General features: G+C 35.2%; 1 protein-coding gene across 1 annotated transcript; it reads left to right on the top strand.

The window, feature by feature from the left end:
• The first annotated feature begins 54,804 nt into the window (after nucleotides 1–54,804).
• Nucleotides 54,805–116,296, top strand: MMRN1 (multimerin 1). Its single transcript, XM_008071523.1, has 8 exons — nucleotides 54,805–55,476; nucleotides 70,363–70,482; nucleotides 73,357–73,463; nucleotides 91,231–91,344; nucleotides 92,637–92,810; nucleotides 97,642–99,627; nucleotides 114,076–114,222; nucleotides 115,433–116,296. The coding sequence occupies exons 1-8, from the start codon at nucleotides 54,887–54,889 to the stop codon at nucleotides 115,852–115,854; spliced, it is 3,660 nt and encodes a 1,219-aa protein (XP_008069714.1). The 5' UTR covers nucleotides 54,805–54,886; the 3' UTR covers nucleotides 115,855–116,296.
• Nucleotides 116,297–144,179: the final 27,883 nt, after the last annotated feature.

Raw genomic sequence — 144,179 nt, 5'->3', positions numbered from 1 at the left:
TAGAAAGGACACTCACAGACTCAAAGTAAGAGGATGGGAAACAAATTTTCAGGTGAATGGAATACAAAAGAAAGGAGGAGTTGCTATCCTAACCACAGACAAAACACACTTTAAGCTATCAAAAATTTAAAAAGATACAGAAGGCCACTGCATAATGATAAAAGGTTCACTCCATCAACAAGAAATATCTATCCTAAACATATATGCACCCAACATAGGAACACCAACTTTCATAAAGCAGCTTCTAGGAAAACTCAAGAAAGATATTGACTCCTACACTATCATAGCTGGGGACTTTAATACCCCACTCACAACCCTAGACAGATCATCAGGACAAAAAATCAGCAACGAGATCTAGGACCTCAATGTGACTTTTGACCAAATGGATTTCATTGATACCTATAGAACTCCATCAAACAACCATAGAATATAAATTCTACTCATCCCTGCTGGAACATACTCTAAGATTGACCACATACTTGGCCATAAATCAAGCATAAACAAATTTCAAAAGATTGAAATTTTGCCATTCACCGTCTTGGACCACAGGGGAATAAAAATAAACATCAACACCACCAAGGTTCCACCAAAACCCACAAAGACATGGACACTAAACAGCATGATGCTAAACAACTCCTGGGTCAACAATGAAGTCAAAACAGAGATTAAAAGATACCTAGAAACAAATGAAAATGAAGAGACATCTTACCAGAATCTCTGGGATGCCATGAAAGCTCTAGTAAGAGGGGAATTCTTATCTCTACAAACGCACATGAAGAAAATGGAAGGATCACAAATTACCAGCCTAACAAGTCACCTTGGGAAGCTGGAAAAGCAAGACCACCAAAACTCTAACTTCAGCAGAAGAATCCAGATCACCAAAATAAAAGCCCAAATCTGGAACATAGAAGACAAAAGATAACACAAAAAATCAATAGTTCTTTGAAAGGATAAACAAGATTGATGGTCCCCTAACTAGATTAACCAAAAAAAAAAAGAGAGAAACACAAAATATGAAGTCACATCTGACCCTGAAGAAATACAAAAGATCATTAGAGACTACTATGTACACTTGCATGGAAACAAATTTGAAAACCTTAAGGAAATGGAAGACTTTCTGATACCACACAATCTGCCTAGGTTGAAACAAGAAGAAATCAAGACCCTAAGTAGACCAATAACAATCAAGAAAATTGACTATGTAATAAGTAAACTACCTACAAAAAAAAAAAGCCCTGGGCCAGATGGCTTTCCAGCAGAATTCTATAAGACATTTAAGGAGGAGCTGAAACCAATCCTACTGAAAGTATTCCAGGTGATAGAGAAACATGGAATCCTCCGCAATCATTTTATAAAGCTAATATCACACTGATACCCAAGCCAGGTAAAGACCCAACAAAGAAAGAGAACTACAGGCCAATATCTTTGATGAACATAGATGCCAAAATTCTCAACAAGATCCTAGCAAACCGTATTCAACAACACATCTCAAAAATCATCCATCATGACCAAGTAGGCTTCATCCGTGGGACGCAAGGCTGGTTCAACATTTGCAAGACAACAAATGTAATTAAATACATCAACAGACATCAGAACAAAAACCACATGATTATATCATTAGATGCAGAAAAAGCTTTTGATAAAATCCAGCACCGCTTCTTGATAAAAACCCTTGAACATCTAGGCATACATGGAACATACCTCAAAATAGTAAAGGCCATCTACGAGGAACCCAGCTAGAATACTCCTAAACAGACAAAAATTGGAAGCATTTCCCCTGAAAACTGGAACAAGACAAGGATGCCCACTCTCCCCCCTCCGGTTCAATATAGTATTGGAAGTCCTGGCTAGAGCAATCAGAAAAAGAATGCGATCAGGAAAGGAAGAAGTCAAGTTATCTCTCTTTGCAGATGACATAATTGTGTACCCTGAAAATCCAAGAGAATCTGTCAAAAGCCTCCTTGCACTGATAAAGAACTTTGGCAAAGTCTCAGGGTATAAAATAAATGTGCAAAAGACAATTGCATTTCTTTACACCAATAATAAACAAACAGAAACCCAAATAAAAAGCACAATTCCATTCACAATAGCCACACACACACACAAAAATGAAATACCTTGGCATCTTCCTAACCACAAAAGTGAAAGACCTTTACAATTAAAACTACAAAACACTGCTCAAAGAAATCAAAAATGACACAAACAAGTGGAAAAATATCTCATGCTCATGAATTGGAAGAATCAACATTGTGAAGATATCCATCTAACCTAAGGCAATCTACAGATTTAATGCAATACCCATCAAAATACCAGCAACATTCTTCTCAGAGCTAGAAAAAACAATACAGGAATTCATATGGAAACACAAATGACAAAGAATAGCCAGAACAATCCTCAGCAAAAAAAAAAACAAAGCAGTAGGTATCACTTTACCAGACTTCAAACTTTACTATAAAGCTACATTAATCAAAACAGCTTGGTATTGGTACAGGAACAGACATATAGACCAATGGAATAGAATTGAGATTCCAGAAGCAAAACCTCAATTTCTCAACCAACTCATCTTCAACAAAGACTCCATCACCTGCTACTGGGGAGAGGAGATTCTAGTCAACAAATGATGCTGGGAAAACTGGCTGACCACATGCAGAAGATTCAAACAAGACCCCTATCTATCCCCATACACAAAAATTAACTCCAAATGGATCAGAGACCTAAATGTAAAACCTCAAACCATAAAAACCTTAGAAAATGCAGGACACACCCATATGGAAATTGGAACTAGCATCCAATTCCTGAACAAAACCCTAAATGCACGGACCATAAGAGAGAAGACAGACAAGTGGGACCTCATTAAACTGACAAGCTTCTGCAAAGCCAAAGAAACCATCAAGAGAGCATGGAGACAGCCCACAGACTGGGAAAAAATATTTTCCAACTACATGTCTGACAAAGGCCTAACATCTTGGATCTACAAGGAACTCAAATGTGCTGAAAAGAAAAAAACAAACAATCCCATTATAAAGCGGGCAGAAGATATGAACACATACTTCTCAAAAGAAGGCATCCAAGCCGCCAACAGACACATGAAGAAATGTTCAGCCTCCCAATCATCAAGGAGATGCCAATTAAAACCACACTGAGATACCACCTAACTCCACTCAGAATGGCAATTATCAATAACTCAAAAAATAACAGATGCTGGAGAGGATGTGGTGAAAAGAGAACACTGCTTCAATGTTGATGGGAGTGTAAACTAATGCAACCTCTGTGGAAAGCAGTGTGGAAATTCTTAAAAGCTCTAAATATCGACCTCCCATATGACGCTGCAATCCCCCTACTGGGAATATACCCTGAAGAACTCAAATCACTCTATAAAAAAGATACCTGCACACGTATGCTTATTGCAGCATTGTTCACAATAGCAAGAACCGGGAACCAACCATGCTGTCCATCAAAAGAGGACTGGATTTTAAAAATGTGGTACATATACACGATGGAATACTACGCAGCCATAATAAAGAACAAAATCATGAATTTCGCAGCAACCTGGATGGAACTAGAGTCTATAATACTGAGTGATCTCTCACAGAAACAAAGATCTGAATATCACATGTTCTCACTCATATAGTGGACCTTGAATATCTATCATAGTACTATAATAAAAGTATGGACAGTTGTGGGAAACTATGGGGGGTAGAGGGGGATAGGAGGTGGGATTAATGGTAGTGAATATCTGTCTGGGGATGGGGAGACACCCCTTATCAACAAGGGTGCCTGAACAATGCATATTTGTATACCTAACCCTTAACTGTACCCCACAATTTTAAAATAAAAAATTGTTTAAAAATAAATTTCATTATGTTGACTGAAGGAAAATACTGTTATTTCTCCTATCAGGAACAAATATTTTCCCCACATTTCTTGAGTTTTCATGAGGGGTAATTTTTCTGGAATGATCCTGAATTATTTTCCTACCTCTTACTCTGTCCAGGGGAGATGGGATAAATTAATTTTTTTAAAAAAATGAGTAAAATTGGGAAGAATTTGCAATTTGATTTTGTCAACTACTTTCTGTTACCACTTGGGAAAAAGCTGTCTTTATTGTAAATTGATATAACTATTTTTTGGAAAACTAGAGATACCTACTAAATCTGAATATATTCATTTTCTATGAGAATTGCTATTCTATTTTAGAATAAGGACCCCCTAAAGATGTTTATGTCCTAGTCCCTGGGATCTATGCCTATGGTGCCTTACATGATAAAAAGGACTTTGCAGACATGATTAAGGTTAGTGATGGGGAGAGTAGCTTGATTTACCCAGGTGAATCCAATAATTACGAGTCCTAAATAGCATGAAGACAGACTTTACTGGTTGTAGCTGAAGGAAGTGTGACTGCACGGAATAATGATCAGAATGGTGCAGCACTGCTGACTCTGAAGATGAAGAAAAAAATGCCAAAGGCTAAAGTCTGTGGGTGGCCCCTAGAAGTTAGAAAAAGCAAGGCAGCAAATTCTCCCCCAGAGACTCCAGAAAGGAACAAATCCTAGGCACTTCCTTAGTTTTAGCCCAGTGAGTTTTTCATCTGACTTCTAACCTACAAAACTTTAATATTAGTATATGTGTGTTGTTAAGCCACTAAATTTGGGAAAGTTGTCATATCAACAATAGAAAACCAAACTGCCCTGGGGGGTGGGGGTGGGGTGGGGCGAATGGCAGTTGAGGGAAACTACAGGGGAGGGAGGGGCACACCTCATCAATGAGGGTAACTGCATAATGAACATTTGTATACCTAACCATGAATTGTACCCCACATCTTTAAAATAAAATAAAAATAAATAGAAAACCAATACAACACCCAAAGGAAATGTGTATGTTGTGTGTATGTGTGTATATGTAGGAAAAGTGTATGTGTGTATATGTGTATGATTAAATTTATATTAAAAAATCAAAATGGTAAAATGATAAAAGTACTGTCTACTCTTGAAAGTCAAAAAAGTGGTTACCCTTAGGAGTGATTGCTAAGAGAACACATGAGGCTTTCCTGATCATGATAATCTCTTGATCTGGGTGCTAGTTACATGGGTAGGTTAGACTTGTGAACATATACCAATCAGGACATTTAGAGAATAGGAAAGTCTACAATATTAAATGGCCAGTTTCCCCACTGTTTTCCTCAAGTGCAGAAACATCATCTTAATTTTATGTGAATACAAGTATTTAGCCCATAACCTGGAATAAATTAGGGTTTGATTGTATTGAACTATATAGAACTAAATACTGGAGTTCAATATTGAGCCGTAAAAGGCTCAGATGTGTTTGTGTGTCTGTGCATGTACATGTGGGGTTGTGGAGGGGGTGCAGTGCATCAGGGGGACCCAGAGATTTTGACTGCACTAGAAACATCCAATGGTGTTTCCTGGAGTGAATTGTGTAAGTAACAATCAAAGGTGGAGATCATGAGAGCAAGCTGAACGGGAAGGATGCAATGGAAAAAGAGGGATTGTGTGTGGACAACAAACCTGCAACTCAGCAACAAAATCATGCATTTCTGAGTTTTTTTTTTTTTTTTTTTTTTACTCTTGGGCATCTGAGAAGATAGTGGCAACTTTAATAGTGAAAAATTTAAAAAAGGCAGTGAGAATTTTGGGTTCTGAGGAAAGCTGATTTTGTTCTTCTTTGTTTCAATATTTTTATGGATTGCTGGGACATACCCTTCCTTCCGCTTACCTGCCTTTCAAACCATAGGTCACTGTTTACGAATGTAGACTGTGCTTCCTCTAAGACAGGTGCTGAGAGGTTGGGAAACTTTATCATTTCCTGACACATGGTGAATCCTTGCTATCTCACTGTTCCTGCTATATGTTTGACGTGCTGAGTGTAACCATATGTTTGTTAGAAGGCGATATGGACCAACTTGAGGTAAAGTTGATAAGGTTGAATGTGAACAACTTAGCGACAGTCATATTCAAACTAACTTTATTTTTACTTTGTTTTTCTGCATATGCCATTATTAATATAGTAACCATAACACCAACAAAACTTCATATAAATTTTCCTAATATATTTAAAGATTGAACATATTTTACACTTTTTTATTTTGAAATAATATGAGATTTACAAAAGAATTGTAAAATATAAAGAGTTCTTCTAAATCTTGCACTCTGTATCCCCTGATGATCTTATATAACCATGGCACATTTATTTTGAAAATGAACATTTAAAATTTTGTTTTTGAAAAATGTGAGTTTCAACTGGGTGAAAAATATTTATACTTGCTTAATTTTCACATAACTGTGTATCAAATTTATCCATATGCAAACCTCATACGTGTACATGTCCTAAGCAAAATGTCTGGTCAAATATGTATTGTAACATTTTGTGGAATATGAGACAGGACATAAGTTATAGGTTACTTTAAATACCCAGTGATATTGCAATTGGTCATGTTCTCTTGAAGATGGTTTCCATCCAGCTGAATGATTTATTTATTCTGTTAATGAATTGCAACTAAAAAAGTATAAGTAATGCAACCAAGAAAATCCATATTTTCTTTTACAATTAAATTTCTCCTGTTTAGGCCTGTGGATTTTATTTTCAATAAAATTGTGAAAACAAGATGGAAATTTAATTAAATCAAATAAATTACAGACCTGCTAAAAATCTCTCAGAGTAGTCAAAATTATGTTTTTGCCAACTGAGAAACAGGTATTCTTTTATACTCTGGTCAGTGAACAAGCCCTGAAGCAATTTTTTAAAATATATGGTTGGAAATGTATTATTGATGCTGTGAAAATAATACATGCATTTCAACTGTTCCAGTTACCATGACAACAGAGTAAAATGCATTTTCCTTGATCTTAATTTCAATCAACTTCATTTGGATTTGATTGCCAAAACCAAAGATGAGAAAGAGAGAGGGAGAGAGAAATAGCAATACAACATTTCTAATCCACTTTTACTTTTAATTATCAGGTACATAGTCTTCTCTGATATTGTCTAGGTAGAGTGGAGAAAGGTACATGTTCTGTCAGATCTTGCAGCTTGGTGTGATAAAAGATTACAATTTGGCCAATTAAGAGTAAGTGGAGGTGTCATATTGCAGCTTCTGGACCTTTCCTTTAATAGTGCACACTTTGTGCCTCCTTTTCTTCTCCATCTTTTTCTCCATTCACTTCCTGAAACACCAATGTGATGGGGAGAGCTCTTATTGCCAGTGTAAACCCTGAGGACGTAGGACATAAACTAAAGGTGGCAGAGCAGTAAGTTAGATGTAGCTTGAGTCCTTGAAAACCTTCTGGAACAGAGTTGCCATTTTAATACCTGATTGTCTTTCTCAGAATGCTTTCAAATGATAAATTGTTTTCTATTTTATGTAAGCCATTGTTATTTTGCATTTTCTGCTGTTTGCTGTTTAAACTAAACTTAATGTGCCATATCTCTATGAAAGTGGAAATACGAAAGCCAGGACTAGTTACATATATGTTTCAAGAAAAAAGTTTTATCTTTATTTACTTATGTATCCATCACCTACAAACAACTATGCTAACTATTCCTACTATTGTTATTATTCTTTTGGTGAACTCTTATCTATTAACAGGATGCCAGGAACTATGTCAGTGCTTCAACCACACCCTTTTCTGACCCATGGTAAACACTCTCAATATAACTTAGACCAGGAGTGTCCAACCTTTTGGCTTTCCTGGGCCACAACAAGTAAAGAAGAATTGTCTTAGGCTGCACATAAATTATATAATGCAGTTAGTATATATACATAATAAGATTTCTTTTATTGTTTTATATTTTTATTATGAAGTTTAGAAAAATGAAAACAGTATAAAACTCATGGGAAATTTAACCTTTTTTGATAAAACTCATCTATCGATGTCTGGTTCAATGAAGTGGTCACAATTCTTAGTGGCTTCTCAAGCTGCTTGTCAGAAATGTTTGTTTGAATTTTGCTCTTCATGTACTTCATAATTGAAAACAGCTGCTCCCCAATGTATGTGCTGTCAAAAAGTGATATCATTAATAAGGCGTGATTGTGAACTTCAAAAATGGAACTACCCATGGGGTCACAAAGCAAATAAACACTAAAAAATGCATGATGTTGAAAGATTTTTGTGGGGCTGCATTACTAGCTATCCCAGGCCTCATGTGGCCTGCTGGCGCAGTTTGGATATGCTTGCCTTCGACACGCCTTAGTTTCATCTTGATTTGTTTTTGAGAACATCATGGCATCCCAAGATTATTTAAAAAGCCCTAGAGTTTTGTACAACCCAAAATGGGGAGTTGCTACTTAAGGCTTTCGTTTTTTAATCTTGGGAAAATAGGGAAATAGAGGAGTTAATTTTTACTCTCAATGTTACTAAATTAGCAAAGCTGGTGTACACTGTTCGTAGTATACTCAAAATAATTGAACAATCTATTTGCATAAATTCAATAGAGAAATAAAAATAGTGCATATATAAACTGAAGGAAGGGTCTCTTCTAAACTACACATGAAGAGATATCCTGAAATAGAGATAATTTGTTAAGTGGGATTAAAACAGTTATATTCAAAATCTATTCTGTCAAGGAAAATAAGAATCTGAAAGGAATGAAGCAGGAAAAAGGAAAAGAATATATTACTGATAGTTTGCTTAGTGAGAACAAAGATATGTGATAAATGACTCTTGAATGATGAAGAAAACAGAGAGGAAAAGTGTGTGTGTGTGTGTGTGTGTGTGTGTGTGTGTGTGTGTGTGTGTGTGTGTGTGTGTTTGTGTGTATAAAAAAAAGGATATAAACAAGAGAATGAAGAGAATGGGATAATGATAGATCCAAAATATTTTAGGATAAATTTCCAGAATGTTGTTCTAAGAAAAGAAAAGAAAAAAAAAAACACTTGGCACAGCAGAATAGTATGTCACTAGGATTTCTGAGATTCTGAGCGTGATGCAACAAAACTCATAAGTTGATAAGTTGATATGTTGAAAACTCTACCTCCAGCCTCACCTCCTGACACCTGTAAACACCGAATTTGCTCTGGCATGGACCAAAATAGGGGAGTCATTGGGATAAAGTTGCTGACTTTAAGCGCTCCTGCCAAGGAACTCATGTCCATGGCAAAATTCTACAATAAACGAGTCTGGTCTTTTTACATCAGACTGGGGCGTTTATCTTCTGTGAGAACAAAATCATTTTTTAGGTCTTTCTTCCTTCTCCTTAGCTCTTTCTTTACATGATCTGCCCTTGATTATAGTTTTGAGGGAAAGAAAAGGACAAGTCGAGAATGTTATTATTTTATTTGATTTCACCTTTTAAATTCTATGTGACTGTCAGTTGTTGGCTTCCTAACAACTGGCTACTACTTAGTTCTAGAGAAATCCAGCTCAGCCTCTTCCCTCAGACCATTTTTATCTCTATTGATGTTCAGAAGAGAATATCTTGGTTGTAAAAGTGGAGGGTTCAGTTGTTATGGGTGTGAGTCAGTTGGATTATGAGCCTTGTCTTCATTTGTCTTGATATTAATGCTTTCAAATTTTGATCAATTAACTTTTCAACTACCATCAGATGTTAATTTTGAAAAAAAGCAATATTTTATTCAAAATACTATAAATGTCTTTCTTCAAGATTAAATGCCAGTAAAACTGTATTCCAGAATTCAATCTATTATGTTTCTGAGACTAAGACAATCATTACAATTTTCCAATTAAAAAAGAAAGGAGAAAAATAGAAAAAAAAGCATAAAAAGTGAATCTAGAATCTGATGGTGCCATCTGTTGTTTAGAAACAAAATTGCATGTGCTTTAAAGCTACAATTTCTCTACTTATTTTCAAGAAAAAAAATAGACTATTGTAGCTTTATAATAAAGTTTAAAGTCTGGAAGTGTGATATCTACCCCTTTGTTTTTTTCTGCTGAGGACTGTTTTGGCTATTCATGGTCATTTATGCTTCTATATGAATTCCTGTATAGCCATTTCCAGATCTAAGAAGAATGCTACTGGTAATTTAATGGGTATTGCATTCAATCTGTAGATTGCCTTAGGTAGAATGAACATCTTAACAATGTTGATTCTTCTCCAATCCATCATTATGGAATATTTTTCCATTTGTGTCATCTTTGATTTCTTTGAGCAATGTTTTGTAGTTTTTGTTGTAAAGGTCTTTCACATCTCTGGTTAGGAAGATGCCAAGGTATTTCATTTTTGTGGGTATTGTGAATGGGATTGTTGTATTTATTTGGGTTTCTGTTTGTTTATTGTTGGTGTATAGAAATGTGACTGTCTTTTGCACATTTATTTTATACCCTGAGACTTTATCAAAGTCCTTTATCAGTGCAAGGAGGTTTTGACAGATTCTCTTGGGTTTTTGAGTATAGAATCATGTCGTCTGCAAAGAGGAATAACTTGACTTCCTCTTTTCCTATTTGGATACCTCTGTTCTCCTTCTCTTGTCTGATTGCTCTAGCTAGGACTTCCAAAACTATGTTGAAAAGGAGAGGTGAGAATGAGCTTGTCTTATTTCGCTTTTCAGGGGAAATGGTTCCAATTTCTCAGGCATATTGACCAATGGGACAGGATAGAGATTCCAGAAGCAAAACCTCAATTTCTCAACCAACTCATCTTCGACATAGCCTCCACCACCAACCACTGGGGAGAGGAGAACCCATTCAGTAAATGGTGCTGGCAAAACTGGCTGACCACATGCAGAAGATTAAAGCAAGACCCCTACCTATCACCAAACCCAAAAATCAACTCCAAATGAATCAAAGACCTAAATGTAAAACCTCAAACTATAAGAACCTTAGAAAATGCAGGAGACACCCTTATGGAAATTGGAAGTGGCAACCACTTCCTGATCAAAACCCCAAGTGCCCAGGCCATAAGAGCTAAGATAGATGAGTGGGACCTCATTAAACTGACAAGCTTCTGCAAAGTCAGTGAAACCATCAAGAGAGCAGGGAGACAGCCTACAGACTGGGAATAAATATTTGCCAACTGTATATCTGACAAAGGCCTAATATCTAAGATCTACAAGGAACTCAAACATGCCAAGAAGAAAAAAAAAAAAAGTCCCATTACAAAGTGGACAAAAGATATGAATGAATAGACACTTCTCAAAAGAAGACATAAAAGCAGCCAACGGATACATTAAAAATGCTCAGCCTCACTAGTCATCAAAGAAATGCAAATTAAAACTACACTGAGACACCACCTAACTCCAGTCAGGATGACCATCATCAATAACTCAAAAAACAACAGATGCTAGAGAGGATGTGAGGAAAAGGGAACACTTCTACACTGTTGGTGGGAATGTAAACTATACACCCTCTATGGAAAACAGTGTGGCGATTTCTAAAAGATCTAAAAATCGGCCTTCCATATGACCCCACAATCTTCCTACTGGAAATATACCCAGAAGAACTCAAATCAATCTATGAAAAAGATACCTGTACATGTATGTTTATTGCAGCATTGTTCAGAATAGCAAAAACATGGAACCAGCCATGCTTTCCATTGAAAGAGGACTGGATAAAAAAAATGTGGTACACATACATGGCAGAATATTACACAGCCAAAGAGGACAAAATTATGAACTTCACAGCAAACTGGATGGACTTAGAGTCTATAATACTGAGTGATATCATAGAAACAAAGAACAGAGTATCACATGTTCTGTCTCATAAGAGGACCTTGAACAATTATCATAATACTATAAGAAGAGGATTGGCAGTAGCTGGAATGGGGGGAGGGGCGGAGGCAGGATTGGCAGTTGAGGGAAGCTATCAGGGGAGGGAGAGGCACACCTCATCAACAAGGGTACCTGCATAATGAACATTTGTATACCTAGCCCTGAATTGTACCCCATATCTTTAAAACTAAAAATTTTTTAAAAGACTAATTTTATACATGTTCTAAATTTATAAAAAATAGATAAAGCATAGTACTTTATGCTGTATCTCTGTTTACAGGGGCATGTGCCTTTTCTTTACATTGTATAATATGTAGAGCTTTGAAATAATTATAAATATTACATAAGCACTTACCTAAAAGTTAGCAACTATTTAAAAAATGCTTAGTTCATATTATGTATTAAAATAAAAGTAAAATGGTAGATGCAAAAACATAATAAAGATATTTTCAGTTTTGAAAACAATGGGGTGGAGCTCCAGTAAGATGGCAACAGCACAGGTGGGACTGAGATTCTCTGTGAAAGTGAGTTCCCATAAAGACTCTTGCTTTCTCACCCCCACTCCGTCCCCTGCCCCTTGCCAGCCACACAGGTCCAAGGCCTGGAAGCCCTCGGGTCTCACACACTGACTAGCTACTGCAGCCTCTGCCGCCACTGCTGTTCTGCCCCAGGCGACCCAGGCCCCCTGCCGCATTGAGCTCCTGGCTCCTTCTCCGGCTACACCACCCCACCTGGTGTCAAGCCGCTGCTGCCTGTGGAGGCTGTCGGCTCTGCCTTGTGGAGTTCTGGGTTCCCTCGCTGACTGCCTGGCACCCAGCTGCTACTGGGACCCTCCCTGGCTGAAGTGCCCAGCTCTACCTCAAGCCGCTGCAGCCCACAGAAGCCCTTGGGGAATGCCCCTCGGAGTTTCGAGCCCCCTCCCTGGCTGAAGCGCCCAGTCCCGCCTCAAGCCACCGCCCCGGCAGAGGCCCTCGGCGCCCACCCCTTGGAGCTCCAGGCCTCCTCCCTGACTGAAGCGCCTCACCCTGCCCCAATCAACCGCCACCCACGGAACTCCGGGCTCCTTCCCTGGCTGCAGGGCCCAGCCCCATCCCAAGCCTCCACCACCCAGGGAGGCCCGTGGCTCCCTCTGCGGAGTTCAGGGCTCCCTTGTTAGTTACACCGCCCTGCCCCCAGCCGCCCTGAGTGCTATGCTGACCAGCAATGGTAGCCTTGCACTCCACCTCCCCTGACTCACCCCTGACCACGGCGGGACCAGAGAACAGCTGGAGCTCGAGACCAGGCAGAGACCTGCATTGCCCAAGGAGCTCCATCCAGCTCTGTGCAGCCTCCAGCTTGGGACCTAAGAACAAAGAAAGGAAAAGAGGCCCAAGCTGCATGTGACACGCCAACCTATAGCACTCGGCAGTCTCACACTCCACCTCCCCCAGCTGGACCCCGCTGCAGTAGAACCTGAGATCATCTGGAGCCCTGTGACCAGGCAGAGACCTGCAGTGTCTCTTCCACCCAGCTCTGCCCAGCCTCCAATTCGGAATCTAAGACTTCATGTTTGTGTAAGGGAATAGTACATCATAAGGAGGTTGGTCAGCTTGTGTGTCTGTATGATTGTATATCCTAGTTTGTTGTTGTCACTGTTTTTTTTTTTTTTAGTTTGCTTTTGTTTTTGTTTTTTCTTACTTTTATCTGTCTTCAGGTCTATTTTCATTTATTAGGGCATACCTTTGTTTTCCCTTTTACTCTCCTCTGTCTCCACCTTACACTTCCCCCATCCCTATTCCATTTCTTTCCCTTTTCCTACATCATTTTACTTTCAGGTAGCAAAACAATATCCCCACTTCATAAACAGATTGCAAGGCAGTGGGAAGTGGGATCCAGCATATCCATACACCTGTCAGTGGACACTGTTGATATTCAGATAAATTTTGAATCACAGCTCCCCCCTTAAATAAGTCTCAAAACTGCAAAAGTATAACCCCCAACCTACAGTCCAGCTTCAGAATCGAACAAAGCCAGAGGAATCACATAAGGAAGAATAGGAGATTGAGCAAACAGAAGTAAAAGCAACCCCACCACCCACAAACAACAGATTTAAAGAAGATAGAGGGGAAAAAAAAAAAGGAAATAATGGAGAGGCAAATCTACACAAATGAAGAAAAACTAAAAGAATATAGGTCTCACATAGACCCCCTAGGAGATCAGATATTGAGAAAACAGACTTTGAAATGCAAAAAATGAAGAGCCCCTATAATGACTGGTCACATACTATAAAACTCAGATATCAAGACTATAATAGAGAGAATAAAAAGAGTTGAGGAAAGACAAGAGAAAAATAGGAAGGAGTTGATAACTGAGATAACAACAGTGAAGAATACTGTGACTGAAATAAATAACAAACTAATAAGCACGGAAAGCAGAATTAGCCAAGCAGAAGACAGAATCTAAGAACTTGAAGACCAAAATATAGAGCTAAACCAAACTGTCAAAAACAGAAAAGAAACTTTAAAAGAACAAAACCTTCAAGAGATGACCAATTACTTCAAGAGAACAAACCTAAGAGTAATTGGACTTCCTGAGGCAGAAAGAGAGCAGAGACCACCCTGGAATAAACAATCCACGAAATTATTCAAGAAAACTTCCCTCACCTCATCAATGATGCGAAAATTCAAACACAAGAGGTTCAGAGAACCCCAGCAAGACAACAAATGAGAAAACCAACTCCTAGACTCAAAGTAGTCCACCTGAACAAAGTAGGTATAAAAGAAGAAATCCTAAAAGCGGCAAGAGAAAAAGGTCAGACTACCTGCCAGGGAAGACCAGTCAGAATAGCAGCAGATTTATCTACAGAAACCCTTCAGGCTAGGAGAGCTTGGAGTACAATATTCAAAAGTTCTCAAAGATAAACAATTTCAACCAAGAATAACCTACCCAGGCAAGCTAAGCTTTATTAGTGAGGGAGAATTAAAATCTTACCTAACATCCAGTCCCTAAGAATTTAGGTTATCAAGTTTGTTTCCATGTAGGTGTACGTAGTAATCTCTAATAATCTTTTGTATTTCTTCAGGGTCAGTTGTGATTTGATCTTCTGTATTTCTGATTGTGTTTATTTGGACTTTTTCTCTCAATTTACATCCAAATGTTAAAGATAAGGGTGACTGTTAGCCCTGCACAATAATCACCTATGAGTAAAAATATAACTATGGCAACACACAGCAATACATATCTTAACTTTGAATAATAAAATTAAAATTTTAAAATATCTAACTTATTTGATAATGTGAATTACATAATTTCCTCTTTGTTTAAATAAGATATCTTCAAATTTTAAAAATATTTTATGTAATTACTATTGCAGATGCACACAAAACAAAGTGGATACCTTTATTGATTCATGAAAAATGGTTATTTGGAGGTTTTTGTGTGAAATAATCTTTTATAAAATTAAACTATGTATGCATTTAATTGGTTTTATTGTTATTTTCATTTTTGCTTTTCAAGAAGATCTTAAGTCTTATCAACTTGTGATATAAATATTACCAATTAAGGGGAAAAAAAGATAATTCAAATCATGCATGATTGTTTTTTGTGATTAGTTTATTAGGAAAATTTATAAGCATTTACTTCAGCATTTTCAGAAATGAAACGAATTCTAAAATAGGCCTTATAATTTCAAATAAATATGTTAAGCTTTGTATTTCACTTTCTTTTTTTATAATCAACTAATATATTGCATATTTTCATAGCTTCTCAGTTTGTCAAAAAGACTTGTTGATATAATGAAACTGTTAACACACTAACAGATAAAAGGAAATTCAGGGAAGTTTTGAACAATTTAAGCTTATGATATTACAAAGAGATCCTTAGTCTGGGTTACATTTCAACTCACTTCCTTAATATTGTTGTTCACAGAGGTAATTTTACATATCATAGTAGGCCATTTCAACTTAGCTTGAGTTAGACCCTTTTCTAATGGTATTAAATTTGCAAGTAGAGTTGTAAGCTACCTTTTAGAATTAGACTCTTCTCTATAGTCATTCTGACAGTTCTTGCAAATGGTTAAAAATAGAGGATTCCTGATTTTTTTGTGAATAAAGAAATATGTCAATCTCCTTGTTATTATGGAGAGCTTTCATAAGAGATTTTATGAAGATTATTTTCTCATTTTTATTAATAATAAACTCATAGCAATGAATTAATTTTAGAGTATTTTAAGTATAACCTGACAAACCGGTATATGCATCCAAATGTTTAAATAAAACTCTAGTCTTTAATCTCTCAAGCAGATAGAAACCTCAAGAGAAATCAAATTAGTAATCTTTCGTTTTTGTCTAAGACAGTGTAACAGAAACTGGATTTATCCTTCTGCTTTATACAACTAAAAAACCAGAAAAAATATACAAAACAATTGGACATCAGACAAAAATGATTCTGACACAGAAAACAAATGAGGTGGATTCTGTGGTTACCCCAGGTTACTACCTGGAGAAAATGACCGAGCCATGGCATAAGGAGGGGTATATATAGCTGGGGGTTTTCCTTTAGTTCAGAGGATAGAATTGGAAACTTGGGGAAGCCAAGGTGGCTAGAATCTGCAGTGCTGAGTACTGAAGTGAAAAGAGCTGCACAGAGTGAAAACTCTAGAGATCTGCAGAAGGCTATTCTGAAGTATTTAGTTGAGTACTGATGAGCATACATATATATGAGGAAGGAATCTAATACAGGAAAAGAATCATGTGGAAGATTTAGAGGGAACAAACCTAAGAGCACATAGGGCCAGGATTCATACCTATTCCCAATACTTAGAGTGGAAAATCACATATTTCACAAGGTACCAGAGTATCAACAATTGTTTTTCATCAGTCAAGAAAAATTTGCACTTAACTAAATGCTACTCTGGTTCTGTCTAACAAAAATTAAAGGCAATACCTAAAATGAACAAATTATTTCCAAGTGACTTAATCATATCCTAGAACAAAGTTCAAAAATATTTAAAGAAATATAAAAATGTCCAGATTTCAACAAGGAAAATTCATAATATCTGACATCCTGTTGAAATGTACCAGGCATGCAAAGAAAAGAAAAATTGAGTCCATAATGAGAAAAAAAATTAACCAGTTAGAAGTGACCCTGTAATGATAGGAGATATATTTAGTAGACAAGGATATTAAATATTTTCAACTGTATTCTATATGGTCAATAAGTTAATGATAAAATTAAACATAAGTGTAGAAATCAAAAGATATTTTAAAAACTAAATTAAGCAATTTCTGGAATAAAAAATACATTAGATGGGATTAAAATCAGATATGACATTACAAAAGAAAAGATTAGTCAACTTGAAGACAGCAATATAAATTATCTGTAATAAAACACAAAGTAAAAAACAATTTAAAAAATTAATAAACCATCAATTAATTGTAAGATAACTTCAAGCAGCCAAATATACATGGAACTGAAATCCTTAAAGATGGAGAAAAAAACATATATTTGAAGAAATCTTATCTGTTTTTAAATTTGATGAAAAATTTAAACACAAATATCCAAGAACCATGAATGCAGGAAACATAAAGAATATACTAAGGTACATCATAATCAGACCACTTGAAACTAGTGACAAAAGAAAAATTCTTAAAGTTAACCAAAGAAGATATATTCTGTACAGGGGAGCCAAGATAAGAATGTCAGCAGACTTTAGGGGAGGTCACAAACAATGCAAGCTAGAAGGCTTTGGAGCAGGCTTTGTAGTACTGAAATAATTTTTTAAAATTATTAACCAAGTATTTTACATAGTTAAAATATCTTACAAAACGAATAGTAAAATAGGACTTTATCAGACCTTTGAAAACTAAATGAATTCATCAGCAGCAGACCTGTACTATAAAAGATATTAAAGAAATTTCTTCAAGCAAAAGGAAAATGGTAGATGAAAATATAAGGCTTATCAGAAGCCTAAATCTTGCCTCCATGCAGTATATCTATGTAAAACATCCTCACCTGTCACCAAGATTCTAACACTGAAATAAAAGAAAGAAAATATGGATCTGCACAAAGGATACATAATAATACACAGGCTCTTTTCTTACTTAAATCTTTTGAAAACATAATTGCTTGATGCAGATATAATATTATTATTATTATTGTGTAATTTATAACAGATGTAAAAGGAACATGTATAACAACAATAGAACAAACTTTAAAAATAGAAAAAAGAAGTGTACTTTTTAAGGTTGTTCTTCTTATTTTTTACTTTATTTTATTCTAAAGATGTGAGATACAAGTCAGAATTAGGTACATGAGTGGTCTACATACAGGTGAAGTTTGGGACTCCAACTGGTCCTCACTTCTCCTGGTTTAGGATCAGGTACCCTTAGTGGTATTCTGTGTCTTCCCCCATGCCACCCCCAGCAGTGTCCTGCTACTACCAATCTCTCTTTTATAGTATTGTGATTAATGTTCTGGACCCACTTATAAGTGAGAACATGTGGTGTTCAGTTCTTTGTGTGATAGAACACTGAGTAGGATAGTTTCTGCGAAGTCCATAATTTTGTCCTTCTTTATGTCTGTATAATAGTCTATTGTGTATATGCACCACATTTTTTTTTTTTTTTTTTGAGTTGAAGTATCACTCTGTCACCCAGACTGGAGTGCAGTGGCCGCTCCAGGCCACTGCAGCCTCGACCTGCTGGGTTCTGGGGATCCTTCCGCCTCAGCCTTCCGAGTAGCCGTAATTACAGGCATGCGCTACTAGGCCCGGCTGATTTTTTTTTTTATTTATTGCAGAGGTGAGGTCTCACCAAGTTGCCCAGGCGGGTCTTGAACCCGCGGGCTCAGGCAATCCACTCACCTCGGCCTCCCAAAGGCGCAGGATTACAGGCTGAGCCACTGAGCCCGGCTTGCACCACATTTTTTTATCCAGTTCACTTTCAGTGGGCAGCATGCTTGGTTCCTTATTTATGCTATTGAGAATAGAGCTGCAATAAACATGTGTACGCAAGTATCTTTATTGTAGAATGATTTGTGTACCTCCCAGAAGGGGGATTGCTGGGTCATATGAAAGGTCAGTTTCTTTTTCTTTCTTTTTTTTTAATCTTCAAATCATTTTTATTTTTTCTTCCTGAATGCAAACTTTCAGTCACTTTACAAGTTATATAATGCTATAGTTTTTTTTTTTTGCTCCCAATTTAGATATGCAAAAAATGTTGATTTTATATTCATGTGTTCAGCAAGCATTTACTGCATACCTGTATATGTCATATGCCAAAATTAATACTGAGGCTTCTATCTTAATGATATAAAAATACAACAGGAACAGGGACAGGGCTGTATGTGTTATAATGTGAGTGATCCATGTTTGATATGGATTGTTCAGGTCAGCCTGGGCTTTGAGACTGTCAACTCAATGGGTCAGCCAGCCGTGCCCCGGAGAGGGTCAGCTCGATGGTCTGGCAAGTCTAGCTCCAGGAGTGTTGGCTCTAATGGACTGACAAGACAAGCCCTGAGAGTGTTGCAGCCCAGAAGTGTCTCCGCTTCAGAGTCTTGCCTTCTGCTGACAGCTTTCCCAGTTCACTTGGCTCTGTAGGCTGGCAGGCCAACCTCCTAGGTGCATGGCTCTTCAGGTCTAACAATCTTCTGCAGCTCTTCAGATCAGAGTTCTTATCTCGTGCCCAGGAGAAATGAGGGTCATCGATGGCCAGAAAGTTGAGAAAGCAGGATTTATTGAGAGGACAGAAAAGCTCCCACAGTGGGAGGGGACCCGAGGGGGTTGCCCGAAAGGTCAATTTCTAGATCTTTTTAAAATTTCCACACTGTTTTCCATAGAAGTTGTACTAGTTTACACGTCCACCAACAGTGTAGAAGCATTCCTTTTTCTCCACATTCTCGCCAGCATCTGTTATTTTTTGATTTATTAATGATGGCCTTTCTTACTGGAGTTAGGTGTTATCTCAGTGTGGTTTTGATTTGAAGGTTCTTATTTTTTACAAAAAGTAGCATTATATCACTTGAAGGTAAGCAGTGATAAGTTTAAAATGGATACTGCAAACCTTATGTAAATTAAAATAATACTGTAAAGAGTTATAGCTAATAATCCATCAAAGGAGAGAATCCTTAGTAGTAGTATAAAATATAATCTATTAATTCAAAATAAGGTGGGGAAAAGGAGGAGAAGCAAAGAACAGTTAAGGCAAATATATGACAAATAATAAGATATTTAAATGTAATTATATAATAATCACATTAAATGTAATTATTTACCAGGCATGCAAAGAAAGATAAGATATAATAATCACGTTAAAGGTAAAGTTGTAAACATTGCAATTAAAAGGTACACAACGTCAGAGTAGATAAAACAACAAAATCCAACCACCCAGTACCTATGACAAATCCAATTTAAATACAAAAACACAAATAGGTTATAAGTAAAAGGATAGAATAAAATATCCTATGTTAACATTTATCAAAAGAAAGGCAGAACAGCCATATTAATATAAGACAATGCTGCTTTCAGATCAAAGACTGTTACCAGTGATAAAGAAGGTCATTTTACCATGATAAAGTGTTCAATTAACCAAGAGGATATAACTATTTTAAATGTTTATGCACTGTATCAGTTTTCTGTTGCTGCATAACAAAGTGCCACAAACTAAAATGGTTTTACAGAAAAACCATTTATTAACTCACAGTTTTGTAAATCTGAAGACTGAGCATAACATTCTCTATTCAGTTTCATAAGGGTAAAATCAAAACTGTACTCTAGTCTGTACTTCAAGCTGCTCTTGGAAGCCCACAAGCTTGTGACATAATTCATTATCTTGCAGTTGTAGGACCAAGGCCCACATTTCTTTGCTGGCTGTCAGTTAGAGGCCATTCTCAGCCCCTAGAAGTCATCTGCCCCCCTCCCTATTCAAAGCCAGGAACGAAGAATCCCTCTCACATGAAATTCCTCTAATACTTTGAACCTCTTTTTTCAGGACTCTTTGTCCCTTTCAAGGGCTCACTTGATTAGGTCAGGTCCACTGAGGATAATCTCTAAGGATTATACAGAGAGTGTACATGAGGGTCAAGAACGTGGGGACTATCTTAGAATTCTGCCTGTCACATGTATCTAACAACAGAGCTTCAAAATACATGAAGCCAATGCTAATAGAACTGCAAAGGGTAATAAACAAATTTATAATTATAGTCATAGATTTCATCACTCCTTTCTCAATAATTTATAATATAAATTGACTGAAATTCAACAAAGATACTAAAGACTTAAGTAACACTATCCTTAATTAAACCTCATTGATATTTTTAGAACACTACACTTGACAGCAGAATACAGACTATTTTCAAACACACATTGAACATCTTACAAGATAGACTCTATCCTGCACCATAAAACAAGTCTCAATAATTTAAAAAAATCAACTCATAAAAGACATGTTCTCTGAACACAATGAAATTAAATTATAAATCTCATTTGGAAAGATTATGTTGATAGCATAATTCTCCCACCAAGGTAGTCATGGGGGAGTAGTTATACAATAGAAATTGGTGAAAACTGGTAAGTGAAACAAATCAGGCCTTCTCTCTTTCTGCCCCTCTAGCAACCAAAACTGGTTATTACAATTTTTCCAAGACAGAGCCAGGCATTGTGTCTCATTCTTGTAAGTCCGACACTTTGGGAGGCCAAGGCAGGAGGATTGCTTGAAGATAGGAGTTTGAGACCAGCCTGGGAATAGTGAGACCTTGTCTCTACAAGAAATCAAAAGATTAGCCAGGTGTAGTGTCATGCCCTGTGGACACAGCTATTCTGAGGCTGAGGTGGGACACAGCTATTCTGAGGCTGAGGTAGAGGGATTGCCTGAGCTCTGGAAGTCGAGGCTGCAGGGAGCCATGATTGTGTTACTGTACTCTAGCCTGGGCTGCAGAGTGAGATCCAACTCAAAAAAAAGAAAAAAAAATTCCCAAACACTACAGACTTTAGGGATTATTAGCTGAGCCTCCTTAGTTTATATCTCACAAAATACAGGTCCAGCTACTTACCCAAAACACGCTACTAACTAGTGACAAAAGAAGTTTAGGGAAACAAAATACAAGAGTTTTTAAAATGAGTATAATTATCTTTAATACATTTTTAAATCTTGTTGCTTCTTTTCCTTTTCCTCTATATTCCTTTTCTATTGAACATCACTTATTTAGGAACTTTGACTTTGCTGTTTATTAAAAGGGATACCTAATTCAATGAAGAAAAATGACATGATGTAAATCTTGTCCCAGAACAAGACAATCCCAGATCAAATCAGGTGACACAATTTGAGAAAATGATATGACTCATTGAAAAATAAGGATATTTCATTCAGAGAATATTTCTGTAAAGTAAAAGATTATGCATTTATTAAACACAAAAGTAACACTTTTAAAACAGGAGAAGGATTCTGATTTCAGATTCTAGGTACATCTTTAAAAGAATTAAATTCTTAGCCAGGTGCAGTGGCTCATGCCTGTAATCCCAGCACTTTGAGAGATGGAGGCAAGAGGATTGCCTGGACTCAGGGGTTCGAGACTAGCCTGAACAAAGTGGCGAGACCTCATTTCTACAATAAATCAAAAAATTAACTGGGCATAGTGGCACATGCTTGGAGTTCGAGCTACTTGGAAGGCTGCGACAGAAGGATTGCCTGAGACCAGCAGTTCAAGGCTGTGGTGGCCGTGAGTATGCCACTGACCTCCAACCTTGGTAACAGAGTGTGACTCTGACTCAAAAAAAGGGAAGAATTAATTTCTTAATGGTAGCATTTTGTTATAAAATGTGTAGTTTTATGGAAAAAGGGGTAATTGATTTAAACTACATTTGCATACTTGGGACCACATTCCCACTTTGTTTTCTCTATCGCTTTCCCACAGGCCCAGGTGCCTAAAGTACTCCATCCCACCGGGTATACTCTCCAACATGATCTCATCATTCATCATGTTCCCATGAAAACAAAAACATAATTCATCAGCTCTTGATTGCCACTGAACTTATTATCTAAGACTTTCCTCATGAAGTATAAGAGAACAAAGATTTAATTTTCCAAGGATTATTTTAAAACATGCCTTTTGAACCTAAATGAAATTTTATGGTGTGAAAAATTGAGATTTTTTGAACAAGGGAATGTTTTGTGCTTTGTGGCTTTTGTGGGCTGAGCCATTTTTACAATGCCCTTCATCTTGAATATCAATATTGTCTCCTATTCTCTAAATCTCTGCCTTATAGACACAGGTAAAAATATTTCCATTTCCCCATATTTCAGAATCTGTTTTATTAATCTATTCAGCAAGTACTGGGAATATTGCTGTTACTAGAGCAGAAACAAAATTATACCTTAATGGAATTTGCATTCTAATGGGGAGAGGGACATACAAAATGCAGAATTAAAAGTAAGTTGTGTAGCACATTCTATAATAATAAGCACTATAAGAAAGCTAAGCACAGAATATTAAGGCAGGGTGGTGGGTGCCACCGTTTTACATAAAATAATCAGGGAAAGCCTCAATGAAGTCACAATTAAAGACTTGAAGAACTGAGGGAGCAAGCCAGGTGGGGATTGGGGAATAGAGTTTCTGATAGAAAAGAGCCTGTGAAAAGGCCCTGCGGTAAGAGCATCCAAGGAGGCTTTTGGATGCAAGATGTACAGACAAGGTCTGGTGTGGTGTGAGGCACAGCCTGCGTATCCTTATTAGCCATTCTATTAAGGAAATCAAGTGGCCTATAAACAATGACAAATATCACAAATTTCCCAAGAAGTGTTCTTTGTCTAAATTGCCTTCTGCAAGAAAAGTGATGTAAACAAACAAAATTAATGGTGTTAAAAACATTTAAAAATTTTAATTATACCTATTTTTTTAAAATTATGGGCATATTTCTCTTTTATGCATTGTCAAGCAATTGTTGCTTTTGCACATTTACTCAGTTTGCCATCTAAATAAATGACAAAGAGAAAATAGTACAATATGTCCAATACCCAGATGGAAGTATCAAGGTTCTGACAAAACTGTGTCTTCCATTTTTTATCTTTTGCTAAAGTATTTTAAAGCAGTGCCACTTAATTGCACCTTTATACTTTAGCATGCATCTCTAAATATATGGCCATATACTTATATAACCACAAAATCATCATCACATTAACCACATCAGATTATTTCTATTTATCTAACACCCAGTTAACAATCAAATCTTTCTGATTTTTTCCAAAACATCTTTTTGCAATTGGTTTGTTGAAGCCAACATCCAAACTTGGCAGCATTTCTTAAGGCATGATGACAATTTCACTGTGTTTGTCATCTTACTTAAGTGTATGTTATTTAAAAGTATTGTAATCTTGCTTAAATACTAAATTAAAGAGAGAATCAAGCAGCTAATTAAATTATAAGCACCCTAGAATTGACAATATATGTGACTTCAAATAAAGGTGCTCAACCCAAATAATTCATTTGTATGATTTTTATTGTTATTATTGATACAAGTAATTTGTTATATTATTACCTAAATTACATGTTATTTTTTTAATTATAGAAGACTTAGCTTACATATATACAACTTAGATGCATTTAGACATGATATGAAATAGCTAGAGAAAAGAAAATAACAAAAGCAGCCCAGGTGATGATGACAGAGTTCAGAAAATGGAAATGGTCCCAGCAGGGATAAGTGGAGGCACAACAGTCTTTCAAATAAGCATTTGTTCCACATAAAACAGTTAGTAATATTAGGTCTCAGTTCCAGCATGATTGCAACATGTTTACAAAGCAGCATTTGATTTAGGACACATGAACACTCAGTAATAAAATCTGTCAGGATTTTTACAAAGTCTTAAATGTTTTCTTTACTTATTTCCCTAAAGGTTAAACTAGTTTTTCATAGGAATAAAAAATTTCTTTCTTTTCTTGGCTCCAAATCAATGATAGTATCTCTCCTCTTCATGTACATATTGAATTTGACTTTCCTTTGTTAAATGCTCTTCACTGGCAAACCACTTGATATAGAGCTTGTAGAAAATGATTTGATACCGATGACCCCATTCACCAAATTCCAGGAAAATATGATTTTTATGTCAATTTTCAGTGTGCATTACTGAACCTGAACTGAACAAAAGAGACTCAACCTTAATTAATCATCCTATCCTCCTTTTCCAACAAGATAGACTGACTGATGGAAAATTCATCTATCTCCTTCAAGTTTAAGGGAGAACTCTTTTGGAAGATGGTATTTGAAAATTTTGAGAATTCAAGTCACTATGTAAAGTTTTTATAGTGAAGACTGATCTCTGACTGGTATTGGATATTAAAACATTAATTTCTAGCAGTTAGAATTGTTTTTCCACCTTTGCAGATATGTTTTAAATGCAAAATATTGTATGGTTTTCCATTCTCACAGATAAGTGTTCATTATAAGAGTTTTTTGTTTCTTGATTTATATTTAATAGTTTTATATTTTTTTCTTCTCAGTGGTTTAGTGTGGTCCCTGAATTCTTATCTATAAAGGTGCTCTATGGATTTTTAATAAATAAAGCCTTTACTTTCAACTAATATTTGTCTTAAATACGTAAATAAGCCATTATATCCACTCAAGGATGTAGCTGTCAAATGAATGGTTCAATTTTCTCTCCTAAGCTGGAGGTTTGCTTAGTTTTACATAAAGCTAGAGATAAAATAGATGTTATTATTGATAATATTTTATCTAATATTTATTGAACATTTTCCAGGTGGAAAGCCTTTTGATAAGCTCTAGGTTATTTTATTTTTAATTTATAATAATCCTATGAGGCAGATAATTACTGTGATCTCCAGATGAGGCAACTGAGGATTGGAAAGTCATATTAACTTGGATGTCAGATATTTTGTCCATACTGCTGCTGAAGACACAGATATCTCTCTCTACCAAGAACCTCAGTGTCCTAAGTTGAAATATATGCCTGTCTATGTACTAACAGAATCATAGAGTATCATACTGAGAGGTTAGTGTACAGTGTTCAAGCAGACAACGTTTTTGCTCTGAGTTCATATTTTAATGAGAGAGAGAAACAAGCAGTAAATAATTATATCCTATAATATCAGAGAGCAGTAAGTGCAATAAAAATAAAAGCAATATATAGTGAACGTGTCTTCTAAGGGTCTCCAGTATTTATGAGCACTCATATTACATTTTGATCATTTTTTACATTATGAGTTTTGACCTTTTGCAAAATAGAAGATAGAAAATTTACTTTCCCAGCCACCCTTCAGCTAGAATGCTGGTAATATCTTCGGTTATGCCAAATAGATACCCTACATAAGATTTCAATATGGAGATTTGAATTAGGCGGTTAAGTCTGGCTGTGGGATGCAGGGAAGAATACTGAGTTAGAGATAAAGATCTTAGAGTCATCTGAACATACATGCTTAATATCTTCAGATTCAAGATGACACTTCTAGATACTAAAATAAGAAAGGGAATGCTAGACGGTCCTGTACTTACTGAGCTATGTTGCATTCTAACTTTAGAAGTTGGGAAGAGAAGGAGGAGTAAGAAAAAGAGACTGAAAAGAGCAGTCAATGAGATAAGGGGGAAAATGAAGGATAAGTCTTATTGCCCACTTTCCAAGGAAGACAGCGGTTTTAGAAAGATAGGGTCACAAACCATACTAATTGCTGCTAATGGCAGAAATAATATGAGGTCTGAGAATTAGGCAAGATAGATATTACTATGGAGTCTGGTTAAGATATTGAGGATAACTGATTTTATGGAATAAGTAATGAAAACCTTACTATGAGGCCAGGGGTTGTAGAGAGACAAAGAATGAGGCAGAAGACACATAGAGCAGAGTCTATAATTTTCTGGAAAAAAAAAAAAGGCAGAGAAATGAGATTCTGCTTGAAGTCACAAAGCATAAAGAAATATATTATTTTCTTTTTTAAAACATATTACATCAACACAGAAACCCATTAAAAATAGCAATATGTGATTTTGAAAACTAAAATTTTTATTTTACTATAATTAAAAACCTTGTTCTAGCTATTATTACCTAATGGCTCTCTGAATCACAAATCGAATGGTAGATACCTTGATACTTGTGTATCAAATTTTATCAAAACTACTCAGGTTATTTAAAAATGAATCTAGAGTAGACAGGCAATTTTAAAATGCTGAATAATTTAAAGAAGAAAATACTCTATCTTATCAATAAAGTTTTGTTATGTTTTTAAATGCTTTTTATACACATTTTAAATGAAAAGTGTGGCTATAAATTTTTACATTAAGAGTGTCTAAACTTTGATGCTACAACACCACCTACAGTGTTTACAAAAGAAAGAATACAAAAGCCAAGAGAACAAGGAAGCATGATATTCCCAAATTAATATTAAAGCAATGTCCCAAAATTTTCATTTTGGGCCTATTAGATATATTAAAGAAGTGTTCTAAGTGAAGCAGATGACATTCAGAAGTAAGAGGCATGGATTTTTATGACAAAGTAAAGTTTGAGCTGGGAAGAAAAAGACTATACAATAAGAATATAATAAAGCACACAGTAGATAAATGGACAGTATAGATAAAATCTGCCATAAAGTACAGGGCAGCAAAAATGACTGTGAATTAAAATCATGAGGTAAGTCTTCTGTCAGGGCAGGAAATGTAGGGGATGCATAGTATCTGGAAAGCTGAGTAAAATGGAAATGAACATCACCAAAACAGAGAAGAACATTTTGGAGCAATTCAGTAACAATTCAATAAAAAATACTTTCCTTGGCTCTTGTATTATATGTTTAAGAGTAGGAATACAATGGAACCAATCATGCAGCCCATCGAAAAAGGACTGGATTAAAAAAAAAATGTGCTCCATATACACGATGGCATATTATGCAGTCATCAAAAAGGACAAAATTATGAACATCACAGTAACTTGGATGGACTTAGAGTCCATAATACTGAGCGATCTACTTCAGTAACAAAGAACTGAGTATCACATGTTCTCACTCATAAGTGGACCTTGAACAATTATCATAACCCTGTAAGAAAAGGATTGGCAGTAGCGGGAAACTGCTGATGGGGGAGGGGGTAAGCGGCATTTGGCATCAGTGGGAATCTGCGGGGATGGAGGCAGGGGTACGCCTCATCAACAAGGGTACTTGCATGATGAACATTTGTATACCTAACCCTGAATTGAACCCCACATCTTTAAAATTAAATTTTTTTAAAAAGTGTGTTTGAGCCGGGCTCGGTGGCTCAGCCTGTCATCCCGCGCCTTTGGGAGGCTGAGGTGAGTGGATTGCCTGAGTCGCGGGTTCGAGACCCGCTTGGGCAGCGAGACCTCACCTCTACAATAAATCAAAAAATCAGCCGGGCGTGGTAGCGCATGCCTGTAATTCCGGCTACTTGGAAGGCTGAGGCGGAAGGATGGCCGGAGCCCAACAGGTTGAGGCTGCAGTGGCCGGGAGCAGCCACTGCACTCCAGTCTGGGCGACAGAGTGAGACTCCAACTCAAAAAAAACCAAAAAACAAAAAACAAAAAAAAGTGTGTTTGTGTCTTACTTTTTAACCAAAAAATTTTAAAAGTAAAAAAAAAGTTTTAAATAGAGTTTATAGAATAAGGATATAAAGAAAGAAAATATTTTTGTACAACTATACAATATGTTTATATTTTAAGCCAATGTTATTATAAAAGATTCAAAATGTTTTTTAAAATTAAAGTTTATAAAGTGAAAAAGTTACAGTAAACCTAAGAGGAATTTATTATTCAAAGGTGTTTTATAAATTTAGTGTAACTTAAGCACATAGTGTTCTTAAAGTATACAGTTGTGTACAGTAATGTCCCATGCCTCCAAGTTCACTCACCATTCACTTTCTAGTCTGAAAGCTCCATTTGTGGTTAATGACCTATAAAAGTGTACCATTTTAAATCTTTTATGTAGTATTTTTGCTGTACCTTTCCTATGGTTAGATACACACATATTAACCATTGTGTTATAATTGCCTATAGTAGTCAGTACAGTAACATACTGTATAGATTCGTAGCCTAGGAGCAATAGGCTATACCCTAATAACCTAGGTGTGTAGTAGGCTATTCCATCTAGGTGTGTGTGTTTGTGTGAGTATACTCTATGATGTTTGCACAATGACAAAATCTTTCATGATGCATTCCTCAGGACATATTCCCATCAATAGACAATACTTGGCTATATAGCTGAGAAGGTGTAACATTGTATTTATGGTAGAACTACAAGTCAAGAGAAAAATTAGGGCACTATAAAAAAGGATACATTTTGTATATTCAAGGTAATTTAAACCAAAACATAATATTGCCCTTTTTTCTGAGTTCAAGTTTTTAAGTTACTATTCAAGAAATAATCCCTTTTTTAAAAAAATCCCTTTAAAAAATTGCATTTGTGGTTTTTATTGGGTAATTTTTTTTAAAGCAAATATTTGATGTTTTTCTTTTTAAATTTAAAAAGATGTGGGGTACAATTCAGGATTAGATATACAAATGGTCATCATAAAGGTAAAGTTTGGGCCTTCCTTTGGTTCCCACTTTGCCTGATTTGAGATCAGATACCCTTATTCATGTAATGTATCTCTCTCCTCCCTCCCCTGGCAGTTTCCAGCTACTGTTAATCCCTTTCTTACAGTATTATGACAATTGTTCAGGGCCCGCTTATGAGTGAGAAAATGTGGTACTCAGTTCTTTGTTTCTGTGATAAATCACTGTGGTGATAGATTATAAATCCATCCAAGTTGCTGCGAAGGCCATAATTTTATTCTTCTTTGTGGTTGCCTGATATTCCATTGTGTATATGTACCATTTTTTAAATCCAGTCCAGTTTAGATGGGCAGTACGGTTGGCTCCATGTCTTTGCTATTGTGAATAGTGCTGCAATAAACATGCATGTACAGGTATCTTTTTTGTAGAGTGAAGAAATAATCCCATTGTTAAGGTATCCTTGCTTTCTTCTGCTTTTCTATTATCTCTTAGTCATGCTCATAGTGAAAATTTGCCCCAAAATTGTATATTTTCTATAATTATTTATTGATTTATTGATTCAACCTTCAAAATTATTTTCAACCTAATACCATTTGAAGCTCTGTATCAGTTTTTATGCTAGCATCTGCATTGAATGCCAGTCACTGGAAATTCCCAGCAACTGAGACTTTAACAGGAGACGTTTACTTCTCTCTCCTCTTCAGGGAGTCTGGACATTGTCGGTTCAGCATTAGAATGACACATCACGATGTCCAGAGCCCCAGCTGCTTCGATCTAATGCTTTGGCCTTACATGACTTTTGATTTCAAATTTTCTTCGTAATCCAAGTTGATTGTCAGAGCTCCAGGTATTTCATTTAGTAAGGAAGAGATAAGAGCAAAGAAAGGTACATTTTTGTCGTTCCGGGGCACTGTCTCATTGGACCCACAATTTCTGCATACAACCTACTGAACTTAGTCACATGGCCACACATTTCTGCGGGGAAAAAACTAAGACATGTACATAGGTTTTATTTTAATTTCAGCTAAAAATAAGGGGTTCTATTATCATAGAAAAGGGAGTAATAAATAGTTACAGATGTTGCAGTTCAGACTCTCTGAGAAGCAGGCTCTGATATGGAAATTAACTGGTAAAGAAGTCATTAGAGAGTACTCTTGGGATTAGCACCAGTGGAAAGCTGGGGAAGGGAGCAGTCTGGGTATAAGAAGCTGAGCTGCCCTGCAGTTCCAACAAAGGCCTAAGCAAATTTCTGGAGCAGGAACAAGACATCAGATTTGTCCCTAGTTGAAATGAGGGAGCTGGATCTTAATAGATAAACTTTGGTCATTTTTGCAGGCTGCTGCTGGAGAAGGTGTTATATTGGGCAAGACAGTTCTCTCCTGCTGAGCTGTATAAGCTGAGAATTAACCATGAGAAAAGGAAGCAGCCATGAGGAGAACTGGAAGCTAGATTTCTACGTAAGGAGCACAAAATGTTTAATTGCTAAGTGACAAGTTTGATAACAGAAGAATGCTAGTGTGAAGGGACAGAGTAAGCAAAGGAGGGAGTGGTGTGAGATGAAATTGGGATGGTAAGAAGACCATTTAGTGCCTGAGAATCTGGGCTGTGTTTTCGGCACAATGGGAAGATGAGAATTGAATGCACACAGGAGCGTACATAATCTGATTAACATTTTCCATAAATTACCGCTGGTTGCAGTAGAGAAAGTGATATTGGGGAATTGAAAAGGCTTCAGAAAGCTTGGCATTACTTTGTTTTTGAAAACTGCTTTCAACATTCGTTCAACAATTATTTATAAATCATAGAAATATACCACATTCTAGAAATACAGACGTGAAATTAAAAGACAAAATTTCTTGCTTCCTGAACCTTACTTTTCCATAAGATTTTTTTCTCTCTCACTTCATACACCACACACAAATTATAAAAATAAAAGTACTGAAATAACTCAGAATAACTCCCATAGCTCTTTATATTTTTTATTCTTTAAAATGCTTATTTATTTCTACATTTTATTGGAGTTACTTAGTGTATATATATATAAATACATTCACACTGTATATACTAAATTATGTATATATTCTACATGCTATATATGTATATTATGTATACATGTGCATATATTATATATAGTCATATATAATACTGCACAGATATTATATTATATATAAATACTGTATACTAGGTTTGCATTAATATTGAATTTTTATGTGTTTTGTAATATTCAAGTAAGGATGCTAACTTTACTAAAATAATTTACATAGAACAATCTCAATTTTGTCATGCCTGCATCATGCCCACACAGTATTCTCTGTAGAACCTCCAGACTTAGGTTTATATGTTGTTATGGAACTAATTTTATGCTGTATATTGGACTATTATCGTTTAAAATATCTTTGCATCTTTTCAATTTTATGTGAAAAGATATCCTCTCAAGCAAGATTTATTTTAAAATATGTTTAAGTCAAACATTAGTGTCAAAGCAAAAATATTCTTATTTACATAAGACTCATTATTTTAGTCTCCATGTGATGGGATAATGTACTTATAACACCATTAGAACACATACCTTGACTCTACATATGATAGTCTAGTGGTGCCTGAAGGCAGCGCTCTTCGTGAATTTGGTAGGTCATGTTTGCATAGAATTCTGTGATGGAATTTGGATTATTTTATGAGAGGGATTTATGATAGTATGTTATGGTTCCGCTCAATTTCATGACAGCAAAGAAACCGATGGGATGTCTGTTTCATTTTTTTAAAAAGAACACCATGTTCTAGTCTTCCCTTCCCTTAAATAGACTATTTTCCTTTTCCTTTTTTTGTCTCTCAAAAGCAGAATATTTTAAAAATTCACTGAAATTTAGATACAATATCTCCACCCATATATTTCTAAACTTTCTTTCTTTAAAAAAATTTTTTTTGGACAGGCTCGGTGGCTCAGCCTGTAATCCCAGGACTTTGGGAGACCGAGGCGAGTGAATTGCCTGAGTCCGTGGGTTTGAGACCCGCCCGGGCAACTTGGCGAGACCTCGTCTCTACAATAAATCCAAAAAAATTAGCCGGGCGTGGTTCCGCGCGCCTGTTGTTCCGGCTACTTGGAAGACTGAGAAGGAAGGATCGCCGGAGCCCAGCAGGTCCAGGCTTCGGTGGCCGGGAGCGTGCCACTGCAGCCTCCACCTGCTGGGCTCCGGCGATCCTTCCGCCTCAGTCTTTCAAGTAGTTGGAACTACAGGCATGAGCCACTACACCAGGCTAATTTTTTTTTTTTTTAATTGTAGAGATGGAGTCTCACCAAGTTGCCCAGGCTGGTCTCAAACCCATGGGCTCAGGCAATCCTCTCACCTCAGCCTCAACTTTCAAAAGCATTTAAAGCAGAGAGATCTGAATGTGTAAAAGTCTGGAGACATTTTTATCAATGAATGGCCTGGAGACTGTTTTTTCAACAGTGAACAATGTGCTTAGTTTCAACTAATCAGAATGTGAAACATCTGTAAGGAAGCAAAATGTATGTGGAGAGAAACTCAAACTTATGTCACAGCTTCCACTACATTAAGCTATAAAAACAAATAGAAAGTCACTTCAACACACTTATGGGTCACCTAGCACGCAAAAGATTGGGTCTTTGGTATTAAAAGGATGAACAAAGCACAGGTCCCTCTCTACCACCAGTTTGCAGAGGAAGAACTATGTACTCAACAGAAGAAGTGTGGCAAATGTTCCAACAGAGATGGAAATGAAGTGTAAGAGGATTCAGCCTTCTGAAGTTTCTCTATGACACGGGCTGTTGATAATTCATTCTCCATCCACTTAAAGAAGCTGTGTACTGGAGACTAGAGAATTATTCAGCAGTCTTAGAGATTTGATCAGTGAGTGGTGGGTGACTATGAAATGCTCTCAGGAATGCAATCCAGGGCTGCAATATTTGTGTTCATCAAAAAGCTGTAGCAGATTACACCACTTTCACTATATATTTTTTTCTTGTTTTTAAACTGGTTGGAATTAAGCACCTAAATCTTAATATATAAGATTTAAATATTATGCCTGTTTTCAGAACTGACTTAAGTAGTATGAATGAACAGAATACAATACCATCAAAACTGTTGAGAAAAGTCTCTTAGCCTTATATTATTCTGAACACTTTAATCATGGTGGTGGCTAAAGCTTGAGGTTGGACAACACTTCTTAGTGAGTGTGCTAGGTTCCTATGCTACAATGAAAGGACACAGGCAGGCTAGGGGTCAGTGCCCTCAGGCATCTTAGTTTCTAGGTCCCTGGACCTCTGTTGCTAGGCATTCACTGACAGAATAATGGCAGGGCCATTGTAAGAGTGGGTTGTCCCCGCCTCCTTTAAACTCCCATTTCTCAGCTTCTGAAAATAAGTGAATATTTGCAGACAGCCTACAGAGAGGCCAACAAAGGTTTCTGCCTCTGTTGATGTTAGCATCTAGGTTATAACCACGGTAAAGAGTATTAAGGTAAGAGCTATCAAATTTTTTTTAATTAACATGCTTTTTTTAAAAAAGAAGTTTGCTATTGTTGCTTCTAATGAGAAGATCACAGGTCTATTTTCAGTATTAACAGTTTAGCACTTTCGTAATACACACTGACCTTTTTTTTTTTAAAGGCATTAATTTTCCTTTAAAATGTGTAGCATTTATAATTCCAGTAAGAGTGTATGCAGAGAATATCTTTTGGCAGAATTTAACAAGACATATGAAAATAGCCTGAAGAAAAGCATTTATGTTGAAAACTGTTATCATGTTATCACTTATGGCACTTTAGTCGACAGACAGAATCAACACTAAATCAACAAACTTTGTGTTGTGAAACTGTTAATCTTTTGGTTCTAGTATGTTACTGGTTTAATTGTACAGATATTGATTGCTCTGAGTACAGAAACCCTGAAGGAAGACAACTGGTGTATTTATAAATACAATTGCTTTATTTTCTTTTGAAATCAGTATCTGGGTTTATTGTTTCCATCTGTTTTCTTTAAAAAACATTTTTTTTTCCAATCAAATAACACAGATTATAAGTTTTCATCAGTGTTCTAATGTTGTAGAAGTTGGCTTCTAGATGTAAACAGAATTACTAAAAATCTAAATTAAAACATGAAATCAAGTTAACTTGAGAGAGAGGGTTTAGTTTAAGCTCTAACATAAAAAGACCTGGGTTCAAATGGCAGTTCTGTCACTTCACAGCTGCCATACTTTGTGTAGCTACTTGACTTGTTAAAATCGAGATTCTGAGTCACTATGTCCAAGGTTGGTTGAAAAATAGGACTATCTAGTTTATTCATTAATACAATTATATAGTTTATTCACTACTTAATAGAGTGCTTAGCATAAAATCAGTGCACAATGAATTAACAATTACATACTATAATTACCTGCAGAAGATAAATCAGCATTAATCTATCTTTTTATTGACATATGAAGAAAACACAGAAAATTCGTTGCCTCTCCAACTAGGATTTATAGAAAGGGGGAGTCACATAGAACACTTTCTGGTGCTTCCTGGAAGGATAATGTTGCCCTAAGGATCAAAGAAATTCAAGGGTCGGGGGTCTAGGGCCTTACCGTGCCAAGAAGAGAGAAAATATAATGAATAAAGTATAGCTTTGGTTTTTTTATATTACATCTTGCCTTTTACCAATATATTACTTTACATTGTATAGAGCAGTGCTTGGCGGTGACCCGTGTAATCATGGGAAGAAGAAAACAGAGGAGAGAACTGAAGCTTGGTGAGGTCGAGGGGCATTTCTAAGATCATACCAGCAGTACCTGCCAGAGCAACGATGTTATAAAAAAGGCATCAGGTTCAAACCTGGCATTTCTTTTTACATGCTCTGCCTGTGGTTCTGTAAGAAATATTTAAAGGACCGGGAGGAAAGAAATCTAAAAATATGAGAAAAACTGTGTTTTGCTGGAGTAGATGCATGTATTATCTATTGGGATTTGGGAACAGAAGTACTGATAAATTAGCTGATATTCACTGGAACGTTTTGAGTGGCTAATTTCCTTTGCCTCTTCTTTAATTTAATCAGTGATAACACAGTTTGCATACAGTAAGCTAAGCAACGCATTAACTGCCAATGAAGGCAAATCTTAATTTTATCGGGATGTATATGCTAGCCGTCTAGTTAAGTTTAAATTCCGATCTGGCAAATACATAATTAAAACTAAAACTACATTTGTAATTTTGAAGCAAATACATTTGTAGCACATTTCTTATGGAACTGTGTATTCCAAAGTATTCAAGGACTCCAAGGGAATGTAGCTGTTTTTCTAGTCATGACGTACAAAATCTCCAAAAGTTGAGAATTAATGTTGGGTGCACTTGTTTTGTTTAAAATGCATGTGTTCTCATTTTGAGTGAATTCTAGTGTATGTATGGGTGAATTATATGCCTTTCCTTTCCCTTCTAAATGAAGGACTGAGACAGAAATATTAATTAAAGGTGTTTTCTGTCTGTCAAAGGTGCCCATGGTGATGCAAGAGGCCTTTGCTAGTCAGGACTATTATTATAACTTTGGCATTGGTTCATCTAGTATTGATTCATATTTTCCAATTAACACTGTACACCTTCTTCAATTTATTACTGTATTGTTGCAAGTTGTATACTGAATTCACTTGGGTAGAGCTACCTCTAAGTTTATAGGTTTGTTTTTGGGAACTGAACAATAAAGATACAAATAATGAAAGTTGAGTATAATAGCTTATGCATTAACTATTATTAAAAATATTTCAGCGGAATGTAAAGCGTTTTGTGAGCTATTTTGTATTTTTGTTCTGATTACAACACTTCTTTCCAATATCTGAGTATTTCATAAGTTTATTACTAATGAGAGTTTGTCAGCAGCAGAGATAGCCCTAAATTTAAGCTAAGTTCATTAAAATTAGCTGCCTTCCTCCTACTTAAGAAAAATATCCTTCCCAGAATGATTACTTTAATATTTTGGTAATGTTGATATATTACAATCTCCTTCAATACAATTATCATACTTTAATTAGATTATCATAAGGGAGGGAGGCCGTTGCCTTTTCATTTTTCTACTTTCAGTGGGTTTTGTCACGTAAAAATGAGAAGGAATTTGGGTTGCTACTCAACTACTTCCTCTTAGTGTTTTGTTATTGCTGTGCTTTTGTAAATTTATATTCCTGATAGTAAAACATTTTTACCAATATTATTTTGGCTTAATAGTAAATAGGTTATAGTGCTAAAAACCATACTTTAAAATTTTCTCTCTTTAATAAGATTAGGGAAAAAACTTCTAAGCTCTAAATTTAGCTAAGGTTTAGGTAATTTTAAGACAACATGTACGAAGACAAGAGTTAGGTACAGAAATACTACTGATCAGGTTTTAGAAAACTTAAATTTTAGTCTAACAGTTCTAACAGTGGAGTTTTCTTTCTAAAAGTGAAGATTTTCCTCCATTTCATTTTCTAGGCATAAGACGTTTGTGGTGAAAATCAACTCACTATAGGTTATCTCTGTTTTCTAGAAGAATATACATGTTAGATTTGTTGTATTTGTTAAATAGAAAATTGCATACTTGATTATTTAAGAAAGATCAATACAATGCTAGGAAGGAGCAAACTTTTTTTTTGTTAATCTGAGTTGAGGTCTTACTCTGGCACCCAGTGCAGTGATGCAATCACAACTCACTGCTTCCTCCACCTCCTGGGTTTAGGAAGTCTTCCCACCTCAGCCTTCTGAGTAACTGGGACTACAGGTACACACCAACACATCCAGTTAAATTTGTAATTTTTTTTTTTTTTTGTAAAGATGTGATCTCGCTATGTTGCTGAGGCTGGTCTCGATCCTGAGCTCAAGCAATCCTCCCATCTTGGCTTCCCAAGTGCTGGAATTATAGGCATGAGCTGCTGTGCCAAGTCCAAATATTTTTTCTGTTTGTTTGTTTGTTTGCTTGTTTTGAGTTGGGTTTTTTCTGTCAAATTTTTTACTCAAGCCTATGTTTAAGCATGGACCATTCTTTACAGTCAGAGTCAACTCAGAATCTATCCATCTTACTTTTTTTAAAAAAAATTTTTTACACCTAAACCTGGCATCAAGCAATGTGCATGCTCGGTACTCAATAAATACTGAAATTGTTGACAATAATATCCACAGCTGAGAAAATAAATTTTAAAAGAATACAGTAGACTGTTAGTCACCAAACATTCTTGATTTCAGTTTCCTATTTTATTTATTTATTTATTTATTTTAAAGATTTACAATTCATGATTAGGTATACAAATGGTCATTATACAGGTAAAGTTTGGGCCTGACTTTGGTCCCCACTTTGCCTGGTATTAGACTAGGTACCCTTATGATGAAGTGTTTCACTACTGCCAATTCCTTTCTTATTGTATTATGATAATTGTTCAGGGTCCACTTGTGAGTGAGAACATATGGTCCTCAGTTCTTTGTTTCTGTGATAGATCACTGAGTATGATAGATTTTAAATCCGTCCAAGTTGCTGCGAAGTTCACAATTTTGTTCTGCTTAATGATTGCATAATATTCCACTGTGTATGTGTAGCACATTTTTTTATCCAGTCTACCTTTGATGGGCAGCACAGTTGGTTCCATGTTTTCGCTATTGTGAAGACTACTGCAGTAAACATACATGTGTAGGTATCTTTTTTTTTTGTAGAATGATTTGAGTTCCTCCAGGTATATTCCTAGAAGGAAGATTGCTGGGTCATATGGAAAGTCAATTTTTAGATCTTTTAGGAATCACCACACTGTTTTCCACAGAGGTTTTAATAGTTTACACTCCCACCAACAGTGTAGAAGTGTTCCTTTTCCCCCACATACTCTCTAGCATCTGTTGTTTTGGAGTTATTGATGATGGTCATCCTGACTGGAGTTAGATGGTATCTCAGTGTAGTTTTAATTTGCATTTTCTTTAATGATTAGTGACACTGAGCATTTTTTCATGTATCTGTTGGCTGTTCGTATGTCTTCTTTTGTGAAGCGTCTATTCATATCTTTTGCCCACTTTTTAATAGGGCTGTTTGTTTTTTCTTTTCAGCAAGTTTGAGTTTCTTGTGGAATCTAGATGCAGGCCTTTGTCAGATATACGGTTGACATATATTTTTTCCCCAGTCTATGAGCTGTCTCCCTGCTCTCTTGATGGTTTCTTTGGCTTTTCAGAAGTTTTTCAGTTAGATGAGTCCCAATTGTCTATCTTATCTCTTATGGTATGGGCACTTGGGGTTTTGATCAGGAATTGGTTGCCAGTTCCAATTTCCATAAGGGTGTTTCCTGCATTTTCTAGGGTTCTTATAGTTTGAGGTTTTACATTTAGGCCTTTGATCCATTTAGAGTTGATTTTTGTGTTTGTTGATAGTTAGGAGTTTTGTTTTAATCTTCTGCACGTGGCCAGCCAGTTTTCCCAGCACCATTTACTGAATATGTTCTCCTCTCCCCAGTGGTTGTTAGTGGAGGGTATGCCGAAGATGAGTTGGTTGAGAAATTGAGGTTTTGCTTCTGTAATCTCTATCCTGTTCCATTCTTGTGCCAATACCAGGCTTGTTTTGATTACTGCAGCCTTGTCATAAAGTTTAAAGTCTGGAAGCATAATACCTCCCACTTTGTTTCTTTTGCTGAGGATTTTTTGGCTGCTTATGATCATTTAAGTTTCCATATGAATTTCTGTACTGTCCTTTCCAGGTCTATGAATAATGATGTTGATAACTTAATGGGTAGTGCATTAAACCTGCAGATTGTCTTGGGTAGAATGGACATTTTAACAATATTGATTCTTCCAATACATGAGCATGGAATATTTTTGCATTTGTTTGTGTCATCTTTGATGTCTTTGAGCAGTGTTTTATAGTTTTCATTGTAAAGGTCTTTCACTTCCCTTGTTAGGAAGATGCTGAGGTCTGTCTTTCTTTCTTTCATTGAAATGCTTTCAATGTCTTTTTTTTTTTTGAGTTGGAATCCCTCTTTCTTTCTTTCTTTCTTTCTTTCTTTCCTTCTTTCTTTCTTTTCTTTCCTTCTTTCTTTCTTTCTTTCTTTCTTTCTTTCTTTCTTTCTTTCTCTTCCTTCCTTACTTCCTTTCCTTTTTGTGTGTGTGTGTGTGTGTGGCTATTGTGAATGTGATTGTGCTTCGTATTTTGTTCTCTGCCTGTTCATTGTTGGTGTATAAGAATGCAACTGTCTTTCGCACATTGATTTTGTACCCTGAGACTTTGCCAAAGTCCTTTGTCAGTGCAAGGAGGTTTTTGACAGATTCTCCTGAATTTTCAAGGTATGGAATCATATCATCAGCAAAGAGGAATAACTTGACTTCCTCTTTTCCTATTTGGATATCCCTGATTTCTTTCTCTTGTCTGCTCTACCTAGGACTTCCAATATTATGTTGAATGGGAAGGGTGAAAGTGGACAGTCTTGTCTTGCTCCATTTTTCAGGGAAAATGCTTTCAATGTCTTTTTTTTTTTTTTTTTTTTGAGTTGGAGTCTCACTCGGTTGCCCAGACTGGAGTGCAGTGGCCGCTGCCGGCCACAACAGCCTCGACCTGTTGAGCTCCGGTGATCCTTCCGCCTCAGCCTTTCAAGTACCTGGAACTACAGTCGCGGGCTACCACGCCTGGCTAATTTTTTGATTTATTGTAGAGATGAGGTCTTGCCACATTGCCCAGGCGGGTGTTGAACCTGCGGGCTCGGGCAATCCACTCACCTCGGCCTCCCAAAGTATGGGATTACAGGCTGAGCCACCAAGCCCGGCCTTCAATTTCTGTCCACTTAGCAACAGTTGACCCTGGATTTGAGTGCAACTTCATTAAGTTCTTTTCTTTATTTTAAGAAATTAATGTATAATTTGCATGCAATAAAATGCACACTATTAAATGTTCTATTCTATGAGTTTTGACAATTGACTATACACAGAATCTACAACTGAAAGCATAATGTAAAATACTTTCATTATCCCAGAAAGAGCTTTTATGTCCTTTTCCAATCAATCTCCCATCCCCAGAGGAAACTGCTTTCTTATTTCTATCACTGTAAATTAGCATTTCCTGTTCTTGGGCTTCACATAAATATAGCTGTAATGTAAGTATCATTTTCCATCTCGAATCTCTCACTAATCATTTTGATTTTGACATTCATCCCTGTTATTACATGAATCGGTATTCATTCCTTTTGATTGAAGATATTATTTCATTATATGATGTACTATTTCATTCTTTGTTTATACCTTCTTTTAGTGTACATTTGGACTGTTATGAATATTCTTGAGCTGGTCTTTTTTGTGGGCATATTGTTTATTTCCCCTGGGTAAATACCTCAGGTAAATTACTTAGTCATAATTTACATGTATGTTCAACTTTATAATTGCTGCACAATTCTCCAAATTGGTGGTACATTTTATTCTTCTATCTGAAATATATGCAAATTTGGATTACTTCACTCCCTTTTAATATTTGGTGCTATGAGTCTTTTCAAATTGTAGCTCTTCTAATGGGCATGAAATGGTATCTAATTATAGTTTTATTTGTTTTTTTACTCTGATAACTAAAGATACTGAACTTTTTAACTACATGTATGTTGTTCATTTGTATGTCTTCCTTTGTGATGTGTATATTCAGGACTTTTGAGAATTTAATTGGATCACTTGTGTTTTTATTATTAATTTATAAGAATTCATTTTATATATTCTGAATGGGGCTATTTGTTCAAATATCTAAGCTCCTATTATTTTTCTCCAATATATGGCTTACCTATTTTCTTAACTTGTCCTTTGATAAACTAAAGTTTTAAATTTTGAAAAGATGCAGTGTTTCAACTTTTATTTAATGGCTTATTTATTTTGTGTCTATCAAAGAAACTCTCACTACACCAAGAAGAAGACGACAGTATCTTACATTTGTATCTTAAAGGTGTATGGTTTTAATTTTTATATTTAGATATATAATCTATCTCATTAATTTTTGAATTTGGAGTGCATTAAAGGTGATGGTTCATTTTCAAAATTTACATATTTGTTTGTTCTTGTATTATTTTTTAGTAAGGTATTTCACTGTTGACAAACTTGGTGCTTTTGTCCACAATTGATTTCTGGATTCTCTATTTTGTTCCAATGTTTTCTTTATCTATTTTCACACCAATATCACACTGTTTTAATTACCACAGATGAGGTCTTGACATCAGGGGATATGAACTATGCGTTTAAAAAAAAGTTTGACTCTTTTAGCACCAGTGAATTTCCTTATTAATTTTAGTATCAGTTCGTAAATTTTATCAATAAAAATCTGCTGAGATTCACTAGTATTGCATTGAAGGTATAAATAAATTTGAAGAGAGCAAACTTTTTAATAATATTGAGTTTGTTAATCCTGGAACATGGCATATTTACTTATTTAGGTATTTCAAAAAATTTATTTGGCAACATGTTTTTGTTTTCATTGCAGTCTTGCACAAATTTTGTTAACTTATTCCTAGATTTTGATGGTTTTCTGATGCTATCATAAATGGATCTTCTAAAAGATTGCTAGTCCCATTACTTGCTGCTAGTATATAGAATTATGATTAATTTATATAGATTAACCTTTTGTCATGTGAACTTGCCTAAATTCACTCATGGTGACTTTCTTTTAAACCAGTCTCACTATATTGCTCATAGTGTGGTGCTGTGGCTATTCATAGGCATGATCCTCAATGAAATACAGCCTTGAACTCCTGGCCTCAAGCAATCCTCCTATTCAGCCATCCTAGTAACTGTGTCTACAGGCGTGCACTATTGTGCCCGGCTTTTAAAATTTTGAGGATTACATAGAATTTCTATGTACATGAGCAAGTCATCTAAATATAAAACAGCATTTTACATTTTTTCCAGTCATTCTGCTTTTTTCTTCTGTTTATCCTATAGCACCAATTAGGACTTTCAGTCCAATAGTGAACATAAGCTGTGAGAATAAACATTTTCTTTGATCTTTATATTAGGAAAAAAGCATTCAAAATTTCATAATTAGTAAAGATGCTAATTGTAGTTTCTTGTAGATGTTTTTGTATTACTAGTATACAGAGAGATTTCAGTATGAACTAGTGTTTAATTTCGTCAAATGCTTTTACATAGCCATTTAGACATATATACATATAGTTTTCCTTCTTTCTTTTCTTCCTTTTCTCTTTTTTTCTTTCTTTCATCTTTCTTTCTAGTATAGTGGATTAAGTTGTTTAATTTATAAATGTAAACCAATCTTTATTTCATTATTTATTCAGTATTAATTTTTACATAGTGCATTTGTTTAAATATTTTTGCTTTTATGCATATGAAAGATAATGGTCTGAAGTTTTATTTTTATAGAAATACTGTTAGTTTGTAATATTTAACATTAAGTTTTAATGGTCTCATAAATTAAGTTGGGATGTATTATCTTCCTTTCTATTTTTGAAAAGAGTTTGTGAAGTCCATTACTTTGTTTAACTCTGGTGTCTCCATGTGGCTCTTTGAGCTATGGCCGCCATGTTTCCTAGCTTTGATCCCCCTCCCCTACCTTGGGGAGATGAATCTCTTCTCTCTCTCTCCAATTTACTTTCTAAATAAGGTATATTTTCCAATCTTAAAAAAAAAGAGTTTGTGAAAACTTGTGTTATTTCTTCTTTAAATGTTTGATAGCATTTACTAGTGAAGCCATTTGGACCTGGAACTTCCTTGATGGGAAAGTTTTTATTATAAATGGGAATTTTTAGCTTTGTAAATATATCTTTCTATCAATTTTTAGTAAGATTTTTTAAATATTCATTTTATTTAAGTTGTCAATATCTCCGTACTATTCTTTCAATGTCTGCAGTCTCTTTGTAAAGTTACCACTTTTATCTCTCTGCTCTCTTACTTCTCTTGATTAGTATTGCTAGAAATTAACTGGATTAATCTTTATGAAAATTCAACTTTGAACATTGCTGCTTTTTTCTATTCTTTGCAATTTTCTGCCTCATTAATCTCCATTATTATTTTTATTATTTATTTATTCTACTAACTGTGGGATAATTTTGATCTTTTAAATCTAGTATTTAAAAAGGAAGCCTACCTTATTGATTTCACCCCTTTCTTTTTTTAAATATAGACATTTAGAGTGATAAAAATGCACAAATCATGATGTTTGAAATTATCATTCAGTTAAAAATATTTAACTGAGCAGTTTCATAGTTTCAGGTCTTTTCTCATAGTTTCTACTTTGACTGATGGATTATCTAGAAATGTATTGCTTTATTTAAAAACATTTAGAAATTTGTAATGATTTATTTCTATTTACTTGCAATTAACATTTTTGTATTCAAGGACTATTTTCTTTCTAATTTTTATCCTTTAGAATTTACTAAGAAATAGTTCATGACCTATCATATATTCTATCTCAATGATTACTTCTTGTACATTTGAAAAGAATATATTCTGTAATTTTTGGATGTTCTATAAAAATCAATTTGGCCCAAGTGGTTAATAATCTTATTCTATCTTCTATATCATTGCTAATTATTTGTCTACTAGTCTACTAAGAAACTGATGTTAATATCTCTAACGATGATAACGGATTTGTTTATTTCTACCTTTAGTTCTGTCAATTTTTGCTTTTTTAGTTTTTACTTATTTCTTATTTTTATGGATACACAACCATTATACATATGTATGGAGTACATGTGGCATTTTGATACAAACATACTGATGCGGATTTTTCAGGTCAGCCTGGGCTTCAAGAGTGTCAGCTAAATGGGTTGGCCCAGAGAGGGCTGTGGAGGGGCTGGTAAGCCTAGCCCTGGAATTGTCAGCTCTAATGGGCCGGCAAGCCAAACCCTGAGTGTTATTATTGGGGGGATGGGGCTGGCAAGTCTAGCCCCCAGGGTGTTGGCTGTAACAGGCTGGCAAGCCAAGCCCTGAGAGTGTTGCTGGTTCAGTGGGCTGGCAAGCCTAGTCCCCTGGCTGTCTCAGCTTTGGAGTTTCACCTTCTTCTGGCAGCTCTCCTGGTTCAGCTCTTCAGGGTCAAGGTACTTATCTCATGCCCAGGAAGAATGAGGGACACAGACAGCCAGAAAGTGAGTAAACAGGATTTATTGAGAGAATAGAGAAGTTCCCATGGTAGAAAGGGACACAAAGGGGTTGTCTGTCTGGGACCCAAAACCTGGCTAGCACTAGCTGTGAGCTGTAACTGTTCTGATTGGTTAGTATTAAGGTAGGGACCTAATGGCAAGCTGATTGGTTGCTTTTTGATCCCAGCTGTGAGTACTTAAGCTTTAGCCTTGAGAGGCTCACCGGGAACTTGTTTACCAATGCTGAGCCTGAGAGGACTGACAGGAGTTCACTACATTGTTACCAGAGGACTCACCTGTCTGTCTGCCTAGGCTTCCTCTAGCTATCTCCTATCTCAATATCATGCATAATAATTAAATCATGGTAATTGAGATATCCATAACCTCAAATATGTATCATTTCTTTGTGTTGGGAGTACTCCATATCTACTCTTATTTTGAAATATACACTAAACTATTGTTAACTATTGTCCCTCTGTTGTACTACTGAAACCTAGATCTTATTCCTTCCATCTAACTGTACTTCTATACCCGTTAAGCAGTCCCTCTTTATCCCCTATTCTCCAATACCTTTCCCAGCCTCTGGTAACCATCATTCTACTCTCTATCTCTATGAGAACAATTTTGTATCTCCCACATATAAGTGAACATGAAACATTCACCTTTGTGTGCCTGGCTTATCTTCCTTAAAATAATGTCTTCCAGTTCCACCCATGTTTTTGCAAATTACGGGATTTCATTCTGTTTTACGAATGAATATTATCCCACTGTGTTTCTATACCACACTTTCTTTATCCATTCATCTGTTGTTGCATACTTAGGTTGATTCCATATCCTGGCTATTGTGAATAGTGCTGCAATAAACATGAGAATTTAGACAGTTCTTTAATATACTGATTTCCTTTCTTTCAGACATATATCCAGTAGTGGGATTGTTAGATCATAAGGTAGTTATATTTTTGTTTTTTTGGTTTTTTTGAGAAACCTAAATTTTTACTGTTTTCCATAGTGGCTGTACTAGCTTACATTACCACCAGCAATGTATGAACATTCCCCAGTCTTCACATCCTCACCAGCATCCATTATTTTTTGTCTTTTTGATAAAAAATCACTTTAACTGGGTTGAGATGATATCTCACTGTGGTTTTAATTTACATTTCTCTGATGATTAGTGATGTTGAACAGCTTTTCATATGCTTACTGACCATTCATATGTCTTGTTTTGAGAAATGTCGTCAGAACTCTTGCCCATGTTTAAATCAGATTATTTGTTTTGTGGCTATTGAGTTGAGTTTCTAATATATTTTGATTATTAATTGCCTGTCAGTTAAATAGTTTAAAAATATTTTCTCCCATTCTGTGGATTTCCTCTTCACTCTATTGTTGGTTTCCTTGACTGTGCAGAAGCTTTTTAGCTTGATATGATCCTATTTATCCAATTTTGTTTTGATTGCTTATGCTTTTCAAGTCTTCCTCAAAAGCACTGTGCCCAGATCAATGTGGTAAAGCATTTTCCAAATGTTTTTTTCCTACTAATTTCTTTAATCCATTTTGATTTTGTTTTTGTATGGTGACAGATAAAAATCTAGTTTCATTCTTCTGCATATGAATATCTCATTTTCCCAGCACCATCTATTGAAGAGACTGTCCTTTCCTTCAATATATGTTATTGGTGCCTTTGTCAACAATGATTGATGAAAATAATTGAAGAGGACAAAAAAACTTAAAAGATATCCTGTATTCATGAGTTGGAAGAATCAATATTGCCAAAATGCTCATAATGCCCAAAGTGGTCTACAGGTTCAATGCAATCCCTATCAAAATACCAATGGCATTTTTCACAGAAATAGAAAAACAATCCTAAAATGTATATGGAACCACAAAAGACCCAGAATAGCCAAAGCAATCCTAAGCAAAAAGAACAAAGTTGGAAGCATCATATTACCTGGCTTCAAATTATGCTACAAAGTTATAGTTACCAAAACAGCATGGTACCGGCATAAAAACAGACACATAGACCAAATGGAACAGAATAAAGAATCCAGAAATAAATCCATGCATTCAGTCAACTCCTTTTTGTCTTATGCATTTTGAAGCACTACTAGATGCATTTATACTTAGCATTATGTCTTCCTGATAAACCAAGTCTACATATTTTGAAAACTCCCTCATTGTCAGAAAATACTCTTTGTCTTGAAGTATTCTTTGTTTCATATGAATATAGTTGAACCAGTTTTCTAATCTTTGACCAGTTTATACTTCACATGTTATTATTTTTACCCTTTTATTTTAAACTTGTTTCTATAATATTTATAAAATGTTTGTTTAAAACAGGAGTCAGGTTCAGTGGCTCAGTGTGTAATCCCAGCACTTTGGGAGACCAAAGTGAGTGGATTGCCTGCCCCCGCGGGTTCGAGACCCACCTTGGCAACTTTACGAGATCTCATCTCTACAATAAATCAAAAAAATTAGCTGGGTGTGGTAGCGTACGTGTGTAGTTCCAGCTACTTGGAAGGCTGAGGTGGAAGGATCACCAGAGCCCAGCAGGTCGAGGCTGCGATGGCCAGGAGCATGCCACTGTACTCCAGTCTAGGCGACAAAGTGAGACTCCAACTCAAAAAAATAAAAAAACAAAATAAAAATAGGAAATAGGCCCTGCTTTTTTGTTGTTGTTTTTTTTTTTAACTTGGTCTGACAAATAGTGAGACTTTTATTTGGAGTGTTCATTCCATTTATCCTTAATATTCTAGCTTATATGGCCCATTGAAGTTTCTCTTTTAGATGTCTTTTTATAAATTTTCCCCATCTGTTTTATTCCCTCTTTTTGTCTTTTCTTGTCCTCTTTTGTATGAATTGAGCGCTTTTTAAATATTTCACTTTATATTCTATGTTAATTTTAAGTTATATTTTTGTTTGTTTAGCGATTAATATATGCATTTTAACTTATTCCAGTATGTTTTCAAATCATATTTTGTTCTTTACATATAACACAAGATCCTCCTTACAACTGTGCAATTTCATTTACATATCTGCAGGCTGTTTGTGCCTTTGTGCTGCATTTTAACTAAAAATATATTGCTGTGATTTTTATTTCAAAAGCCAAAGTTTTTAAAAGAATATTTAATGCCTTATGATCTCTTCTTATTTATAATAAAGATAATATCTATTTTCTTATTTAACTATACACTTAACATTTCTGATGCTCTTTATTTCTTCCTGCCAATCAGATTTTCTTTTTGTATAATTCCTCTTTAACTTGAAGGATTTTTTGTGTGTGTCTTATAGTAGATTTTCTGGAATCAAATTCTTTCAGATTTTACCTCTTAAAGATGTCATTATTCCCCTTTTACTTTTGAAGGAAATTTTTATAGATAGAGAATTCTAAATTGACAAGTTATTTTCTCTTTGAGCACTTTAAAGATGTCATTTTATTTTTTTCTTTCATCTACTTGACTTAATGTAAAGTCAGCTATAATTATTTTCCCTTTTTATGTAATATAGCTTGCAATTTTTTCCTGTTTTCAGCATTTCTTTTGATCTTTTTTCTCAGAATTATATCTACATATTCATAAACATTATTTTTCAAGCTTGTCATTTGCTGAACTTCTTGGGGGTTTGAATTGATTGTGTTTTATCAATTTTGGAAAATTCTTATCTATTAACTTTTAAATTTATTTGTTATCTTATTTGCTCTCTCTTCTTTATTTTTTTCCAAATATAAGTATGTTGAAACATATGAAATTTTTTCACAAGTCTCAGGCATTCTTCATTTTGGCCACACATTTATATTTTTGTGTTTCAGCTTGGATAGTTTGGTTTTTACCTAATTTCAAGTTAACTGATTATAGTTTTTTATATTTCCAGTGTGCTATTAAGCTTATCAAATGAATTCTTTATTTCTTATATAATATTTTTTATTTCTATAAGCTTCATTTAGCTATTTTAAAAATAGTCTTTGTCTCTGCTGAAATTCCCTTTCTGTTCAGACATGTTGTCCATCGTCTCTACTACATTTTACCATAGTTATTTTAAATTCTGTATCTGATACTTTCAATATCTAGTTCTTTTCTGGATCTCTTTTAAAATTGAGTGTTACATTCTTGACCATGGATTACATTTTCTTATTGTTTCATTTGTCTCATAATTTTTATTATATAAGACACTATGCATAAAATAACAACAAATACTACAGTAAATAATACTTACCTCAGAGAAGGGCATACTCCTTGTCCTCAGGTCTCTAGTGTGGCAGCTGAGTCAGTCTAAACTGTAACTGAGTTAGGTTTAATCTACAGCAATATTGTAACTTTAAAGTTTTTACTCACTGTGGTCTTAAAATACTTTAAGGGCATGATCAGGATTTTCCTTTCAACTAAGCTTGAGATCTGAGCACAGGCACAAGCATAGCTCTGGAGATCTCTTTATCCTTTACAATACGGGGGGTGGGGGGAAGCTCTCTGAACAGTGGGTGGTGGTATAAGGCCTAAAATTAAGATACAAAATTATGCGCTGCCTTGACATCTGAAACAAAGGGCAATGAATAGTCTTAACCACAGGTTCTCTTCCCCACTCTGCTGTTGTGGATTAGGTCTCTTAGACCAACACCCACTACCTTATCAAGGGGACCAGGCACAGTTTTATTCCTGAGTGGTGGGTTTCAGTTCCCTGCCAACCCGCAAACTTATTCATACAAGCCAGTTATATCCTCCTGTGGGAGCCAGGGACACCCACACTCTTGATATTACAAAATCTGCCTTCTGTAGTCCTCAGTTCTTCACTCTGTTCCTGAGTACAGCCCATGTGCAGCCCTGTGTGGTGTGCCATGTCTTCTTCTCCAGAGCTGTGAGTATAGGTATAAACTGCTGCCAATTTTATCCTTCCAGTGTTGAGTGTCATGTGTTCAGTCATCCCTATATTCGTGGGGTGAGAATTCCTTTCTAAACAAAGGGATGAAGTAGAGGTGATTAAACACTGGGGGGGGTTCTACTTTATAGTAAGAAATTATTCGTGAAACTCCTTGGTGAATTCTCTTTTCTTTCTAGACCCACCCTTGGATTTCTATACCCTGAAAGGTATCTCTCCAGCCTCTTGCCTCATCTTCAGACTTTGGCAGACCATTCCTCCAAAGTGTACACTTGCCTCAAAACTATTTATTTTCATTCTTCTCCCTTCACTCAGCCTTTGGAGAGATTGACAGTGTACCCAGTGGAGTGTTCTTGATGAAAAAAATTTCTGGCTCCCCTATTGGCCTTCTCTGACACTATCTCAGTCGGGAGATAAGGGTGGGGCGTCTGTTTACAACTATGTGAGGTGGAAGTATAACTCTCCATTCAACCTCTGCTGATAGCAATAGGTCTTTTTTTTCCCCCCTGTGGTGTTTGGTGAGAGTAGAGTGGCTGTTTTCTTTAAAAGTTTTCTGTCTTTCCAAGCTAATGATTTTTAATCCTTTGCATAAAGAGAGCAGGCTTTTCCCAGGGCTTTTATTCTTTATGTCCATTGGTGCTTGTAGTTTGTCAAATTTTCAGGTACCCAGATATGAGGCAAAAAAGAAACTTGGGAACTCAATTCTGGGTTATTCCTCAGGTCACTTAGTCATTCTGGCTTCCTATCTCCCCACTTTGGAGTCTCCTTGCTTGTTTTATATAAAATGTCTAGGATTTTTAGAAGTACTTATCCAAAGGAATTGGGAAATTGGGAAATGATATAGCAATTCCACATTTCCAGAAGCAAAAGTCATTAATGACAATCACTTGATGACCAGTTGTAACTTACCATTAAGAAAAGAAAAACATTATTTCTAAAATGATCAAAAGAAAGGAGTTTTAAAAGACTCCTGAAATTAACTATTTCACTTCAAGGGAACTGTCCTACTCAAATGAGAAATATAAAATAAGTCGTCGACTCATTTTGTAAACTACTCATTCATACATTTCCCTATAAGGGACATTTAGTCATCTTTATCTTTAACATAGTTCTTTATGTTTTTAAATTAGAGAGTTAAAAATTTAATGTTAGGACAAAATGTGCTATGATGTTTTTCTTCAAAAACTAATATGCTTCTCTCAATATTAAAAATTATACAATTCTTAATACTTCCATATTACTTTTTCTACAAGCTTACTCAGAGCTAAATTTTGTTCTTAATTTCAATTCACTTGCATTTTGTAGTTTTTTCTGCTGCTTTACTCTCCTTTATTACACGACTCTTAGTCTCTGCTTTATAATTCTAATATGACTATAATGGTTTCAAAATAAATCTTTTCAAATTCATTTTGAAAACAGATTATGTAGAAACAATGAGCTTTCTGAATTTATTTTGGAAGAATTTATGGGAGACAATCTAATTGAAAGGGTATTCCAGAAGACTTTCAAAATTGTGTTCCTAGGATAAGAACATTAAGTTGATTTCCATTATTTTCTTAACTGCCAAGGATGTGGCAACATCAGGTTTTTAGAAGTATCTCAGTAGTATATGTTCTAGCTGTAAGTTTTAAGAGAGAAAATGAAGTTTAAAATAACAGAAAATGAAATTAATAAGCAAGAAACATTTAAAAATTATTTTCCTGGTGGTGTTGGTGGTATAGTGATGAGCTTAGCTGCCTTCCAAAAATTATTTTCTCTAAAATGTTCTAAACTTAAATGTTTACTATTTTTTTGTTAGGGACATTATCAGATAGTGGAAAGAGTCAGAATTGGGCATAAAGATCAGTTTACTATCAATTCTAGTGTTCTAATTCTATCAATTAGTACTAGTGTGTTACCCTAGGAAGTTATTTAACTTCCTTAAGTTTAGTTTTCCATGAGTGAAATGAGGATAGAGTACTTACCTAACACGATTGTGAGAATTAAAATAATATGCCAAATTTAACTTACCTAGCACATTGTCTGGCTCACCAAAATCATGCAGAGATCTGTTTCTCTTCTTCCTCCAGTTCCTTTGCTGTATGCTTGTAACTCCCTCTGTCCACATGTAAATTTAATAGGTTTTGAATAGTTTTCAAACAACATAAAATTTAAAAAGCTTAGAACTTTGTTTTCTGCAATTATTTTTTAACAGTTCCTTCTTAAAGAGGAAAGCTGTAATGAGAACTTTTTTGGATGTTTTAAACTATTTTAAGAAAATAAGAATTTTTCATGTGAAAAATACAGAAGCTGCTGAGAAATCCTATTAATCCAGTGAAAATTATTCCATACCCCAACATTTTTTACAGAATAACTCTGCAGCTATAAAAATGACTTTGAATAATGCACAGCACGGCCTGCAAACAGTAAACCCCTCAATCTAAGATTTTCTTTTAGCTTACATTTGTAGTTTGTTTCAACTTAATAAACTTTTTTTTCTTGTGGTTAGAAAATTAACTCATGGATTGGCAGTAGTGGAAACTGTTGCGGGGCGGGGGGCAGGTGTGCAGGGTGGGACTGGCAATAGTGAGAATCTGCCAGGGGAGGTGGGGCACACTTCATCAACAAGGGTACCTGCATAATGAACATTTGTATACCTAACTCTGAATTGTACCCCACATCTTTAAAATAAAAAATAATTAATTAAATTAAATTAACTCATATGAATTATAAGGGGGAAAGAAAAAATAAAAAACTCATTATCTCATCACCTAGAGATATCCCATTTTGCAGTTTATGTTTATATATACAATGAAAAATTACAAAAACCTCCTGATAACACATAATGTAATGAATTTCATGATTTTTATCTTAGAAAATATTCAAAGTGAGTAAATGGTAAGAAGATAAAACACAATTTAATATAAACAATCTAATTGAAAATGGAGGGATAGCAGAATTATGAGATCCAGGTATGAGGAACTGATGCTATAGTTTAATTTAACATTAATATCTAAAGTATCTAGGAGAATAGATGAATGAACTGGGTATTCTTCAGGCTGTCATGCCAGAAATATGGTTTTGTAAGTTGTTATTTGATAAGCATTAATGAGTCTCAGGAAGCAGAAATTATGGTTAGGCCTATGACAGTTTCTGGAGTACAAGTATTTTATGTCTCCAATTAGGGGCTGAACCATACATCCCAAATCACCAAATGAGCTGGTCATTCTTTGGGGACTTACAGCAAATATGACTTAGTAGTTCAATAATGAGATACAGAACCTTTAGCCTTTTGGGGTGAGGAAAAGCCATTATTGGTCAATACCCTACAAGAGGTATAATGAATTGCTTAGCTTCATTCAGGTTTTTTTTTTCCCATTTGACAGTTATTTGTTATCAGTTTTAGATCCAATGAATGACCCTTTGCCACTAAAGTTCACGTGTCCTGACTAGATTTGAACAGTCTTTCAAAATGTAGAAGCAAAAGCAATCTGTGAGCACCATTTTTCTGGTTGTTTCTAAAATTTTCAAGACAGTTCATTCATTTACTTTTACTGAGTCTAGAAAATGGCTTTAAAATTGTACACTAAGTAGAAATATTTTACTTGAGTTTTACTGAGCTGCTGTTTTGTAAGCCAAAGCTAGCTACTTCTTTCTTTTCTAGGTAAAGAAGCTGTGAAGTCTTTTTCTTTGTACAGAAAACCATGTTTGTATTGTGAAAATTATGCAGTTTTATTGCTTTTCTTAGTGACAGATTTCTTCCTGAATTGTCTGTGCAGGACCTTTTTGCTCTTTTACTAAGGCAAGGTTTGTGGATTTTCTGTGGTATATCTGAGAAACAGATGCTTTGTACTCCATGTCAAAGTCAGTTGAAGCTGTCAATTGTGTGTCTTAGTTTAAATAACCCCATATTATATACTCTCTAATAGGTCAACGATATGCTCATAGAAATGATTGGCAAAGACTGAGTGGGAAAAAAAGTATTAACAAAAAGAGTTAGTAGCTCAGGGAAGAATTAGGCCTTGTTTCAAATTCAAATTCTAGGGTCCTATATCCAGGAATGACAAGAGCAAATGTCTACAATAATAGGTAATAAAATAGAAATAGGTTTCCAATTGTCCAATGTTGAAAGAAAAAAAGTAATAATCTAATAATAACAAAACCTAATAATAATTTAATAATCCATGACTGAATATTTGGCCAAAGCTTAGTGCCTGGCACAGAAGTTAACAGAAGCACATGGATCTAGCTATCTGATAATATATATCACACTATAAGTAAATTTATAGCTAAAAATAATTTTGCTTCCTTTATAATCCCAGTGCCTAAAAGAGGACTTTGCACAAACTAAAGGTTTAGGTGAATGAATGAATGCATGGATGAATAAATGAATGAATAAATGAATGAACTGTTATAACTTAGCTTATATAGCTGTCTAAAGGGATTGCCACAGAATTTTACAGATGAGAGAAGTTAATTGAAGCCTAAGGATCGGAGATTTGCTGGAGAAGTGAAATAATAAATTTCATGAAACATATTTACCAGAAAAACAGCCCTCTGATCAGTTTAGTTTTCGGTTACCTACAACTGTATAATTTAACACTACAGTAAAATTATAAGACCATTATATATGATCCCATTTTAATTTATCATCGTGTGACTCCACTTTTTCTTCATCTATTCCTCAGTGATTACAGTACTAACTACCTCCAACCACTAGAAGATAAGGACTGAAAAACAGAAGAAGTAAAATTCTGATGTTTATTCCATTAATTGATATCTCTGGTAGAGCAAAATTTAAAGTGAATTCCCTGGTAGAGCAAAATTTAAAGTGAATTCTAAGAGCAAAATTTAAAGTGAATTCCCTGTATACCTGTATTAGTCAATTATTTATGATTTCCCTTTCTGTTATTATTTAAATCATTGAAATTAACTTCAAGCAATAATACAACTGAAGTATATTTCTAAAAGCAGGTATATATATATATATATATAGTGTTTTTTTTCACAATTCAGCCTTGATGTCTGAAAGGGTGGGGACACTGTAAACAAGTTTTTGTTTACATGTGTCCATGTGGATAACACTTGAACAAAATATAACTCTCTGGATAGGGCACAGTGGATAAAAACTATCATAATTTTTTATTTATTTGGGAAAGCTTTTATTGATGACATTGAGTTCTGGTGTGTGTTTATTACTTTTTAAAAAAATTTTGATACCTTTGGGGGACACAAATAGTGTTTGGACTGGATTTTAAGAGTACCCACCACCACCACCTGTGCACATTGTACCCAGTAGGTAACATTTTCATCCTTCCACCCCGTCTCCTCCCCATTCTGAGTCTCCAGTGTCCATTACATCATTTTCTAGAAGTACCATAACATGTTTACTCAATGTCTTTATATGGTAGTATAAAATGATAAACTCCTTTATTCATCCTATACAAACAAAATTTTATACTCCCTGTTGCCAACATGAAGTCCTCTTCGAAATCAGTGAAACATGAGATATAAGAGTACCTAGGAAGGGAAAATTATTTCATGTTTTTCTCATGAGTTTTCCTGATAACAATTGCCTGTGTTTTCCTATTTACCCGTAGCTTCGTCAAAGACCCTTCACCACTTCCATAGAGTCACTACCAGAGGTCACAGATCACAAAAAAACCTACAGAAACAGGAAATCGAGCTTCCCGAGTCCACCAAAAAGCACAGAAACCTGTTTCCTTTGCACATCTCAAATTGGCTGAGCTCTGTGTGTCAGATGCAGTTTGGGAGCAGCTATCAAAAAGGCTAGAAGGACTTTGTTCCCCAATTTCACATGAGCTTTATTGCTTCAAACTACTGAGATGAAGGGGGCGAGATTATTTTTCCTGCTTTCTAGTATATGGAGTGGAGGCATTGGGCTTAACAACAGTAAGCTTTCTTGGACTTCACCTGAAGATGAAAACTCCCAGAAGACTGTGACCTCTGCTTCAGTTCATCTGACTAAAACACAAAGCTTCCCAATGCTGCCAACCACTCAGGTCATGTCGGCTGAGACAGCTACAATTCCTGAGACAAGAACTTATGAAGAAAATCTTCTAAAATCAGTATTGCCTTCCTCGAAGACAAGCCCACATCCTGATGGTGTGAGAAACCAAACTCTCACACCCACAGAGACAACAAAAGAAGGAATGGTAATGTTACAAAATCTTGCCATTCCAACCAAATCTAGCATCAGGTTCAATCCTGGAGCAGAGTCAGTGATCCTTTCTAATTCTACACTGAAATTTCTTCAGAGCTTTGCCAGAAAGTCAAACCAACAACCAGTTTCTCCAAACTCAGTTGGTGGTGTGGGAAATCTATCCCCACGGGAAACATACCTCAGCAGAGGGGACAGCAGTCCAAGCCAAAGAAGTGACTCTCAAAAATCAAGCTTCGAAACAACGAGAGGAAAGTAAGAAATATTCTCGTCTTTTCTTTTATTTTCTTTTTCTTCTTTCTCTGACTATAAGGTCTATATGATTGCAAGTGAACTGTTTACACTTTCTGACTCCCAGAAAATTATATCCAGTTCAAGATGAAACCGAATCCTATTTGTAATTTGAAATTCATTGTTGATTTATCTAATTGAGAAAAATATGAACAAATAAAATACAGCCATTTTTTAAAACTGAAATAGTCAAAGTTACTTTTCTCTTCATTTATAGAGTGCTTTGACTTGAAATAGTGCCTACCAAAAAAGTAGCACCATGGTGGCTGTTAGTTTGTTTAATTCAACTCAGGAATACATTGATTGTACTCCCAACTACACACACAATGTAAAAGACAAAAATAAATAAGTAAATATATAAAATTGAGACATGAACAAATTTGAAAATTGGAAATGCCTGTTGCTGTTACAGAAAATACAGAGTTCTCAAAAATCAAACCAACCAGAACTGGGTTGCAATCCTGGCTCAGTACTGTCTAGATCCATGACTTTGAGCAAGTCCACTGATCTCCCCGAACCTCAGTTTCTTCATACGTAAACTACAGATGTGATATAGGGAATGCAGATTAAAAATACTACTTTGCAGGGTTATCATGAAGATTCAAATTAATGGCATGTGCTAAGAAGCATGATTCTTTCAGAATAGGTGAACAATTTAAATTTTACTAGCACTGACTGTTATGTTGAGTTATGTTGTAATCATGAATGTGATGAAACAGAAAAGTCTATTTTTCAAATAGATTTTGACTTAAAATTAAATAAAATGTAAAACAATGCTTAAAGCAATATTGTTTTTTTAAAAAAGCTTTCAAATGGAGTAGAAAGAAAATATACACACAAGTCAAAACAAAGAAAAAAATACCTGGGCAAGTCAATGTTTTATTCATTTTATGTTCAGAGTCATCTGTATGTTTGAAATACAAGAAGTTTAGTATTACAAAACTAAACTTACAAATACCTTTACATATGATAAAGCAAAGGAAAGTCAAGACACTAAGCATGGTATGGGAGCTAAATTGAATTAAACATTGTTACTAATAATAAAATAAAATTCAGTTTAAAAATAGTAGTTGACACCGCTATGTGAAAGGCATTTGATGAAAGCTGTTGTTGATATAAAGATGAAAAGAAACACTGGGAAGGATACAAGCGAATGAATTTGCTTATTTCTGTATTCTTTATTATCCATTATTAAAGTCTATTTTTTACTATCTTTCAGAAGTTATAGAATTTTTAAAAATATACAAGAAAAATCTAATTTTAACTAAAAACGTGTTCACTTGGTGAAATTTGAAACAATCCCAACTTTTATTGTAAAACAAATGGTACAGATTACAAAATGGTCAACTTAGAATGAGTAGGTTTTGTCTGTAACAAACATTTAACAGGCATATATCAATCTTTCTTATTTTGAAAGACAAGATTTTGTGTATTAAATAGTAATGAAAAAGTCACTTATTAAGAGCTTTTGCTAGGTTATTTGCATGTATCATTTTTATTAATCATATTTTGTTAAAGGTTATAATTCAATTTTTCAGCTAATTACAATATAATATATAATGTAAAAGAACAGAAAGATTTCAAGTTGAAATATTACTTAAATTTTACATAGCATATAGAAGTAGTGCTATAGTGTGCCATAATTAGAACTAGTAATGAATAGTTTGATAAATACTAGTTTTTAAATAAATGTTTTATGCAAGACTATCACTTATAAAACTTGGACACATATATTTGATGATTATTTTTAAATCACCTATCATGTGTCTAACACTGTGCTAGGCTGTGAGATACAAAGAATTTTAATAATAATAATAATTCCTGCATCTAAGGAATACTTCCTATAAAAGTAGACACCAACATATCCATCAGATTTCAAAAAAATTCAGTGAGTTACGAGAAATCCAGATATTAAATGTACAACTTGATGAACAGAACTTTATTCTATGGATTTTACAACAAAAATAATCTTAAACTTTTTCTATAGAAAAGTACCAATTGCTTAGAGACTCCAAGTTTGAGTTCTTGGAGACCCTGAGGTTTCTTTAAGTAATCCTTTTATTTACCAAGATTTCTTTCTCATTAGGCCACGCAAATGACAATGGTTTAGAGAAAACCTAGGTCCCTCTCATATGGACACAGCACTGGGGCAAGAAGCTTTGATAAGGCCAAAAGAAGTCTTTCATTTGATTAGGAAATAATAATAACAGTAGCAAACATTTTTCCTAGTACTATACATATATGTGTGTGCATACATATATAATATATGTACGTATATTATATGTATATACACAATGTCACTTATATGTGTGTGTGCATGTGTGTGTACATATATAATATGTATGTATATATTTAAAGGAAGATTCTGTCATAATTACCTTACAAAGAGGTTGTATAACTTACCTAAGGTCACTTAGCTAACAAATCTCAGGACAAAGATTCAAACCAAAACTGGCTGCCTGCAGAGTCTTAATTTTCAGCTCCTACATTAAACTTCCTTGGTAAGCTCAGTCTGTTAACCTGACCAGTTCACATTCCTTCAGAGACTATAGGTTACCTCCAGGATATAGTCCACATTCCTCACCCAGTTAGTTACACAATGCCATTCTAGACCTGGCTCCTACCTGTCTCTGCAGTCGCAGCTTCTGCCACTTCCTGCCTATTCAAATGTGCAGCTGTCTAGTCTGCGACATGCTGTTTATTAAACCTTCTGCCCTGTTTATCCCTGTGGCAGCATGATCTTCTTGTCCCATCATCTACTCTTTTTACATCCGATAATACCTTCAGGCAGCCTTCCCAGGTAAGGTTAGGTGGCTCTTCTAACTGTTCATAGAGCTCTCCTTGAATTCTCCTGCTACTGCTCTTATAACTGTTTATGATAATTACAGTAAATCAGTGACATCTCTGCATATAGGGACATATTTTCAATGTCAGTGAAGTATCTGGTTTATAGTAGGTATACAACAAATATTAAATCAACCTGAATGTGAAATATGAGGATCAATATGTGGAAATAAAAAAAGAATCCTTCCCATAGAAATATTCTTATTTCTCTATGAAAAAACCTGGTTGATTTGGGATAAACTCATCTTAGTCTTCTTTCCTCCTATCATTTGCTATATTTTATAATAATTCTTAGTAAAAGGAATGCTTATGTTTATGATAGGTTCTTCTCTGAATTATTCAGGAATATTCTGGCATGTTTTTGTCTCATATTCTCTCTCATTTTAGTGCTGCAGGAACTCCTAGCTATAACAAAACCATGGCTTCCTGTATGGCATAGTGGGTGTTTTTTGATCAATGACCAAACACTTAGAAACTGTCTCTAGCACTGGGTTGGTGCTGGGAGTAAAACAGTGAACAAAAATCCTGCATGTCCAGTCCTCATGACACCTACAGCTCAGTGAGAAGGGTGAGAGGAGGAATAACAATAAATCACAAATGCTGATTTTGAGTGAAGCTTATGGGAGTCTAGTGTCCATTTTGAATGGGGTCATTAAGCTGTACCTGAGAGGTAATAGGTTAAATGTGGTATTGATGTAATCGAACCGCCTACTTATTTTTCCCATAATCCCCAACCCCTGCACAGATGTATCTTCACAATCTTTACCATCTCAGTGATGGCTAGTTCCATAAAACTAGAAACACTGGACATATCCTTGACATTTTTCTCTCCCACCTGGTTTTCATCTAATCTATCAAGTCCTCTTGCTCCTCCAATATATCCCAAATTCCTCAGCTTCTCTCCATCTTGGCTACCACCACTTTATTCCTAGTCACCATTGTTTACCACTAGTCTCCTAACGCCACATCTTTCCACTCTTGCCTCCTGTCGTCTATGCTGCACACAAGTGAGTGATCTTTAGTGCCTTTAAGTCAGATTAATGCATTTCTTTGGATGTAAGACTTTATTGTTGTGACACATTATTTTAGGTACTAATATGAAAAAAACATATGATTTCACATGTTCTTACTTGAATTTTTAGATTTATAATAGCTTTCAGACTTTGAGATTTTTATAATATATCACTCTTGCAAATTTAAAATGAAAATATAAATGAAACTGGTTAAAGTATTTCAAAGGCAATGACAATAACTCCAATCTGGTCAATAGTAACTGAAAAATACCATTATTTCAATACATTCTTGATTTTAGAGAGTGTGCCTTAAAATCTGGGAAATTTGGTCTTTCACTCACCACCAAACTCCCACCACTTCATTTCCTCTAGCTACCTTTCTGTTTACCAAACAAGTCAAGTCAGCATGCATCTCAAGGAGACTCTTTATGCTCTTACTGGAATGTTCTTCTTGCAACCTTTAGAATGAGGGACTGCTGGTCCACTTGCAACTTCAGCTATAATGTCTTCTCCTCAAAAAGACATCCTCTAACCACTCAGTATAAAGTTGTCTCTTCTCTCACTTGCCATTTCTGATCATTCTTGATTTTTTTTATAGTACTTATTTGAAACAATTGGGTCTATTTATGTAGGCACTGAAGTATTTTATGTCTTTCCGTGTTAGAATACACATCCCATGAAAACAGGAGCCTTGCCTGTATTTATCTACTACTCTATTCACTATCTAGAACAGTGTCCTGAATGTAGAAAGAGTTCAATAAAACTCTGTTAAATGATGGATTATTGGATGACTTTTGGAGTTTAGAGGGGACATCATGACTAGAGATATAAATTGGAATTGGGGGTAGCATTGGTGTATAGAAATATATTAGGTCATGGATGTGGATGATACTGAAAGAAAGAAGGGCCTAGAATCATGACAGGAGAAACTCTAATATTTGATGGATTAATAGTGGTGGATGCCTTACAATTGAGCCTTAAATGGTGCGGCCAGAAAAGTTAGGAAGAAACCATGTGTGTCATAGAGCAAAGGAAGAAAATATTTTATGAAGAAGTAAGTTATCGGCAGTGTGAAATACTGCTGAAAAAGACCATAAAAAGAGGACTGAAAAATATTCACCATTTTAGTGACATGGCAATAAGTAGTTAAGCAAGCACTGTGCTCTGGTAAGAGGGAATTGAAATATAAGGAAGGCAAAAAAAAAAAAAAAAAAAAAAAGGACAGCAGTTAGATTCAACTTTATTGAATTTTGCTTTGCTTTGCTATGTTTTGTTTTGCTTCATGAAAAAAGGGAGAGAGATAGGTCAGAAACCAAGGCTAGTCCAGATGGTCTTCCTCTTATTTATTTTATTTCTTTTATTTGTTACAGTTGCTCAAATTGGAGTGCATTAGCAAGATTGCAGCCTTAACCTGTCGGGCTTAGGTGATTCTTCCACCTCAGCCTTCTAAGTAGCTGAAACCACAGGCATGCTCCACTGTGCCTGGCTAATTTTTTGATTTATTATAGAGATGAGGTCTCACCATGTTGCCCAGGTTGGTCTTGAATACCTGAGCTCAGGCAATCCTCTTGCCTCTGCCTCTCAAAGTTACAGCTGGGGTTACAGGTGTGAGCCACCACGCCAGGCCAGTTTATTTATTTATTTATTTTCAATCTTTTTCTAGTCCTTAAGAAGAACTATTTATTTACTTCATAGCCCAAATTTAAACTCCCTAATACAAAATGCCCTACAACACCAGCATATCCAATGCCAGCTGAAGGAATATGCATTTTGTTTTATATACAGAGGGATCATTCATGTGTTAAAATGTTAATGAGAAGGTCAGAGAAAGGTATAAGTTGAATATGCAGGAAAAACAAGATAGATGTTTTTTTAATGGAATTCTTCTAGAATGTTGTTTGCTATATTCTTTTTCTCTAAGCCCCGTAATTTGTTTTATGCACAAAAAAAGTTAAATGATTAAGTTAAATGATTTATAACTTGTAAGATAATATCTAGAAGCTAAGTTCTACACATCTTTTATTAGGCTACTTGTAAATTTTTTTAAAATTTCATTTCAAAATTGTTTTAAAATTGCAAAAACAGTTAAATTAATTATGCTATTATAAATTAATGCGTTTTTTTCTACTCATTGTGTGTGAATTACAAAGTTTTAGGTGTGAAGGATCTGATGAGTTAAATTCATGTGATGTTTGCAAAGTTATTGCCAGGCCTAATAGCATGTAAAGAAGATTATATTTTCTTGCCTGCTATAAATTCTAAGCAGAAATTCATCATTAAACTAAAGGATATTTTCTTATATCCTTGGGAAATAAATGCATCTATTATAATACCAGCAGCGAAACAAACACTATTTAAAGTATATTCTGTATAATTTTTTTCTCATTATGTTCTTTACTTCATTGCTATTTCTACTCCTTAAGTTACTACTAAATGTATAAATACATGTGTTATATTTTATATGCTAGAATTTAATGAGTGTTTATATAGTTTTTATAATTAAGTGAAAAAAAAGTATTTCCACACCTTCTACTTTTCTGAATATAAAACTGAAATTATAAAAATGTATTATTTAAATGAAAATGCTAAAAGAGTCAGTTTACAGGAACTGGATTAAGCATAGAATTAAGCATCACGGCATCTGTTAACCTGCCTCTGTGATCTCCTTACTGGGAAAGCCTGACACCTACTGGAATAGAAACAATTTACAACATCCCGAATATGCTGAAGTCACAGTCGGGGGAAATAAAATAAAATTAGGTAAAATAAAATAAATGTATGAAAAAAGATTACAGGTTGACCTTGAGAATTATTGCTTATAGAAGATATATGTAGTACATATTTAATTCAATGTGCTACATTTAAAAAGTACTATCTTAGCCGGGCTCAGTGGCTCAGCCTGTAATCCCAGTGCTTTGGGAGGCTGAGGTGAGTGGATTGCCTGAGCCCGGGGGTTCGAGACCCGCCTGGGCAACTTGGCGAGACCTCATCGCTACAATAAAATCAAAAACTAACCGGGCGTGGTAGTGCGCGCCTGTAGTTCCAGCTACTTGGAAGACTGAGGCAGAAGGATCACCGGAGCCCAGCAGGTCGAGGCTGCAGTGACTGGGAACGACCACTGCACTCCAGTCTGGGTGACAGAGTAAGACTCCAACTCAAAAAAAAAAAAAGTACTTATCTTTGGCTTTAAAATTGGAGTATAGGTTGATTCCAAAAAGCAAGCTCCCTGCATTTCCTGTGATGGAAATACATTCAACTCATTCTCCTAAAACTTTACACTGAAGAATATTGCAAATAGACAATAATTTGTGACTCTGAGGCACTGTACAGTCATCTATCATTGAAAATTCAATTACATTCACCGTAGTGCACCCACCACAGAAAGCAAATTAGTGATGTCTGACAAAAGACTTTAACTGCAAAAACTGGTGCATAAAAAAAGCTGCTTCTTAGTGCCTAAATTAGCCATAAAATTAAAGTAGCATAAATTCCCTATGATCTAAGCTTTGTATGATTGATTTCCAAAAATTATTTTAAATATCAACTATCAATTTTTTTATTTGATTCTTTTATAAACTAATACTTTTTAAGTTTAAACACTATATAATATTTTTTTAAAGATTGAACTATAACCATATGTAGATACACTAAAAGAAAATGAATGAGCCAGGCACAGTGGCTCACGTCTGTAATCCTAGCACTTTGGGAGCCTGCGGTCAGAAGATCAATTGAGGTCAGGAATCGAGAGCAGCCTGGGCAACATAGTAAGACCTTGATTACAAAAAACAGAGCTAGAGAGAGAGACAGAGACAGAGAGAGAGAGAGAGAGAGAGAGAGAGAGAGAGAGAGAGAGAGAGAGACAGAGAGAGAGAGACTATTACCCAAAGCCAAGATTGAAAATTTGAAAAATTTGTAGTCCCTCAAATTAATAATTTGATAGAGGAATTTCCTTTTTAGTTTGATTCAAAAAATTAAATATTTTAATAGAATACACTTCATAACACTTTGTATTTATGTTCATGACTTCGTAATACTACAGAGACATTCTGAATATACTATTTCTCCTGAAAGCTAAGCTTCTTCACCCGAATTGAGGCTAAATGATGATGATGGTCTTCTGAACTGGTTTCTGGAAATTATTATTGACTGGAAACATATAAGCAATTATGGTTAAGATAAATTTATCAGGTAATTAAGGAAGCAAAACAAGAGCCATACTTTTCTGTATCTGAGGTAAAATAACTGGAGATATATATATATATATCCACGCCATAAAAAATTCCACTTAGCCGGGCTTGGTGGCTCAACCTGTAATCCCACGCCTTTGGGAGGCTGAGGTGAGTGGACTGCCTGAACCCGTGGGTTCGAGACCTGCCTGGGCAGCGAGACCTCATCTCTACAATAAATAAAAAAATCAGCCGGGCGTGGTAGCGCATGCCTGTAATTCCGGCTACTCGGAAGGCTGAGGCGGAAGGATGGCCGGAGCCCAGCAGGTTGAGGCTGCGGTGGCCGCGAGCGGCCACTGCACTCCAGTCTGGGCGACAGAGTGAGACTCCAACTCAAAAAAAAAAAATTCACTTAATTCTCTGAATCATTTAATTACCATCAGCAGTGGCAGCAAGCAGCAGCAAGTGCTTTACTTTTATTAAGTCATTTAGTCTCACAACATTCCTGTGAGGTACCTACATTATTGTACTTGCTGTGCAGATGAGAAAGCTACACTTAACATACAAGGTAATGGGTAATAAATTGTAGCGTCGAGATCTAAAAGCAGGTAGCCTGGCCCCAGTATCCAACTATGTTACATGCCTCTACTCAGGGAAATTTTTTATTTATTTTCTCTTGCTTACACAGGTGTGCCCAGCTCCTCACCCCCCCTCCACCCCCAACCTCACTTAATTCATCTACAGGAAAAAAAAAAGCAAACTCTGCACACAGAAATGCACTCTCTTGTTTATTTGCCCCTATGTGTGAAGTTGACAATGAAAATCTTAAATGACCTTCTAATTCTGACTTTCAGAGGCAGAAAGAGTTTGTATTTATGATACTATGATGGTGATAGAAATTCCTCATTTCTCCTCCTTGTCTTCCCTTCCCTTCCTCACTTCTGCTCTCTTTTGTCCCTTCCAGTTTTTTTTAACTTTTCTTGTATTTATTTCTTCTTTTTCTTCTTCAACTCTGTCTGATTTTGACAAGAGGTATGCAAATTTATTTTGGACAGCTTTCTGTGACTCATTTCTATTGTGATCAAATTCACATAGCATAAAATTTACCATTTTTGCTATCTTTAAGCTTGCAGTCCTTTGGCATTAAGTATGTTCACATTGTTCTGCAGCCATCCCATCATGTATGCCCAGAGCTTTTTGTCTTCCCAAACTGAAACTCTGTATCCATTAAATAATAACTCCCTATTTCTCCCTTTCAGCAGTCCCTGGCAACCACCATTCTACTTTCTGTCTCTGTGAATTTAACTACTCCAGGTACATCATATAAGCAGAATCACACAATATTTGTCCTTTTGTGACTGGCTTATTTAACTTAGAATAATATCTTCAAGGTGCATCCATGCTGTAGCATGTGTCAGAATTTTCTTCCTTTTTAAGTCTGAATAATATCTCATGTATGCACATGTGTGTGTATATATATACATATATAATATTGGGGATATATATATTTGTTTGTTTTTCCATTCATCTGTCAATGAATACTTGAGATGCTACTATGTGTTGGCTGTTGTGATTCACGACACTTTAACGGTGCTTTCAAATTAGGATAGTATACTAGGGAGAACATTTACCCTGACTAGTAGTGCTATGTGAAATTCGTTCTCTTTTTGATATGAATAATTTAGACATATTTATAATTAAACTGTTGAATCAAATAAGGCTATTTTTAAATGTTTTTCCCCGATTATTGACATCAGCAAATTTGGAATTGTTAAGGTATAATCCTGTCTTTATTTTCCTTTGTTTTAAACAAAAAAATTTTTTCTTTTTAATTTTGGAGTCTCACTCCGTCGCCCAGACTGGAGTGCAGTGGCCTCTCCCGACCACCGCAGCCTCGACCTGCTGGGCTCTGGCGATCCTTCCGCCCCAGCCTTCCACGTAGCTGGAACTACAGGCATGCGCTACCACGCCGGCTAATTTTTTGATTTATTGTAGAGATGAGGTCTCGCCAAGTTGCCCAGGCAGGTCTCGAACCCGCGAGCTCAGGCAATCCACTCACCTCAGCCTCCCAAAGGCGCGGGATTAAAGGCTGAGCCACCAAGCCCGGCGAACTTTTTCCTAATTTACATTTTATGAGTTGGAGTCTCGCTCTGTCGCCCAGACTGGAGTGCAGTGGCCGCTCCTGGCCACCGCAGCCTCGACCTGCTGGGCTCCGGCGATCCTTCCGCCTCAGCCTTCCGGGTAGCCGGAATTACAGGCACGCGCTACCACGCCCGGCTGATTTGTTGATTTATTGTAGAGATGAGGTCTCGCTGCCCAGGCGGGTCTCGAACCCGCGGGCTCAGGCAATCCACTCACCTCAGCCTCCCAAAGGCGCCGGATTACAGGCTGAGTCACCGAGCCAGGCTACTAATTTACATTTTAAAAGAGAGAGACAAGGAATTGACCATACACGAGACTTGGTATGGAGATGAAAATGAAAGGAGCAGACTGGATTTGCAAAAATAGTGAACACTTACTAAAAATACACGACTACCTTTTATAAAGTTTGGATACATTTCGCTCACTTACCATCACTGAATTTGGTGGAGATTTAATTGCTGTAGACTTGAGGGGTTTGCTGTGAAATTATGTACAGTACTATCATTTCATAATTTTGCTATTAGTAATGTTCACACTTAGTGTTGCGGAGATGTATTTTCATGCAATAATAATCTTATAATTGAGACAATAATATTCTTCATGAGATAAGTTAGTGATAATATGAATGAATTATTTCATTATGAAGGATTAATTAATATTTTTCTCTCTAAAATAAATCTTATCAGAAACAATTCTTTCTCTGAGGCATTTATGACTTCATTAATGCATGTATATGCTATCGTTTGTGATTTGTAGTCATCTTTAGGTACAACGTAAAGAAATGGTCATTTGAGATCTTACAGTTTCTCAAGTCAGGGAAGCATGCTAGATATTAGATGAAGTGTGGGAGGTTGTTACAAGACACACCAGATAATCCTATTTCTTCAGGAGCATGTTAATTTTCAGAAGCAGACACGTCTGGTATGTCTTGTTTTGATTCAGTTCCTTCTTGTTCCCCTATAAAGCTTTAAGTTCATCTCAATAAGGGGCTGACAGGAACAAAGATCCTTCAATTCATAAAGTCCTCTCCAAAAAAAATCTTCCCCAGTTTCTAAAGAAGAAATTGTATACTGTTGGCTTGGTTCATGACAGAGATTTTGCTAGTTTACTTTGACTTCTGATGAACATCTTCAGGACTTGATATTTTCATACTGTTTTGTCAGTTAAAGCCACAGGTTATTAATATGAAAGTTTAAACACTTAGCCCCTTAAAAATTAGATGACAAGCAATCTATTAATCTGAGTTCTAAGGACTAATATAAAATGAACAATGTTAATTCTTATATCATTGCCCTTTATCTCTTGGGAAGATATTCTGCATGGTCATTATTTAAAGGTATCTTTGCTGCTTCAGTCCACTCTCATTCAGTTCATGATAAGAATGGATTATCTGGGTCATGATTTGGTCACTTCATGGAAGTACTCCTTAATTTAGTGTTTTCACTGGCTCCTTGAAAGATTGTGTTCCTAACATGTCAAAATCAAATGTACAGCAGATTGTTTATTTACAAAGCCTTTGATTTTGAGTCATAGTAGAGTTCTTTCCCACTTTTTGTTTTATATGTTCAACAAACTAGGACTTTGCTCATTACCAAAAATGTCTGCTTTTCTCTAGAATACACTTTTTACCTCTTAACTTGGAAAATCCAAAGAACCAATACAAGCTTTTTTTTACTACATGTTGCTGCCCAAAAGCAGCAGAGGTATTACCCTTAAAGAGGACCCAAAATGCTGTCTGCTGGATGGAGGGTTATGACCCCTTGGAAAGCTCAGCACTTCAAGTAACCTGCTCTCCATTCACCATAATCAGTCTAGAAAAGTACAAAGGATTTCTAGATTTAAGCAAAATGCCTGTCTGGGATCATTGCATTTGTCCTTAAACTGCCAGTCACCATTTTTGCCATGCTTAATCTTCTATTTTTAAACCTACATTTTATAGATAATTTGGTTTTAAAATTATATTTACATTTTTAACATCCCTTAATGAGCTTATTTCATTGGTAGCACAAACCTAATTATGAGTCACACCAGGGGCTCTTTCACTGTGGATAGTTCTTTCAATTTACACTGGATCAAAGATTGCTAGACCATGAGCAATCTGCTCATCTGCTTCTTTGGTGCCTCAACTATTTTAGTCTCGAGATTGTTTTACTATTTAGGGTTTCAAAAGGACTCTGCCTGGTGACACTGATATTTGTCTCACAGAGAATAAATACATATATATTTTTTCTTTTCAAAGCCCCAAGCATGTAGTGATGATGACACTATTTTTCTGTCCCATACTCCACCCTCCACAGCCACCCAGCAAAGGTTCATATAACAGACAATTTAATTGTGCTTCCATTGAAGTGAGTCATTCTCAGTAATTAGGTTCATTATTGCATTTGCATGAGGAATCTGGTTGATTTTTTAAAGATCTCTTTATTGTAGTCCTCTTAATTTTAAATCGCCCTTATTTTTATGGCTTGTTTTTTCCAGTTCTTTGTTTCACATTATTTTTGCCTCAAGTATCGCTGGATGCTTTAACAAAATGTGCCAATGTGTCTTTTTCTCTCTTTAAGGAGCCTGAATTTTTAAACATCTCATTCAAAAGACCCTTACACAATAAGATCTATAGGGCTCAATTTATCTGCCTTAGACGGATGACAATGGGGAATGATTAGATCAAGCTAGTTAACATATCTGTTTTTTTTCATTTTATATCTTGTTTTCTGGAATTTATGTATAATGTAGTTAAGTGAGGTTTTACTTTGTGTTCATCTTCTTGGAATTCATTGAGCTTCTTAAATATGAAGACTGATTTTTTTAAAAAATCAAATTTAGGAAACTTTCCTTTTATTCTCTTCAAATATTTATTTTACCCCAATCTTTCTCTCTCGTACTCTTCCAGAACTTGAACTACAAAACTTTAAACCACTTGGGCTTTTATTCAATTATGTTTTAAAATTGTTTCTCTATGCTTCAGTTTGAATGGTTTCTATTGCCTTGTCTCCAGGCTCATTGATCTTAATTTCTACAGTGTCCAAACTTCTGTTAAGAACATACTATTAATTTTTAATTCATATATAATGCATATTTCTTGTTCTATATAAGGGCTGACTATTTTAAAGTCATGAGTTGCTAATTCCAACATCTGTGCCATCTATGTTTTGTTTTTCTATTTACTAGATTTTTACTCCTTGTGTTGGTCCTATTTTTCTGCTTCTTACATCTAGTTTTATTTGTTTTTGTTTTTCACGCTGAACATCTATGTTATTAGAGTCTGGAGTTTGTTGTCTGCAAGTATAACATAGCATTAGGCCCAAGATTCAAGGGGACTTCTGTACAGCCCCCTCATTTCATTAAACTTCCCCACATTTTTAAAAATCCCAGTATCCCCAAACTCAAAACTCAGATCTCTGTTTTCTTCACCTGGTGTTTTTGTTTTTGTTTTTGTTTTGAGCCACCCCTTCCCTCTGTGATGCAGTTTGAAAACTGTTCCCAGAATCAAAACTAGCTTGAATGTGGAGCTCGCAATCATGTGTTCCCTGCTCTCAAGCATCATAGCACTGCATTGTCTGCTGTCCAACATTTGAAAACTTTAGCTTTATAAACTGTCCAGATTTGTAACTTTAACCATGGAAAGGGAAATCTGATACTGTTTATGGCCAGAGAGAGAACTTGCTGAAATTTACGTTTTTAGTTTATTATATGAAAAATTATTGGATACATATATTTAACTCCTCATACCAAATTAAGATTTGTTTGTTTTTTTAAAATGCATTGAATTTTTCAATTCACTTGAGGAAAATTGACAGATTTATACTGGGTTTCCCATTAATTAGCATGATTAGTTTTCTTTAAAGTCTTTCAATAAAGGTTAAAATTTGTATATATTTAATCTTGTACCTCTTTGGTTGAATGTATCCTTAGACACATTATTATTGGGTTTTTTGTTACTGTAAATAGTGTCTTTTTGAAGTTGTTGTTGGTACATAGAAATCTAACTGATCTTAACCTTGTGACTAAATATAATTTTTATTAACTATTAAAAAATGTGTATTTAACTTAATTACATCCTAAGCTCTCTTATTAATTTTAATAATCTGCATCTAGAATATTTTTTGCTTTATTTGTTTATAGTCATACCACCAGCTGCCCTAACAGTTACTTTTTTTTCCTCTTTTTTGATCTTTACAGTGTGTATTTATTTATTTGTTTACTTATGTCTTACTGCAAATTATTCATGGTATTGAACCTAGACCTGAATCTTTGATCTCAGTACTAATATTAATATTTGCTAGAAGGATAGTCTAAGATTTTGACTTATCTTACAGCTAAACACTGCAAGTTCTTGTTTTAGCTTTGATTTACTCTTTCTTTATTTTGATCTTATTGGTTTTTTTTACTTTCCATGAGTACAGAGATGCAGTATTAAGTGTGTTTGCTCTCACACAAACATACAAATCTTAATTTGGTATGAGGAGTTAAATACATGTATCCTATAATTTTTCATATAATAAACTACAAACATAAATTTCAGAAAGTTCTATCTCTGGCCATAATATTTAGATATTTTATAGCTAGATAGCAACTTTTGACTTATCTACAGTATGGCAGAAGTAGGTCTATGAAAATAATTTTGATGAAAAATATTTTTCTTGACAATGATCTTTTTGTTCTAACAACAATGATCTCTTCCTTAGGAATTGGTGTGCCTATGTTCACACCAGGTTATCTCCCACAGTGATACTGGACAACCAGATCACTTATGTTCCAGGTGGGAGAGGACTCTGTGGCTGGACCAGTGGATACTGTCCTCAAAGGTATGTCATAGTTCTTGAAAATAACCCCTGCATGCACCATGATCATTTATGGCTGGAAATTTATAATGTTAGTCATTCCAGGTACATATGTGTAGTAGGGTCAGGGGACAGTCATCACATTAGACTAAATGTCTGACCTTCAGTAAGTTAAAATACAGATACTGATAGCATTTGCGTTGTTTATAAAGTCATATGGGGCAATGCACTTAGCCTAGTGCCTTGTGTCTTGTGAGTGCAAATTAATGTTAATTCCCATGCATGTTTCTATTTTTATTATCACTATAACTTTTATTCTATGACCTGATAATTCTGCCCTTTAATTTCTTATGAACTTTATATACAATTTTGAAGTTGTTTTATTGTTTTCTTTTCATACTAGAGCAGAGAGAAGTTCATAACTTGGCTCCTATTCTAAAATTTGGGAAGCAATTATGTATGGTAAAACAGCTAAGTGAGGCCTTTCTTCTTGTGTCTATTTTAATGATCCATGTTATTTGGTTTCATTTAAAAAAAAAATCTATGTCATTGTCCTAAAATGTGGGGCTGAGTAATTGATAAATTATCTGAATTCATACAGTCACAGTAGCTCAGCTGGAGATGTTTCTGAAGAGCCTATAAAAAAACCAAAAATTGTTATTCAGGCCATAATGGTTAATGTTATGCAAATTGTCATACAAATAACTCAGGCAATGAATCTGACATATTGGCAATCTGGAACACTGCACAGTAAGAATACATAAAATCAAGGTGTCTCCCAGTCCCTCAAGGAATAGCTACATCTCATGGGCCAGAGACCTAAGCACATCTTGAGGATTTGGGAGAGCTGAGCTCCAGTTCTGCTTTCAGCATTGACTTCCTTTGTGACAATTTCCTTGTCACCATGAGACACAAAGGATGCATTGTTAACTCTTTAGTAATGAAAATGTTTCCACAATAACCCCTATTTTATTGCCCTTCTGGACTCAAGGTGAGCTCTTTTTTTTCCTTCTCTTTAAAAAACCAGAAATATTAATCTTTATTCTCATCTCTTATCTTTTTATACCTTTGAATGGATCCATTCATTCACTATTTCAGTACTTAAGCAATATTTGTCATTTTTTCGTTGATTATGTCTAAGATTGACATTCAGTTTGCCAAGGCAGGATCATTGACCCTAACAATAATTCAGCTAACTGCTTGAACTCACCATTATACAGACTCTAAAAAGTTCCTTTCCAAATTGACTTGCTTCCTGTTTAGCTTTAACTGTTAGACTGGAGATGATATTTCACTTTCACTGGACAGAGTTATTTACTGAATATAATTTACTAGAATGAATGGAGGTAAATGATTAACGTGCTTTCAGAGATGGGAAGAATTGTATAGCACATGTAAAATGTAAAAATTGAGTAATGATCTAGGTCATGTTGAGTCACCTGTCTAGTTATAGCAAAAACTAAACCCATGACTCCTAATTCCCAGTCTGTTATACTGAATGACCTTAACATATTCAAGGTTTACCTATGTGGATGACTGTTGCCTCTATATAGTTGTAAGTGACAGTCTCTAAGGTAGTAGTGTGGGAGGCTAGCTCACACAACATAAGTTGACATACCGGGTCCACCACTTTTAGATAAGAGTCTTCAGGCAAGTTATTTTACCTCTCTCTTCCTTTGATTCCTCATCAGCAAATCAGGATAATAATAAGATCTTCATCATAGAACAAATATGAAAATTAAACAAGATCATATGCACCCACTGCACATATCCATGTGACAAATATCAGCTAAATATTGAAGTCACATGGATAAGAGTAATATGACATTTTATTTATAGCTCACATGCATATGCATAGAGCCTGTAATTTAGTACCATTCTCTAATTATGTTGATTATTGTGTTGAAATGCTATAGTTTCTTTATCTTCTGTGGTTTTGTCTCAGAAATAATAATATCTCATGTTAGATTTATTTCTTTCTCTCGCTCCCTCTCTGTCTCTTTCTCTTAGAGAAATACTATATGACAGAAATAGACAGTATAATTTTAAAATTTGGGCGATGAGAAAATGCAATTGAAAATGATAGTGATCAGCCGGGCTCGGTGGCTCAGCCTGTAATCCTGCGCCTTGGGAGGCTGAGGTGAGTGGATTGCCTGAGCCCGCGGGATCGAGACCCACCTGGGCAACTTGGCGAGACCTCATCTCTACAATAAATAAAAAAATTAGCCAGGCGTGGTAGCGCGTGCCTGTAATTCCAGCTACTTGGAAGGCTGAGGCAGAAGGATCGCTGGAGCCCCCAGCAGGTCGAGATTGCGGTGACCGGGAGCGGCCACTGCACTCCAGTCTGGGCCACAGAGTGAGACTCCAACTCAAAAAAAAAAAAAAAAAAAAAAAAAAAAAAGATAGTGATTATCATAAATTCTATTAGATTACTAATGTCTAATTTGTTTCATATTGTTTGATATTGATCTGAGAGGAAATAGAAAATGCAATATAAAATATATAGCAATATATAACTTTTAACTATAACAATATACAAAGTAATGGGAACTGAAGTAGAATAAATCATTACATAACTTTAAAAATAAAAATTAAAATAAGCTTTTACATTGGTTTAGTTAAAAGCATTATCAAGAGGAAAATTATAATATCTTTAGAAAATCAATGATGGTATCAATTTAAAGTAACAAATAGTAGAATCTACTAATGCTTTTTGCAATGTATCTGAAGAAATCTAAGTTATAAGTTGAAGTTGAAGATTAGGATTATAATAATAACAGCCAACACTTATTAAATGCTTATTTCGGCTATTGTTCCAAATTCTTTACATTAATTTTTCAATGAATAATTTAATGTGAGACAAATAATCTATTTTTCTCCAATTGCTCTTCTTTCCAGATCACAGAAGATATCCAATCCTATCTATAGGATGCAGCATAAAATCGTTACCTCATTGGACTGGAGGTGCTGTCCTGGATACAGTGGACCAAAATGTCAGCTGAAAGGTATACTCTATTATTAATTTCATAACAACAACTAGAAGCATTAAAAATCTGAAGAATAAGCAACTGATTCCATTGAAGAAAATAACTGCATTTTCCCTTTTGAATCATGGTAAATTAACAGGTAGCCAAATTGCTAGGACTGTTACCTTTCTTTTCTTTCTTTTTTTTTTTGTTTTTTGAGTCTGAGACTCACTGTCGCCCAGGCTGGAGTGCAGTAGCAAACCCACGGCCACCACGGCCTCAATCTACTGGGCTCAGGCGACCCTTCCACCTCAGCCTTCCAAATAGCTGGAACTACAGGCATGCGCCACCATGCCTGGCTAATTTTTTATTTATTGTAGAAATGAGGTCTCGCCAAGTTGCCCAGGCTGGTCTTGAACTCCTGGGCTCAAGGCAGTCCTCTCGCCTTGGCCTCCCAAAGTGCAGGGATTACAGGCTTGAACTACCACGCCAGACAGGACTGCTACCTTTCTAGATCTTCCTAACTGGGCAGCTATTATAGCACCCCAAACTATTCTTTAACTTCTCTGTCCAATTTTATGTTAGCTTTATATGATGAGTAAATGAAGATCTGACAAAATATCTTATTGATTGTTAACTATATGCCTTATTAAAATATCAGGACTATTAATTTTATATTTTAAATAAAGTATTATTAGAAGTGACTTTGTGTAAAAATGAGACTACCCTCTAGTTTTGCTTCAGTTCAGTTATTTTAAATAATGTGCACGGGAATGAAATTCAATATGAATGTAAAAAGTATCCCATGAATAATTCTCCTTTTAAAAAAAAATCCTAATGGAACCATTTTTTTCAATTGAGATTTTAAGGATTTTCTGGTGGCAAGGCTGATCAAACACATGGTAACCTGCTGTGGCCCAACATCCATGTGACTATTATTTTGCTTTTTGCTTTAAGCAGGTTTCCTTTGAAAAACAAGATATGGCATTGGCATACATATTTTAAATGAATGAATATTACAAGAAAGGCCATTAGCAGTGATGGGGAATTCAATCAACAGTGTAAGAGACTGTGATTAAAAATTAATGTAAGTGTGAAGAAACCATTATGATTCACATTAAGAAAAAGAAAATCATAATACGAAAGCTCTAGGAATCCTGCAGTTTAGTTAGGGATATTATATATGGTTTCACTAGCCAATATCATTGAATCTGTGGGCACATTTCATTGTAATGTTATTTGTTCTGGGTCTGGCCTGAATTTCAAAGATGTTATGAAAATTCAATATATTTTTAGACAATAGCATAAATATGTGCTGCATTTATAATCAGGTAAAATAAACTTTTAAATAAAATATAATCTGTACTGAAAATATTTGGAAATCAGACCCTTTAGCATATTCTAAAACGATCTAAATATAGCCCTGCTTTCAAAGTACTTGTGATTTCCATGAAGTGTACAAACACTCACAATGATAAAACATATTTGTTTCTAGTTCATTCTTGGCAAATGATTAAAAGTTCTGGACAGTATTTAGATTTATTTTTCTAAGAACAGTATTTCTTTTTGTATATGAAGAAGAATATCTTAAGAATATTAATTCTGTGATTTTTCTTGCGGATTCAAATGTTGGTTTGCAGAGTACCTTTATAGAAATTTAGGATGTCACTACACATCCTATTGCCCATAAAAACCTGCATGTAAAATGTGGCAGGGAGAGAGTCTATAGATTAAAGAATGGCAGGGCACCAGTTGATGAGGACTGCTGTTGCTTTACATGTCATCCTTTTATACTTACAAATCAATTTATCACTACAGTATACTACATATATGTGGGAAGAAAAAAAACCCACAGAATTCTATCATTATAAATATACACATAAGAAACAAAGACTAGTTGATAGTTTCAAATATCTACTACGCACTATCATTTGCTTTATTCAAAGCACTATATAAAATATTTAAACAATTCAAGTAGTTTGTCTTTGATTATTTAATGACACCTTCTACTCTAACTAGAAGCAACTTATAGATATCTTTTATACTAGATTTGCAAATCACTGTCTTATTTCCCAGAGACAAAAATGTCCCAGAACAGTTCTGACTATGACCTTCCATCACAATAGTTTAATTGAAACTACTCATAATTCAGGTATCTGCTGGGTACCTTGTTGTTGAAGGGTCTCTTTTCTACTGTGGGAATAATGTTCTGATGGCAGATGTGTTCTTGTGTCATGTTGTCATACAGTTGACTCTAATACAGCTTTGATTCCAAAAGAATCTCCTGTTGCTCCCTACAATACTTTGACCATCCTACTTTTCACTTTTATTGCAGCTTTATTTTTAAATGATGAATTTTTTATTAGTGCAATTGATGCACTGACTGTATCAAGAACTACTGTGTCCCTTTGTCACTTGAACCATTCTTCATTATCTCTATTCTGGTTTTTTTTGTGTGTGTGTGCACATTTTTCAGTTCTGATACCTATCCAATTACATGCCAGTTTCTTCTTACACTTTATATATATGCCAACTTTTTTTATTCTTACATGGGAGAGAAAATTGTCTCCCCTATAAGAATAAACTGTTTGACAATGCTGTCGATGCTGTCTCATATGACAAGCTGTCCCAAATATAGCTAAGAATAATCAGTTTGATCCATTCTTTAAACTCCTCTGTGCCCTCAGGGGTTTGTAATAACCTGGATATATAGCGACCACGATAATCACTCCAGTGTCTCAGAATATCAGGAGATTATTTAATTCGTAGAAAATATGCTAAGTACTACATAAACTTCACAAATCCCTGCTTCCTTAACAAGTTTCCTCCCCACAAACAAGTTAAATTTCATAACATGGAGATAAGACTTTCCTTTTAATTTAGAGTGCATTGGGGAGATCTCATAAATATACAAGAAACATTAATAGATCAGGAATACAATAGAGCTGCTAGAAAATATATTGTCTTTTACTTTTTTCCCTCAATTTTTCTACCCTTGTTTCTGTTTCTTTCTTCCTCTTTTTCTGTCGATCCATCCCATACTCTTAGAAAGCAATGTGGTAACTCAAAATCCATGGAGCAATTCACCCTTGGGTCTTATTCCACAATATTGCACATCTGCCACACATGCACTTTAACTGCAACTCGGATAATCAAAACCCTGATAGTAATAGTGCTGGATTGCCTTATTAAAAATGTTAGTCATATATCAAAAGGATACCATTAAAAAAAAAGTCTAATTGAATACAACTGTATTGGGAAAAAGGAGCGTTATGCCCAACATAGAAGTCATAGTTTTGATATATTTTACGTTTGTTATATACTTTTTCTCATTTTATGTATAAAATATTTCCTCATAATGAGAAGTGAACCATCCAAGATAGAGTGTATAAGAGTTTTGTCTTCAGAAAGGGATCTAGTGTTGTGGTATGGTATTCAAGACATTTTTTTGGAGTCAGAAGTAACATGCCATTTACGTCTATCTTATAAAATTTTGCAATAATGTGCCTTTCCAGTAGATGTCTCTAAAATATTCTGAAGTAAAACAAGGAAATCGTGACTTGCTTTAATGACACAGAGAGCAGCACAAACAGAAATTTCTTGCAAATCTGTTTTTAAAAATCCAGTTTGCTTTAGTCAGATCATCTATACAGGAAAAAAGATATCTTGTAAAATGATGTCTCAAAGTATATCACAGATATTATGAATGCTGAAAATATGTGAGCATGCATGGGTATTAATATAAACTGACACCTACCATCTATTATGAATATACAACAAATAACTGAATTATTTAATATTCAAATATTTAAGTATTTGGTTTTACAAATGTTATGAAATAATTTGATAATTATATAAAAGCTGTAACTACTGTAACCAACATTTCAAATATGATATTTCTCTATCAAGAATATTTTAAATGTAATCCAAGTAATATGAATTGAAAATTATAGAAACCAGTGATAATTGAGACAGAACATTACCTCCTGTAAGCATTCTTGCACAATAAAATTATGATACGTTTAGTTGAAGAACACGGTGTACCTAAGTCTTTGCTGTACCAAACTGCCTACTTCAGTTTAGCTAGTAAATCTCAGCAAACCCTAACACATACACAGCACATTCACCATGCAAGTATTCACTTGATACTGCAGGATCAACTGGAAATCTATCTTCTCAGGCCACACAGGAAGGTTTTCTGGCTCTGAGCGGGAGAGAGCAGGCGTCCTCATTACTGAGTTGCCATTAATGACTTCCTCCATATGGCTCAAAGGCCTGGAAGGAAAACAAAAAAACTTGCAGATAAAACCTGTCTAATTAAAAAAAAAAAAAAGCATCTAATAAGAAAGCTGTTGCTTCCACGCTAGACACTTGCCGACCTTGCTTCAATAAATCCTTGATCTGCCAAGGTCAGAGTTCCATTGCGGGGGAAAAAGAGAGTAATTGTGTTGGGAGAAAATAAATAAGGAGTCTATTTTAAAAATATATATTACATTAAAAAAATCTGAAGTGCACAAAGATCTTAAAAATTTAGTTGACTTAAATAAATGCCCTTCTGACCCTGCACCTATTGCTTAGAAGGGACCAAGGAAAAAAAGACCCAGAAATCTGCACTCTATGGAACAAAAGAAAGGTCTGTGCTTCAGTGAAAGAGAAGATAGATTGCTTGGAAAACCTGGAATCTGTGGCAGTCCCTGTGGTAGAGAATACATTTGGGGAGACAGAAAGATTGCTAAATGAAAAAACAAAAGAGTATCGATCAACTAGGCTCTTTATCACAGAAGAGTAACTGACTCCACTGTCAGAGATCCTATCAGCTCTTCCCTGTGGCTGGTTAAATTCTGTGTAATAAATTGGGATGAATGTAAGTATTGAACCCCAGTTGGCAAACAGAGCTAAGAAAAGATAACGTAAACTATTGAATTTGTAAAACAGGCATTTCAAGTTTTTAACAGCTTTGGCAGGGACTCCAACCCATGAATTCCACAGGAAAAAGGTTCATGTTCTCTTTATTTGAGAGTGTAATTTTCCCACCCAGTTTCTTAAACACAATGAATTTAGCAATAAGTATAGCTAAGAGCAAGTGGGAAGCTTTATGAGCCTGTGTATACACATAAATACACAAATTACATTAGTTTTGGGCATTCAATACCATAAAGTATTTTAACAATTACATTTTCTATCAAATTGGTCTTTTTAAAACTGCCTGAAAATATGGAAAAGGTTTAACTGCTTGCCATTTCATATATATATTTCCACATAATGAGGAGTGAATCATCAAATATCAAAATGTGCAAAACAACTAGGCTTTCACTTCATACTTCTACGTATGTATTTTTTAAATCTCTTTTGATTGCTTTTGTTCTGACAGATTTTCTATTTACTTTCTCCTCTCCCTCTTGTCACTGAATTTTTTTTCTTGTGTTTTCAATCTATTTTTAATTGACTTATTCTCTCCTGCATATCACTTTCTATTCTCTTGATTTAATTCAATAGCATTTTTCCAGATCACATGAATAATATAGATCTGAAATTCTTTTGACCCTGAGGTCAATAGACGATTAAACTTGGATGCACTTCATTTGCTTCCTTTCTGTTCTTGACACCTTGCCTGTCACCTAAATTTTTTTTACTTCATGAGCATCCAAATGCTTACCTGGACTAGGGAGCACAGAGAGAACTATAGCTTGACTAAGTGCTCTAACTCAAATCTCAAATAGGTTCCTAGAAGTGTTAAAAACCCCCTACACATCCTCTTTGTGTGTGTGTGTGTGTGTGTGTGTGTGTGTGTGTGTGTGTGTGTGTGCCTGAGTGTAAGAGATTCTCCTTGTTGTTCCAGTCATTAAAGGATACTAAGTGAAACATAATGTTATAATCTCCATATTAAATATATAGTATGTAATAATACTTTGTAAGGAGTATTTCACTACAGTAAGATAATGTAATATAAAATAGTGCTTTACTATTTATAATAAAGCTTTAGCAAAGTATTTTGAACTCCTAGAAATAAACCCTATGTAAAATGCTTCTGTGATTTTTACTGAGGTCACTCCATTGCAGAATCGCAAACACCCAAACCAATCTGCCTCTCAATTATGAGAATTGGGTGGGAAGAGGCAGGAGTCATATTCCAACATTCAACAACTAATTCAGTATCATCAATTAATGTATAAATCAATACTGTATATTCATCAAAAATTGAGGATGCATTACTTTTTATTTACTTAAAAGAACACATTGTCTATAATATAGAAAATATATACCAAGTAATATAAATCACACCACAAATCATTCCAATAATTTCTAAATAATTTACTTATTTCTTCAAATTATTAGTGTGCCCTTTCTTTTCATATGGATGACACCAGCTAAATGATGTTCTTGTCAGAGAGATGATTTAATATACAGAACTGCCTCAACATCCTTTAAAGCCTTCTGTATCAGATTTAGAGCTACTAGGTAACATGAGGTCTCAATAAGTTGATCATTTCTAACTAACATCAAAGGTATTGTCCTCCTACTGAATTATTTAGCAGGTGCTCCTGAATTAAAAGTGATTGTATTCATGTTCTTGGTAGAGTCTTAAATACTGTATGCATTTTTAAATGTTCATTATCTTTTTATTAACTAAGTCATGAAAATGTTTGTAGAAACATGCTATTTAATCAATTCATAGAGATTCATAAACATCATTTGGCTAAATTCAGGACAATATAAATCAAGGATCTTTCATTATATTTTTGAAGTTTGTCATGCAATTTTCATGTTCATATACTTTACTAGAGAATCTTTTTTCTTATATAATTGAATCTTTATTAAATTGTGTTTCAAATAGTGTATATACATCTATATAATCTAGTTGATACATATTCATTTCAAATAGAATATATATGTTTCAAATATATATATTTACAGCATATAATATTTTTATATCAATGCTATCTTTCATCAGTTTTTCAATTATCTCCAGTTTAACAAGGGGTACATTGCTTTTCTTTTAAAGCTAAAAAAAGGATTGGTATTTCTGTTAGAGGGTCATTTTTAAAGCATAATTTTTTAAGCCTGTTTTCCAAATGTTAAATTTCACAATTTGTATTAAAGTGAATAAACAACCTTTTTAGCTGTAGCAGCACAGGCTACCTTTGAAGTCCAACTATTTATTCACTTTTTATTATTCTAATTATTAGCATGTGCTCTTACTTTCCATATCTGTCTTTCTACTTCTCTGTCTGTTTTTCTGTCTGCCTCTCTCTCTCTCTCTCTCTCTCTCTCTCTCTCTCTCTCTCTCTCTCTCTCTTTCTCTCCCCCATGTTTATTATCTTTGTTATGTATTTGATATATGGCAGTAAGTATGAAATTCATCTAGAAAAGATTAAAGTCTTTTTGCTTGATAACACATTATTATTGTTTCAGTCAGAGGTATATTAATACAGTAACTTATAGGGTCAAATTAAAAAAAAACCCAGAAGTGTAACTAAAATTTTGTCTGGAACTCCTGGGAGACTTTTTCACTATTATTTGTACTGGCTCCACTTGTTAAAAAATTCAATAAAAAAATTCGATCAATTTTCTCATACACATATTTAATGGAAATATTTTTCTTTAGTGTTCATATGTATTAATATATTATTAATGCAGTATTAAAGGAAATTTTCTTTCTAATTTCCTGAGATTAAAAAAATTAATTCCTTTTACATTATTGATTTTTATGTTTTTGGTAAAATATGAAAACACTTGTATGTGAGATTTCAAGTTTCATTGATAATGATTTTAAATTTTATTGTGTTGACTTTAAAGTTTCCTAAGAAGCTATTTTACAGAAATAGCAAAATAAACTAAATCAGGTCCCACGCATTGCACTGCTGCCGCTGTTGCCTCTGCAAAAGGTGGCTGCTGCAGCCAGTCCCATGCAGTGTACCACTGCCGCTGGGGCCCTCGGCTCCCAGCCCCACGAAATTCCAGGCTCCCTCACCAGCTATGCCACCCTGCCCTGCCCTGAGCCACCCCGCACCCTGCCGACCTGTAGCACCTGGCTGTCTCACATTCTGCCTCCCCCAGCTCAGCCCCTGGCTGTGGAGGGACTGGAGATCAGCTGGAGCCCTGAGTACAATCTGTGGAGAGAGAGGATCAGGGAGGGTCAGGGAGGAGGCCCATGGCCTGTGAAGAGGTGTCCGCCGCAGCCATTCTCTCTTTCCCAGGACCAGGCAGAAACCTGCATCACCCTGCCAGCTCCACCCAGCTCCACCCAGCCACCAACTTGGAACCTAAGTTATACATATGTCTGTTATCCCTCTAACTCTTTTCTCTCTCCACCTTCCTAATTCCCCCCATCCTTCCCTATTCCATTCTTTCCCTTTTTTTTTTTTTTTTTACCTCATTTTGCTTTCAGGAACAAACATTCTCCCACTGCATGGACAGATTGCAAGGCAGTGGGAAGGTGGCTCCAGGGTACCCATACACCTGTTGGTGGATATTGGGATCCGCAGATAGATTTTGAATCACAGTTTCCCCCTCAATTAAACCTCAAAACTGCAAAAAAGGACAGCCCCCAACCCACAGTGCAGCTTCAGAATTGAACAAAGCTAGAGGATTCACATAAAGAGGAATAGGAGATTGGGCAAACAAAAGTAAAAACAACACCACCATCCCTGAACAACAAAATTAAAGAAGGGGAGAGGAGGAAAAAGTGAGGAGTAAAACCTACACAAATGAAGAAAAACCAAAAGAAGAATATGAGTCTCACACAGACCCCTGGGAGCTTAGACATTGAGAAAACAGACGTCAGAACACAAACAATGAAGAGCCCTAGAATGACTGGTCACATAATACAAACCCAGATATCAAGACATTAATAGAGAGAATAAAAAGAATTGAGGAGCGACAAGAGGAAAATAGGAAGGAGTTGATAACTGAGATAAATCAGTAAAGAATACTGTGATTGAAATAAATAACAAACTAATAAGCACAGAAAGCAGATTTAGTCAAGCAGAAGAAAGAATCTCAGAGCTTGAGGACCAAAATATAGAACTAATCCAAACTGTCAAAAACATAGAAAAGAAGCTTAAAAAGACAGAACAAAACTTTCAAGAGATTAGTAATTACTTCAAGAAGCCGAACCTAAGAGTAATTTGGCTTCCTGAGATAGAAAGAGAGACAGAGACCACCCTAGAACAAACATTCCATGAAATTATTCAAAAAAACTTCCCTCATCTCATCAGTGATGCAAAAATTCAAACACAAGAGATCCAGAGAACCCCTGCAAGACAACAAATGAGAAGACCAACTCTAAGACACATAATAATTCCCCTAAACAAAGTAGGTATAAAAAAAATTCTAAAGGCAGCAAGAGAAAAATGTCAGACTACCTACCAGGGAATACCAATTAGAATAGCAGCAGATTTATCTACAGAAACACTTCAGGCTAGGAGAGCGTGGAGCCCAATCATCAAAGTTCTCAAAGATAAACAATTTCAACAAGAATAACCTACTCAGTCAAGCTAAGCTTCATCAGTGGAGAAGTAAAATCTTTCCCAGACATTCAATCCCTAAGATCTTACACTGTCTCTAGACCACCTCTACAAGAAAAATTTAAGAAATTATTCAATACAGAAGAAAAGAAAAAAAAGAACAACAACATTCTTCACAAGAGTGCAGGAAAAAGACTGAAAACACACAACTCAAACCAAAAATTGAAAGAAAAGCAACAAATAGGAACAAAAACAATTCTATAAGAACCTTATGACAGGGATAATCCTCATATTTCAATAACTAGCCCGAATGTGAATGGAGTAAATGCACCACTGAAAAGACATAGAATGGCAAAATGGATCAAATATCATGAGGCAATGATATATTGTCTCTAAGAGACTCATCTCACCAGAAAGAACACTCACAGACTCAAAGTAAGAGGATGGGAAGCAAAATTTCAGGAAAATGAGCACAGAAGAAAGCTGAAGTTGTGACCTTAATATCAGACAAAATACTTTTTAGGCTATCAAAAATTTAAAAAGATACAGAAAGTCACTACATAATGATTAAAGCTTCAATCCATCAACAAGAAATATCCATCCTAAACATATATGTACCCAACATAGGAACACCAACTTTCATAAAGCAGCTCCTAGACAAACTTTAAAAAGATATTCACTCAAACACTATCATAGCTGGGGACTTTAATACCTCACTCACAACCCTGGACAGATCATCAGGACAAAAAATCAGCAAGGAGATCCGGAACTTCAGTGTGACTCTTGACCAAATGGACTTAATTGATACCTATAGAACACTCCACCCAGTGACCATAGAACATACATTCTACTCATCACTGCATGGAATGTACTCTAAGATAGACCACATCCTTGGCCATAAATCAAGCATAAACAAATTTCATAAGACTGAAATTTTGCCATGCACCTTCTAAGACCACAGTGGAATAAAAACAAATATCAACACCAACAAAGTTCCCCCCAAATACACAAAGACACAGACACTAAACAACATGATGCTAAATAACTCCTGGGTCAACATGGAAATCAAAACAGAGATTAAAAGATACCAGGAAACAAATGAAAATGGAGAAACATCTTACCAAAACCTCTGGGATGCCATGAAATCAGTAGTAAGAGGGGAATTCATATCTCTACAAATGCACCCCCCCAAATTGGAAAGATCACAAGTTAACAGCCTAACAAGTCACCTAAGGAAGCTGGAAAAACAAGACCATCAAAACCCTAACTTCAGCAGAAGAATTCAGATCACCAAAATAAAAGCCCATATCTGGGACATAGAAGTCAAAGGGATAATACAAAAGTCAACGAAAAAAGAATGCTGGTTCTTTGAAAGGATACACAAGATTGATGGCCCCCTAGCTAGATTGACCAAGAAAAAGAGAGAAAAAAACCTAAGTAAACACAATCTGAAACATAAAAGATGAAGTCGCATCTGACCCTGAAAAATACAAGATTATCAGAGACTATTATGTATACTTGAAAACCTAAAGGAAATGGACTTTGAAACAAACTTGAAAACCTAAAGGAAATGGAGGACTTTCTGACATCACACAACCTCTCTAGGTTGAAACAAGAAGAAATCAAGACCCTAAATAAACCAATAGCAATCCACGAAATTGACTATGTCATAAGAAAACAACCTACAAAAAATGCCCTGGACCAGATGGTTTTCCAGCAGAATTCTACAAAACATACAAGGATGAACTGATACCAATCCTGTTGAAAGTATTCCAGGTGATTGAGAAAGATGGAACTCTCCCCAAATCATTTTATGAAGCTAGCATCACATTGATACCCAAGCCAGGTAAAGACCCAACAAAGAAAGAGAACTATAGGTCAGTATCCTTGATGAACATAGATGCTAAAATTCTCAACAAGATCCTAGCAAACCGGATTCAACAACACATCTCAAAAATCATCCACCACAACCAAGCAGGCTTCATCTCTGGGATGCAAGACTGGTTCAACATTCGTAAGATTATAAATGTAATTAAATACGTCAACAGATGTAAAAAAAAAAAACAAAAACACATGAAAATATCATTAGATGCAAGAAAACCTTTTGATAAAATCCTGTGCCCCTTTTTGATAAAAACCCTTGAACATATAGGTATAGATGGAACATACCTCAGAATAGTAAGAGTCATCTACTAGAAACCCACAGCCAGCATACTGCTAAACAGACAGAAATTGGAACCATTTCCCATGAAAACTTGAACAAGACAAGGATGCCCACTGTCACCCCTCCTGTTCAACATAGTTTTAGAAGTCCTAGCTAGAGCAATCAGAGATGAGGTAATCAGGGGTATTCAAATAGGAAAAAAAGGAAGTCAAGTTATCTCTCTTTGCAAACGACATGATTCTATACCTTGAAAACCCAAGAGAATCTGTCAAAAACCTTGCACAGATAAAGGAATTAGTAAAGTTTCGGGGTATAAAATAAATGTGCAAAAGACAATCACATTTCTATACACCAATAGTAAACAAGCAGAAACCCAAATAAAAAAGCACAATTCCATTCACAACAGCCACAAAAAAAAAAAAAGAAAGAAATACCTTGGCATCTTCCTAACCAGAGATGTGAAAGACATTAACAATGAAAACTACAAAACACTGCTCAAAGAAATCAAAGATGACACAAACAAGTGGAAAAATATTTCATGCTCATAGATTAGAAGAATCAACATTGTTAAGATGTCCATTCTACCTAAGGCACTCTACAGATTTAACGTAATACTCATCAAATTACTGACAACATTCTTCTCAGACCTAGAAACAACAATGCAGAAATTCATATGGAAACATAAACAACCAAGAATCGCCTAAACAATCCTCAGCAAAAACAAAACAACAAAAAACAAAACAAAACAAAACAGCAGGAGGTAGCACACTCCCAGATTATAAACTTTATTATAAAACTATAATAATCAAAACAGCCTGGTATTGGTACAAGAACAGGCATATCGACCAATGGAATAGAATTGAGATTCCAGAAACAAAACCTCAATTTCTCAACAAACTCATCTTCGACAAAGCCTCTATCACCAACCACTGGGGAGACAAGAACCTGTTCAGTAAATGGTGCTGGGAAAACTGGCTGACCCATGCAGAAGATTGAAACAGGACTGCTACCTATCCCCATTCACAAAAATTAACTCTAAATGAATCACAGACCTAAATGTAAAACCTCAAACTATGATAACCTTAGAAAATGCAGGAGATGCAACACTCTTATGGAAATTGGAACTGGTAACCAATTCCTGATCAAAACCCTAAGGGCCCATGCCATAAGAGATAAGATAGACAAGTGGGACCTCATCAAAATGACAAGCTTCTGCAAAGCCAAAAAAATCATCAAGAGAGCAGGGAGACAGCCCACAGACTGGGAAAAAAATATTTGCCAACTCCATGTCTAACAAAGGCCTAAAATCTAGAATCTGCAAGTAACTCAAATGTGCTGAAAAGAAAAAAAAACAAACAGCCCCATTACAAAGTGGGCAAAAGATATGAATAGACAGTTCTCAAAAGAAGACATATGAGCGATCAACAGATACATGAAAAAATGTTCAGCCTCACTAGTCATCAAGGAGATGGAAATTAAAACTACACTGAAATACCACCTAACTCCAGTCAGAACGGCCATCATCAATAACTCAAAAAATAACAGATGCTGGGGAGAATTTGGTGTAAAGGGAATACTTCTACACTGTTGGTGGGAGTGTAAACTAGTACAGCCTCTGTGGAAAACAGTGTGGTGATTCCTAAAAGTTCTAAAAATCTACCTTCCATATGACCCCACAATCCCCCTACTGGGAATATACTCGGAAGAACTCAAATCACTCTATAAAAAGATACCTGCATATGTATATTTATCACAGCATTGTTCACAATAGTAAGAACATGGAACCAACAGTGCTGCCCATCAAAAGAGAATGGGATTTTTTAAAATGTGGTACATATACATAATGGAATATTACGCAGCCGTAAAGAAGAACAAAATCATGAACGTCACAGCAACCTGGATGGAATTAGAGTCTATAATATTGAGTGATCTTTCACAGAAACAAAAAACTGAGTATCACATATCCTCACTCTTAAGTGGACTTTGAACACCGTAATACTATAAGAAAAGGATTGACAGTCGTGGGAAACTGCAGGGGGCAGGAGGGATGGGGAGGTGAGATTGACAGTAGTGGATATCTGCCTGGGGAAGGGGGGGCACACCTCATCCACAAGGGTACCTGCACAATGAATATTTGTATAGCTAACCCTGAATTGTACCCCACAATTTTAAAATTAAAAAACTTTAAAAAAAACTAAATCACAGTTATATTCCTATATCAAAATTATTATATTAGGTAACTTCTGTGATAAATTTTTTTCTAAAATGCTTCATTATTTCAAATATATAATAAATATATAATAAATGATATTTAAAATTCTGATTTTTCCTAAATATTTATTTTATTGGCACTTTATTAATACTGTTCAATTTTATTTCAATTTTTATAAAATACAAATTTGAAGCATTATTTAAATTAAACACTTACAAATCAAGTAAAAATCTATTAATATAGAAAAATCAAGTTGATTTTTATTCCAGAAACATAACCTGCTTTATATTGAATTTATTTTTGATATTAATTTGATATCATTTTGATGTTGTAGATATTAAAAGATGTTCTAGATTAACTGATTTTTACCTAATGTCATTAGCTATTCCAGAACTAAGTTCATAGTTGGTAAAATTTACACATTTTGCCCTCAGAGTCACAAAATTCATGTTCATGATATCTGAAAGAACTGCTTTAAAAATTTAATTAAACTTTTATCTCTTTTTTAGTATCTTTAATAATTTATTATAAACTTCTGAATTATAAGCATCAAATAATTATGTACTTAGAATGATTAGCTCATACTAACACATAAACTAAAATAAGTGCCAAACAACTTGGAGTTTTTAGCAAATACATAAATCATAGGTAGTGATAAACGTCATTCTACCAAAACACTAAATGTTTCACAAAGTCTGTGCAGTGACATGGGTCCAATAAAATGCTAATTCTGACAAATAGTTCTCAGTTGTTGTTACAATGGGAATTCAGTTCATCATGTGTCCTACAACATTGGCTCCCAATCTTTTTGACGTCAGCAACCGGTTTCGTGGAAGACAATTTTCCATGGATGGGGGCCGTGGGGTAGCATCAGGCATTAGATTCTCTTAAGGGGCACACAACCTAGATCCCTTGCACGCGCAGTTCACAGTAGGGTTCACACTTCTGTGAGAATCTAATGCCGCTGCTGATCTGACATGACAGAAAGCAGAGCTCCACTCACCTGTCCCTTACCTCCTGCTGTGCGCCTGATTCCAGACAGGCCACAGACCCCTACAGGTTTGCGGCCCGGAGATGGGGACCCCTGTAAGCACATCCTTTATCATGTATCCACAATTAACTTGGAATAAGTAAATATTATAATTTGTATAACTAAGTTTATTAGTCATTGCACTTTATCAACGTATGTTTGCCAACAGATATGGCTTTATTTCAATATTTTAGTAATTGGTAGGCCACATTGGTGTATAGTGGCTAAATACAATCTTGGAGTTGAGGAATGTGCAGTGTCACTAGATGGAAGTAAGGAACAGTTGTCTAGCTTTAGAGTGAAAAGCAAATTCTTTTCCTGAGACATTCTAAAATTGCCATTGGGCTTTAGATTTGATTGCTGTGAAGGTAGCACAAACACTCTTCGCACGTTTCCATGCTTAGCAGTGGCTCTGAGGATCTTGTGTTGCAACGACGGGAAGGATGGCAATATCTAATAAGGGAACCAGAAAGCTGAGAAAAGCACCTTCCAACCCCAACTCCTTTTCACTTACTCTTTATTAACGGCCCACTTATTTATGGAATGAACAAAACTCAAGGTTTTCATTTGTTAGAATTTAATAAATTATTTCTTTAATACATGCCTTTGTTAACAACAGGCATGTTGTTTTAAAATCTATGAAGAGTAGTTTCTGAATTGTAAATTTAATGTGAAAAGATCCTGTATTTTCTGCATTATCACAATGAATTTGTCTATTAGAATTAGAAAACTTAGCAATTTGCTCTAAATTGGTATTCCTAACCAGGTCCATACATATAAATCACCTGTAGAATTTTTAAAAATACACACATGCCCTATTCTCTAGAATAGATCTACTGAATCAGAATCTCAGGTGGGAGAATGGAAAAAACATGGATGCTATGTTTCAAAGTGTATAGGAACTTTTAATTTCTATCCATGATGGAAAAAATAGTGTTTTAAAGAGATGTTAAGAAATGTGTTAAAAGTTAATGATAGAAAAGGAAATTTGAAGAATAACCTTGTTTTATACCACCAAACAACATAGTATTTGTTTTCACTATAATTATGCTTTGCTTCCTAACAAAATATCTGCCACCTATGGAATTAAGGTACTGCCTTTAAATATGCCAGCTCTTTTTATTCCTATGATCTAGTTCAAAAAGTTAAGCAGTAAGTAAATGGAAAGAACATGGTTCATCCCTAAACCCACTTCTTCTTACTGCCATTATTACTTTTAATTTTGTATCCAGAACATTCCACTGTTGCTAAGATAAACAAGGAAAGTAGCAAGACAGGAAGTTGCTAAGAAGGATTTATCTTGACACATTATTTCAGCAATTTTCAAACTCCACTGTGCATTAGAATAACCTGGAGGGCTTATTAAGACACAGATTATTACCTCACTCCAGAGTTTCTTAAGTTTATTAAGAGTTTCTTAAATTAGTAGATCTGGGGTGCGGCCCTAGAAATTGCAGCACAAAAAGTTCCCAGGTGATGCTGATACTGCCGATTCAGTGACTTTAGTTTGAAAAGTTTTGCTTTACTTTCTAGTTACACTCATGGATAGAGTTACATTTAAGCTACCAGGAAAAAAAATGCTTTATTACACAATTAAGGAGAAAACACAATTAAAATGTATGCAATTAACAGATGCATTTGTATGGATTGATTTGAATTTAGACTATAAGAATCATTGCTAAGGCTCAGCAGATGATTAACACTTTTTCCCACCTACTCCAGCCCCCAAATAATTATACTTTTCCCCGAGCTGCAGATTGTATTTGTCCACCAAATAAATCAACATATTACACATAACTTTATATAATATTGTAGAGGAGAAGAAAAAAGGGAACAGCATCAAAACAAAAATCTTGGACATGAAGGGAAGTGCACTCTTTTAGGTCAATGCCCTGAAGAAATGCAAAATTCAACCTAACATTAGAGAATAACCCAAGTTAATGCCAAACATATTACACTGCTTGTGGCGTAGAGAAACTTAAATATTATTGTCACAGTCATACAAGCTTTAGGGAGCATAGTTAACATGTGTCAGAACTATAGTTTCATTGGTTCATAATTTCACATGGGAAGAAGCGTAGGCAGACACCAAACACTTGTTTCCTCATGTCTGATCTGCAGACTTGAATAGATACATCTGTACGTCAGATGTTGGTAAATTACAAACATACATTATTTGATGTGCTAAATATGTTTAATAAATCTCTCCTCTGAATTGTGTTCCTTAATGAAAAAACGGTATTGCCATTTAAAATACTACCTGATTCATGGGAAATGGGAAGCAATTCTTTAACAAAGTAGTTTTATTTTATAAGACTCTATTTTTCTGATATTTCACTGACTTTTTCAGTTGATCCACTTGAAATGTGCCTGTAATCGTTTACTTTTATTTTTAGTCCATTTTTACACTATGTATTTTTTTTAATCTGTTAGCAACGCATTTAAGTGACACTGTTAATTAAATAGTAATCTTCTTTTCTTTTCTCAGTAAAGAACCTGTAGCTCTCTTATTTCCAAGTGAACACCGGTTGGAAATTGCCTTGTTAAACAATCAGCCCTCGTGGCGGTCCACTTACAAGGCTGCTATAGCTTTTAACACAGTGGATTTTAAAATCCCCTCAATTATGCAGGCAGTTTACACCCGCCAGTTTACAAGTCTCTCCTAAACTACCATCCATTTTCGCCTAAAGGAGGCCTGAATCATTTTATTTTGATTTTTTTCCAGGCAGAATTAGAGTCCTGCACTTCGCACTCCCATGCGGAGTCGCATCGCCCTATGGTTGGGGGCGGAACGGCGCCCTCTGCAATCATCCTGGCCCATCATGCTTCAATACACGGGAAAATGAATGTCAGCCACATTACTGCTCAGGACTGGAAAAAACGAAGTCGTCCCAGTGTTTAACTCTCTCTTTTCTCTTTCTGCTCCCGTCCAGCCCAGGGACCGCCGCAACTGATACACACCAGCCAGGCTGAAAGTCACGCAGCTATTGGCAGAGGGGCAGCTGAGCAACAGCAGCACCAGCAGCAGCAAGACTGTGGTGACCCAGGTCATGGACTGTAATTACTATCATCTCTAACCCAATTATTGTCAGCACTATTTATTGCAACTTCTAAACAAGAAGTCTCTTAGCTGCCAAACATTTGATGACTAACATTAACATACCTCTCAGTCCTTTTCTATTGGCACTGAATGCTGGGAGAAATTGTAGGTTCCCAGGCCAAAAGAACCATGTATAATTATTGATGGTCTGTGTGCAAACACAGAAGGAGAGTAAAAATGCGATACAAAGTCCGTAAGGAAATCACAGGTTTCCAAAATAAGACCAAACTTTTGTTCTCCAAACAGTGCAATTAGCAAAGTCTCTAGACATGAAAGGAACAGCGTGATCATTTTTAAGGAAGCCAAGAAGGCTCTCTTCCATTGGTGGAGAAGAAATTTCTAAGGGGTGCTAATCATTGACTAGGAACAGAATTGGGACTAGGAACTAGCAAGAACCTTGTGTTGAAACAAAGTTGACGTGTCACATATTTTCTCATCTCTCTCATCGTAAATGCTTTGCCATTTCTTTTAGGCTTAATTTGAACTCTTAGAAACATAAGTTTGGTTACTGCTAAAATCATCTATTCATTTTGTTTGACATAGATCTAGTCGCATAAAACAAGACACTCGAATTGAGAAATGTGACTTAAAGGGCTGTCTATAAGAATGCTAGTGAATATGCCTTAAACATTGTACTGTAATTTTTTTAAGAATTGAAATTCAGTATCTTTATAGAATGCCATAAAACTCCTGAATTACCAAAATGCATGTGTAAAGGAATGAAAAGTGCCAATGTTATATAAAATGATTCAAGCTAAGTTCTCAGTCTCTTTATCTCGCATTAAGGAATTCCACAGTAAACAATGAAATTCTCAGAATATAGCTACAATTACATACATCTGTACAACTGCACATTAATGCTGGAACATTGGATTTGGAAACAAGATGAGTCATTAGCTCTGTAACCTCAAACAAGTTATTAGTTTTCTGATTCTAAGTTTCTTTATCTATTCAGAGTTTAGCAATAACTCTTTGAAATTTAAAATTCATGACTGAAAATTCTGGACAAAGTTTAAAACATTTTATAAATCTAAGACATTTTAGTGCTTTTTATAAATTTCTGCACTTAAATAGTCTCCACATTTAAACTACCATTTTCATCATGAATATAGTCTATATTTTCAAATACATTAGTGCAAAGGTGGTTTATTTGAATTATCTTTAAAGTTATTATGAAATTTGAGTGGGTTTAAATATATATATTTTAATGGTTCCAATTTTATCTCCTTCTACATGTAGCAGTGATGCAAAAGCTATCTGACCAGATGAACTCCCAGGCAATGAAACTGACTCTTTTACAGAAGAAGATTGACAACATTTCTTTGACTGTGAATGATGTTAGGAACACTTACTCCTCTCTAGAAGAGAAAATCAGTGAGGATAAAGGCAGAGAATTTCAATCTTTTCTTAAAGGTAAAAATAAAATAAATTATCTACTCTGTTATCACAAAAAAGCAGATGATTCATTTTTCTTTTTTCATGTCACTTTGGAATCTTTGCTTTAGATTGAATGAAAAACTAAGACTTATTTTTTGAGTGAGATATTTTAAATTCACTAAGCTTCTTAAATAGTCTGAATTATCTTAATATTTTGTGCTGTGTACTCAAGTCTTTGACCGAATTTTCTATTTGATTGATGACATTATGTACCTATTTATAGCCTAACTTGTATTTATTTGTAGTTGAAATAAATCATACTTCACCTACTTCTATTGTGGTTTCAAGTCCAAGATTAAAGATGAAGTTAAGGGACCATGATCAAGGCAGTTAGATGCATGGTTGTCTCAATACTATTGATGGAAATACTGAGGACAAATCCAAAATGCATTGTTATCCCATATATTATTTAAGTCATGGTAATAAATCAATAAAATACATTCTAAAGCATCCCAATTATTATTATTATTAAAGAGTGAGGATTTATTTCCTTACAGAAATAAGCTTTGCATGAATTTTTTTTTTTTTTTTTGAGTTGGAGTCTCACTCTGTGTCCCAGGCTGGAGTGCACACATAAGGCCACCACAGCCTTGACCTGCTGGGCTCAGGCAATCCTTCTGCCTCAGCCTTCCAAGTAGCTGGAACCACAGGCATGTGCCACCACATGTGGCTAATTTTTTGAAGTGTTGTAGAGACGAAGTCTCACCATGTTGTTCAGGTTGGTCTCGAACTCCTGAGCTCAGGCAATCCTTTTGCCTCTACGTCTCAAAGTGCTGGCATTACATGTGTGATCCACCACACCTGACAAATTTTGTGCTTTTAAAATAGCAAACTTAAAAGCCAGTTATGTTTCTTTGGGGAGGCTGTGTAGGATAATCCATTTCTTGCTAATTCAAGTAGTTGGCAGAATTCATTTTCTTGCAGTTATAGGACCAAAGTCCCTGTTGTCTTAAAATCTGCAAACTGAAGCCCATTCCCAGCTTCTAGAGATCACTGCATTTCTTGGCTCATCTTCCTCCATTTTCAAAGCTGCTAACAGTGTGTTGAGTCCTCACTGCATCTCCCTGAACCATTCTTTGACTTACTCTTCCACATTTAAGGACTCAGGTGATTAGATTGGGCTTACATGGATAGTCCAGAAAAATCTGCTATCTCAGCATCTTAACTTGAATCATATCTGCCAAGGTCTTTTTACCATGTTAGGTAACATATTCACATGTACTGGGACTTAGGGAATGGGATGAAAGGGTGTGCTTCATTCTGCCTGCCAGAGATTTATATATAGAAATTTCTATGATAGTGTTATGCACAGAGTACAGTGCAGTCATTTGAGACTTGCAACAAATCCAATCTAAGTGACCAGGGAAGGCTTCTAGATAGAGAAACCATCTCAACTGATGAGTGAAGGATCAGGAGGAGGTAACCAAGCAAAGGGGCCTCAGGTAGGGGTTGGATATTCTAGACAAATTGTCTGGCTAGCAGTGTCCCAATTCATTGGGTTTATTGTATTTTGCAAGTTTCAGGATTACTGGTCCCTTTTACTTTGCTTGTTTTTTTAACCTCCCTATACAATCCCATTTTTAGTATGCACAAGCCATTTTTTTCTCTATTGTGGTTCAGGTAAAACAGATAAATAGGTGAAGATTTGCCGTATTTTCTACCACCTATGTAGCTCAATAGCAATTATGATTTTTAGAAAGTCATGTAAATAATTGCTACTATTCAGTCACTAAAAGAAAAACCATGTCCTATATGTCTGGTATGGCCCAAACTTATCAATGCCAAGCATGAGAAAGAAATATTTTTTTCCCCTGAAGCGATAGCATAAGAAATAAGTCAATAACTATCTGATTGAAATTGGTTTAGCAAGATTTGGTTCTCATGACCTGAGAGAATTAGCCTGTTAACTGATTTCTGTGACCCACTAACCTACTAACAAAAATTCTGGCACTGACACAGGAAAAAAACACACACTCACAGCAACAGCAACAATAATGAAATTCCCTCCTCAATAGGAGGAATTAATCGCGTACTCAGCACAATCATTAATTATAAGAACCAGAGGACTTGTAGTTAATGAATATTCTTACAGCACACAAAAGCTAAACCCATGCCCCAAGGTGCTATACTTGCCTGGCAAAACCACTGCTTCCTCTCTTGTTTAGTCTACATCCAAGGTGAAAAACACTACTTAATCTGCCAGTATCAACAGAAACTATTGAAAATCAAATATCTCAAATCCTTAAGAGGTACCTGAATGTTACTAAAAGGCCATACATTCACAATACAGAAGGAACATGCCAAGGTCTCTGATATTTGTTAAGTAACCAAATACAATATCATCTTTTTAAAGACGTAAAAGCATATCCATCACATGAAACAGGATTAGATAGAATTAAAATGACATGCCCACTCAGATATTAACATAAAGCACTTTGAAATATTTTTGCTAAATCAGAATCTTGCACGTATGCTTCTTTAGTAACAAATTATAGAAATGTTATCTGAAAAGTTCCTTATCCTCAAATTTTTAAGCTAATAATCTATTTGATATCTTTTCAGACACTTGTGATTTTGTCCCTTCTTTGATGTATTTGTCCGTAAAGCTTTTAAAGCATAACAGCTAAAGTAACTCATATTTATTTTCTTTGTTTTTTTCTTAATTAATTTGATTAAGATTTTGTACAGAATTTTATCTATATACAGTGTTTTTTACTATTGTCATCCTTATTCTGTCTTTCAGGTCATATAGTTTTTTGTATACTGAAACTACTTTTGTCATTGTCCAAAACTAATTAATTCAGCAACTTAAGTTTTATTTTACCTTTTTAATCTTGAAAAGCATCTTAAAGTGAAAATTATAAGGTCATAAATTCAAAGAAGATCTAATCCCCAACCTTAAATATTTTATTGTAATTCATAAAGTTTTGGTGTCATGAGAATTAAAGACAATTGCTACTAATGGGAAACGACTAAATGGTCTTGTAGAAAAAATAAGGTTTCTATTACTATTGAATAGTACCTTACATTCTGTGAAGAGTTAACATATTCAGTTTCTAAGACCAGATATCTAATTTTCCAAATTTCCCTTTCTGTATAGCATATAGAATGTACTTAATGAATATTTGTTGAATAAATAGGTAACTGGCCAAATACTAAGCAAAAGTAGGCCATAAAAATACCTTAAAACCTTTCTAGTGTGATTATCCATGTTATTGTATACAAAATCTAGGACTATTTCTGCATAATTTCTCTTAATTGTGACTATTTAATCTTTTGTAATTATTGTAGCCTTTCCTGAGTACTTAGGTGCTGTGTGTCATTGATTACTAGTCCATACTTCACACTTTTTGATTTATTTTTTTATTACATACAAATTTGTATTTACTTATATCTCTTGGACTTTTAAACTTTTCTCAATTTCTTCTAGGTTTAGAAAAAGGAAAATATTTATTTACTTATTTATTTATTGTTTTTCATTTAACAACATTGATTAGGAAATAGAATTTCCATGGAAATGTTTATCTGTCTAAGCCATCACATTTATAGTTTTGTCTTTGTACCAAATTAATTACTATCAAGATGTTCAAACAATATTTTATTTTTTATAATTGCTCTGACACAATACTTTTTATGTAAGACCCTCATGACTGTTAACTACTTTTAAAAACTTTCTTACAAAATAGAGACATGTAGAATCTTTATTCATTTTTGTCCTATAGTGCTCTTTCTTGAGTAGGCTACAAAGTAATCATAACTCACTTGGAAATATCACATTGTACAATTTTTGCAGCTTAAAATGCCTTGCATTCTGTTTCCTCTATTTTATACCATAGTCACAGGCTATATTTCAATTTGAATGGAAATTTTTTCTATTTATGTGTGCTTCATAGCTAGATACTACAAATATATCTCAAGCATATATTTTATTTTTTGTTGTCTGTCTTTTTATGCAAAATTATTTTTGCATTTTAAAATAGTCACTTTCTATTCTAAATAAATTTTAATAATTCAGTACTCTTTCCCTTTTTCTTCTTTTTTTTTAATGTTACTATTAGATTCTACCACAGCCTCAGCTTATGGTTAGTTCCTGCTTTCTAATATTGGAGATACTAGTCTGGGTTTTATTAGTAACAAACTTTCTCTTCTCTTCCTAAAAATTAATGTCATATTATTATAATCAAGTATATCTTGAATATCTGTTTTCACGTGAGGTTGACTTTTACAATCCCCAAACCACTCATTATTTTTATTTTATTGATATTATAAGCCAGTGTTAAATCTTATGAATATTACTTCTTTTTTTTCACTTGACAATCTCATTAAGGTTCTTCTCTACAGTCAATTTATTAGCTTTTTAAAGCACAGAACGTAAACTCTAAGACCTAATTACTAGAAACCTAATAACATAGTCACATGCTAATACCAGGTATTATTTACTAAGGCAGAAAGCCCAAGCCTTTTATTTTCATACAAGACTAAGATTTGACCTAGAATTATTGCATATACAAGAGTCTGTTACTGACATCAGAAATAGTTTCTTCATGTACTTTGTCCAAAGAACCATCCTTTTATGGTTCTAGTATATTCTATCATATTCTACAATTGGTTTATCCTCTCAGACTTATCATTCAGGGAGATGATCACCTCTTATGAATCATAGTAATTTAAAAAATTTTATAAGTGAATGCAGTCAAATAGTACTTTATTATTTCATGTTATTAGTGTTTAATCTCCTTTTAGTTGATGTCTGACCATGTAAGTATGCCACATATCGTTTATTATTGCTTATTATTTCTTTCTCTAGGTCTAAAATCTAAAAGTGTCAATGACCTGGTAAAGGGCATAGTAAGAGAACAATTTAAAAATTTTCAAAATGACATGCAAGAGACTGTCGCACAGCTTTTCAAGACTGTATCAAGTCTGTCAGAGGACCTTGAAAACACCAGGCAAATAATTCAAAAAGTTAATGAATCTGTGGTTTCAATAGCAGTCCAGCAAAAGTTTGTTCTAATGCAAGAAAATAGGCCCACTTTGACAGATATAGCAGATCTAAGAAATCACATTGTGAATGTAAGGCAGGAAATGACTTTTACATGTGAGAAACCTATTAAAGAACTGGAAACAAAGCAGTCTCATTTAGAAGGTGCTCTAGAACAGGAACATTCATGGAACGTTCTGCATTATGAATCTCTCAATAAGACTCTTTCTAAAATGAAGGAAGTACATGAGCAGCTTTTATCATCTGAACAAGTATCACACCAGAAGAATGTTCCAGCTGCTGAATCAGTCAGCAATAATGTTACTGAGTACGTGTCTACTCTACATCAAAATATAAAGAAGCAGGGTTTGATGATGCTGCAGTTATTGGATAATTTGCACATTCAGGAAAGCAAGATTAACAATCTCACTATTGCTTTGGAGATAGAGAAAGAATCTGTCAGAAGTGAATGTGAAGATATGTTATCCAAATGCAGAAATGATTTTAAATTTCAGCTTAAGGGCACAGAAGAGAATGTACTTGTATTAAACCAAACATTGGCTGAGGTTCTCTTTCCAATGGACAATAAGATGGATAAAATGAACGAGCAGCTAAATGATCTGACTTATGATATGGAGATTCTTCAACCCTTGCTTGAGCAGGGACCATCACTTAGACAGACAATGACATATGAACGGCCAAAGGAAGCAGTAGTTGTAAGGAAAAGGGTAGAAAATCTGACCAGTGCTGTCAATAGTCTAAGTTTTCTTATCAAAGAACTTACAAAAAGACACAGCTTACTTAGAAATGAAGTACAGAGTCGCGGTGATGCCTTAGAAAGACGTGTCAGCGAATATGCCTTAGAAATGGAAGATGGCCTAAATAAGACAATGACAATTATAAATAATGCCATTGATTTCATACAAGATAACTATGTGCTAAAAAAGACGTTAAGTACTATTAAGGGTAATCTCAAGGTCCACAAATGTGCTTCAGATATGAAAGATATTTTGGCGTTTATCCCTCAGTTCCAACGTTTGAACGATTCTATTCAGATTTTGGCCAATGACAATCAGAGATATAACGTTGTTCTGCAGGTTGCCAAGGCCCTTGCAGATACTCCTAAAGATAAGAAACTAAGTCAGTTCAACTATCAAAAGATTTATCAAATGTTCAATGAAACCACTTCCCAAGTGACAAAATTCCAGCAGAATATGAGTCATTTAGAAGAAAAAATACTCTTAGCCACTAAGATTTCCAAAAATGTTGAAACTCGACTGCAAGGCATGGAGTCTAAAGTGACCCAGACACTCATACCTTATTATATTTCACTTAAAAAAGGCAGTGTGGCTGCAAGTGAGAGAGATCAGGCTCTTCAACTGCAAGTATTAAATTCTAGATTTAAGGCACTGGAAGCAAAATCCATCCATCTTTCAATTAACTTCTCTTTGCTTAACAAAACTCTCCACGAAGTTTTAACAATGTGCCATAATGCTTCTACAAGTATGTTGGAACTCAATGCTACCATACCTAAGTGGATGAAAGGTTCCCTGCCTGATATACAGCTTCTTCAGAAACATCTGACAGAATTTGTGGGTCCAATGATTGAAATAAAAACTCAAGCTGCTCTATCTAATTTAACTCGGTATATAGATCAATCATTATCTGATAGTCTGGCAAATGTTGTCAAGTCTCAGAAGCAAGTAAAATCATTGTTGAAGAAACAAAATACACTTAAGAAGCCAACCGTGAATCTTACCACTGTCCTGATAGGCCGGGCTCAAAGAAACACAGACAACATTATATACCCTGGTAAGCTATTACTGAAAAATAACTTTTAACTTTTATTTTTATTTAAATAATATTTAGTATGTCTTTACCGTTCAGCAGTACCATGAAATATAAAAGATGCATATGTGAGCTTAAGTAGATAGTCAAGTAATGCAAAGGTCACTGACATTTGATTCTGACTTTATCTTATGATAATTTAGACATCAATATAAAGCAAGAAGTTCTCGTGTAAATATTTGGCGTTTTAACTAAACAGACTTCTATAAAACAATAAAATTTGCTTATATAATACAGTTTTCTTTGCACTAGTAATTAAAGAAAGCTATTAGACAATGAGGCTATTGATAAATAAGACCAGACTTATTCATTCTAGCATATTGGAACATTTGGTATGCCATGAATGTCAAGCTAAGGCACTTAGAGACAATTTTGTAAAGAATGGGATATCTGTGCAAATTTGTAGTAGTGCGTTGTTTGTAGTAAGAACTATGACACAGAAGCATGAAGCCAGCAGTAGTGTGTCGCGTGATTGCAGAGATGATATTAGGATAACAGCTAGGACATTATCGAGTGAATGTTGGCAAGAACCATAAGGGGAAGATCTAAAGAAGAGAGAGCTGAAGCAGAGGAGACAGATGTGAGAGATCTTGGGAAGTTATGACCAACAGAAACAGGCAAACAGTGGAAGGAGTAATGACATGAAGAACACCAAATTTTGATTCTGGTCCTAGTTGTATTAGTAAGTTTCTCTATTAGTTAATAGCCATAGCTAGTAAGTTCACTTCTTTGGGTTTCATTTCCTTGCTTTTTAAGTGAGGAGACTGAAATAGGTAATTTGCTGAGGTCAGTAGTAGAAATATGTTGTAGACTGCATCACCGTAAAAAAAAAAGAAATGAACTGTTCACAACCTGAATGCATGGCACTTTGAAAAGAGAAGACTTAGCATATTCTGTGGCTATAAATTTGGGGAAAGAGAGGATAGTAGTACCATCAGCCAATGTTATAAATATCATAAATTTGGAAGGAAAGAGGAATTCAGTGTGGTATGTGTAAACTGCCTGATAGGTATCTCCAGGTTGGTCGCAGTTGCTCATGCCTGTAATCCCAGCACTGGGAGGCCAAGGCGGGAGAATCACTTGAGCCCAGGAGTTCAAAAACAGCCTGAGCAGCATAGAGAACCCTTGTCTCTACAAAAAAAAAAAAAAAAAATCCAAAAATTAGCCAATTGTGGTGGCACACGCTTGTAGTCCTAGTTACTTGGGAGGCTGAGGTGGGAGGAACATCTGAGCCCAGGAAGTCGCTGCCCTCCAGCCTAGCACAGAGTGAGACTCCAACTCAAAAAAAAAAAAAAAAACAACCACCAACAACAACTAGTATCTCTATATGGAAGGCAGGTCTTATATGTATGTTTGGCATGCAAATGGTATTATCTTTTCACAATCGAAATATCTACTAATTCTTACTGAAAGAAATGGCTCATATGAGTCGGCTGTTAAACTACCTGCTCATTAGTATGAATTTTGCATTTTGTTGCTTTTTAATTACAAAAAGGTGATCATATTCTAACATGATGTGACCCTCATATTTAATTTTGGAATGTTTTGATAATATTACAAATTATGGAATAGTATATGCCACTATTTAAATTAGTGTATTTATGACTCCCCTAAATTAATCTGATATAAAGGGATTAATTTTACCACTGTGGGATCACAGAGCAAGCTACCTAGTCATATATGTTTCACAGAGAAAGGTAGTATCTCAATTCAAACGGTTCTTTTAATAACAAATTTTAGGAAAAATAACAAGTTGTTCTTTTTCTATACTATTTCAATCTTGGTCTTCATGTGAGCATTCAACACGAGCTTCAATTAAGCTCTACAGCATGCATAATCATACACCAGGCAAGCTTTGGTATTTTTTCTGAAGCCAAAATAGATAGATAGATAGATAGATAGATAGATAGATAGACAGATAGATAATGTCTTTATGGTAAATATAAAATTTGAACAGCCTCAAAGTAAATTGAGGTTAAAAAATGTATAGAGCATAAGAACTTATAAACTTTGGTTGTATAAAAATGCATGTTACGACCTTATAAAAACTGTTTTTAGATACTTATTGTGATTGGGCTTGAAGGGCTAATAAGAGGAAGTAACTCAGTTCTGATTATCTTTTTCCAACGATGCTTTGATGAAATTGCTTCCTTTTCCTTTATTATTATGAATAAAAATTTTAATATGCCTTTCTACCAAAATTAATAATGAATTAAAAGTTATTTATTCTATCTCAAAGTTACCAGTAACATTGTCAAGGCAACAAAGATATATTGACCTAATTCTATGTGCAGGGTAAATGTTCACTTTATGTAGGACCAACAAATTAATGTGTGGACCCCTTTCAAGTGGGCACATAGATTTACATGCCCATTAAACTGGCTCTGCTTCTATGGACCATAGAACTGATAGCGTTCAATGAGCAGCTGAACAGGTAAGCTCTATACAAGGTGATGAAACCAGTGAATAAGGCTAAGTTCTCCTGTAGCAATTGTGGAATAAACTACGTCCTTTATACCTTTGGTATAAAACACATGGACACACTAACTAAATATGGTTATGTTTCCTTTTATATATATGATAAATACCATAGAGCCACATTGCTCTCCTACATAACTAAAGCCAGAAGACAATTTATCATCATCTTATGAATCTGATGTGAAATTTCAGTCATATTACTCAGATTATAGCTATTGTCATTTGCAAAACAAGTACAGTTTATAGAAAGAAAAGCAGTATAAACATAGTTTTAAATCTTAGTTTTTAAAACTGATAACTTTTAAATTTGATAATACAAATACTCTAATGATATGATATTGGATACCATTTATTAACATTTGCTATATTCTAGGAACTGTACAAATTATACAATATTTATTGCTTCAATTAACAATACCTATGAGGTATTATTATTCTTTTTTTGAAAATGAGTGAACTAACCCTCAGGGACATAACTACAGTATCCTGCCTAAGCTCATCCAACTAGTAAGCTATAGACCCTGACTCCTAGTCAGCCGGATTCCGAGCTTAGTCCTCCCGCTATACTCAAGGAGATTGTAGAGTATGTTCACATGTCTTTCTCTGTTTCTGTCCCATGAGTCATTTGTTTTTTAGAGTCAAGCCATATCCGAGTATTCTGGATGGCCAAAGCCAATATTCCTAAGGAGTTTCCTGATAATAATACTGACAACTTTTTTCTGCACTATGAGGCAGTAAAGGTGCTGCTTTTCAGTTTGGTTTGTCTGTGATATGGCCAGTGGGTAGTTCTCGAAAGTCACCATCAGTCATTCACAAGGCCTTCCTTTGACTGAAGTAGATGAAGGGCAAAATTCAGAGTGTGCATCCCTCTTTCTTCCTTTTGAGCTCATCCTACATTCAGTTATGCTAATTCGGATTCCTAGTAGGCCATTGCTGATAAGCTATTCAGGTTCAATTGCTAAATACTTGATTTGTTTCTAAACAATATTCTAATAGACACCAAGAGGTTTTTATTTCATCTTTGAAGATTTGTTTGTACAGCAATTGACAGTCTTATCCCTGCAGAGAGCGTTTGGCTGCTTGCCCTTCCAGGAGTAGCTGAATTCTGCCTTAACATAATGTCAGCTGCTCGTGACTGAGAATGTGTACCTCCTGCTTGCGAAGCCATTTGCTTTTTATTTCCATAACTTCTCTATTATTTACCATTTAGTTATCCTTAATAAGCCTCTTTTATTCATAATATTTGCTTAATCACTTATTTATTTATTAAATATATTTTATTTCTGTATTCCTTAGAAAGATTGCATTCTATTAAACATTTGGTGGTATATCAAATACAACCTTTAAAAATGATAATTATTGTGAATATAAGTAGTTTAAAAGATACAGAAATAAGGACCTAGTGAATATTGAACTGTTTTATATCACTTTAAAACTATTTTTCTAAATTTTATGATTCTGCGTAGAGTTAGTCATGATGACTAATGAGCACTGAATTGGAAATCAGTAAACCAGGGATCAAGTCCTGTCTGGCAATGCATTTATTTGTAATAAGTTATTTATTTTTCTAAAACTTCCTTGCTTTTGTAAGTCACTTTGTTTCAAACTCAGCATGTACTTGTAACTTAACCTATGCTTATCAAATAAAGATAAATCAGAAATAACAGCATACAGAATATAGGCTTCATGTATGAAAACGTGCATTGATTTTTTTGCAGCAAAAAAATCTGCAAAACAGTTTCAAGAATGGTTTTCTCCAAGAGATTTTCTACTATTTATATGATTTTTTTCATATTGTAGAACAGTAACACTTGCAGATATACCTCAAGATAGCTAACATGTTGTCTAGCACATACCCAACATATTATCTTCTGTACAAAATGGCTGAATATAAGTCAATTAATTTTGAAGTCTGTTTCAGTTTCGAATTTATGATCTATTTTAGAAGTTTCAAAAAACCGCGCACACATTTGGTAATTCAGTAGAAGCATTCACAAGACGTGGCATATAGTTGTGTTCACAGCTAAGGTTTATTATGGTGAAAAGATGCACAATAGAATCAGCTAGGGTAAAAGATACAGGCAGAGTCTGGAGAAATTCAGGCACAGACTTCTTTATGTTCTATTCCTACCATGAAGAAAAACACTTTATGGGCTATTTTTTTCCAGTCACAAAAAGGCTACATGTGTGCAATAATTCTGCCCAGAGAAGTCCATCAGCATCCAAGGGTTTTACTGGGGGCTAGTCATGTGGGCACGCTCTGTCTAGCACATACCCAAACTCCAGACTCTCAGAAGGAAAGCAGATCTTCAGCTTAAACCATGTTATCTGTATACAGGGTCTGGGCACAGTGAATGACACATATCAGTTGGGGAATAGAGAACAGTCAGGTTCCCAAATGTCAACCAAGGGCAAAACCTTCCAAGTATACCTTGCTAAAGATAGCAGTCTTAAGCCTTCTGTGTTCGGTTTTTGCTGCACGTGATCTTGAAGATTTTTTTGTGTCAGAGTTGGTTAGCAGCCCTGTCTACTGGAGAGGCCTCCCCAATTTATGTCAATAAAACATACCAGTGTTGAAGAGAATAGTAAATGAACTACTGTTTGTTCATTGTTCCCAGGGAAAAGAAAAAGTTCCCCCAGATTTCCATATGATTCCCCTTCATATGGAAGAATGATGACAGTTGGAAAGAGAGTGCTGACAAAATTGGCTATCTTCTCTTGCATTTTGTCCTACAATAAAATAGCCAGTATGATGATCACATATTCTGAAACAAAATTTCTAATATTTGGTCTGACATTAAAAAGGAAATGAGACAGAAAACCAGGTTCCATTTACATAGTCACTACATATTCTTGTGTTCCCAAACAAGAATCAAAGGATCTGTTTCTTGACAATAGACTTTGTTTCATTGACATCAAAGATTTGAAACTACATCGGATTATTAACTGGTCTGTAAATTAAATGCGACAAATATATATGTCTTTGTACCGATTATTAACTACACTATTAGTTCAGAATTGCACACAACAGTGTTACTTTGTGTCATGTGGATTATCAAACATGAAAAGGAAGGTACAAGGATTATTAAACCACAAATTGTAAATTTATCGTACAATGGTTTAAGTGAACATACTTTCAGCTTGACAAAAATTACAGCACAAGAATAATAACTGTGCCCTTTATTAACTGCTTATGAAGTTTGAAAACATATTTTAAGTTTTTAAACGACAATTTTACCATCCACAGTTTAAAATTGACCCTAAAAAGAAAAAAAAATGAATATTTTATATTATAAACTTAATTTGAACTCTTCAATCTGTTTATATTGAATATCATTGTTTTAGGGGAAAATGTCACATGACACTCTATTGGTGTCAGTATTAATAAATCTAAACTCAAGTCTCTTTATCCCTAAAAACAAATTACCAATAAAATTATGACACAGTTTTTGAAAAACTAAAAATGTCACTGCCTATTGTGCCAGAATGATACAGGTACCAAAATATACATTTATTTTTCACAAAAAGCAACTCATGTTTTATGGTTAATCAATACTCCATTACAAATTCTTTTCTGGGCTTTATAATCTTAAGCAAGTGTTAAAATTTGAAATTTGTGTGGGGATTTAGGTTTGAGGGCATCAGCATAAAGATGACGTTTTGAAACTGGGTATAGGTGAGATAAACCAGGAAACTATGCCCATAACCAGAGTAGGAGGAGCAGAGTCAGAGGAACAGCAATCTTTAACCAGTGATAAGAGAGAATACTGAAAAGAAACAGAGAAAGGCAGACAAGTACATCATCTATAGACATTAGCATGCTAGTGTGTGTTCCAATCCTACCAAAGTAAACTAAAAGTTATACAAAAATACTAAATATCCCAAATAATTATCTGATAATGAAAAGACATCATCAATACCTTTCAAATATAATCTAAACTCAGTAGCTTTATAGTCAACTAAGAAGTCGTTGTTTGTACAAAGTTGTATACATTTATTTTGTCATTTACTGTAAACTAAGAAATGTGTTTGAAAATGTCCAACTACAGATTTACCTCAAGAAGATCTTTGTAAAACACCTTCCTAGAATGAAGGCACAATTAATGTACAAGATAATTTTTGCTATTCAGTTTCATCATAGCTTAAAATGTTGTGTTAAGATCTTTTTAAAGCAGTTTTTCTTTGAGGACCCAAATACATTTTCTTTATGATTATTAATGCTATTTGAAAATTATAATAATAATTGTTCAAGCCAATAAATATTAATTAAATGCCAAATGGAACCAAGTATGTTCTAGATGTTCTGGATATAACAGTATGAAAAAAAAATCCTGGAGTTTACACATTAGCAAGTTAGAGAAGAAAAAAATGAATAAATAAATAGATACATTCAATAGTATGTTAAAAGGTGATAAGTACTGTGCTTCTAAAAAAAAAATCAGAGAAAGGTCAGGGGAATCAGAATACCAAGGTATGTATTTGGGTATGTTGGAAGCAGGCTACGCCATTATTAAACAAGATGGTAGGATAGTCTTCTTTGTTGGAGAAATAGTGAACCCTGCAAGGAACTGGGAACAGAAAGGAAGAGAAAGCAAGGCTCTGGCTTGAAAACTTTGTAATTTTGTCCTAGAAAGAGTTGATTGTGGGCGATGTACCTATAGAACAGTGTGATGTTTTGTTATGTTTAAGGTTTTTTGTTACATGTATATGAATACTATGTTATTGTAAAACAACCCCGAGTGCAAAAGAAAAGAAACAACATACGACAGCATATTCCAAGCATTTATCTAACCTATATTTTATTTTTTAGGCATTTTCCCAATTATTCTCTATTCTAAATGGTGCTGCACTAATGGAGACATTTTTGTGTATATCTCTAGTTTTACTCCCCTTAAGAGAATATCCAAGAAGTAAAATTACTGATGCAAAGCCCACATAAATTTTAAAAGAATTTGGTAATATTGCCAAGTTTCTCTTCAGAGAGTACCGACTTACACTCCTTTGAACAACTTATGAATGGCTTGAGAATTACACGTATGTGTGCATGTACACACATGGGTACTTTAATTTTGACTGAAAAGTTTGTCCAAAGACATTTTAAATTTTACAATAACAAGATTTTAACAGGCAATGATGACATTGTGAATACTTTTTATTTTACCATTCTAATGTGTGTACAGTTATACCTCATTGTAATTTTTAAAATTTTTTTATTTTAAAGGTGTGTGGAGTACAACTCAGGGTTAGGTATACAAGTGTTCATTATGCAGGTATCTGTGTTGATGATGATCTCTCCTGGTAGATTCCCACTCCTGCCAATCTCACCTCTTCTCCCCTGCCAGTTTCCAACTACTGCCAACCCTTTTCTTATAGTATTATGATAATTGTTCAATTTGGTACTCAGTTCTTTGTTTCTGTGATAGATCACTCAGTATTATAGACTCTAAGTTCATCCAAGTTGCTGCAAAGCTCATAATTTTGTCCTCCTTTATGGCTGCATAATATTCCACCATGTATATGTACTGCATTTATTTTATCCAGTCCTCTTTTGATGGAAAGCATGGTTAGTTCCATAGTTTTTGCTATTGTGAATAATGCTGCAATAAACATGCACGTGCAGGTATCTTTTTATCTCATTGTAATTAAGGAAATGTATTTTGCAGATATATGGACAGGGGTTGTTCAGAAGCAGGAAAAGTGGTTTTAACCCTGCTGCAATCACCTAGATATGAGTTAATGAGAACGTCAATTAGACAAGTTAATGGAGATGAAATGGAAGTCAAAGAGCAGTAACATTATTTTGAAGGTATTCCATTTGGTGGAAGAATAAATGCTATAGCCAAAAAAAAAAAAAGTAGGGTAGGAGGAGGTGGAATGGTTATTTAGTAATTTTGAAATCCTAGGTAGAAAATTAAGGGGCTTGAAATACACTATGTGTGTTTCTGTGTTTGTGATATAATTTATAGCTAAATTTACTAATGTTGATATACGGTCTATGAGTTTTGATTATAACCCTCACCATCATTAGTTCCAACACTCCCCCCCACCAAATTTCCTCATGCACATTTGTAACCAAACCCTATTCTAATCCTCAGACACTGGCAGTCAGTGATCTGTGTTCTTCTCCGGCAATTTTATCTCTTCCAGAATATCTAATAAGTAAACTTATACAATGTGTGTAGGCTTTTGAGTCTGACTTCTTTCACTTCATGTAACATATTTGAGATTCTGCATGTGCTTGCTTGCATTCCTTTTTATTACTGAATAGTTGTGAATTGTGTGACTGTAATATGGTTTATTTATCTATTTGCCAGTTAAAGGATCTTAGTTGTTTCCAGTTTAGGGGAATTATAGATAAAGCTGCTATAAATATTCACATACAGGTTTTTGTATGAATGTAGATTTTCATTTTTCTTGAATAAGAATACAAGAGTAGCATAGTTTGATTACAAGATAAATATAGTTTTGACTTAACAAGGAATAGCAATTCACTTGGCATTTACCATTTTAATAGATGTACAATTCTCTCATTGTGATTTTTTTGCATTTTCCTAATGACTAATGATGTTGAATGTATTTTAATGAATTTGCCAGACAATGTTTTTAATTATTCTTTTGATCAATAGCTATGACGCTGAAGAAAAAGGATATATCAGTTGATAATATCAAATAAAAACATTTAATTTGCTAGGTCATGACTTAAGATAACAGAATGATGACTTAATGGCAAGGGTTAGAGTAAATCTCTGGAACAGGGCTACTAAATGTGGTCGAGATCGCTATGATTCAATGCACTTTAAAGTGATATATGAGGGATTGAGAAAAAGAGATACCAGAAAACAAAATCAAGAACAACATATGTGATCAAAAAATAAGTACAGTAAAACTGATCATTTGAAGAAAAAGCAGTAGAGATGTTTAGAAACTGTATTTTAATCTGTCTATACACCAATGAACAGAATGTGGGTAATTAGAACAATGAAGTTGAAAACTTAATATAAACAGATAAATACTGATATTTCTCAGAGCTGTTAGAAAGGGACATATGGAATATTTCTAGATTCATATTTCTACTTAGATGAATCTTACTTGACATAAAAAATTTTGATACATGGGGAAGCATAATGGTACTGACAGTTAAGTATGTATCCATAAATATGAGGGTGAAAACATTTTAAAGAGCACTGGATCCAGAGGAAACATAAAGAAAAGTGCTAATGTTGTGTGTGCCTATTACCTTAGTGCAGAGTTATGCAGTGGTTTTGTATAATGCTTTCCTTGATGTATTACAAAACTGCCCCGAGGCAAAATGATAGATCCTTTGCTAATCAGTTGGAAACTCCATTGTATTCTAAGCAGGGATCATAGTTATATGCCCTCTACAATGTTATTATTTGAATGAACAAATAAAAAATTAGAACTTTGTGCTGAAGTAGAAGTAAGCAATAAGAATATAAAGTAAAACTAAATTAAAAATAAAAAACGCAATAAAATAAAAATATATGACAAAGCATATTATGTGTAACATAAATAAAAATAAGAATAAGGTGAAAGTCATCAACACAATGTATGTATTTATTTGTCAAATTCCTGTTGAATAGGTTCTAAATGAGCACTGAGAATGGTTGAGTGAACAGTGATAAATTCAACACAGTTCATCTTCTCAAGAAGCTCATACATTAAGCAAGTAATTATAATAAAGAATGACAAATGTTAGCAAAAGTAGGGTGCTTTGAAAATGTAAGGAGCTTGCCAATCAGTTCAAATTTAGCATGAACATTTATGAAATATGAAAGTAGGCTTAATAGAAAAATGTAACTAGAGCACATATTAGGGTCCAGAAAGCAAAGACCAGAACAAATTGAGACATAAAATTTTCCAAGACAACGGAGAGGACTTTTAATCATGTCCAGAGCAGGAAACTAAATTTTGAAAGGTCAGTTATGCTACCTGCATGAGATAGTAGAATGTTGAGTTGGTAGAACTGGTCAACTAATTGCACTGATCTCCATCAAGGAAAATAGTCAGAAAAGGATTAAGAGATTATTGAAGCACAAGATGGGAGAGATGCTGTGCGAAGTTTCCTTGAAATGATTTCATATCTCTAGAGAAACATGACAAATAATATTATAACATCAAACTCTGACCTTCAAGAAACAGTGAAGAAGAAATAAAGTTGGAAAAGAATGTGGTAAACCACATCAATCTCTTACTAATGTATTTATTCATCTGTTCAAAGATGAGCACTTTCTATATGTCACATACTGTGCTAATCAGCAGTGACACAGAGTTTAAGAAATAGTGAACCTGACCTCACAAATGGTCATGCTGTAGTTGCAGGTAAGAAGGACCCGAGAGCAATTACAGGTAAGAGTGATAAGTTCAAGAACTCCAGAGTATTAGGCAATACTTGAGAGAATTAAGTAATTAACTATACTGATGGGGAAGAAGGAAGATGCCCAGAAGTATGTGATGCTTTATTGGAGTTTGATTTTTGTGTTTCGTTCAAGAACAAATAGCCCAATGAGTACTAATATAAACAGGTATTTATAAAGATATCTAACTATTTTTAAATGTTTCAATAACAAAGTGGAAAATATAAGTCAGATGGTGCACAAAAGCTGATTTCTAACTGATTATATAACAGAGTACAAATAGCTTCAACTGTCAAATCTGTGCCAGCCAATCTTTAGTTGTCTGCTGTAATGCTCTGTACTTGACACTGATTTATTAAATGTATTTTTCCATTAGGTACTTTTATCTCTGACTGGGATGAACACATGAAACATAAATTTGGAAATGATAATAAAGCTAAGAGGAATGGTTAAAACATTTCATACAGAATACAATAATGAACAATTTATGGGGAAAAACATGGTGACTCACATCTAATAAGAAATTTTACTAGTATTAGTAAAAATGATAAATTCATATTTAAGTGAATTAAATAAATATGGTATTCTGGCAACCACCAATAACATCAGAGCACAGAAGACCTCTCATAACAGAGTGTAATACAGATACAAAAACAGACAATGAGCATGTAATGATTGTGATATCTTAGCAGAGGTGTAAGTTCATTTGAGCAGAGGTCCCTAGCAGTGGTTTCCCATGGCCTACTCTGCTTAGATTCCGTTGGTACAAAATGTCCAGTTCTGGGAGCCATAGACATGATTTTATGTGCTAAAAGACTTGGAAAGACCAGATATACCTAAAATAGCAAGAAAGGCAAAAAATAAAGTAAAATGAAATAAAAGGAACTTAGAACACAAGCAGTGTAAGCAGGTATAGACAAGTGGTGGAGGCGTCCTGGGCAGATAACCATTAGGCACTATGAGAGATGTCTTAGAAGGTAAACTGTGTGTAGTCTCAAGAAGTTTGGACTGTCGTAACAATAGCAAAAGGTGCAAGCCCTCAATTAGACTGCAGGGGAGCTCCCCCAGATGAATGACCCTACAAAGAAAATGGAATAAAGGATAAAATAGTACCCTCTGAAATGACTCAAAGAATAAAATCAAAGCAAGACCCCTTCCTCAGGTATTGGAACACAAGGGGGAGAAAAATGGAATGCTCCTGCTGGACATTAAATAGAAACCAGAAACCTTAATCCTGAAGAATCAGAGTAGAGACAATAGCAGCAATGCAGAGAAATCCATCTTTTGTTCAGTTTCTTATATTCTCCTCCTTAGCACAAGTTTGATCCCATGGCTACAGATGAGTGTGACTTTTTCCCGTTTGGGAAAATTAGAATTGTAGAGCTGATGAAATTACATAAGTAATTCACTTTCCCCAAAATTCACTGTACAATTGAATCATTCCTCGTGAAACACATGACTTGAACACTCACTGTCCTGTGAGTCAATAACTGTGCTCGATTCAGAGAATGTAAAAATAAATTGAAGTCAGTGCGTTGATATAAATTCAAATTATTGTAAGTAATGGATAATCATTGATGTCTTTAAGGCTAAGTGGTGGACTAAGTTCTAGGACAACAGCTAACAGCAAAGGAAAGGGTTTGATAATCTACTCATGTTGCGAAATGACATTAGAGAAATGCGTGCCAGTTGGAAATATGTGTTAAAAGATGCTACATATTTGTAATATTTTAACACTTTTCTTAATAAATAAAATATTTTATGGAATATTGTATAGAATATATCCAAATAATTCAATTTAATTTCTAATTATGTATTTTATTTGCAAAAAATTATAATAATACAAGCATGCAGTTTGATCACAGTTTATGTAAATTTCAATAATAAAAATATGAAACAGACTGTATTTGTAGATCTCACTTCATGAGAAAAATATTAAAGCAAATAACTCCGAACTTAAAACTCAACAATATGATAAATGTTTATATACCTCACCCTGAAATGTACCCCACATATTTATAATAAAAATTAAACAAATAGAAATAAAAAATAAAAATGCTTTTTTATATATTTAAAAAAATCAACAATCATATAATTTGAAATGAGTGAATAATAAACTATTCACACTATCGCCACAAGGTGGCGCCAAAGTAACTGTGGCAAGTGGAGAAAGTATTGTATTCTTCCACCCATTTTTCTGCATTTACATAATTCGGTATTATGTTTACAACCGTATTCATAATTTGAGACTATCTAAATAAATTAACTGATTCTGTGTATAGTGTGCTAAGTGTAACTTACTGTCTTCAGTAAATCAAATGTGTTAGAGAGCTTCCTCATTCTTTGACTACTAATATTCCTCAGTTGAAATATATTATCAACAAATTATTTAACAAATCCTTCATCGGTGGTCACTTAGGAGTATTTAAATATTTTATCAATGTAAATGCTATAATAAAGAACATAAGATCATCCCTGAAGAATTTTCTCTTTGTCTATAGAAAGGTGTGTCTGGACAATATACATATTCTGCCAGGAAAAATTTCTGGCTCAAAGTAAAAATGAATACATTTGGTCACATTGTCCTATTTAGAGGTCTAACAATTTAAGCTCTAATCAACATTTCATGAAAAGGTCCATTTTTTCCCTCTTATTGTCATGACCATCTCTTTTCTTTTCAAATGTTGCCTCCTTATCTAAAATGTTATTATTGTTAAATGTATTATTCCTGAATTAGTAGTGAGGATGCATATGTTTTAAAACTTGTAGTGAGCATTTGTAGTTTTTGTTCAGTGATTTTCCTGCTCATATCATTTGCCCACTTTTTTTTTAAGGATAAAATGTTCTTTTTCATTTGAATTTGTCAGAACTTTTCATATGCTATGGATACTAGTTGTTAGATTGTCATATCTGTTAAAATATATTTTCTCTTAATTTGTCACTTAACATTGAACTTTGATAATAATGACTTTCATTGCAAATGAGTTTTAATTCTTAGGTCAAATGTGAAAATGTTCTGTCTCTTATGACTTCTGATTTTTGTTTTGCTTTGCTTTGAAAATTTTTTTCAAAATTTTAAAACTCTAGAAAGATATTCTTTATCTGATTGAAATGCAATCATATAGGTTTTTTCACATTTAATATGTTTGTACACTTGGAATTTGTTTTCATAGATATCCAATTACCTTGGCATCATGTATTAAATAAACATTTTTCTTCTCCAGTGATATGAAACATTACCTTAACCAGTTCCAAATACATACGATCTGTGTCTAGATAATTCTATTTTGCTTCACAGTAGACTAAAATCATAACATTTCACACAAACAAACGCAATGGATCACAGAATTGCCACTTGCCAGAAGGAGAAAGGGAGATCAGAGCTAAGGGGTTTCTATGAAGTCCCTTGACCACATTGACAGGCAACCTGGGCCTCAGAGTCTGTTTTTCTTACTTCAGATCCAGTGTTTTTCCTATTCTGCTGCAAACGATTATTTGAGATTGACTGGAAAATAGGTCATTTTGTTCTCTTTTTGTCTTCCTTCTTTTCCAGTAACAGAGGAGTATTCAGCCTGTAGTAGGTTCCCATGTCAGAATGGGGGCACGTGTATAAATGACCAAACTGGCTTCACCTGTGCCTGCCGGCATCCTTTCACCGGTGACAACTGCACTATCAAGCTGGTGGACGAAAATGCCTTAGCTCCAGGTAAAAGAGTACATGCATCCTTGGATTTGCTCAATGTCATAAATAGAAACATTCTTTGAACATTTGTGTGAGTGAATATTTAAACCTGTCCATCAGGGATCCATGGGAGAATGAATTTCTTTTACTTCTGAAACTCACTGAATCATGTACTTGATTTACAAGTGGAAACGTCTTTTTGCCAGGCAAATGTTTATATACATGCACTTGTTGGAATTTTCGATATCAGTGTACTAGTGGCAGTCTATGGAAAATTCTGTCTTCCCCCCCACACATACTTTTTTCTCTTGTGCATCTTAAAAGAAAATATGAATGTATATATCTGACGGTATAAACTCTCCTCAAACAAGTTGTTAAAGAAATACACTTAACTCATGTTAGATACAGTCATTTAGAAGAGGCTTTAATACATGCTTAGCAACATATTTTCTGTGGAGGTGAAGCTAATAGTGCCATTTTGACTGTGTGAAGAACATGCTCAAATGTGTAGAGTAAAACAGGATACCATTTTTGTCCATTTAAATTCATAGTATTGGTTATTTTAGATTTACTCCAAGAATGTGCTATGTCTGATTGTTATACAGGAAAATATGTGCAGCATTTAAAATATGTCCTCCTAGGGACGCAAAAGAACATATTTCAAATCAGGCTTTTCTTAATAATATCCCGCATAATAAAGAGTAAATTTTTTTTACTCCATTTTAAAATCTCAGGCTCTGTAAGCACATTTGGCATTAATTATGCAGATAATTGCCTTTGTCTCCTTTTCTATAGTGAACATGACTTTATTTGGGTTTTGTTTTAGCCTCTAGAAACTGCTTGACAAGGTGCTGGAAAATTGTTTCTACATCATGTCAGCTTCAATTCCTACAAAGGACTTTAAAACATTCTGGCATTCCATAATCATCATAGGGTGCTTTGAATTCCTTTATCTCTAGGGAGATCAAAGCGACATGCAAATTAATATTCCCGTGAGGGAGGTATCAAATATTATTTTCATTCTATCCTGATCTAAATGAAGAAACTGAGGTTATGAGAGGGTAATTCAGCCAAGAGAAGAGACAGGCATCCACACACATTTGTTAAATTTGATGGACCTTTTTTCCTCTCCTGAGGCTTTTTGTAACTGGGATTAAAATGATAAAGATACGAGGAAAGACAAAACAAGATTAAAAACATGAAAATTAACTCTTGCCATTTTTTTCTCTAACAGATTTTTCCAAAGGATCTTACAGATATGCACCAATGGTGGCATTTTTCACATCTCATACATATGGAATGACCACACCTGGTCCTATCCTGTTTAATAATTTGGCTGTCAATTATGGAGCTTCATATACCCCCAGAACTGGAAAATTCAGAATTCCATATCTTGGAGTGTATGTCTTCAAGTATACCATTGAGTCATTTAGTGCTCACATCTCTGGATTTTTAGTGGTTGATGGAGTAGACAAGCTTGCATTTGAGTCTGAAAATATTAACAGTGAAATACACTGTGACAGGGTTTTGACTGGGGATGCATTATTAGAATTAAATTATGGGCAAGAAGTCTGGTTGAGACTTGTGAAAGGAACAATTCCAGCCAGGTTTCCCCCTGCTACTACATTTAGTGGTTACTTGTTGTATCGTACATAGGTTAGTATGAAAAACAGACAGTCATCTTTATTGAGAAACAGCTAGTGTTATTATTTACCTTTGAATGCACATCAGCTCTGTTTTGATTTTTCTACATGAAATGAAAGCTAATTTCTTTTTAAACGTGAGTAAAGTTGTATTTTTTTACTTTATAAAACTTTGAATATCTGTTGAATGTCCTGTAAATGAAGACATTCTTCCTTCTAAAAAAATTTAGTGGCACAGGAAACAAAGTGAACTTGTTAGCATAACTATTTCTTTTTTGTTGTTGTTCCTTCATTGTAAGTCATTCCATTATAAAGTAATATTATAAAATGGCTATCATGCAATATTATCAGTCACAGTATTCTTTCCAATAAAACATTTAACTTTGTTATTCCCTGTGTATATAAGCATGTAACAAATGTTTCCTAGATTCACAAATTCAAATAAATTACTCAAAGATTGGAAAGTGCTTTTTTTAAACTTCTATTTTTACACTTTACTGTTGAATGGTTCAATTTTACATACTAAAATCTTCCTTTGCAGTAAAAATTAAGAAAGTTGAATTAAAAATTTGAAACATGCTTAGCTATGGCAATTGACACATATTTGGATACTTACACCCAAACCCCAGAATACATAAGTGAATCATTCACCTGCCACCATCATATAGTATAGTATCTACAACGGAAAAATAAAACCTTTTCCTAATAAGTATTCTTCTGTGGCAGTACCTGCAGATCTGTCTCTACTCTTATATAGGGTAAGTAATAATCTGTGTCATACTGCAACGTATGGGGTGCTTACTATGCCCCAGTTCTCTTTCAAGCAATGTACATGTAATGTCTCATTCTTTGAAATAATTCTTATGAAGTGGGTATGATTAACATTATTTTGTAGTTGAAGAAACTAAGACACAGAAAGGTTAAACAATGAACAAAGGCCCACAGCCGTGAGGACTGAGGCAGGATTTGGAATCAGGCCATGACTTCTCCAGAGTCGATATCCATCATCTTTCTCTATATCCCCCCACAGATGTCCCAAAGTGTATTCCACTAATCCCTGACTAGTGGACATTTAGATTGTTTCTCATTTTTTATTATTACAATAGTGGTTGTAGTGAACTTGCTTAAATACATTCCTTGCATATTTGACAAAGTATTTCTGAAGACTAGATTTGCATAAGTAATAATAAAAATAAAATAATAAAAAAATTGGTATGGCAAACCTTTTTATGAATTGATTTCTTTAATGCTTATTATAACCCAATGAATTACATATTAACTCATGAAATCTGTATTACATATTATCATTCTCTTTCTGTCCATGAGAAACCTACACACATAGAAGTTAAGTAATTTTCCCAGAATTACAGCGAATGTGGAGAATTTCTGGAACAGAGGATAAACATATCTTTCAATTTTGATAAATACTATCAAATTGCCTTTAAAAATATCTATACCAATCTATAGTCCCATCAATAAGAAAAAATTTAGGCAGGAACTTTTTATCTTCCATATATCCTCACCAAGATTAGCAAGTTTTTAAATATTGCCAATCTTGAAGATGAGAGTAATATCTTCTATTTAGAGCAGAAAGTTGAATTTTTTTTCAAATTTTTCAAAACTTGAAATCATATGCCTGTACAAAGACTTGTACAGAAACATTCATGGTTGCTTTATTTGTAATAGCCAAAAACAGGGAAACACCCATATGTCCAGGAACATTTCTAAGTTGTATTATCATATTCTACTGGATGGCTTTTAAAAATGTAGCCAAACAAGTTCATAGCAACTTAGAAGTTGCTATAATGCCTTGTGACTATTTCTTATTTAATTATAATTCTGTAAATACATATAACAATAATCATATTAGTAATTATATCCCCAAACACCAAAGCATCATTTAATGCTATATGTTCTTCACTATCTAATTAAAAATCAGCAGATTACATTAGATTTTGCAATGATGAACACTGCTAAATGATTTACTTTCTTCTCTTCTGGTAACAGTAAATAAAGGCAATACATCAAAACCACTGAAATCTATGTTGAAAGTATACTTGGAAAGTAAAAACTGTATATTAATTTATGAACATTTGAAAAATAAAATAGACATTTCAGATTATAGAGAATTTCCAGGCTGTAACCAAAGAAATTAGAAAAACTTTCAAAATGTTTTTGAAAATGACACATTTACAAATAATAGGGTAAAAATTGTCAGTAAGATAGCCTGCAGTTTTCAACTCCCAGGTCACATTCTTCTCTGGCAGCCTGAATCTATATTGAGTGATGCTGGGGTATGAAGACCTATCTTTTTTGACTTAACATGGGACATTCAGATTAACAATATTCACTTTAGAGTTCCCTGCAGGGTGGACTAGGTTTGTTAGACTGTGGTTTAAAAATCTTCTGAGTTAGACTGGATAAAAAAATATGGTACATATACACAATGGAATATTATGCAGCCATAAAGAAGGACAAATATATGGACTTTGCAGCAACTTTGATGGATTTGGAGTCGATCATACTCAGTGATTTATTACAGAAATGAACAGAGTTCCATATGTTCTCACTCATAAACGGACTCTGAACAATTATAATGCTATAAGAAAGCAATTGACAGTAGTGGGAAACTGTCAGGGAAGGGGGGTGGGATTGGCAGTTGGGGGAAACTGCTGGGGGAGGGAGGGGCATATCTCATCAACAAGGGTACCTGCATGATCAATGTTTATATACCTAACCCTGAAATGTACTCCACATCTTTATAATAAAAATTTTTTTTTTAAAAAGAGAAAAATCTGAAGCAGCAAGTTGCTGGGAGAATGAGTGGAACCAGAATAAAGAGACTCATCATTTTAAAAAAAATCTTCTTCTGCATAATTACTGTGAGATTCATAGGTGTTATAGTGTGCTCATTCTTTTTCTGCTTAGTAGTACTCAATTGTATGGATATAAGAAAGTTTGTATAACTGTTTGTTCCTGGACATATGGGTGTTTCCCTGTTTTTGGCTGTTACAAATAAAGCAACCATGAATGTTTCTATACAAGTCTTTGTACAGGCATATGATTTCAAGTTTTGAAAAATTTGAAAAAAAATTCAACTTTTAATTGTTATTATCAAACTTACCCATATAGAAGAAAATATAACACTGGAAGTTTTCTTGATATCTTCTATGGAGATAGCTGACTGTCTTGAATATTATTTTGTAGATTCAATTTCAGAGGCTTTCTCTCTCACCATAACTGTCCAGCCAGCTCATAAAGTGTGCCAGGATCCTAATTACTGATGACAATCTCAAATACATGCGTTTATTAATTATTTGATAAATACCTAATGTATAACAGACATGGCAAATTGCATATAACAAATTATATAAAAATAAATATCAAATATGACTGGCCATGATGGCTCATGCCTGTAATCCCAGCACTTTGGGAGTCTGAGGTAAGAGGATCACTTGAACCCAGGAGTTCGAGACCAGCCTGGGTAACATAGCAAGATCTCATCTCTGCAAAAAAAATGAAAAAATTAGCCAGGCATGGTGATGCATGCCTGTAGTCCCAGTTACTCGGGAGGCTGAGGCAGAAGGATCATCTGAGGCCAGGAGATGGAGGCTGCAGTGAGCTGTGATTGTTCCATTGCATTCCAGTCAGAGTGACTCAAACAAAAATAAATATAATAAATATCAAGTAAATTAGAACAGATAAATGCTGCATTTGAAGTACATTATCCAGGGTCATGCTGGTGGTAAATACCACCACCAAAATCATGGGTAGCTCTGTAAGAATGAGAAATTATCTTTGAAAACTGCCTTCCTCTTTTATTTTCTTGGTACTGTTGACCAATCTTCCATCACCTCCTTTTGGATCTCTCCAGGAATCAAGAGCTTCATATTCAAAGCCAGGTGTGCCTACAGTTCCTTTCCCTTGCTCTGTCACCAGTCAAAACTCTCCATTTGGAAAAATGGGCTCGTATCATTTAGACATTAAGAAATGATTAAAATAAGCCATACTGATTTTCAGTTGTCTAATCTTCTTAGAGGAGGTTTTTTAGGTGATGGTTTATCTGTTTCAAAATGCAAATTTTCTAACTCACATTGGAAACATAGGGAGTAATTGTCTTTGTCTTCATCAAGAACAATTTTTAATGTAGCAAAGTGTTCTTTGTTATTCAAAACTTTGCCTATACTCTATCTGGCAGGGCGCATGTGGGACACATTGAAGTAAAAAATGTGGACTTGCTCTTCCTAAAGTGTACAATTTAGTCGGACTGCCTGCTTGTGCAGAAAGCACGGAGGTTTGCTGCCTCGGTGTTTTCAAACCTGGGATTCATCAATAAGCTGGGGAGCGTTATTAAGCATCTTCCCTTGAATGCTTTTACCACAACTCAGTGAGAATCCTCAATGAGCTATACTGCATTTATGTTTAGAGAAAACAACAGTAAAATGGTATTCATTCTCTAGGCTGACATCCTAATTAATCTATCTAAAACTCTGGGAAAAGTCCAAATTTTGAAGTTTGTATGACTTATATTCATGAATTGTTTCATGAACTGTCAAAGCTCAGGTTGAAGCCAAAACATTTTCCAGACACCAAGTGTCTAAGTCAGGTTGGGCGGTCATAACAAAGCACCATAGACTGGGTGGCTTAAACAACAGACATTTATTTCTCACCATCCTGGAGGCTGGGAAGTGCAAGATCAAGGTGCCAGCAGAATTAGTGTCTCTGGTAAGGTCTGCTCTAGTCTCTTCATCCGTATAGACACTGATCTTATTATGGAGGCGCGATCCTTCATGACCCCATCAAAGCACAATTCACTCCCAAAGGCCCCATCTCCAAATACCATCACATTGGAGGTTATAACTTCAACTGCAAATTTTAGTGGAGAAGGGGCACAAACGTGCCCATAGTACAGGAATGGAATGTAGTCATATTTAGAATGGTGTGGATTTTTTTCAATGTATTATTTGGATTAAAATACTTAGATTTCTTATTTTGGGATTCAAATCGATAATCATATCAAGTCCACTCGAGTTAACAGTGAAAACACTGCACCACACAACCTGAAGGACAAGTGTTCTTATGAATCTTACTCAAATAAAGCTTACTAATGCCACTAATCAAAAACGTACTAATGCCACTAATAAAAAACTGACTTGCTGAATTTTTTCTCTTATCAGGACATAGACTATGACTACACATAGTCAAACTATTTTGAAGTTTACTTTCCCTCATTTATCTTTGCTGCAACTATTATCATCATCAAAAAATTTAGATGTGCAGTATATATATATATATATATAGAGAGAGAGAGAGAGAGAGAGAGAGAGAGAGAGCGCCACATGTATATTTCTTCATCTATATAAAATCTGTGGATTAAGAATAACCATAATTTGCCAGAAAATATATGTAGGAAAAATGCATTTATTTGTACTACCTGGTCCTTTCTAAAAATGATTTAAGATGACCACATGTATAATTTGTGATAAGAAAAAATGTTAAACTTAGACAAAAATATTTAGATGCTGTTTATACCTTAAAGATGAGTCAATAACGTGTTTTCTTTATCCTGATTTCTTAGAGTTATATTCACATGCACTAATTTTTATGATTTGCCACAGAACCATCTTACTGTTAACAAAGATTGACCCACAAAGATGCTTCCCACAGCCTCGACCCCTCTTTCAGTTCCCTGCTCCACTCTATTCCCCATCTCACCATCGTAGATTTGCTACTTAACAAATGTATTTATATCTTTTTATTTCTGCTGAAGAGAAAGCTAAATAATGTGAAAATTATCCTGTAGATAAAATTCAAAGATCATCCAGAGATTGTATGTCTTTTTAGTGATCTTCATTGCTCTTTTTGAATCATGTCATTGAATCCTTGGAATCATTCTATTTCATGAATTCTAATTCTGTTTCCTTTAAATGGTCAGCACACTGGCAGATCATCACTGAGTTTTATCCTACTCTAGAGCCCTGTGTTAACAGCAAACTATGTCATTGGCCCCATGCAACAAAGAGAAGAATAAATAAAGGCTATTCCTGCATTTCTGTCTAATTTTGTCTTTTTCCCCCATGTGGTACACTCAAAGTAAAACATTTGTTTGAGAAAATAAATCATCACCAATATCAACAACACAGCTATAAACCTAAGGGTATCTTGGGTAACTCAAAGGAATCTTTAAATTTAAGAAATACATCATAGCTATCTTAGGAACAATAATGGTATCTGAAAACTAATTCTATAGTCTATTCTGAAGATTAAGTAGACTAAATTGTCTACAGAGCAACTTGGAATTTCATGAGGCCACGTATCAGTTACTTATCACTAATATTCTTGGGGTGGCTCAGGTCTGTAATCCCAGCACTTTTGAAGGCTGAGTCAAGAAGATTGCTTGAAGTCAGAAGTTCAAGACTAACCCGGGCAATATAGTGAGACCCTATCTCTACAAAAAATTAACAAAAGTTAGCTCACACATGTAGTCCCAACTCACAAGGCTGAGGCAGGAAGATTGCTTAAACCCAGGAGTTGGAAGCTGCCATGATCTATGATTGCAACACTGTACTTGACAAAGTGAGACCCTATCTCAAAAAAATAAAGTTCTTGTCATTCATTGCAGCTAGTGAAAACAAACAAACATTGAAATAAGTAAACGCATAGAACATGCTAGGAATGTGGAAAGAATTAAATGTGTTGACTTTATGAATCAAATTTTAGAAATGTATAAAACAGAAAATTTTCCAGTAAAATTCATTTTACTCACCCTAATGGAGACACATGTTTGAATGTGTAATCACCAATATCAAAACTACTCCTGGGTTCTCTTTATTAATCTAGAGAGGTAAAATGTGACATCCGTATTTGGTTAATGCTGTTATCTTAACTGAATAGAGATTTTAAGCCTCTGATGATATCAAGTTTTCTTAAGAAAATTTATACTCATTATGAGTTGTAACAAACAGCTACTACATTTCCTGCTATATCCTTAACACACTGATACAGTTTTGCCAGCAAGACAAGGTTTCTTCACGCCAAAGGAAAAATTGACTTGGCAAGTGACCCTATAAGAAAACTATCTGCAGTAGGGCCAAATGGTTGAAGCCTCAGGGAGAACGACAGTTTTCAACAGTAAATAATTATTCAGAAATAGATTCTACCATTTTATTTTTAAAGTAGACATTACCTAGAGGGACTAATCTCCCTTATATCAAGAGAGTTATGATGTCATTTTTTCTATAATGGTAAAATCTATAGCAGCATGAACTTCAATAACTCCAGAATGTTCTCTTTCCCTATTGTTTTATTATTGTTATTATTCTGGTGGCTATCTGACAGAAAATTAATGGCAGGAGTAAAAAGAAGAACAAGAGACAGGAGAAGAAAGAGCAGAACATTAAAAAGCAGAAGGAAGAAGAGTAGGAGATGGAGAATGAGGGTGCTGGTGAGAGAAAGGAGGAGGGGAATGAGAATCCGGGGAAAAATCTGCAGTTGACCTTTGAACAACATGGGAGTTAAGGGCTCCAACCCCCTGTGCAGTCAAAAATCTGCATTTAACTTTTTTTCTTTAATGGAGTCTCACTCTGTGGACCAGACTGTAGTGCATGCTAACAGCCACGCAATTTCTACCTGATGGGCTCATGCAATCCTTCAGCTTCAGCCTTCCAAGTAACTGGAGCCACAAGGGCACACCACCATACTTGGCTAAATTTTTTTATTGATTGTAGAGATGAGGTCTCACCAAGTTGCCCAGACTGGTCTCGAATCCCTGAGCTCAGGCAATCCTGTCTCCTCCACCTCCCAAAATGCTGGGATTATAGGCATAAGCCACCGTGCCTGGCTACATATAGCTTTTGACTCCCCAAAACTTAACTACTAATAGCTTGCTGTTGACCAGAAGTCTTACCCATAACATAAACAGTCAATTAACATATATTTTGTATGTTATATGTATTATTGTTATTATTATTATTTTTGAGTTGGAGTCTCACTTGGTTGCCCAGACTGGAGTGCAGTGGCCTTGACCTGCTGGGCTCCAGCGATCCTTCCGCCTCAGCCTTCCGAGCCCGGCTTGTTAAATGTATTATTTGATATATTCTTACATTAAAGCAAGCTAGAGAAAAGAAAATGTTATTAAGAAAATCATGGCCGGGCTCGGTGGCTCAGCCTGTAATCCCAGCATTTGGGAGGCCGAGGCGAGTGGATTGCTTGAGCCTGGCAGGTTCGAGACCAACCCGGGCAACTTCCTCGTCTCTACAATAAATAAAAAAAATTAGCCGGGTGTGGTAGCACGTGCCTGTAGTTCCGGCTACTTGGAAGGCTGAGGTGGAAGGACCACCAGAACCCAGCAGGTCAGTGCTGGGGTGGCCATGAGTGTGCCACTGCACTCCAGCCTGGGCGACAGAGTGAGAATCCAATCAAAAAAGAAAAAGAAAAAGAAAAAAAGAAAGAAAAGAAAAAAGAAAATCATGAAGAAGAAAAAATATATTTACTATTCATTAAGTGGAAGTGGATCATCATAAAGGTCTTCATCCTCGTCTTCACTTCAAGGAAGTTGAGGAGGTGGAGAAGAGAAGGATTTGGTCTCGCTGTGTCAGGGGTGGCAGAGGTTTAAGAAAAGCCACGTGTAAGTGAACCCACACAGTTCACACCATGTTGTTCAAGGATCAACTGCATACCCAATTTGGTTCATATGAAAGATAGAAAATGGCCAGATGCAGTGTAAGATAGTGTGGAAGAGTGAAAACCTTCAGAGAGGTAAGATGCTGGTACCATTTCATCACCTTCCCTCTAGCCTAGATGGTGCTAAAAACTAGCAGAGGAAATCTATAGTAGGCAATCACTACCCACTCCAGTTGTGCTGGAAATGTACTTCAAAAACCTGTACATTTAACTTTAACACATTTTAAGACATACACTATCCTTTGGACTTTGTGAAATTGCTAGTCTCTTAGCAACTTAATAGTAGCTTCACAAACCAGGAAGAAAAAGAACAAGGATTATTGTTTGAACTTAAAATTCTTTGTGATTACATGTTCTTGGTTATTTCCCTCTTATTTCTTGAAATTTGGCAATTTATCTAACAAAAGAAAAAACTTACCAACCCCATAAATTTTCTTTCAGTGAAATCCTAAAATTTTCTCCCAGGATAATATGATTATCGGTACATTTGTTCAGCATATTCCTTGAAGTCATAGGAGGCAGCTCTGCACATTGATACAAAAGGCATGAATGAGTGAACTGGGGTATATTTTTAATAAATGGCGCTTAAGCTCCAATGATGGAATTGCTACATTTCTATATTGGCATTGCTGCTGAATAAATGTAGGAAGTAAGTAAATGCATTTAAACTTTTTCTGTGTTTTCTGAGCTCTAAAAATGAAGAAAACGGTATATGCATTTAAAAAAATGTCTTAGTGGATTAAAAATGTATTTGCATTGAATTCAGTTGGCCCTTAGTATAAAATATGTTCTCATGAATATAGATCAGAAAATAATCTGTAAGAATATGTACTTCTCTCTCCCCCCCCCCAAAAGCTTTTAAAAAATAAAACAAATTTCCACCTAAAAATAAAGGTTTATTGACTTCAGCCTGTGTTTTTTTGTTTTTTGTTGTTGTTGTTGTTTTTGGAGAAGCTGAGACTACTCATAAACAAACAAATAGGTAACAGGGAAAGTGGAGTTGGGAGAGGAAGGTCTTTGTAAAATCTCAAAACTGATATCAGAGACACATCTTTCTGATCTTTTCTTTCCAAAAGGTTTTAAAATAGCATCCAGCCAGGATCATCATAACAACCTTTTAGAATGAATGGAAAGATATTTTGGAAGAAATTCTATTTTGTTCTCCAACAGTTTCGTTACAAAAGACAAAGAAGGGCAATGCTGTTCCTTTATCGCCCACTTGGAGTGTTCCTGTGACCTCTAGCTTCGCCAACTCTGTGTTTCTGGGCAACTCCCCGCATCTCCTCAGGAGCCTCTCGTACTGCTCTCCTTCACCCAGTAGCCAGGACGGTTCCAGGCCCAGACAAAGAGCTTTGGCAGGACACGACCACTATCCAAGACCTAACTGCCCCTCTCCATGTCACACTGGCAGGACTTTTATTCATGCTCCCCCCCTCGCCCCCACTCCTTTTCTATGACAGCAAACCCTGAGGCAGGAGATCACCTTCTACATGAGCCTTGGAAAGTCAGCAGGTGAAAGTCTGGCCCTACAAGTGAAAGGGAAAGCTTTGGTCTTTTTACTTGCACGATCCTGTGTTTCCTTTTGCTTCTCTCTTCTCCTTTCTCTTTCTCCTTCTCCTTTCGCTCCTTTCACTTCCTCTTCCTCTTCCTCCTCATTTTCCATCTTTTCCTTCTCCTCTTTTTTCTTTCATCCTATTTTCCTCTACTTATCTCTGTATTTCTCTTCTTTTACTTTCAGTCTCTCTTTTGCTTTTTTCCTTATCCTTTTTTCTTTTCCCCACTCTCCCATTCTTACACACATTTTCATAAGCCATCATTTTGCAAATGTAAAAATTGTGTAATTCTGTAATCTTGTTTTTTCTTTTTCTGTTGTCATCCCATATTTTCCAAGACCCCATAATAACCCAAACACATTCTATGAAGTTTTATATTATTACTCAAATTAATTTTTATTGTATATAGTACTGAAGCAGGCCTAAATTGTATTTTCCTTATGAACGCATTCCTGCTAATGTGCAGTTCCATAGGATTCTATAGCTATCTAAATAAATTAAGCTGCCATCTGGGTAGTATATTTCACAGAAAAAAATTGATATCATCTACAAATTGCATTTAGTTTAAGCATAGATGACATTTTATTTATTAGGTAAGACATTTGTCATGTGCAAAGAAACATGGAATTATTCAAAATAAAAATAAAAAGACTGCATCTATGGAAAAAGATAGCCACCTTTAAAATCATGTAATATGAAAAAAATACTCAACCAAATAAAATTGCTTACAATCAAGGCTAAAGAAATCCATGGGGTAAATTAACTACTATATAAAAAACATTTTAGTCAAAAATTTTTTTCCTAAGTATCAGAAGTCTTTTGAATGTACAGAGCTCACAGTATTGAAAATCAGTCATACATTTCAATTGATGAAGATTAAGCATGATGAATGCTAGATGGTCTCAGATGAAATCACATGCACTAACAGAACATCTGTTACAGCCTTCCTTCTAGTTATTTTATTGCAAATTTACAACCTATTGCAATTAAAATAGCATGATTAAAATTACAGACATTTTGAATAAAGGGTAATTTATAGACCTTTCTAAATAATCAAAACTATTTTGCAAATGACTGAAATTTTCAAAAGAAAGATTTCTAAACTCCTATATAAGAGTATATTGCTTATCATTACAAAGAAATTCTGGTGTTTAATGTCTATATTCAGGAATAACTACTATAGAGGAAAAAAAAGACTCCCATAATCAGAAACCTTCAATATCCATTTACCGGTTGTATATATTAGAGCTGTTTTATAGAGACTTAACAGTGGCTGGTTTTTCTTGTTCACAATATCTACAGGGTCCAGCCTAATGGTCAACAAATAGTAGACAACTTATTAAATATTTTTTTAGTGAATGTTTGATCTGAAGAATAAATGAGTGAAGTATTCATACGAACATATGTTTTTGGTGTGTACACATATGTCATCCTATCAAAGAAAGTACCTAAAATTATTCCAAACAGAAATAATGCTTTATAAAGAATTGCATAATTTATACACATAGATGTGTGGAAATAGTAAGGGTAAAACTAAATTTTCATAAAAATAATCTCTCATATAAATGCAGTTCTCTGTAATCAACCTTCTGTCTGTAACAATTAAATCAGCTGTAAATAGAAAGGCTATAAAAATTTTCTGCCGGACTTGGTGGCAACTTTGGGAGGCTGAGGTGAGTGAATTGCCTGAGCCCGCGGGTTCGAGACCCGCCTGGGCAGCAAGACCTCATGGCTACAATAAATCAAAAAATCAGCCGGGTGTGGTAGCGCATGCCTGTAATTCCGGCTATTCGGAAGGTTGAGGCTGAAGGATCGCCGGAACCCAGCAGGTCGAGGCTGCGGTGCCCGGGAGCGGCCACTGCACTCCGGTCTGGGCAACAGAGTGAGACTCCAACTAAAAAAAAAAAAAAAAATTTCTTTCAAGTTTAGTTTAATTATTTGCATATTGTTATTTATTTACCTGAAATGAAATTTTTCTCCGGCACTAATCACAGATTTAAGTACCAAGATAATCAGGTCTTCCCTGGTAATCAAAGCCTGAAATCAGTTGTCAGTGGTCAAATCCATAGTTCATAACTTTTTGATGTGAGGGGCAGCCTAGTAAGGATGGGAGAGCACATGGACATGGGTTGACTGAGTTCAGATATAGTCACTCACTATTTGACCTTAACTTTCCTGTGCCTCATTTTCTTCATCTGTAAAATGGACATAAAAATAGTATCTATTTAATTAGGGTTCTTATGTAGATTAAATGTGACAATACAGTTAAAACATTTAACACAATGACTAGTACTTAGCAAATACTCAAAAATAATTGGCTAGCACTATTATTATCCTAGAGAGAGGATTATTAAGGACAAAGGAGAATGCACAGGAAAGGAGAAGAGACAATTACCAAGCTTCAAATAACTGCTTATTGTTAGATTCGAGTTTTAACAAAGGAAAGAGCAGCAAAATGAAAATTGGCAGCGTAAGACAGCTTATGAAAATAAATAAATCAAGAGATAACATGCGACCAGCATAAACTTGTACAGGCATCATCTGACAGATTAAAAAACTAAAAGAAAAAAATAGATGAAAAGTTAAACTTGCACACCCAATTGCATACTTCTGAAATGAAATGTACCCTTAGCCAGAGGTAATACACTGGTGTTGGAAGCAAAAGCTGGCATAGGAAATAAGGGCATATGAACAAGAAAATGCAACAGGAAATTACTTGTTGAACTTCAGGCGGTATATTAATTCTTTCCTTTTCTTTATATCATGTGATACAAGCCTTGCAGGGGTGTAAAAACGGATTAACTATAAAAGGGTATTTAAAAAACCATTGCCAAAATGAAAAAAGGATTTCTCACATAAATAAACATTCTAATCCATTTTAGCCTGCTTATTGGCATTCTGGAATCAGTTTACTTTAGTGTTTATAGATTCTTTAGGCATTATATTAACCATAAATATCAATCTAGGAGACCACAGAGAACCTGTGAGAGTCAGAGCTTTTGAACATCACAAGCTGTTCTAATGAACCCACCAAAATTAAATGAAGATGAAAGGAAACCATTTTATATTTGTAAAAATTGACTCAGTAGTAGTAAAATGTTTCACTAAAATTTCCTGATTGTTCTCTCTAAAGTAAGAACTTTAAAATGTCCAATTAAAAATATTTTTCCCTCACTCTATCACAGTGGAAAAGAAATTAAATAAAAAGCAGAGCAGGGACAATTAACTAACTAAAAGGGTTTTTAAGAGGGTTTTGTACAGGGTTTTTAAGAGGTTTTTACATGGTTACAAACAAGATTGTTTAGCTAAAAACATGGCTTTTTCACTTACCTACTGTGTGACCTGTGGTTAGCTACTTAGTCTCTCTGAGCCCCAGTTTCGACTTTATAAAATGAACAATAATAAAAATTGTACAGGACTATCTCAGGGATATCGTAGACTTGGTTCCAGACCACTACAATAAGGTGAATACTACAACAAAGCAAGTTATACACCTTTTTTGGTTTCCCACTGCATATAAATGTCATATTTACACTGTATTCCATTAAGTTTGCAATAGCATTATGTCTAAGATATATACATACCTTAAATAAAAAAGATTCTATTGCCAAAAAATACTAATGATCATCTGATCCTTTAGTGAATTGTAATCTTTTTTACTGGTAGAGGTCTTGCCTCAATGTTTATGACTGCTGACTGATCAGGGTGGTAATTGCTGAAGGTTGGGTGGCTGTGGCAATTCCTTAAAATATGGCAATGAAATTTGCTGCATCGAGTCTTTCATGAAAGATTTTTATGTAGTACATGACGTTATTTGATAACATTTTATCCATAGTAGAACTTCTTTCAGAATTGGAATTAGTCTTCTCAACCCCTGCCCTGCTTTCTCACCTGAGTTTATATCATATTCTGAATCTTTTACAGTCATTTCAAAATTTTTTTAGCATCTTTGTCAGAAGTAGATTCCATTTCAAGAAACCACTTTCTTTGCTCATTCATAAGAAGCAACTCCTCATCTGTCCAATTGTTACCATGGGATTACACCAATTCAGTCATACCTTCAGATTTTACTTCTAATTCTAGTTCTCATTCTGTGTCTATCACACCTGCAGTTACTTTCTCCCCTGAAGCCTCGAACCCCTCAAAGTCATCCATGCAGATTGGAATCAACTTCTTTCAAACATCTATTAATATTGATAGCTTGATCTCCTTCCATGAATCACAAATGTTGTTAATGGAATCTAGAATGGCAAATTATTTCAAGAAGGTTTTCAATTTACTTTGCTCAGATCCATGAGAAGAATCACTCTCTATGGTAGCTGTAGCCTTACAAAATATATTTCTTAAATCATAAGACTTAAAAGCCACAATTACTCCTTGATCCATGAACTTCAGAATGGATGTTCTGTTAGCAGGCAGGAAAACAACATTAATCTCCTTGTACACCTCCATTAGAGTTTTTGGGCAATTAGGTATGTTGTCAATAAGCAGGATTATTTTGAAAGAAATCTTCTTTTCTGAGCAGTAGTTCTCAACAGAGTCTTAAAATACTCAGCAAACCATGCTGTAAACAGATGTGCTGTCATCTAGGCCTTGTTATTCCATTTATAGAGCACAGGCAGAAATTCAGTTTAACATATCTTTAAGGCCTTGTGATTTTTTTGTATGGTAAATGAGCATTGGCTTCCACGTAACATCACCAGCTGTATTAGCCCCTAAGAAGAGAGTCAGCTTGTTCTTGGAAGGTTTGAAGCCAGACATTGACTGCTCCTCTCTATGAAAATCCTTGATGGCACCTTCTTTCAGTATAAGACTGTTTTGTCTGCCTTGAAAATTTGTTGTTCAGTGTACCCACTGTCATCAATGAAGCTAGATCTTCTGGATAACTTACTGCAGCTTCTAGGTCAGCACTTGTGGCTTCACTTTGCACTTTTGTGTTATGGAGATGGCTTCCTTTCTTCAACCTCATGAACCAACCTCTGCTACCTTCAAATTTTTCTTCGGCAGCTTTCTCGCCTCTCTTAACCTTCATAGAATTGAGAAAAGATAAAGCCTTGCTCTGGATTAGGCTTTGGCTGGTGTTGTGACTGGTTTGAACTTCTATCCAGGCCACTACAAGTTTCCCCATATCAGCAGTGAGGCCACTTCACTTTTTAAAAAATCATTTTTGTGTCACTGGAGTAGCACTCTTAATTTCTCCAAGAGCTTTTTCTTTGCATTTACAACTTGACTTACTGTTTGGCACAAAAGGCCTAGATGTTGGCTTGTCTTGGCTTTCGGCTTGTCTTGGCTTTCAGCATGTCTTTCTCGGTAAGCTTAATAAGTTCTAGCTTTTGATTTAAAGTGAGAGAAGTGTGACCTTTCTTTTCATTTGAATAATAAGAGACCATTGTAGAGTTATAAATTGGCCTAATTTCAATATTGTTATATATTAAGGAATAAGGAGGCCCAAGGAGAGGAAAAAGAGATGGGGAATGGCTGGCCAGTTGGTGAAGAACACACGCTTGCATTGACAAAAATCACTGTCTTGAAATTGGAACCAATTTCCCTGAAAACCAGAACAAGACAAAGATGCCCTCTCTCACCTCTCCTTTTTAGCACAGTTTTGAAAGTCCTAGCTAGAGGATCAAGAGAATCAGACAAGAGAAGAACAGGGGTATCCGAATAGGAAAAGAGAAAGTTAAGTTATCCCTCTTTGCAGACGACATGATGCTATACTGCAAAAACCCAAGAGAATCTGCCCAAAACCTCTTTGCACTGATAAAGTACTTTGGGAAAGTCTTGGGGTATAAAATAAATGTGCAAAAATAGTTGCATTTCTATACACCAACAATAAACAAACATAAACCCAAATGAAAAGCATAATCTTATTCACAATAGTCACACCAAAAAAATGAAATACTTTGACATCTCCCTAACCTGAGACCGTAAAAAACACTACTCAAAGAAATCAAAGATGACACAAACAAATGGAAAAATATTCCATGCTCATGGATTGGAAGAATCAACATTGTTAACATGTCCATTCTACCCAAGACAATCTACATATTTAACGCAATACCCATTAAATTACCAGCTGCATTCTTCTCAGATCTGGAAATGACAAAATAGGAATTCATATGGAAACATAAATGACCATGAATCGCCAAAACAATACTCAGCAAAAACAAAACAAAACAAAAAACTACAAAAAAGATAGCTGCACACATATGTTTGTTGCAGCTTTATTTACAATAGCAAAAACATGGAACCAACCATGTTGCCCATCAAAGCTGGACTGGATTAAAAAATATGTGGTATATATATACACAATGGAATATTATGCAGCCATAAAGAAGGACAAATATATGGACTTTGCAGCAACTTGGATGGATTTGGAGTCAATCATACTCAGTGATCTATCACAGAAACAAAGAACAGAGTACCATATGTTCTCACTCATAAGCAGAACTTGAACAATTATAATACTATAAGAAAGCATTTGGCAGTAATGGGAAACTATCGGGGGGGAGGGATTGACAGTTGAGGGAAACTGCTAGGGGAGGGAGGGGGCATACCTCATCAACAAGGGTACCTGCATAATCAATGTTTGCATACTTAACCCTGAATTGTGCCCCACATCTTTATAATAAAAAATAAAAATAAAAGCAGGAGGTATCACAATACCAGACTTTAAACTTTACTATAAAGCTACAATAATCAAAACAGTCTGGTATTGGTAAAAGAACAGGCATATAGACCAATGGAACAGTATAAAAATTCCAGAAGCAAAACCTCCATTTCTCAACCAATTCATCTTCAACAAAGCCTCCGCCACCAACCACTGGGAAGAGGAGAACCTATTTAGTAAATGGTGCTGGGAAAACTGACTGACACATGCAGAAGATTTAAACAAGACTCCTACTTATCACCATTCACAAAAATCAACTCTAAATGGATCAAAGACCTAAATGTAAAACCTCAAACTATAAGAACATTAGGAAATGCAGGAGATAACCTAATGGAAATTGTAACTGGTAACCAATTTCTGATTGAAACCCCAAGTACCCATGCCACAAGAGATAAGATAGACAAGTGGGACCTCATCAAACTGACAAGCTTCTGCAAAGCCAAAGAAACCATCAAGAGAGCAGGAAAACAACCCACAAACTGGGAAAAAACACTTGCTAACTCCATATCTGACAAAGGCCTAACATCTAGAATCTACAAGGAACTCAAATGTGCTGAAAAGAAAAAAACAAACAGCCCTATTACAAAGTAGGCAAAAGATATGAATAGGCACTTCTCAAAAGAAGACATATGAGCAGCCAACAGATACTTGAAAAAATGCTCAGCCTCACTAGTCATCAAAGAAATGCAAAGTAAAACTACACTGAGTCATATATAAGGTCAATTTCTAGTTCTTTCAGAAATCGCCACACTGTCTTCCAAAGAGGTTGCAGTAGTTTGCATTCCCATCAGCAGTGTAGAAGCATTCCTTTTTCTTTACATCCTCGCCAGTATCTGTTGTTGTTTGTTTTATTAATGATGAATTTAGAGTCAATCATACTCAGTGATCTATCACAGAAACAAAGAACAGAGTACCATATGTTCTCACTCATAAACGTACCTTGAACAACTATAATACTTTAAGAAAGAGATTGACAGTAGTGGGAAACAGTCGGGGGTGGGGGTGGGATCGGCAGTTGAGGGAAATTCCTAGGGGAGGGAGGGGCATACCTCATTAACAAGTGTACCTGTATAATCGTTTGTATACCTAACCCTGAATTGTACCCCACATCTTTATAAAAAAAAACTTACTATATTTGAAAAATAATAGATTACTAAGATCATTCCTTGTGAACGGTTTATGGGAGATATAATAATACCACTTTCTTACTAAAGCAATTTGCCTTCGCCAGCCAAGAGCATTCTAAAAAGTGCTGACAACACACTTACACAATTGCCTCCAACCCAAAAACATTAATGAGAAATTTCTATCTGTTTTGATCTTCCTACAGCATGATGGCTGCCTCTTTCAGAGAACGGTACCAATCATTTGCTCATGCATGCTGATAACAGCGTGCTGTCAACTTTCATGTTGTTGGACCTGTCTATTGTATTTGACATACTTGATCATGGGTCCTCATGTTTTAGACAGCATATGCTACCGCCTTAATATAATAATAACAAAAGAACTACACTGAGATACCAACTAATTCCAGTCAGGATGGCCTTCATCAATAGCTCAAAAAACAAAAGATGCTAGAGAGGAGACAGCGAAAAGGGAACACTGTGTAGACACTGTTGTTGGGAGTATAAGCTAGTATAGCCTCAGTGAGAAACAGTGTGGCAATTCCTAAATGATCTAAAAATCAGCCTTCCATATGACCCCATAATCTCCCTACTGGGAATATACCCAGAGGAACTCAATTCACTCTATGAAAAAGATACCTGCAAGTGCATGTTTATTGCAGCATTGTTCACAATAGCAAGAACGTGGAACCAACCATTGAAAGAGGACTGGATAAAAAATATGGTACATATACACGACAGAATATTATACAGCCATAAAGAAGGACAAGATGATGAACTTCACAGCAACCTGGATGGACTTAGAGTCTGTAATACTGAGCACTCTATCACAGAAACAAAGAACTGAGTATCACATGTTCTCACTCATAAGCGGACCTTGAACAATTATCGTATAACTATAAGAAAAAGAATGGCAGTAGTGAGAATCTGCCAGGGGAGGGAGGGACACACCTCATCAACAAGGGTACCTGCATAATGACCATTTGTATATCTAATTCTGAATTGTACCCCGCATTTTTAAAATTAAAAGAAAAAAATATCGGTGTCTTATGTGGGTGTAGTAGTGGCACCCCAAAACAATTACAAGAGAAACATCAGAGATCACTGATCACAGATCACCTCACACATATAATAGTAATGAAAGTTTGAAATATTGGGAGACTTCCCAAAATGTGACAGAAACACGAAATAAGCACATGTTGTTGGAAAAATAACACTTTTGACTTGTCGGATGTAAGGTTGCCACAAATCTTCAATTTGTAAAAACTCACAATGCTTGCAAAGAACAATTAAGTGAAGCACAATAAAATTGAGTATGCCTGTATCATGGCACATAATCAGTATTCTGAAATGCAAATGTGTGATTAACTTTCAGTCAAACTTTTGGGATAAAACTAGTTACTTAAAACGAGAGTGTAAAATAAGGAAGACAACATGAAATCACTTTCTGAAATTCAGAATTCTACTTACTTTTATGTTATTGTCTGAATCAAGTAAATATTTTATTTCACTTAAAAATGAAAATAAACAACATGTATTTTTACTGCTTCAGTACTATATACGATTGTTCTCTTTATATTATAAAATAGTAAAATATTTCATATTTTATTATATAAAGATCACTGACTTTGAGAATAATCAGAATAGTAATATTTTTGTTGTTTTTATGATATATCTGTTCACTTTACTGTGAAAAAATATTGGGAAAAAAGATTAACTTAATATACGATATGCAAGGATCAAGTTATTTGTTAGAGATGTGGTAGTATACATCTCAGGTCACAAATACAGGTGTCAAATCCATTTCCCTTTCTTCTAGTACTGGTCCCCTCCAAGCAAAACTTAATTCAGGGACTCTTGGTCTTTCACAGGGTTTGCAACACACTGGGAAATGGAATTCAGTTACTCCTCTCAATCCTCGTCTCCCCACCTCCTTCCTTCTTATGCTTCCTCTCTTTGAGAGCAGATTCCCCAACCAGAAGCCTTTCTAGAGCCTTGGAAATAAAAAATGTGTTCGGCTTATTCGGTCTAGTCATTTGAATCTTTATAAACTAAGAGAATATACAAAGAGTAAATGTACATCGAAAATAGGTCAATAATTTTTAAATTATTCAAAAATTCCATTAGTATGCTACAGGAAGCTATCATACATCTTAAGCCACACCATGGACTGCATAGTTCATTCTTGGGGGGGGGATACATCAGTGCTTAATTGCTTTTATATTGAAGAGAACCTACCTGCTTCATATTTTTTTAAATCACTAAAAAGAAGTTCTCATATTGATGTTTAAAATTATTAATATTATAATTCAAAGCCTTTCTAATAGACATAAACTGAAGGAGAACAAGATGGTAACTATCACACTGTATTTCGTAGTCTTTGACCTTACAGAAACCCTGGATGCCATCAGAGACTAGGGAACCCAATGTTTCATTTATCGCGGGTTTATTTTGTCTGATAGGAAACAAATTAATACATAACTGCATTCAGAACTTAAAGAATGTGCAAATGATCCATTACATTAACAGCAGAAACGGAAAGAGAAGAGTATTTTGTGGAGAGGCTTGGTCTGGGGCTTAGCCTGCCGCTGGATACTTTGTTGGACAGGCAGTTATTACTTCATGAGAAGCCGGTTTTATTTTCAGGCACATGTGTTGTTGACAACATTGAGCTAAAATTCATCTCTCTGTTATTTTTAAGAGTTAGTTTAGTTCTGTCATGTAGAGTTATGTAGAAAAATAATTTCTCTGGTCTTGCTGCTGCTTGCCAGAGCCCCTTTTAGAGTGCCACACCTAGAAAGGAAAGCTGTGCTACGTGGACCAATTCAAATGTCATGTGGGAGGATGTTCAGACGTTTACGCCTAATGGGAATTGTCAGGGATGTCAGGCTCTTGACATTGAGATTGCCAGTGTCCACCCCTCCATACTTTCACTTTCCCAGGAAGTGTCACTCAAGGATCATGTGAGATAGAATTATAGACTTCTTTCCCCACTATTGCAGCGACTGGCTCCTAAAACGAATCTAGAGCCCTTTCACCTAGTTAAGGCAATCTATAAATAAAAATGAATCATTGAGCTTATTAATCAATGGTGAAACTTAGCAACTGTAGTAAAATTCCTTTATGTGATTATACATATAAAATAGTACAAAATGCATTGTAATGGGCTGAATTGTCCAATTCATATGTTGAAGTCCTAGCCCCCAGCACCTTAGAATGTGACTCTATTTGAAGACAGGAGCTTTAATGGGATAAATAAGTTAAAGGGAGATAACTAGGGTGAGCCCTAATCCAATCTGACTGGTGGTCCTTATAATAAGAGGAGCATGCATGCACAGAAGAAAGACTGTTGACTGGGTGCAGTGGCTCGTGTTTGTAATCCTAGCACTTTGGGAGGCTAAAGTGGAAGGATCACTTAAGGCCAGGAGTTCAAGACCAGCCTGGGCAACATAGGGAGACTCCACCTCTATAAATATTAGAAGAAGAAAAAAAAGGAAGTATGATAAGAGAGACCATGTGAGAACACAGTGAGCAGGCAGACATTGGCAAGTCTAGGAGAGAGACCTCAGAAGAAACCAAATATGCTGACATCTTAATCTTAAACTTCTTGTCTCCAGAATTGTGAGAAAATTAATTTCTGCTATTTAAACCACACAATATGTGGTATTTTGTTAAGGCAACCCTAACAAATTGATGCATGTATATAATGTACATATACACATGTGATTAAAAGAAGTTTATTACATTATGTCTATGTCTACACCATCTATTTCTTAGACATGTATAAATTTCACCAAAAGAGTGAATTCCCTTAGAAGAGATGATATAACTTATTTATGTCAGCATAAAAATTTCTTAAGTATCTGTCTATATTTGAAAAATAATAGATTACTAAGATCATTCCTTGTGGATGGTTTATGGGAGATATAATAATACCACTTTCTTACTAAAGCAATTTGCCTTCGCCAGCCAAGAGCATTCTAAAAAGTGCTGACAACACACTTACACAATTGCCTCCAACCCAACAACATTAATGAGAAATTTCTATCTGTTTTGATCTTCCTACAGCATGATGGCTGCCTCTTTCAGAGAACTGTACCAATCATTTGCTCATGCATGCTGATAACAGCGTGCTGTCAACTTTCATGTTGTTGGACCTGTCTATTGTATTTGACATACTTGATCATGGGTCCTCATGTTTTAGACAGCATATGCTACCGCCTTAATAGGGTTTATTCTTTGCTTATGAAGTCTATATAGTACCTTATTGTTAACATTGCCAAGCACTTTTCTATTTGTCCTTAAGACTCATGGAATTTAGTTTTGGAATAAAGGTGGCTCTGGAATTCTTAAAACTAAATTATGTTTTTCCTTCCAAGACCATCATTCTATAGTACAGTTTTAGTTGATGTCGTTATGTTGATGATATATGAGTTTGTTTTTCATCTTTCAAAAAAGTAATTTAAAAATTGATTATGTACCTGAGTGTCATTTGTAAAGTAAAATTGTGAGCATCCATCCATCCATCCATCCATCCATCCATCACCTGAATGGTGCTTTATAATTCTTGCTTTCATATGAGTTGTATTGATTCCATAGCTATAGGAATATTTTGATTCATATATTTTGTGACAGCAGGAAACTTCACTGGATATTTAGGTAAAAACATTTTGGTAATTCTTTAAAGTGTTTGCAAAAGTAACACCTGAGAATAACATCATATTAAGGCATTTTATATATAGTAATAAATGAAGAGACTACAGCAGTCCCCAACCTTTTTGGCATCAGGGACTGGTTTCATGGAAGACAATTCTTCCACGGACGGTTGAGTAGGGAGATCATCAGGCATTAGATTCTCATAAGGAGAGAATCACCTTCGATCCCTCACATGTGCAATTCACAATAGGGTTCAGGCTCCAATGAGAATCTAATGCTGCTGCTGATCTGACAGAAAGTGGAGTTCCACTAGCTGTTCACCTCCTGCTGTGCAGCCAGGTTCCTAACAGGCCACAGACCTGTAAGGTCTGTGGCTGGGGGTTGAGATTCCTGGCAGGTAGACTTCACTGCCCTGTTTTATAGAAGTTACTGAGAGACTCATAAATGTTAGATTACCCTCTCATTTGAGCTATATGTTGGAGGGAGTATATGAACCATGAATGTTGCCAAATCCACCCTTACTTACTATTCTACAGTAATACATAACTCTCATCAAAATAATTGTGAATGAATTCTAATTGGGTTCCACATCCATAGGTTCATTATTTTAAGGTTGGTGTTATCCAATATACCAGGTGTTTTTAGTTATTTAAGTTCACACAGTGTGCTGATCATGTGATTCAAATCACATATTAAAATAACTGTGCAAGCTCTACCATAATAGAAGAAAATTGATATTTTGATATTAAAAATACTAGATGGTCAACATGAGAAAAGTAATATTAAGGAAATAAAAAGGTAGACTTTAGAGTGAAAAATATATTCTCAATACAGTACACATATCCAACAAAGGATTTATATTTAGAACATATAAATAGCTCATAGGAATCAATAAGGAAAATATAGCACAAAAGAAAAATGGAGGCTGGGCATGCTGCCTCACACCTGTAATCCCAGCACTTTGGAGAGCCAAGGCTGGAAGAGTGCTTGAGCCCAGGTGTTTGAGACCAACCTAGGCAAGATAGCAAGACCTCATCTCTACAGAAAAAAAAAAAAATTAGCCAGGTGTGGTAGCACATGCCTGTAATCTAAGCTACTTAGGAGGCTGAGGCAGGAGGACTGCTTGAGCCCACTTCAAGGCTGCAGTGAGTCATGAGCATACCAATGTACTCCAGTCTGGGTAACAGTAAAAATGCAAAAAATTTTTTTAGATGGGCACAAGTCTTCTATAGGAACTTGACCAAAAAAGAAATTCAAATAGATAATGAACATGTAAATGGGTGCACAACTTTGGTAAGTGAAAAATACAAGTACAGTGAATTATGAGTACACTAAATTGCTGATACTAAAATGAAGTATTTGTAAGGATAGAGGAAGGAAATTAAGAGTCTCCCTGAGTGCAGAAGTTATAATCAGGACATGGTATTTGTCAAAGCTTGTCTTTCAGACAAGGCATGGTGGGCTGAATGCATTAATATTTGGAAAATGTTCCTCAATAGGGATTCACATAGGAGAATTCCAAATAATATTAGGTATGTCCCAATTATTTTCAAGATATGCTAATATTATCACTTTATTCTTCTCTGTGACAGCTTTGAGTGACTGTAGAATAATCTATTTGAATTTGAATGTTTTCCTCCTATATTTTATGATTTTGCACGTAAGACTGATGTGACACTTAGAAAAGTTTGCAGTGATGACTGACAACAGCAATTTAACCATATCAACATCTGTGGTTTGATTTGATTATCTATGACAGTGTTTTTAATTCCCCCCCTCCCAGCAAGGAAATCTTTATGTGTGAAATATAAACAAATAAAATGGAAAAATGTGTGCTAATCCAGCTATGAAAATGGTCTGAGAAGGATATAAACCCTACTAGCCTTCCCTGCTTTCTCAACAGGAGAGCCTTTGGCAACATAACACTATTTCTCCAGGTACTTGAGGGGGAAAAATGTTTACTAATCTGAGTCGCCAATGCCCTAGAACACAAACCTACTTTAGTGTATTTGAACACATTCCTCAAAGGAAGAAAATCCTCCAGAGCCCTCAGGAAAATTGTACACTAGCTCCATTGAGAAACACTAATAGAAGACACAAAACTCTATAATCTAATAAAACATATTAAATTATGAGTTATCACTGTAAATGAGAAGTTTTGTGTCTATGATTTCTGGGATTCAAAAATCTACAGCTTGCCTGTACAAAACCAGTTTCAGCGAACAGAAAAATATATATCATCCTGCTTCTAATTTGATATGAGGTTTCTTTTTTCTTTGAGATTCTATACTAACTTTATTAGTTTTCTAAGGCTCCCATAACAACGTACCAACAACTGGGTGACTCAAACAACAAACATTTATTGTCTCACAGTTCTGGAAGTCCAAAATCCAGGTGTTGGCAGGGTTTCTTTCTTCTGAAGTCTCTTTTTCTGACTTACAGATGGCCACCTTCTCCTCTGTGTCTCCACATGGTCTTACTCCTAATATGTCTATGTCCAAATTTCCCCTTCTTATAATTACTCCAGTCATATTGGACTAGGATCCCACCCTAACGCCCTCATTTTAACATGATAACCTCTGTAAAGACCAGATCTCCAAATAATGTTACATTCTGAGATTCTGAGGGTCAGAACCTCAACATGTGAATTTAGGTGGGGCCGGGGGGACACAATTCAGCCTGTAACACAAACTAAAGGTCAACTTATCTTTGCTCTTAGAATAAAATCAGAAGCCCCTAACAGGACCTCTAAAGCCTCAGTCAAGTAAACAGACCTCCCATCTTCTGCCACAGCCACCTGTTCAGTTCCTCACAGAAGTCACACTTATCTGAAGTGGTCACCCCTCGCTCTTCCCACTGTAGCTCTGGTTGCTTCTTTTCCTCCTTAGTCCAATGTACACCCTGTGGAATAATCTGGCAACCTATCTTTGTTTCATAGCATTTATAATTTATAATTATACATGTATCTGTATGATTATTATACGTCAAAATGTTTCTTTTTAAATTTTGTAATCTTGGGAGTACATGTGAGGATTTGTTACATAAATATATTGCATGAAAGCAAGGTCTGGGCTTCTAATGAGCCCTCCCCTCCAGTAGTGGCTTGGTATCCAATGGACCTCATCGCCCTTCTTCCTTCCCTCCTTTATTAGCACCCAGCATCTGTTGCTCCTGTCCTTTTGCCCATGTTCTCAGTGTTTGGTGCCCATGTATGAGTAGAGCATGCTGTATTCAACTTTTTGTTTTTGCTTTCTTTTTTTTATGTTACAGATAGGGGTACAATTCAGGATTAGGTATACAAGTGTTCATTGCACAGGTAAAGTTGGGGCCTCCCTTTGATCCTCAGTTCACCTGATTTGAGATCAGGTACCCTTACTGATGTTATGTGCCCCACTACTCCCTCCTCTGGCAGTTTCCAGCTACTGCCAATACTTTTTTTATAGTATTATGGTCAATGTTCAGGGTCCACTCATGAGTGAGAACATGTGGTACTCGGTTCTTTGTTTCGGTGATAGATCACTGAGTATGATAGACTCTAAATCCATTCAAGTTTTTGCGAAGTCTGTAAGTGTGTCCTTCTTTGTGGCTGCATAATATTCCATCGTCTATGGAAAACAGTGTGATGACCCCAAAAAGAACTAGAAATTGACCTTCTATATAACCCAGCAATTCCCCCTCTGGGAATATACCCAGAGGAACTCAAATAATTCTACAAAAAAGATACCTGCACATTCATGTTTATTGCAGCAGTATTTACAATAGCAAAAACATGGAACCAACAATACTACCCATTGAAACTGGACTGGTGTGTGTGTGTGTGTGTGTGTGTGTGTGTGTGTGTGTGTGTGTGTGTGTGTGTGTTTATAATCCACTTAGGATGGTGGTCTCCAGCTAATTCATGTTACTACAAAGGACATGATTTTGTTTTTCTTTATATCTGCATGGTATTCCAACATGTATAAGTACTGCATTTTCTATACCCAGTAAACCTTTAGTGGGCATCTAGGTTGTTTCCATGTTTTTCTTATTGTGAATAGTGCTTCAGTGAACATACATGTGCAGGTGCCTTTTTGATAGAGCAATTTATGTTACTCTAAGTATATACCCAGAAGTGGAATTGCTGGGTTGAATGGTAGCTCAGTTTTTAGTTCTTCGAGAAATCTCCAAACTGTTTTCCACAAAAGATGAACTAGCTTACATTCCCACCAACAGGGTAGAAGCAGTCCCTTTTCTCCACTGCCTCACCAACACCTGTTGTTTTTTGACTTTATATATATATATATATTTACTGTATTTTATTATCAAGATGTGAGGTACAAGTCAAGATTAGGTATTTACATGCAGGTGAAGTTTAGACCTCCAACTGGCCCTCACTTACCCTGGTTTAGGACCAGTACACTTTGTGTTGTTACATCCTTCCCTCCATCCCCTGGTAGTGTCCCAAGACTGTCAAACCTGCCCTTGTGCTATTATGATAATGTTCAGGTCCACTTATGAATGAGAACATGTGGAATTCAGTTCTTTGTTTCTGTGATGGATCACTAAATATGATAGTCATCCAATTTGCTGCAAATTTTTAATAATAGCATTCTTCATGATGTGAGATGGTATCTCATTGTAGTTTTGCTTTACATTTATCTGATGATTAGGGAGACTTAGCATTTTTTCATGTTTCTTAGCTTCTTCTCTCTTTGAGAAGTGTCTGTTCATGTCCTTTGCCCATTTTTTAAGGGTTTTTTTTTTTTCCTGTTTATTTGTTTGAGTTCCTTATAGATACTGGAAATTAGGTCTTTGTCAGATGCATAGCTTGCAAATATTTTTACCCATTCTGTGGGTTGTCTCTTAACATTTCCTTTTGCTGTGCAAAAGCTTTTTAGCTTGACAAAGTCCAACCTGCCAGTTCTATTTTTTGCTGCATTAGCTTTTGAGGACTTGGACATGAATTTTTTTTTAATTTATTTAAGTTTGAGGCCAACGTCCAGGAGGGTGTTCCCTGGGTTTTCTTTTAAGATTCTTATAGTTTGAGGTTTCATATTTATTTGTCCATTTTGAGTTAATTTTTATATATGGTGATAGGTAAGAATCCAGTTTCATTCTTCTGCATGTGGTTAGCCAGTTTTTCCAGCACCATTTGCTAAACCGAACAGGATTTCTTTTTCCCAGTGTTTGTTTCTGTCAAAGATGAGTCAGTTGAATTTTTCAGTTTTATGCCTGTGTTCTCTATCTTATTCCATTGGTCTATGTGTCTCTGTTTGTACCAGTACCATGCTGTTTTGGTTACTGCAGCATTGTAGTAAAGTTTGAAGTCTAGGAGTATGATGACACCAGTTGTGCCCATTTTGTTGAGGATTGCTTTAGCGATTGGGGCTCTTCTTTGCTTCCAAATGAATTTAAATATTGTCATTTCTCGGCCTGTGGAAAATGTGGCTGGTAGTTTGATAAGGATTGTGTTGAATCTGTATATTGTTTTGGATAGACTAGACATCTTGATGATATTCATTCCTCCAGCCCATGATCATGGGATGCTCTTCCATTTGTTTTTGTTGTCTTTGATGTCTTTGAGCAGTGTTTTGTAGTTATCATTTTAAAGATCTTTTATATCTTTGGTTAGATGAATACCAAGGTATTTTATGTTTGTGTGTGGCTATTGTGA

The sequence above is a fragment of the Carlito syrichta genome, unplaced genomic scaffold (genome assembly GCF_000164805.1).
Source record: "Carlito syrichta isolate Samal-C Ts95f unplaced genomic scaffold, Tarsius_syrichta-2.0.1 Scaffold314358, whole genome shotgun sequence".
In the NCBI taxonomy this organism is placed as follows: Eukaryota; Metazoa; Chordata; class Mammalia; order Primates; family Tarsiidae; genus Carlito; species Carlito syrichta.
The sequence above is the reverse complement of the archived record's forward strand: the minus strand, read 5'-3'. Positions and strand labels throughout refer to the sequence as shown.

What these genes read in the sequence shown, in the direction of transcription:
- MMRN1 (XM_008071523.1), top strand. Translation starts at nt 54,887, where the DNA reads ATGAAGGGGGCGAGATTATTTTTCCTGCTTTCTAGTATATGGAGTGGA. An exon ending in ACCAAAATGTCAGCTGAAAG is followed by an intron (nt 73,464 to 91,230) that starts GTATACTCTATT and finishes GCTCCCGTCCAG; the next exon opens with CCCAGGGACCGCCGCAACTG. An exon ending in AGACAACATTATATACCCTG is followed by an intron (nt 99,628 to 114,075) that starts GTAAGCTATTAC and finishes TTCCAGTAACAG; the next exon opens with AGGAGTATTCAGCCTGTAGT.